At 35.4% G+C, this 124143-nt stretch overlaps 3 protein-coding genes across 6 annotated transcripts in view; 2 read left to right on the top strand and 1 right to left on the bottom strand.

Moving 5' to 3' along the window:
- The first annotated feature begins 13031 nt into the window (after positions 1-13031).
- Positions 13032-100740, top strand: LOC127845263 (uncharacterized). 3 transcript variants are annotated; one of them, XM_052376087.1, is made up of 5 exons: positions 13033-13119; positions 93790-94439; positions 94704-94862; positions 99792-100080; positions 100392-100740. In XM_052376087.1, exons 2-5 carry the CDS (start codon positions 93864-93866, stop codon positions 100397-100399), a joined length of 1032 nt encoding a protein of 343 aa, XP_052232047.1. In that variant the 5' UTR covers positions 13033-13119; positions 93790-93863; the 3' UTR covers positions 100400-100740. The 3 variants fall into 3 exon arrangements, with proteins under 3 accessions (XP_052232045.1, XP_052232047.1, XP_052232046.1); XM_052376086.1 differs by having other exon boundaries at positions 100387-100740; XM_052376085.1 differs by having other exon boundaries at positions 13032-13119; positions 99792-100740.
- Positions 100741-103555: 2815 nt separating this feature from the next.
- Positions 103556-106027, top strand: LOC127843609 (uncharacterized). Of its 2 annotated transcripts, XM_052373294.1 has the most exons (3): positions 103556-103786; positions 104039-104668; positions 105227-106027. In XM_052373294.1, exons 1-3 carry the CDS (start codon positions 103661-103663, stop codon positions 106010-106012), a joined length of 1542 nt encoding a protein of 513 aa, XP_052229254.1. In that variant the 5' UTR covers positions 103556-103660; the 3' UTR covers positions 106013-106027. The 2 variants fall into 2 exon arrangements, with proteins under 2 accessions (XP_052229254.1, XP_052229256.1); XM_052373296.1 differs by lacking the exon at positions 104039-104668 and having other exon boundaries at positions 103556-103752; positions 105193-106027.
- A 4711-nt stretch (positions 106028-110738) lies between these two features.
- Positions 110739-124143, bottom strand: part of LOC127846177 (zinc finger protein 521-like) — an 18831-nt gene continuing 5426 nt past the window's right edge. The window contains 10 exon segments of the mRNA XM_052377354.1: positions 110739-111109; positions 111745-111869; positions 112685-112810; positions 114147-114263; positions 118111-119683; positions 121272-121601; positions 121729-121948; positions 122354-122487; positions 123840-123956; positions 123958-124041. Coding sequence (XP_052233314.1) covers positions 110909-111109; positions 111745-111869; positions 112685-112810; positions 114147-114263; positions 118111-119683; positions 121272-121601; positions 121729-121948; positions 122354-122487; positions 123840-123956; positions 123958-124041 — 3027 coding nt within the window. The 3' untranslated portion in view covers positions 110739-110908.

The raw sequence follows: 124143 nt of genomic DNA, 5'->3' as shown, positions 1-124143 counted from the left end.
TTATATGGAGCATAAGTCATCCTATTGTGACAGCTCTTGTTTCACTAATTTTGAAAAAGTTCAGGACTTATTTTTTTACAAATTTTTATAAGTTCATGTCTCTTTTTTCTTAATTTTTTAAAAGTTTGTGACTCATTTTTTCACAATGTTGGGTCAAAACGTCCACGTCCAAAGCAATTTAAAAGCCCCTGACATAAAACCTACCCCAAACCAGAGAAATGTTGAAAGAAACTTGAAGGCATTTTTATCAGTTTCATTTCTACGTACAATTAGCCTACACAGAATTTATGCATGACACTTTCATTTTTCATTAAAATTCATCTGACACAGAAGCTTTAGTTTTCTAATTGTATACGTTTGTTTATGATTTCAGGCCAAAAAGTGAATTTTCAGAGCTGGAGGAAGATGAACGTATGTATTTATATTTGTTACCACACACATTTTGGAAGCGGTATATTCACTATATTGGATTCACTCTGTCCATTTGTCGTCATTTTTTCCACATAATTTTATTAGTAAAACATGTTTATTTTGAAGACACAGTTTGTATGCGTGTTGTTCCATTAATTTCTGAGTTATTTGCTCTAGAACTTTGCCCAGGAAATGATTGCTATGAGTTATTTGCTCTAGAACTTTTCCCATGACATGATTGCTATGAGTTATTTGCTCTAGAACTTTGCCCAGACATGATTGCTATGAGTTATTTGCTCTAGAACTTTTCCCAGGACATGATTGCTATGAGTTATTTGCTCTAGAACTTTTCCCATGACATGATTGCTATGAGTTATTTGCTCTAGAACTTTGCCCAAGTCATGATTGCTATGAGTTATTTGCTCTAGAACTTTGCCCATGACATGATTGCTATGAGTTATTTGCTCTAGAACTTTGCCCAAGACATGATTGCTATGAGTTATTTGCTCTAGAACTTTGCCCATGACATGATTGCTATGAGTTATTTGCTCTAGAACTTTTCCCAAGACATGATTGCTATGAGTTATTTGCTCTAGAACTTTGCCCAAGACATGATTGCTATGAGTTATTTGCTCTAGAACTTTTCCCAAGACATGATTGCTATGAGTTATTTGCTCTAGAACTTTGCCCAAGACATGATTGCTATGAGTTATTTGCTCTAGAACTTTTCCCAAGACATGATTGCTATGAGTTATTTGCTGTAGAACTTTGCCCATGACATGATTGCTATGAGTTATTTGCTCTAGAACTTTGCCCAGGACATGATTCCTATGAGTTATTTGCTCTAGAACTTTGCCCAAGACATGATTGCTATGAGTTATTTGCTCTAGAACTTTGCCCAAGACATGATTGCTATGAGTTATTTGCTCTAGAACATTGCCCAAGACATGATTGCTATGAGTTATTTGCTCTAGAACTTTGCCCATGACATGATTGCTATGAGTTATTTGCTCTAGAACTTTTCCCTTGACATGATTGCTATGAGTTATTTGCTCTAGAACTTTTCCCATGACATGATTGCTATGCCTGTGACAAAGCTGTGCTGTGGTATTTAAAACACATATTTAAATTATATATATAAAGCATGTATTTTTGTGACAAATGTTTAGTTTAGTTTATTGTTTGAAAAATACTTTATAGCCTTTTTAATTACAACAAAGTACTGTACTTATGTGCTATTTTAAATGTATAAGATTGATATTTTTGGTGTTTTTAATGTTGTGTTTTCATCAGTCTGCACAGGCTAATCTGGGACCACGTCAGTACTTTGATTAATGTTGTGTTTTCATCAGTCTGCACAGGCTCATCTGGGACCACACTACTCACATGCATTAAGCCCAGTTTTTCCAGAGCTAGTCTTAATTGAGATTGTTGTGATTGGTTGATGACATGATGTTTGAGATTGTTGTGATTGGTTGATGACATGATGTTTGAGATTGTTGTGATTGGTTGATGACATGATGTTTGAGATTGTTGTGATTGGTTGATTACATGATGTTTTGAGATTGTTGTGATTGGTTGATGACATGATGTTTGAGATTGTTGTGATTGGTTGATGACATGATGTTTGAGATTGTTGTGATTGGTTGGTGACATGATGTTTGAGATTGTTGTGATTGTTGATGACATCCCAGAGCTAGTCTCAATTAAGATTGTTGTGATTAGTTGATGCCATGATCTTACCTGAAATATTGACACAGAGATGAAAATCATCAAGCTGTGAATGGCCCCTAAAGTGTTTCGAAGGAAACTTTAATTGTACTGGCTATTGAAAGTGTGAAGAGCGAGGTTCAATTTATCTTTCTGTGAATCCATTTCAGACCAAGCGCCGTTCGATCCTAACGGGTTTCCAACAAGTACTACTACAATGTGGAGTCGTGTGGCTCCCTGAAGCCTGAGAACATCGTGTTCTCTGCACTCGCAAACTCAAAGAAAAACTGAGCAATCTGCAGACACAGTTGAGCCATGAAATACAGTCAGACGTGTTGGCGGTGTGATGGCTAATCTTGTTGTCTCAATTTATCATTCATATTTCAATCATTTGCTTGCATACATGGAATAATGGTCAAAATCATCTCATTTACATTTTTTTTTGCTCAGTTGAATATCCGAAGGGATATTAAATAATTATAAATCACTGATTTCTACTCCTTTAATTTGACGGTTCGGCATTATGCCTTTATCAAAACAATGGAAAATATCCGTAAACTACATTTTTACGTCTTTTGACAACACAATTTAAATAACAGAGTAAATATTTTTAAACGTCAAATGACGTTGTACATGATAAAATACGTTATATAAAATGGCGTCATCATGTACAACGGCATTTGACGTTTAAAACATTTACTCTGTTATTTAAATTGTCAAAAGACGTAAAAATGTAGTTTCGGATATTTCCATTGTTTGATAAGGCATAATGCCGAAACGTCAAATTAAAAGCAGTTAATTTTTTATAATCATTAAGACATACATTTGTTTTCATATTTGTTTGACATTATGTGAAAATCATTACATTTATAAACAATCTGGTAACAAACGTTTTCTTTTATTTGTCTAGTTCAGTTGACGCTTTATTGCAATCAGAAATGACATTATTCAAAATTTGCAAACGGCAATAGAATTGTGTTAAGCCTAAGCTTGGTTAGCATATGCTGTCATTGAATTGTAGTGTGTTCACACTGTTCTAATAATTATACAACAGGCTTCATCAGCAATGGGCAATAACAAACAAGTTTAAACTCTTTTCAGTGCTGGAACCGAACTTTGAAGGCCTTTGCAAACAGTTTGTATCCAGATGAACGCCACAGAACGTTGGCGTCTCATCAGGATCCAAACTGTTTGCTATTCTGAATTATTTTTGAAAAAAAACGAAGAAAATGCTAATTTAGAAATTCAGCAAACGACATTTTAGCAGACGACAAATTACCCAGCATGCAAAAGTTCAACATTCCAGAGGCTAACCAGGGCCACACTTTCCATCTTAACTGGGGCTAATCAGGGCCAACACTTTCCATATTAACTGGATTTTCGAATAGAAAGAGACATTCTTTAAACAAAAAAATATTTAAAAAGGGGAAAGTGTTGTCCCCTGATAAGCTGTATATTAAGGCTTATTGGAGGAAACTTAAACTTAACCCTTTCAGTGCGGGAACCTGAATTTTAAAGACATTTGCAAACAGTTTGGATCCAGATGAGATGCCACAGAAAGTGGCGTCTCATCAGGATCCAAACTGTTTGCTATTTTGATAGTATTCTTTACAAAAATAAAAATGAAGAATATGCTAATTTTAGAAATTCAAGCAGACGAACTTTTTTAGCAGACGACAAATGTTTCCAGCATGCAAATGGTTTAAATACATCACATGGTTTTCTCAGAGCGCGACTCATATACGTGTATTTATCACTGTGTCAATTCATGTGTCGTGTTACTGGAGCTCGATTGGTCATTGTCGGCTCTGGTACTACTTACATGTACCCCGGGTACACCTGTCATTCAAGTGGGGTAAACCTGTCAATTCAAGTGTCATGTTATGGAGTCGATTGGTCATTGTCGTACCTCGGGTACTACTTACATGTACCCGGGTACTTTTAAAGTCTACTTACATGTCCTGCAAATATACTAAACGATACCCGGGAATTTAAAGCTTAATCGGTCGTTGTCGGCTTTGTTTTGTAAATTAAATTATTCATATTTAATGTCAATTTTCTGGTAAAATGTCTCTATATTATCGAAACTCATACTCACAAAGCAATGTGACACAGTTTTTTAAAAAGATAAGTTTATTTAAGATAAGCGGTAAAGCGGCGTTTTTACGACATAGGAGTTTTAAGGCGGGAATACAACTTCGGGTACAGGTCTAATACGAACCGGGGTACGAGTTAAGTATATTTACCAATACCCTGGGGTACATGTAAAGGTAATACTTAAAGAAGTACCGGGGATTACACGGTAAGTAGTACCCGAGCCAATAATGACCAATGAGGCGTTACTGTATGGCTGAGAACAGATGTGAAAGTCTTTGTTATGTTTAGATAATACAGGTCTGAATGCCTGACTCTATAATATATACATCTTGATGAGAAAGTTGAAGTGGCTGAATGTAAAATAATTATGGGGACTGAACAAGTGAATAATAAAATGCAATTATTCTGACAGGATTGTTAGGATACAAGCAAAGCCCCTCAAATATCTGATAAAGATGACTGTCTAGTATGAATCAACAATAAAAATTAAAAGACATAGGGATACACTGAGTTTGTTATTTTGTTCTTTAAGTACACAATTAAATACCCTCTCATGTAATTAAAAGTTTTGTGTCAAGGACTGAAATTTGTCAACACGAAGAATCTTCCTATACAACAATTAAAAGTTTTATTTTCAAAACAATGCATGACAAGAGTGTGTGATCCAATGATAAGAAATTAAACATTTCATTTACACATTGTAATTGAAGCTTACATGCAAGACATAACTAGATAACTCATTAATATATAATAAATAAATACAATTAATTATACATTATATAGGGATTTCTTGTGTGGATATTTGGGTCAACGGCTCTTGTACAAAAAACAAAAACAATTGGTTTCAGCTCAATAACATTAGTCAACACGGAGGAAGTGAGCTGTACATTTTCTGTTTAAGACTTTGTTCGCAAGGTTCATCCCCGGCTAAACAATTAAAAATCTGATTTAATGTCGTGGTCGAGTTTCTTGATTTGATCATAACTGTTCATCTTTTAGTTTACACATATTGTTAAACTACTACAGATATTTAAGTTCAAAGTTGTCTTTGTTTTCATGATAGTTTGTGACGGACTGACAACATGAATTATATGAACAATTAACATGTCGATCGTTAAGCAAATATCTTACGAATATAGTGTTCTCTTCGGAAGAACTCAACACTTGCACAGTTGTATTATGTTATTTCACATATGAAACTATTTATAAACATACATTACCTAATGTAATACAGGAAGCGGCGCTAAACGGATAACTATCGGAACGAATTGGTTGTGAGATGACGTCACAGATGGTTGACGTCATAATGTATAATATTTCATGACGTTACGTTTTAATTCTTTTGACGTCAGTAAAATGGTATTTCATGGTTGCTTTTTAATATAAATACTGATGTTTCTATATTATCCTACATTAATTATAGTAAAAATTACGTCACGCTCCCATAAAGGTTGTAAGTTGGGGTAGTTGAGTTTCTGAAATACAAAAGATTCGAAATACAAAAGATCTGTTTCAGGGACGACCCTGGGTCTGTTAATGCCCGCGTTGAAACACAAAGTAAACTGCGGTTTACTGTCTCATTCCAAAGGCAAGTAGGTTGAGCCACCGACTGTTCCAGGGACGACCCTGGGTCTTTTAATGCCCGCGTTGAAACACAGTGGAAACTGCGGTTTACCGTCTCATTCCAAAGGCTAGTAGGTTGAGCCACCGAACCTGCGATTCCTAAGTTCAGGCACCAGTGTTGTTATATTTCAAAGTTTTAAGTTAGTTTTTCTGCGTTCAGGCGGCACTTTGTTTGAACCGGGAGTGTGTCCAAGCACGTGTCTCGTACAGAATTCACTTACTAACTCACGAAATATTGTGGACGAATTTTGAGTAATAGCTGAAATTTCCAGCTATTTATTTTGAATAAATATTTTTAATATTGGGTGCCGGAGAAAGGCGGAATTCTCTATAAAATAATTAAAGCACAATGTGTCCGGTATGGTGACTATCAACCAACCAAATACATCTCCACCTTTAAAGCTTTAATTATACGTAGAAAAGACCTTTACAAAATGCGTTTGCCTGTATCAAAACAAAACCAACAACATTATAACGACTTTTCCAACATGTGAACTTTCTCAAGACACTGATAATGCGCAGTTAACCAGCACACACACACTCATGAAAACTTTCATGAATTACATATGCTGCGCATGTAGAATACATAGATTATTTGAAATGCTTGTTATTTATTTTTTAATCAGATCAATGTTTGGCCATCTGCCAACAGACAGCGGCATTAAACGAACGCATCACTGCTTCGTGAGCATTGTATAGAAATAAGCCTCGGTCTGGGAAAACGGGGCACGTGCACAGTGTCGTCCAATATAAGCCTCTGCAGTCCGTCCAGGCTAATCAGGGACGACACTTTCCGTCTAGAATGGATTTTCGCTCAGAAGAGACTTCATATCAACGAAAAATTCCATAAAAGCGGAAAGCGTAGTCCATGATCTGTCGCGACACTTTACGCACATGCATTAAGCCCTAATTTCTCAGAGCGACGCTCAAATAGTCACCACTACTAAAACCTGTTTGCTTGCGCAATTATTCTTATGTTTCATTCGCAATTAGCTATTCGAAACACAAACAAAATTGAATACAATTCTTGCAAACGATTTTTTCCATGAAATGAGCGGCATTTCCTTTCATTTGCACTGATGCCGGTGGCCTTGGGCTTTAACATATTTCCGTGAAATTGTTCTACAATTAATACTTATTTTCCGACTTTTCACTGTGTGTATGAGGGTCTTTTCAGCCCTCAAAACTACACACCACAAAATATATGGCAGGCCTATCCTTTAACTTATTAAAATATTTTTTTACATTAAAATTACACATTTATTTGGTTGTCCAATATTTATTTTCTGCTTTAACTTTGTATTTAGTGTATAGTGTAAATACACGTACTTGCTATTGTAAGAAACAATTTAATTGCGCGTCCTGCAAGTTAAACTTTTAATAATTTTAATTTATTAAATCATTTTTTATTGTAAGACAAAATAGTCAATAAATTAAGAAATACGTATCTGCGTTTTCATCATTTGGCGTAATCATTAAACAAAACTAAGTGTTATTTTACGTTTATAAAATAAAATATGAAATTCTGAAGTGCAAAATTTTGATTGATTAGTAATTATGTGTATACGGTATATACAAATCGGTTAAGCATTCAATTGGACATTTAACATCTAAAAGCACAACTTAACCAAAAAATTGAAACTTAAGGCCAGTACTGTGATAAACCGTTTTAATACGATAAGTCTATTGATCTCCTTTGAATTGCATCTCTTGTGTGCAGATATTAGACGCACTAATTTTCATCTCCCAAAACATGGTAAGATCCCGTGCGGAAATCACGATTGATTTTCCTAATCACTTCCGGTGACATGTATTGATTGTTAGACGTTTTTATACTTTCATATAAAATATCTACACATAAATATATAAGAGCAATAACAAAATACAATTATCTAAAATATTTGTGAGCGTTGAATACATTGTATAGGAGTTGCTTTAACTGAATGTAATGACATATTGCTGGCACAATACAATGTTTCCCTTTAAATTGACTTGCTCACAGTTTGGGTCCATTTTCAAAACAATTGAAGTAGATTAAACAGGAATGTATCAATAGCGTTTGAACACGCGAAATAACACTCGTGATTAATGGAAGAATTATAATTGCTTAGGATCAGCGTTATTGTTTATTTTGCATTTTGTAATTCGCAAGATATCGAGTATGAATAGCATTTAATGCGTATAAATCCATTTTTAGAGGAGTTGCGCAAAACTATGTGCAAAGTATTATTACCAACGCCCATCTATGTTTACATATTTGGAAATTTAGGCTTTTATAACAAAACCAAATTAATTAATTGAATGTTATATTTTTATTAAATAAAATTTATCCTCGTAAAACAAAGACACGTACATGAAAATTAATCAACTCACTGTACATGAAAGTATTAACAATCAAATGTAAAATGTTGTGTAATGAAGACAAGGTATACCATAGGTATTGAAATGTATGCCGTTGGTTCTTATATGATTAACTTGACATGAATCTTTTTAATCGTGCTTTGTTTGTTTTGTTATACTTACGATGTACATTGTGCAAGTCATAATAAAACACATGTTCTGTTCTTATAAAACAGTTTCACCTATTGGGTCATTGATTGATAATCATCCTTCAAAATCGGTATTGGACAAAACGTGCAGTTGAAACATAGCGTTTATAATGCGCTAAACAAATATAACGCCTGCGTGATGCAGTGGCAGCGCATTATATTGATTTTGAATCTATAAATTAAGTAAATGTTATGTAGGGGTTAGTGTGAAAACGCGTGTCGTATATCGATTCAGCAACGATACAAGACTTGCAAGTTAGTTGCCTTTTTATTGTTAAATTGCCTTGTTATCAATCAAACGGTCGACTTCATACGCTTGAACTTTAATAGTTAATAGTTAATAGCATTTTTAAGCATTAGTCAAATAATATTCATTATTGAATTAGAGGTTATCATATTAACATTTGTATTATACGTGATTTACGCGATTGATTGCAACGTACTGGAAATGAATGGCTGAGACAGAATATATTGTTCTAAATAGTGCGTGTACATTTGAAAACCAGGTACAACTACAACTGCACTTTGCAGCTACATGATACAAACCTTGAAAAGCATAAAGGCTAATACATTACGTTCTATTCAAACTTGTTTGTTTAAGCTCAAATGTCTCGCGAGCCACTGCTTGGCTTATAGCGAGGAATTCACAAGTGTATGGTATTCAAATGTGTTTGAACATTTAATTACACCTGGCTGATTTTGTATACAAATAGTTATTAAAAATATGTTAAACTAATAAGTAATGTTCAACTATACTTTGTTAATGTTTTTTTTTAAAACCGAATTGTGCTTTCTGTATAAGCTATAAGATTCTTATTTGAATGATACATACTCGACACTTGAAATATATTTTTTTACGATGTTTATTAGCGTTGTGTCTTAAGAGTGAAATCTTTATAACCCAATAATCATTCAACGATTCGAACCAACATTTAATCGACAATAATGACTGTAAATAACTTGACATTATGTTACTCGTACTAAATAACAGGGGCGGATGAAGACGACACAGCTCTGTCATATGTTATCGTTTATATGAGACTTCTTATTTGATTATTTATAGTACCAATATATTTATAAGTTTTTAATCACCCCATTCGATGCTAAGTGCGCATGTATAAGGCTGCATTAGTTTAAATAAAACTGCTCCATATATAATGATTTATGACGCGGTAGATTTTCGATATATACCAATGGTTTGTGATTACAACCAAAGGAACATAAATGACGCCTCGGGTCGATTACTTACAGCAAGTCATTGTAAGATACTTTGATGTAAACATCTAGGTTACTCCTACTAAAAGCATTCGATAGTACTCCGAAGGATCGTCTGCATTCGTCATGGTTGCAGGATATCGCTGTAAGAATGCAAATAATGCCGGATGGACGCTGGTTCGCTTACTAAGATGTACCGGTATTCGCAACCTCTCGGAAATGGTCCATGAAGCGCGTACACTTTACTGCAAACTTAACACATTTTTGGCGTGTACTGGGTGCTTGCAATGCACTTAAAGGTCGTTATTATAGCGTACCATTTGGGTCGAAAGTCAACAAGACCTACTAGGTAAAAAGAGATATGTACGTCGACGTACACTCTGTACGTCGACGTACAAAAATTGTACGTCGACGTACAATTATGAAATACACTTCGACGTATATATTTGTACGTTGACGTACAATTTGTACGTCGACATACTTTTTGTACGTCGACGTACACATTTTCTGAACAGCCAATCAAAACACTCGTCTCTTGATCCGCTTTTCCTTCAGATATATTCATAATAAATGCTTTAAATCTCTTTTTTTATTTGAGGACAAAATGGATAATAATATCAAAATTGAAATAAAAACAACAAAAACACAAAGAATAAAAATAAGTATCTACCTGACGGTATTTATTCTAAAATCGATTTAAGTAATAGATATTATACACTTTATTAGACAGCCGGCTGAGGTCTGATCTATATGTCATAACGTGACGTTCAAATGGATAGGGATCACCACAGCAGGTTGCTAATACACAGTGTAGATTTCCGCTGTTTTATGGTGGTAACACGATTGTTTAGAAAGCATAGGCCAAATAATATGAAATCAAATCTTGAAATAAAAATCGTATAGAGTCTGAAAATAGCGCAGTGGATGTTTTATTTGCGGATCAAAGCAACATATGTAAGGGGTCTTCTGATTGGCTAACACTCAAGGGTCGGTAAAAATTGTACGTCGACGTACAATTTTGTACGTCGAAGTACAAAAACATGTACGTCGACGTACATATTGTACGTCGACGTACTTTTCTCTTATTACCTAGTAGGTCTTGTTGACTTTTGACCCACGTGGTACGTCATACGTTATTGTCAAGAATGCAGTGCTGGGTAGCATGTTGTTAACCGTACGGTGGTCACCAGGCTTGACTTAGCAACATTCTTTTTGTGGGTTAGATGTCTTAGATTTTTAGTCCTTGATATGCGTGATATGATTTTGACTCGTTAGCAATCTGGGTCTTTACGCGGAGGATGATGTAAAATATTAGAAGGGACGTCGTGAACAATCGCAGAATTCAGTCATTACCAGTTTGTGACATATAACAATAATGTAGCTTGAAAGGAAAACAAACAATGATGCCGTTCTTATTTACGTTTTCCTATAAAAGATTGGCTTGCATTAAAATAGAGACTGTGTTGTGCGATGAGGTATTTCGAAATTGCATAATTGAAGCATTAATCTGGCCAATTTAAACGTTTTACTAAATTATCTCAAAGCATAACCTTAAAGGCGTATGTCTTCCGTGATCGGACGAGTCTGCGTTGCAATATGCCCACGTTTTTTCGGAAATTTTAAAATAAATTCAGATTGGAGGAAACGTGTATAACTATAATCGAGTATTATTAAAATTCTTTGATAATATTTGTGTATTTAGTTTGATTATGTTTGTAATGCATATGATAGCTTTTAGTATTCCTTTTATTTTCACCCAACGTTTTAGTAGTTGACGAGGTGATGCACCTTGAAACGAAACGATAACGCTTGGTTATTACAATACACCTAATACGTAAATAATTAAATTTGGAATTTATTTATTAGAATATCAAAAGCAAATGTTGTCGCCTTGACATCTTGACAACTAACAGCAAACAAAACATACAACGTAATATTTTTTTTACAGAAACGACGAAATGATGAAGTATACATATAAAACCATACCGTTGGAAAAATGTTTTTTCTCAAGACTGAAATGCATCTCTAATATGCCCATCTCAGAAAGTGGAGATGTGGATATGATGAAAGACATAAACAGTGATAATTACCTGGTTTATTTTACAGACATCGTCGCAAGTGCACACCGCGTGCTGATCAGTCGTCAGAAAGTGAATGTTTATGTCTTCAACTTTTTTATGGAAAAGTCACTCGGAGATCATCTTGTGTTAATATGTTCTGTAGACGGTCATTTAATGTACATGAATCACCATTATGATAATAATTATTAATTATATAATTGCAAACACTGAATAAATATATGCAGATAATGAATCTTGACGTGCGAGGCAAGCATTAAAGATTTGACGATGATAAACATCTAAGTCTGATAAGGTTTAATAAAACTGAGTCAAACACTTGAACACCATTTCTATCTGCCTGGTTTACATCGTCGTTGATTTATTAGCATTGATCGTCCGAGGATGTATTAAAATTTTGTGCAAACACCTGAAATGGTCTTATGACAATGATATATAAGAATCCGTATCGTGGTTCTAAACTGAAGTAGTCCAAATGTAAACAACTTTATATCATTCCCGTTTTTACATCTTGCTCAGTAAGGATGACAACTGCAAAAAGCACATTTTTTGTGTGTATGTTTGTTTGTAAATAATAACAATTAAATATTGATTTTTTTCATAATATTTACAAACTGTATCATAATTTACTTTTATTTAAACAAACTATTAAACTATTTATCTGATGGTCAAACCTCTCTCTCTCCCTGTCTCTCTCTGTCTCTGTCTGTCTGTCTGTCTGTCTGTCTGTCCTGTCTGTCTGTCTGTCTGTCTGTCTGTCTGTCTGTCTGTCTGTCTGTCTGTCTGTCTGTCTGTCTGTCTGTCTGTCTGTCTGTCTGTCTGTCTGTCTGTCTGTCTGTCTGTCTGTCTGTCTGTCTGTCTGTCTGTCTGTCTGTCTGTCTGTCTGTCTGTCTGTCTGTCTGTCTGTCTCTCTCTCTCCCTCCCTCCCTCCCTCCCTCCCTCCCTCCCTCCCTCTCTCTCTTTCTCTCTCTAAATAACGGTGGGATTTATCAGCGCATAAAACAAAGCTGGCTTCTATACTACGTTAGGGAAAAAACTTCACTTTGGTTAAAATTAAAGTTCAGTTACAAATTACGTTTGAGATGAATCCGTGTAATACTTTCCACCAATTGCAAGTTGAAATTTAAATTTGTGTCGTATCATGGCATCATGGTATAAACCACAGTATCGTTTTTAAAAAACATGGATACATTTCAATCGATCAACGCGATATTTACATTAACCGCAACTCAGTAAATATTCAATTGGTGATATCTTTTATACGGAGAACTCCGGACATCGCAGACGTGCAATGATTGGATAAAAACATATTCATTTCAGAATCGCGAGATCGACGCGCGCATGTTGCGCACGGCCACTGATGTTTCAGGCAGACTAAAGATTGTGCACTTCAAGGATAATTGTTAGTCTAGACGACGATGTATTTCCATTTTTGAGTAAGTAGTTATTTAAATAAATGTGAATAACGTTCTAAAAACATTCCGCATATTAATGACATAATTATCGTTTATTATTATTCTATACATAAGATATAATATCAGCGCAGTAGCCACGCTGAGGCACACAGAGACAGTTGCCTCGGCTAAAATGTGCAGAGCAATGTTGAGATTACAAGGAAAAAAAATGAAAATTTATGTCAAAGAATAAAATCTATATAAGAAATTTAGGCAATTTAATGAATTTCAGTCACTATGATATTCACAAACAAATATTATCATTGAGTACCATTGGTTCATGTTGAGGCAGATAATTATGGTGGACGAACCAGTTGGAAAATGAAAAAAAAAATCGTCCATGACGTGAACTTGTCTGAACTACAACAGGAAGTTTGCGGCAGCTGATTAGATGTAAACTCAAAAATAAAATTTATAAAAAGAACTCATATTAAAACGAATAATATCTAAAGTAAATATAATGTTATTATATAGTAGCATGTCAATGGCATCGCTTTAATGTTTGTGCATAAACACATTCCAGTTGATCGAAAACAAATTCTTCACATGTGTGAATCGACTGGAGACAGGAGAGTTGAATTAGCGCTCAATAAGATTGATATTAAAAATATGAAGAATAATAAAACAGGTTAAGACAGTTAAAAGATTTTTAATAATATATGCAACATTATTCGCTCAAATATTTGATAGATCCGTTTTTCTTCATATTATAAGGTAGATCTATATTATTTTAGTATTTCAAAATAAATATATAAAGCACATTATATTATCCATATACAAATTATGGCTTGACGAAGTTGTATGAGACAGCTGCGTCTCTTTTTTTCTATCTGACTTCAAATGAATTATATGACTTTTTTCTGTAGAAAAGGTTGTTACATCATTGTCACTTCAAACACCGTTTATGGTAACAGAAACTAAATTAAAAATAAACTTGTAGCAGATTTTTGTGTAAAACTTTATTGACACTAAACGGTCATCTATAGCGTCCACGATTCCGATAATTTAGGTATAAAATGTGGTTTAAATGGCCTTTAAAATGCACCAGAGACAGTCTAGGTATAAAAAAATTCCGGGGGGTTTGCCTCCGGACCGTCCTAGAATGACCTTAGATACTGCCTTTTCTAAAATTTGGGGCTGGCTACGCCAATGATATTATACTTATTTTACGATAAGCTTCTGTTGTTATACAATAGAGTTTATTTAGTAACATGAACAATCGTGTTTAACATAAACTATTTTTGGTATTATTATATAAAACATCAATGTCCTGCTTAAAATGATGTCTTTAGCAGTCTTAAACTGATTCACTGAATAAAGATTGTTATGACGGCTCATATTTCAATCTATATAGCTGATGGTTTAAAAAGTAAGGTTGTGCATTTTTAAGTGTGCGATTTGCGTTGGTTCATCAATCCGGACGTTTTATAGAACATCCTTCTACATTTAACAAATTTTCTTAAGGCGGTTGTTTTGTTTGCGTAGTTCATTGGCGTATCTCTGAAGTGCAGCGACTAGTATGTAATACGTTTTTTTCGCTTATGGGAGGAGAAGTTATTTAACGGATCAATGTATATATTTTTGTTGTCAGAATTTCTTTCATAGTGGTGATTTTTTTTGTGTAAATTAGTGTAAATAAGTATTGCATTCATGCCTATTACATTTACTACAACATTTATTGCCAATAATGCAAAGCTAATTCTTTTAATTAATAACTGATCACAGGGACTGGGCAATAATAAAAGATCACAGGGACTGGGCAAATACGCGAACCGGTGAAACTTTCTGGTTTTGTATAAATACAAAAAATAATAAAAATATATTTATTTTGTGGTTTTTCTAACAATAGCGCAGTCTTTTGCTGTTCGAGTTTTGGTTAACGCGTATTACCTTCAATTTTACAAGACGACAGCGATTACACGGTTTATTGCTTTATTGATAACCGTTACACTACAGTCACTTATTAATATCTTAGTTAGAAGGTGATTTTCAAGCGGTTCCGTAGTGCAGTGGTTACACGCTTTCCTCACATGTGGGAAGTCCAAGGTTCGAGCCCCAGTAGAATCAAATTATTTTATTTGTGTTCTATGTTAACTTTTTGTTTTGATGTAGACATTTTAGTTTAAATAAATATGCTGTTTTATTGTAACCATTTATTGTTTTTATTATGCCCATGAAATATATGTGTGAGAGGGTGGGGGGGGGGGGGGGGGTTCGTAAACACATTTAAACTTTTACAGTACATTTCCTTAAAATTAATGGATGCCGCGTGGTGACATCATTAATTAAAATTTCTTACACCACTTAAATCACTTAAATATCTTATACAAAACACACGTGTTTTTATATTAACAAATAAATGCAAACAACACAGCTATTATCCATGTATTTTGTTGTTGTTTATGGTTGTCTATCATAGGCCCTAAGTACTATCCCTTCCTAATATAGAGCGTGAAGCGCGACACGTATTATTGATTGTAACAATGAGTTTATATAAAGAAAGCAGCCGCTTATCATGGAGGAGCTGTGTCCCAGCAACCCGTTTCCCTAGAGTCAAGCACTCCTCGAAGTATTTTTAAGAACCACATAAAGAGCGCGAAGCGCGACACGTTTTACTATACTGGTGGTATGGACCCGTTGGTATGGACTTTTTTAGGTGACACTATCCATGCGCACTTTGTGAGATGAAGCAGATTTTTTAAAACCTGCACAATTCTGTTCCATTAATGAAAACTGAACACGGATGCCAGTAAAAAAAGGAAACCAATGTAAATAAAATGAACTATGAAATATTTTGGGGTTACAACACACAATCATTGATAATGGTTATTTGGGGGTTATAACACAACATCATAGATAATGGTTATTTGGTGGTTATAACACCAAATCATAGATAATGGTTATACCAGTATCTTTTTCTATTTTGTTTAAAATGATCGGCCAATATATTAATATTTACCGTAGAAAAAAATCGTTCCATGTAACTTCATTGAGTTCCTTTTACACTGAAATTCCCGACGCCCTTTGATGCTTTGCATCAATGCTTACCTTGTATTTTTATTTTAAATAAGCGCGAAGCGAAATGCTCTCGCCACCGGTAAAACCTATTTTAAGGCATTTTCTTGAACGTTGAAGTATGCCAACAATTATCCTTACTTGACAGAGTAATATATCATTTATGAAGTATAAAAAAAATAAGTTTATCGTCTTCATGTATCAGTTTTCGATACGAAGTTCACATATTGTGCACGCATATCTAACTTTATAAATAAATGTAAATATAGCTTTACATTTTCCAGCAGACGCATTTGAAGTTCGTTATTGTTATAATTATTTTTATAGTTACATGTACTATATTTATTATAAGAAGTATAAGGAGAAGTAGTAGTAGTAGAAGTAGTAGCACTAGTAGTAGAAGTAGTAGTATTAGAAGTAGTAGTAGAAGTAGTAGTAGTAGAAGTAGTAGAAGTAGTAGTAGCAGTAGTAGTTGAAGTAGTAGTAGTAGTAGTAGTAGTAGTAGTAGTAGTAGTAGTAGTAGTAGTAGTAGTAGTAGTAGTAGTAGTAGTAGTAGTAGAAGTAGTAGTAAGTAGTAGTAGTAGTAGTAGTAGTAGTAGTAGTAGTAGTAGTAGTAGTAGTAGTAGTAGTAGTAGTAGTAGTAGTAGTAGAAGTAGTAGTAGTAGTAGTAGTAGTAGCAGTAGTAGTAGTAGTAGTAGTAGTAGTAGTAGTAGTAGTAGTAGTAGTAGTAGTAGTAGTAGTAGTAGTAGTAGTAGTAGTAGTAGTAGTAGTAGTAGTACTTAACATGTAAATATTTGTTTCTATACTCTACACACTCCCACATGTCTTGTCTTGGTATTATTACAAAATTATGTTGGTTATGCCTGATCTAAAAGGTATCATGGATTATTTTTATTAGGAGTCTGACCAAATTGGGAATTTTTTATCGACAAAATTGGCCACTTTGGGAATTTTTGCTTCGATGAAACGGCTCATTCGGGAAAAATGTGAATTTATCATGCTTAAATAGTTCAGTGGTTTAATAAATAAATTAGTTTTTATTTGTTATTTTGTCTTCTTTATATAAACAGATGCAATATTGGGCATGTTCAACGTTTATTCAAGTACTGCAGTTTTGTTTTTCAGTTACAGTAACTCTCTGAGATAAGAACTGTACAGTCAAAGCCTTATAGCAGATAGTTTTGACCAAAACAAACACTGGTTAGTCACACATGTTATAAGACACTTCATTCTTAAAATAACATAAAATAATAATGTATTTTTCTTTTTATTTTTTTGGAAATTGGGTTTGGGATCGGGTCCGTTTGCTTTGGGAGTGCCTCCGTTTTCCGGAGGCGCAGACAGTGCTGAAAAACCCCTGAACATAGATGAGAGATGCTTTAAGAAAATGATCAAATGGGCTTAAATGACAATTTCGTTACAGAATGTTAAAAAAAATCACTTTCACTTATGGGCGTGGATGAATTCATTGTAATAGTTTGTCTACGAGTTTTTGCATAAAGTGGCGGTATTCGTCCACATCTACTTGTAAGTTTGCAAATTGGCGTCAATTTTTACTAGCTTTCAGAACCAGAGGGCACTGATTATTAATATAACGTTAATTTTCCTTCAAAAGATAATGCGTGCAAAACATACATGGTTTAATGTTTAGTGCCTGTTTCTTGAGCCTGCTTTCTCAAAAGATACATTTATGTTTACAGTCCATAATATATGTGTGCTATACACATAAAGTGCTTTGATATGAAAGCAAGTGGAGGAGCCTATTTTTATGGTAGCTTGTTTTCGGAAACATTTAACTGAAATTAATCAAATTCATAACACCATTAAACATTGCATCAGTGTTTGGTAATTGCATGCACTATCATATGGCGATATTATGTCACACTTTCAAACCATATTTAAATCACTAGATTTATATTAAGTAAAGTTTGCAATACCAAACAATACCAGGGGTTTCACTGGCCCTAAATAAGTTGTCGCCACTTTTTCGCGACGTGAAAACTGTCGGTTATTCCAACCTTATTAATAAAAACAATCATTTAAAGAAACCTTACTCCATTTATGTCATTGACTATATTATCACTTTAAAAAGTATGTTATTACATAAAAAACAATAAGTACCTTCATAAGTCATACCTTCATAAGTCATAATAAGCTTTATTTGTACATAAATAACTGTTTTTTCAACTTGATAAACAACACAGATAACCAAAATAATATAATAATGTTAACATCAATGCATTAAACATTATGCTGCATAAATGTTTGAAAATTAATTATTTAAACATATAATCACACCAATGAACATATTTTGAAAGGGAAAAAGAAATATTAAACATAAGAAAGTAAAGTTTCTCACTTAAAATTGTTAAACTGTTATATATGGTCATTATACATCAGCTTCTGTTGTTAAAACGTTTTATGTTAGTGGTGGATGATTTCCAGGTTCAATTAAATGAATGTTTTAACGCCTTTTTGCTGACAGAAAGGCCCAGATAATTGCCACCATCCATTCTAGTTGCCTGAAATAACATAAAACATATTTTTTTGCAAACTATAAACAACACACCAACACATAAATTTCCCTATCTTTAAATGTCCGAATTATAACATATCCGAAATAAAGTACACCGAGTTAATGATATACTTTTTATTAGCTCATCTGATTGCTCAGGTGAGCTTTTGTGACCGGTCTTTGTCCGTCATATGTCCGTCAGTCCGTCTGTTAACCTTTGCTCGTAAACACTGTAGAGGCCACATTTCTTGTCCGATCTTCATGAAACTTTGTCAGAAGCTTTGTCTCAATGAAATCTCGGTCGAGTTCGAGACTGGGTCGTGCCGGGTCAAAAAGTAGGTCACTAGGTCAAAACAAAAAAAAATATTGTAAACACTGTAGAAGTCATATTTTATGGCCAATCTTTATGTTAATTTGTCAAAATGTTTGTCTTGATGATATCTTGGTTGAGTTCAAAAGTGGTTCTGGTCTGTTGAAATACATGGCCGCCAGTGGCGGGCAGTTTTCCTTATTTGGCTATAGAGAAACATTGTAAAAACACTCTAGAAGTCACAATTTTCGCTCAATCATCATAAAAGTTAGTTAAATAATTGGTTTTATTAATATCTTGGACGAGTTCGAAAATGATCGGTGAAAAAACATGGGGCATTTTCTCTATATGTTTATAGTGAAAACATGTGAACACTCTAGAAGTCACATTTTTGGCCAAATTTTCAAGAAATTTGGTCTAAATGTTTGCCTTAATGATATGTTGTTTGAGTTCAAAAGAGGTTTCGGTCTGTTGAAAAACGGGGGCAGTTTTCCTTATTTGGCTATAGAGAAATCTTGTAAACACACTAGAAGTCTCAATTTGTGTACAATCATTATGAAAGTTGGTCAATATCTCGGAGGAGTTCGAAAATGGTCCAGATCAGTGAAAAAAATGGCAGCCAGTGGGCGGAGCATTTTTCTCTATATGTACCGGTATATAGTGGCAGTTTTCCCTATTTGGCTATATAGAACACTTGTAAACACTCAAGAAGTCACAATTTTGGCCCAATCATCATGAACATTGGTCAAAACATTTGTTTTATTGATATCTCGAACGAGTTCGAAATTGGTTCAGATCGGTGAAAAAACATGGCCGCCAGTGGGCGGGGCATTTTTCTCTATATGTATATAGTGAAAACATGTAAACACTCTAGAAGTCACATTTTTGGTCCAATGTTCATGATTTGTCAAAACTTTTGTTTCCTAGATACGTGTGTTAAGTTCGAAAATGGTTCCGGTCCGTTAAAAAACATAGTTGCCAGTGGGACTGGGCAGTTTTCCTTATATTTATATAATAAGAAGGCTTGTTAAGAATCATAAATTGAGGTCATGGAACATGGGGGACAACTTCTAAATATTGCATTTACGTTTAACAGTAGTTACTCCCCTTTGACTATTTATAGTCAATAGTCATACATTGTAGTTGTGTGTATCCTTGTAAACACTCTAGAGGTCAACCTTTTGTTTCAGATTTTATGAATCTTGGTCATAATAAATATTTGTATGCCCCCCTTCGAAGAAGAGGGAGTATATTGTTTTGCACATGTCGGTCGGTCCGTCTGTCAGTCCTCCACCAGATGGTTTCCGGATGATAACTCAAGAACGCTTAGGCATATGATCATGAAACTTCATATGTATATTGATCATGACTGGCAGATGACCCCTATTAATTTAGGTCACTAGGTCAAAGGTCAAGGTCACTGTGGCTCTAAATAGTAAAATGGTTTCCGGATGATGACTTAAGAATGCTTACGCCTAGGATCATGAAACTTCATAGGTACATTGATCATGACTGGCAGATGTCCCCAATTGATTTTCAGGTCACTATGTCAAAGGTCAAGGTCACAGTGACTCGAAACAGTAAAATGGTTGCCTGACGATAACTTAAGAATAATTAGGCCTGGAATCATGAAACTTCATAGGTACATTGATCATGACTTGCAGATGACCCCTATTGATTTTCAATTCACTGGTTCAAAGGTAAAGGTCACAGTGACAAAAAACGTATTCACACAATGGCTGTCATAACAACTGACAGCCCATATGGGGGGCATGCATGTTTTACAAACAGCCCTTGTTATAAGCAAAGTTTGATGTTTGATTAGGGGGGTCAACTCAAAATATATGTAACCAGGTCAAATCTTACAAAAACAAAAACACTCCATACGCCAGCGTTTTGGTTCAATAATGATGAAACTTGACCAGGATGCTTGTCTGGACAAGATATAGGTCATGTCTGACGTTTGGTAAAGATTGAATAAACCGACTTTTCTCAGGTGAGCGAACTAGGGCCATCTTGTTTCAGAAATTGTTGGTATCTTAATCAAATTATATCCTTCCCAGAACATTATGATAATGAAACTATTAAACAGAAAAGCTCACAATTACCTGTTGAAACAAGTTTTTATTTGTTTTTGTGGAGAAATTAAATGCTTTTGCCAGCCCCATGGTTTTGATTAAAGAAATAGCGGCCGTAATGATCATTATGATTATTGATCGTCGTGACAGTTTGTCCCCGTGTTACTTAATTTATTGCTCAATATCATAAAGGAGCCGTTAATCCGATAATAACCCTCATAAAACTTGACAATAGCAGTAAAATCACCGTTTGTAACACTTACACGCTCAAGTGATTTCACCGCACTGTAGGTCGCTTACATCGCCGTTACCGATTTTTTTTAATTCGCCACCTAAACAAATTGGAGCCACTTTAAAAAATTTAGCGCCAAATGGCGCTAAATTTTTAAAAGTGGCTCCATTTGGCGCCAATGGCGATCGACAGTGAAACCCCTGTTAACGAAGATAAAATTAAACGGTTAAGGTACCGTTCAGCCTATAGTCATGTGATATAAACAAAGATGCAAGATGAGATGTTGATATCATTCGGAAAGTGTTTAAGTTTTATAAGACTGGTGAATTACTTATCCTAACTGGTGATATATCTTTACCACTAAAATTTCCTGCTACTCTGATTAAATCAATTGTGCTAAATCTCTGCTGCCTGCTGGTAGTAGTATTTACATATCAATTTCATCATGTAAGCAAGAGGCTGACACCCCCGTTAGGCTACTGTGTGTATAGATCATAGTTTAACATGGATTAGTCAATGTTTTTGTAGGGTCACGTGACTTTCTAGCGTGTATAAACGGTGTTTTGAGGTATCGAGTTCCTGTCACCGTAAGAAGCGTGTCGAGAGAAAAAGGGCAACTGACTGTTAATACACAATAGAATATATTAGGTAGTTTTGGCTTCACAGTAGTCTCCTAGCAGTGTTAGGGATGAACTGAGTCAAACCATTCCATATATCTAAACCCTGTTAGAAGAACGGTGCGTTAGCAGACCAGTTTATCTATGTAAGATCTACTAGCTCCTGTGTGACGGTGCTAAAGCAGGAATAGGTTCCATGCTCAAGGTTTGGAGTGCATGGCGGGTTTTCCTGGTATAGATCTGGTAGCTTCTGCGTGACGGTTCCGTAGTAGGAATAGGTTCCATACTCGCGGTTTGGAGTGTATGGTGACTTCAGTATTGAAACGCCCAGCTAGTATTGTATCGTCCACTGTGTGCATGATATATGTGTGGACTGTTTTAGGGCATAGGGTATTCTAGCCGGCGAAGTGAAAGCACGGTGACTGTATTTAATAATCGCACAGGAAGGCGTTTTTAGGTGTCTCAGTTTTTGTTGTTAGTTTTGATTGAAGTTAATTAATTCATGTTTATATGCCCCAATCATTTGTTAAGAATATCTAATAAAAAGCCAGGTAGGCTAAAGGAAAATTATTCGTATATCCAATCAGCATGATCACACCCCTGTATACATTACACTGTTTAGTCATAAGGCGACGTATGCCCATAGTACACGTTGCATACGGTAAGTGACCGTTTACGTATTCGGTTATATTTTTACTGAATAAAGTCAATCTTATAATTTAATATTTTTAGTTTTTAAGCTAAATTATGAAATGCTCTCCCTTATTAATCTCAAGAAATAAATAACTTAACAGTGAGAAACGAAACACAACAAATGCACTGGGCAACACAAAAATGCACTGGAAAAACTCACAAACATGAACAAAACTGAGTCAAAGCATTGGAATGGTAGATACCTCAATACCTCAGATATGGTCCATAATTATTCATTTAATAGTGACGAGTGCATGAGACTCATCATTATTGCATCATTTTTTAATTAAATAAATACATTAAAATACATTTCAGTTGACCAAATCAAACAAAGTGGAAAACTATGCGAGCGTACTTTCATTTTTAGCTCACCTGAGCACAACATGCTCATGGTGAGCTTTTGTGATCGCCTTTTGTCCGTGGTCCGTTGTCCGTCGTACGTTGTCCGTTGTGCGACGTCAACATTTGCCTTGTTCACTCTCTAGAGGCCACATTTATTGTCCAATCTTCATGAAAGTTGGTCAGAAGATTGGTTTCAATGATATCTTGGATGAATTCGAAAATGGTTACGTTTGCTTGAAAAACATGGCTGCCAAGGGAAGGGGCATTTTTCTTTATATGGCTATATATGGCTATAGTAAAATCTTTTTAACACTCTAGAGGCCACATGTATTGTCTGATCTTCATGAAACTTGGTCAGACGATTCATCCTAATAATATCTTGGACAAGTTCGAAAATGAAGCCGGTTGGTTAAAAAACATGGCCGCCAGGGGGCGGGGCATTTTTCCTTTTATGGTTAAAGTAAAACCTTGTTAACACTCTAGAGGCCACATTTATCGCCCAATCTTGATTAAATATGGTCAGAAGATTTGTCTTAATAATATCTTGGATGAGTTCGAAAATGGTTACGTTTGCTTGAATAACATGGCTGCCAAGGGGCGGGGCATTTTTTCTTATATGGCTTTATAAGGCTATGGTATAATCTTGTTAACACTCTAGAGGCCACATTTATAGTCCGATCTCCATGAAACTCGGTCAGAAGATTCATCCCAATAATTTCTTAGACGAGTTAAAAAATGATGCCGGTTGGTGGAAAAACATGGACACCACAGGGGCGGGGCTATTTTCCTGATATGGCTTTAGTAAAACTTTGTTAACACTCTAGAGGTCACATTTATTTTCCGATCATCATGGAACTTGGTCAGAAGATGTGTCCCAATGATGTCTTGGATGAGTTCGAAAATGATTTTGGTTGCTTTAAAAACATGGCCACCAGGGACGGGGCCTTTTTCCTTATATGCCTATATATGGCTATAGTAAAACCTTGTTTACACTCTAGAGGCCACATTTATTGTCCAATCTTCATGAAATTTGGTCAGACGATTGGTCTCAATGATATCTTGGATAAGTTCGAAAATAATTATGTTTGCTTGAAAAAAATGGCTTCCAAGGGGCGGGGCATTTTTCCTTATATGGCTATAGTAAAATCTTGTTATTACTCTAGAGGCCACACTTACTGTCCGATCTTCATGAAACTTGGTCAGACGATTCATCCCTATAATATCTTGGATGAGTTAAAAAAATGATGCCGTTTGGTTGAAAAACATGGCTGCCAGGGGGCGGGGCATTTTTCCTTATATGGCTTTAGTAAAACCTTGTTAACACTCTAGAGGCCACATTTATTTTCCGATTTTTGTGAAACTTGGTTAGAAGATTCTTCCCAATAATATCTTGTTATCTCAGGTTAGCGACATTGTGCCTTTCAGGCCCTCTTGTTTAACTTGCGGTGTACTTTGACACATTTTAAAACATTTCTTGCGATTTAAATTCGTGCAATGACTAATGCATTCAGTTCTACTCCTTTCTTGTTCTGTTTAGAACTGGATATAACCATCAAAATGAGTATAAACAAAGATCTGTTTATAGATCTTTGGTATAAATAACACTTAATGTAATTCAGACATATTGAACATTGATGCCTTGTTACTTAAATTTAATGTTTAGCAAGCATTCCAAAGATATGATTTCATAAGCTGTAAATAACTACAAGTCATTGAAATATGTTCCCAATTTATCTATATCTAAAGTTGTCGTCTTTCTATGGTTTTCGCAACTCCATTCTTGCACAGTTGAGTGAAGCCTATACTGCGTTCTTGCGATGTAGAAAGTTGGCCGGGACTGTTAACATATCAAAATGGCGGACAATATATTTTGTTGTAAGGATATTGACCTTATCTCAACAGTTCTTTATATTACTTAATTATATGCCTTAACGACTGCAATAACCAAGTAAGTGTAACGTCTCTTTTACACATTTTAGTAGTTTTATCAATTTAATGAACAATTATTTTTAAACAAGACCCTGATGGCTCATCATCAACCTAAAAACCAACTTAAAAAAGTACTTGCCCTGATGGTAATGAAATATTACATTAACTGTAAACCTCATATTTTTTAATAAAGATCAAAATAATACACCACAAAACCTTTTTAGCTCACCTGTCACGAAGTGACATGGTGAGCTTATGTGACCGTGTGATGTCCGGCGTCCGTATATGCGTGCGTCCGTCCGTCAACAATTTGTTTGTGTAGACAGTAGAGGTCACAGTTTTCATCCAATCTTTATGAAATTAGGTCAGAATGTTTATCTTGATATAATCTGGGTTGGGATTGTATTTGGGTCATCTGGGATCAAAAACTAGGTCACTAGGTCAAAAACTAGGTCACATAATAGGTCAAATAATAGAAAAATCTTGTGTAGACCATAGAGGTCGCAATTTTCATTCAATCTTTATGAAATTTGGTCAGAATGTTTATCTTGATAAAAATCTGGGTTGGGATTGTATTTGGGTCATCTGGAATAAAAAACTAGGCCACTAGGTCAAAAACTAGGTCAAATAATAGAAAAACCTTGTGTAGACAAAAGAGGTCACAGTTTTCATCCAATCTTTATGAAATTTGGTCAGAATATTTATCTTGATGAAATCTGGGTGTGGATTGTATTTGGTTAGTCAGGTGAGCGATTTAGGGCCATGATGGCCCTCTTGTTAATTTTTTCACTTTTAACAAAATGATAACTGTGCAGCAATTAAAGTCTAATTAAAGTCTAAATTTAATGCTCTTTGTTCTTTTTTGCATTCGCCTGGGCGGACAACTAGATTATAAAATATCTTGCCCGGACCCAACTTCTACTTGCCAGGGGAAATAGGACAACTGCAAAATGTATCTATATTGTATATCATAATTTGCCATTCACCACTCTGCTAAATAATGTTAACACAAGGTATTATTATTTTGATGGATTTAGAAATGTTAAATAATTGATCCACTATAATAACCGTACAGGGATTTCAATAGACGCAGAATCCGGCGTTTGACGCGAGCAATTCAAAATGACTCGATTGTGACCCGATCATTTTTTCTTCCATGCATCAATTGAATGATGCATCGAAAAGTTGACCCGCGCGTCAGTCAGTTGACATCTCGAGTTCAATGGTAATAAATCCCATTATACTCCTAAGTGAGATTCATGTCCAAGTATTATAAATAGAATTAGAACACAGTCAATACGTCGAGGGGCTCCCCCCATGCGTCGTTTATCTTTTCATCATTATCTCTTTCGATTAACATGTCACCGTCTACAGAGTGTGTGCGCACTAACTGGACACATGCATATGTGGTGAGAACAGTACCTTAGAATAATGGTTCTTAATGAAAAATAAAATCAAACCTGCGAAAACAAATGATTAATTGCTTTGTAAACACAACTATCCCCTATTTATTTACATCAAACACGACAGTTCCTTTTCGACCGTATTATCAATTGTCAACAATTTAATCCAAACTGCGAGAACACCAATTGTTTACCTGTATTTTGGACAAACAATTAAATTGACAAAGTACACAAGATGGCTTTTCCGTAATTAAGTTTCAATACAACACATGGTCATGAAAGTTCAAAGCATCCCTTTGAAGTGGAGCCGATTAGCATCTATCGAGTAATTGTTGAGGACTGTAAATTTATCTCGTGTGATGTCATTGGCTTGAAAAGTTCATTGCCTTAATGTACACAATCAGTAACGTTTGTGAACGGTATTAAATCGGATCGGATTTATTAATTGTTAAAGGTGTTATCCGGTTATTTAAAAGTTCTTTAAAGACGGTGCCGATAATCATTATCACACCCTTTTACTGCAAACAATTATTACAAACAAAAACGTTAAATGCAAATGGTGAGCGATAAATAACATATGGGCGAATAAGTTGTGAAAATAACACCCGTTAACAATTTTATGCGCCAATACTTTAATTTCAGTACATGTCCGTTTATAGAACTGAAGTACAGAGTTTTTCTACCGGGAACACCAATCACATGTTGCCTTGTAAAACCCGTGTTTTTTGTAAGACCGCGAAATTGATGCTGTCAAGTTCAACGAATGGGAAGCCTGCGTGTTCCAAAAGATTTTGTGTTGTAACTAAATACAGACTTGAAACTCAGTGCATATATTATTTGAATGAAAATTTTGCACCAGAAATAATGCACACATTGAGAAATTTTTGACCCATCGGAACTTCAGAAACAAGTCGTTAATTTATGACTAATATATTGCAAAACTTGTATTTTTAAAGAGTCAAAATGCATCTAGTGATGATTTTTTATGAATCATTTTGTATGTAAATTATGACATGTGGACTTCTTAATGAGATCTAGGCCTTTTTTTACAAGTTGTTGGTCTGCCACTAAGATAGCTGTTCGTAAGATAAACGTCTTTTTCTTTTACATTTATGTAGATATTTGTAACATATTATATAAAAAATTGCCACAATAAAGTTGACAGATTTAAACACATTCGAAAACTTAACTCGTAAGTAAATGAATACAATCACCGACCTTAGTTGTGTTACAATTTAAATGTATGAATGTCTTTTTAAATGCTTAATCATGAATAAAAATAATTCAACAAGACGACATTAGCGTTGTAGCCATAATATTAAAGTACATGATGTTTTTTTAAGAGCCTCGTTATACGAACATTGGTCTATGCCTTTCTTGTTAAGGTAGACAATTTTAAGTTTATCTTGTAAAGGGAAGAAGTATCAAGTTAATCTTGTTACAGGAGACAATCTCAAGTTTATCTTGTTAAGAAGTCGCATTTGTTGTCCAATTGTTCTCAAACTTGGTCACATTATTATTTCTAATGAATAACCAGTCGAGTTCCGAAAAAAAAATTCCCTATAAATTCTTAAGTATTAATCTTCCATAAAAAAGTATTATTCTCTACACTACCTTCTCATTAAAGTGCATTTCCTTCTGGTCTGAGGAGATTGCCTTAGGCTCACGATCCTCTTGTTATATATATAAATGTATTCTTAAGGTCTCCAGATAGTAGTTTACTCAATCAATCAAATCAACATTTAGACAATAGCTTTGGAAACTACACACCTCAGTCGATAATTACACATGAGGTTACCAAATAAAGGCACGTCAGAATGATTATGCGATATTGTTTGTTAAATACATTGTTTTTCAGAAACATTGGAAATAGTTGTATAACTAGATACTTAGATTCAGACAATGTTATACATATACCGATATGATACATATTTATTGTTTTGTTTTTAGCTCACCTGTTGTACTCATGGTGAGCTTTTGTGATAGCTTTTTATCCGTCGTGCATCGTGCGTCGTCAACATTTTGTCTTGTGAACACTCTTAGAGGCCACATTTATTGTCTGATCTTCATGAAATTTGGTCAGAACATTTGTCCCATTGATACCTTGACTGAGTTCGAAACTGGGTCATGCTGTGTCAAAAACTAGGTCACTAGTTCAACAAAAAAAGAAAAACTTTGTGAATACTGTAGAAGTAATATTTGATGCCCAATCTTCATGTAACTTTGTCAAAATGTTTGTTTAAATAATATGTTGGTTGAGTTCAAAAATGGTTCCATTCCGTTGAAAAACATGGCCAGGTGGTGGGGCAGTATTCCTTATATGGCTATTGAGAAACCTTGTGAACACTCTAGAAGTCACAATTTTTGCCCAATCTTCATGAAACTTGATCAAAATATTGGTTTTATTGATATCTCGGAAGAATTCGAAAATGGTCCAGATTGGTGAAAAAACATGGCCGCCAGGCAGGGCCCTCAATCTGTCAAATTCACGGCCGAAATTCGGTCGCATTCCCCCACCTGAAAAGTATACTTTTCTCCCCTTTTGGGGGGAAAATTCCCCCTAAAAAAATAAAATAAATAAATAATAGATAGATAGATGTGTCTCATGATTATTATATCTCAATTCTATTTTAATTTAATCTTGTCAAACATACTTAATTATGAAAATAGCAATGAATATAGTATAAACATTTACACATGTTATAATTAGAGAGTAAGTAAAAAAGTCCCCCAAAAGGAAAACGCCGCGAAAATTCCCCCTGCTATGGGTAGTAACCAGCTTCCGCTAAAATGGATTGAGGGCCCTGCCAGGGGGCGGGGCATTTTTCCTTAGATGGCTATATTAAAACCTTGTTAACATTCTAGAGGCCACATTTATTGTCCAATCATCACGAAATTTTATCAGAAGATTGGACTCAATGATATCTTGAATGAGTTCAAAAATGGTTACGTTTGCTTGAAAAACATGTCTGCCAAGGGGCGGGGCATTTTTCCTTATATGGCTATATATATATATATATATATATATATATATATATATATATATATATATATATATATATATATATATATATATATATATATATGGCTATAGTAAAACCTTGTGAACACTCTAGAGGCCACATTCAATGTCCAATCTTCATGAAATTTTATCAAAAGATTGGTCTTAATAATATCTTGGATGAGTTTGAAAATGATTACGTTTGCTTGAAAAACATGGCTGCCAAGGGGCGGGGAATTTTTCCTTGTATGGCTATTTATGGCTAAAGTAAAATCTTGTTAACACTCTAGAGGCCACATTTATTGTCCGATCTTCATGAAACTCGGTCAGAAGATTCATCCCAATAATATTGTGGACGAGTTTAAAAATGATGCTGCTTGGTTAAAAAACATGGCCGCCAGGGGGCGGGGCATTTTTCCTAATATGGCTATAGTAAAACCTTGTTAACACTCTAGAGGCCACATTTATTTTCCTATCTTCATGAAACTTGGTCAGACGATTTGTCCTAATGATATATTGGATGAGTTCGAAAATGGTTTTGGTTGCTTAAAAATATGGCCACCAGGGGGCGGGGCATTTTTCCTAATATGGGTATATATCATGCTTTAGTAAAACCTTGTTAACACTCTAGAGGCCACATTTATTGTCCCATCATCACTTGGTCAGATTATTTGTCCCAATAATATCTTGGATGAGTTCGAAAATGGTTCCGGTTGGTGGAAATACATGGCCACCAAGGGGTCATGGTATTTGTCCTTATATGGCTATGGTAAAACCCTGTTAACACTCTAGAAGCCATATTTATTGTATGATATCATAAAACTTTGTCAGATTTGTCCCAATGATATTTCGGACAAGTTCGAAATTGGTTACGGTTGTTTGAAAAACATGGCCACCAGTGGGCGCGGCATTTTTCCTTATATGGACTTATGAATCTTCATGAAACTTTGTCAGTATATTTGTTTAAATGATATCTTGGATGTGTATGAAAATCTGTCTGGTCTGTTGAAAAACGTGGCTTGCAGTGTGTTCACTTGTCATGAAAGTTGTTATTTAAAGAACATTTTGTTCTAATGACATCTTGGGCTGCATAAACCTAGTCAGTTCCTTTGAATCTCAGATGAGTAACTTTGGGCCTTTCAGGCCTTCTTGTTAAATAATAATAATAATCAAAGTCAACAGTATTTCTATAAATTCTATTAATAACAAATAAAATCGGGATGACAAAATCTAGTAAAATAAATAGTTTACTTCAGGTGTAAACCCGGATCTAACGATTAAACAAAACAGGTACTAATTTAACTTTTACCAATAGCTTACAATGTATTTATACGAACACATTATATGTTTGTGTAATTATATAGGCAATTGTAAATAACACTTGACAAATACTATCTCTGACGGACATAACGGCAATTTCATAACAATATGAAAACAAAACAACGTTTAATTTCGTCCCCGTGTTTATAAAATATTTTTTTCCATTAAATACAATCTCTGACATGTGATTTTTCAAACCACTAAAGCAATCTTAGTATGGAACAGCTTCATGTTTGTGAACAAATATTAAATGAAAGAGTTCATGTAAACATTTCCAAAATAATATCACTAATTTTGTCTAAAGTTGTTTAAACCGCAGAATATTTATGTCTATTTTGTAAAACGATAGATCATATTTCGCAGCATTGTGTTTGTTCAAAGGAATCAACATGACCAAAACGGCTCTACGGGTGTGAATAAGCTAGGAGAATACACACATGCCTATTATTTGTACTGGTATAAGATTGTTTTTGCTAGAGCTCAATTGGAAGTGTGTCACGGGTAATTTGCAAGAAAGTTTACATTTTAAATATTCATCTTAATTTGATACTATTAAATTACCATACATATCATGGGAATGAAACTGTTGTATTACTGAAAACATGAATGTAAGTGTATGTGTAATTAGCTATATGTTTCAGCAAGTATAAACTAAACGGTAAACTCAGCACCGGTATTGGTACAACCCGCTGAACTTTAGCTGTATTTTTTCATGAATGTTCACGGTCCATTTTCTTATCTACCTGAAATCATACCCGGGAACTTCCGATCACTCTCTGATTGATATATAACACAATTGCAACCAATATCTGAGTTCGGGTTCTTCGATCATAGAACACTTTTCATAAAAGAACTCGGTCCATGTAATTATCATACTTTTTTATGAATAGTGAAAAAAAATGTTTCATTATATTGACATTTTCCTTTTAATTGTTTTTTGTCGTTTCTGTTAATTGCCTTAAATTGGTCCTTTTGCGAAAACAGCTGACCGATGAGCCAAATGACAACTGATAAAAAAACGTTGTAAAACGTAATTTACATGTATTTGTCTATTGTTTTTATGAGCGTACACGTAGTATATATTCTGTCCCTGTAACGTGTGTACTTATATTATGGCGAATACACGTTTGGAAATGATCCTTAATGTTGTTACACATATGTGTTGATTGTTATCAGCTGCTTTCTCACTCGATTTGTTTACGTAGTTTACATTCGGCCTAAATAAGTTTACTTAAGAATAGAACCATATCTTTACTACCATCATAGAATGTCATATTTTGAATGAAACTGACACCGATTAGTCTGCCAAGTAAGCTTAAATTTACTGAAAATTAACAATGTGGTAGACGGGGATGCTCTAAAGAGGGCGCTAATGAGACTTTCATTATACTGGCGTTAATAAGCGATTATATCATTATGCCCCCCTTCGAAGAAGAGGGGGTATATTGTTTTGCACATGTCGGTAGGTCGGTCGGTCGGCCCGGACGTCCACCAGATGGTTTCCTGATGATAACTTAAGAACGCTTACGCCTAGGATCATAAAACTTCAAAGGTACATTGATCATGACTCTCAGATGACCACTTTTGATTTTGAGGTCACTAGGTCAAAGGTCAAGGTCACGGTGACCCGAAATAGTAAAACGGTTTCCGGATGATAACTCAAGAACGCTTATGCCTAGGTTCATGAAACTTCATAGGTACATTGATCATAACTCGCAGATGACCCCTATTGATTTTCAGATCACTACGTCAAAGTTCAAGGACACGGTGACCCGAAATAAGAAAATGGTTTTCGGATGATAACTCAAGAACGCATATGCCTAGGATCATGAAACTTCATAGGTAGATTTATCATAACTCGCAGATGACCCCTATTGATTTTCAGGTCACTAGGTCAAAGGTCAAGGTCATTTGAAAAAAACGTTATGAGCTATTGTCATCACCTTGGCGTCGGCGTCTGGTTAAGTTTTGTGTTTAGGTCCACTTTTCTCATAAAGTATCAAAGCTATTGCATTCAAACTAGGTACACTTACTTACTATCATAAAGGGACTGGGCAGGCAAAGTAAGATAACTCTGGCGTGCATTTTGACAGAATTATTTGCCCTTTTTATACTTAGAAAATTGAAAATTTGGTTAAAAAAAGTATACTTTTTGCAATTGGGAATATAGCCGAATTTCGGCCATAAAATCGGGCCAAAAAACCCTGCCTAGCATCATGAAACTTCATAGGTATATTGATAATGACTGGTAGATGACCCCTATTGATTTTCAGGTTACTAGGTCAAAGGTCAAGGTCACAGTGACTCGAAACTGTAAAATGGTTTCCGGGTGATAACTCAAAAATACTTAGGCCTAGGATCATGAAACTTCATAGGTACATTTATTATGACTTGCAGATGACCCCTATTGATTTTTTACTATATAGCCTTGCGTCATGCATAGATTAGTGTACAAGTAGTGCTGCTTTGTAAGTTGTTAAATATTATATGTTAAAGAATAAAGGAAACATTAAATGGGTGGATTTAGTCAGCTGTAACGGGAGGAGGAGGCTGAATATGTCCCGCAATTAGTCAGTGAAAAGTCAAAGAATTTTTTTTCATCAGGTTGGTGGCAACCCTGATAAACTACATAGCAACTTCATTTTTGGCTTACTGGGGGGGGGGGGCATTGTGTTTCTCAAAGAAATCTTGTATAATAATAGCATAAGTTTTTAGGGGTAAGTGGTTGCATATGCACGCATTACTGGGTATGTGACATGCCTCGTTGTTTTAAAGGAATAGGACGCCAGCTATCGATTAAGGGGAGAAAATTCAAATATATTGTTGAAAGTCTGTCGAAGATTTATTCGGGTGGACAAACTGGCTCGAACTATTGCTTGATAATCGGCCGCACCCCAGGAAACCCGATACCTTGTGAGTTGTGTAACACCATAGGGGACAGTGCTGTGTATTTTGAAAAGAACTTACATAGGGTGAGTAAATTAGAAAACTTAAAATGTTCAAAGTCCAATTTAAAACAACTGTGTATTAACATTGATAACAAAGGTATTGGCCTACATGTAGAAAAAATCCTAACAAATTTTCTTAAAAAATGAGCGAAATGTGGCTCCCTGAAGTAGAAAATCGGGCAAAACGGGCCATGTTCAGGTATTTAGGGGAGAAAAACTGCTTACATTTGAAAGTCACTACAATAATTTAAGGATCTATACAAACTTTCACATGTCTGTCATAACCTCTCAGCAGGGTTTTCCAGAAAACTATTAGTTGTGGAGAAATTTGCGTTTTTTAATGACTATGATTGGAAAACATGGATACCATCTGGGGAAGACCAGGAAACCTTATGCAGGCAGTGACTTTATAATTCTTTTTTGTGACAAAAAACCTAATTTTCAGCCATTTTGTTGCAATTCCTTTGCTTTGTAGGGGCCTATAGTGTATGTGGGCACATATGCATACAAATGTACTTTTAATGTTTTTTAATACATTATATGATATTCTTTGCCTTTAATCCAACATCATTTTAGAAATTTTAATCCTTTGTCTGATATATAATGCGGTTATTCAATGTCCACTTTTGATATGTAAAGCTGATAGTCATATCTTAATAACTAACTCGTTTGCCAGTTTGTGCTAAAATTACATTGTATCACAATAATTAAAAGAGCAAAATAAAGTGAGTATAGGTAAATTGTCTTCAACATTCAAACATATCATATCAACGTGAGAGCTATTGTTACCGGTACTCTAAATTCTATCATTGTAATTGCACAATATCAAAGACTGTTCGTGATTGTAAATTTGTTACAGCAACTAGCTGTAATATGCGCTTTTATTAGTTCCATATTTGTTGGCAACTTGCATTATTACATCTGCATGTGGGATAGTCAGGAATAGTTGCTTTTGCACAGTGTTCCATTTCATCCTCTTAAAATATCCTATCTATATATCTGTCTGTATGTCTGTCTGTCTGTCTGTCTGTCTGTCTGTCTGTCCGTCCGTCCGTCCGTCCGTCCGTCCGTCCGTCCGTCCGTCTGTCTGTCTGTCTGTCTGTCTGTCTGTCTGTCTGTCTGTCTGTCTGTCTGTCTGTCTGTCTGTCTTTCTGTCTGTCTGTCTGTCTGTCTGTTTGTCTGTCTGTCTGTCTGTCTGTCTGTCTGTCTGTCTGGTGTGGTCTGGTCTGGTCTGGCCCCGTGTTCACAAAACAGTTTTTGCAATCGAAAATCGATTTTGCTTGTCATTGAACATGGATTTCCATTGTAGTTGATAGGCAAAAATGAAAATCAATGTCAGTTAAAATCGATTTTTGATTGCAAAAATGTTTTGTGAACACGGGGCCAGTGTGGTCTGGTCTGGTGTGGTCTGGTCTGGTGTGGTCTGGTCTGGTGTGGTCTGATCTGGTGTGGTCTGGTCTGGTGTGGTCTGGTCTGGTTTGGTGTGGTTTGGTCTGGTGTGGTCTGGTCTGGTGTGGTCTGGTGTGGTCTGGTCTGGTCTGGTCTGGTCTGGTCTAACTCTCCTTGCGGGTATTATTGACAGGTTAAATTTCTTGACATCTTCTGCACAGAGACCCAATCTGGCTTTTAATCTTCCAGCTGGTTTGTCTGATGTTATTTTGTGCTTAAACAAAGTAAGATGTAATCAGTAGTCATGAAGTTAAGCAAATTAAATTTCTTATGCTTTATATATTGGCAACATAGACATAACATTTCACTATTACAGCGACAGACAATGACGGTAGGAGAATTTCCAAATAGGTAATTTCTCCAAAACAAAATGTAATTTTATTTTAGACAAATTTAAGAATGAAATATCTACCAAAATAGGCATTATTACCAAAATTAATTTCTCATTCAACATTAAGAAAACATTGACGACCTTCATTTATTAAATTAAACTGTAACAAAATATCACAGGAACTTCGAAAGGTCATGGTAGCCAGTTTTACTTTAGTTTTCGTTTCAAAATATGTTGTTGATTATTGTAATTATTTTGTACATTTAACCATACAAAGTACAGTTGATTAAAAGAATAACAATTACCTAGCAAACAGACAAGTTTAATCCAAAAAATATTAATAGCAACAAGCTCAAATCGGTATCAACGTCATGTGTTGAAGTATTGTTTGTGGCTATAAACTAGCAATGGCCAAATTCGTAAAAAGGGGAGTAACAAGTCAGCTCATTGAAATTAAAAGGTCAAAATCAACAACTGGTATTTGTTTGATAGACAATTCTTTCCATGGCCAGTCTGTACCGATTTTTATGTTACTCAAGTAAGCTTAACAGTAAAATCACAGAAAACATTAGGCAATCTAAACAAAATTAAGCGCAAGTTTAGCGACGTCATTTCAAATGAGTTTTTCTCATTATGACGCTTGCCGAATAGCACCAAAAGTCTCAGAACACGCCACATAAATATTATACATACAACCCACATATACATTTTTAAGACATCTATTTTATGTACTTAACAAATTAATTTATAGGACAAAGCAGTCAAGTCTTTCTTTATATTTTCCAAAATAGTGTTGGTAAAAAGAAATAAAACTCGAGAATGTTGAAAAGGCATTATTGATAATATATAAGGCATTATAAGTACTTTTGTATGCATTTGTGCCCACATACACTTAATATAGGCCTCTACAAAGCAAAGAAATTGCAACAAAATGGCTGAAAATTAGGTTTTTTGTCACAATTTTTTTTATTTAAGTCACTACCCACATAAGGTTTCCTTGTCTTCCCCAGATGGTATCCATGTTTTCACAACAAGGTCATTAGACACGCAAATTTCTCCACAATAAATATTTTTCTGGAGAAACCCTTCTGAGAGGTTATGGCAGACATGTGAAAGTCTTTATAAATCCTTTAAATACTGTTGTGGCTTGCATGTTAAATCAGGTTTTCTCCCCTAAATGCCTGAACATGGTCCTTTTTGCCCGATCTTCTACTTCCGGGAGCCACATTTCGCTCATTTTAGCTCAACTGAGCACAACGTGCTCATGGTGAGCTTTTGTGATCGCCTTTGTCCGTCGTCCGTTATCCGTCGTGCGACGTCAACATTTACCTTGTTCACTCTCTAGAGACCACATTTATTGTCCAATCTTCATGAAATTTGGTCAGAAGATTGGTTTCAATGATATCTTGGAAGAGTTCGAAAATGGTTACGTTTGCTAGAAAAACATTGCTGCCAAGGGGCGGGGCATTTTTCCTTATATGGCTTTATATGGCAATGATAAAATCTTGTTAACACTCTAGAGGCTACATTTATTGTCCAATCTTAATGAAACTTGGTCAGAAGATTTATCTCAATAATATCTTGGACGAGTTCGAAAATGATGCTGGTTGGTTGAAAAACATGGCCGCCAGGGGGCGGGGCATTTTTCCTTATATGGCCATAGTAAAACATTGTTAACACTCTAGAGGCTACATTTATTTTCAGATTATCATGAAACTGGCTCAGAAGATTTGTCCCACTGATATCTTTGCTGAGTTCAAAAATGGTAACTTTTGCTCGAAAAACATGGCTGACAAGGGGCGGGGCATTTTTCCTTATATGGCTTTATATGGCTATGATAAAATCTTGTTAACACTCTAGAGGCCACATTTATTGTCCAATCGTAATGAAATTTGGTCAGAAGATTTATCCCAATTATATCTTGGAAGAGTTCGAAAATGATGCCGGTTGGTTGAAAAACATGGACACTACAGGGGCGGATCTATTTTCCTTATATGGCTATAGTAAAACCTTGTTTACACTCTAGATTTTTCCTTATATAACTTTAGTAAAACCTTGTTAACACTCTAAAGGCCACATTTATAGTCCAATCTTGATGAAATATTGTCAGAAGATTTGTCTTAATGATATCTTTGGTTGAGTTCGAAAATGGTTACGTTTGCTTGAATAACATGGTCACCAAGGGGCGGGGCATTTTTCCTTATATGGCTATATAAGGCTATAGTAAAATCTTGTTAACACTCTAGATGCCACATTTATAGTCCGATCTTCATGAAACTCGGTCAGAAGATTAATCCCAATAATATCTTGGACGAGTTCAAAAATGATGCCGGTTGGTTGAAAAACATGGACACCACAGGGGCGGATCTATTTTCCTTATATGGCTATAGTAAAACCTTGTTTACACTCTAGAGGTAACATTTATTTTCCGATCATCATGAAACTTGGTCAGAAGATTTGTCCAAATGATATCTTGGATGAGTTCCAAAAAATGGTTTTGGTTGCTTTAAAAACATGGCCACTAGGGGGCGGGGCATTTTTTGCTCACCTGAGCACAACGTGCTCATGGTGAGCTTTTGTGATCGCCTTTTGTCCGTCGTGCGTCGTCCGTCGTCCGTCGTGCGTTGTCCGTCGTCAACATTTTGCCTTGTGAACACTCTAGAGGCCACATTTATTGTTTGATCTTAATGAAATTTGGTCAGAACATTTGTCCCATTGATACCTCGACTGAGTTCGAAACTGGTTTATTCTGGGTCAAAAACTAGGTCACTAGGTCAAAAAAAAAATAAAAACATTGTTAACACTGTGGATGTCACATTTGATGCCCAATCTTCATGTAATTTTGTCAAAATGATTGTTTAAATGATATATTGGTTGAGTTCAAAAATGGTTCCGGTCCGTTGAAAAACATGGCCGCCAGGGGGCGGGACAGTATTCCTTATATGGCTGTAGAGAAACCTCGTGAACTCTCTAGAATTCACAATTTTGCCCAATCATCATGAATATTGGTTAAAACATTAATTTCATTGATATCTCAGACGAGTTCGAAAATGGTTCGGATCGGTGAAAAAACATGGCCGCCATGGGGCGGGGCAATTTTTCTTTTGTGGCTATAGTAAAACCTTGTTTACACTCTATATAGCTTGGGGATTTAGGTTCTTTTATCAGCAAAATCTTGCAAACGTGTAAGCAAGCACCAAATTTTCCGTGAATGTACTTTAATATGTGCTCTTTCCAAAAAAAAATTAGCCACCAAAAATAATAACATGGCGGCCATTTTGTTCCAAAATGGCGGCTGCATAATGGTATATACAATTTTCATTGAAAGTCAAGGTATTTGCAAACGGAGACTAATGAAAACAAATATTATTCAGGTTGCTTTGTTGTTTAGAATGTTTAAAAGATACAATGTATTCTTCTTTGACATTTAGATGTGAAATATTGTACATTTGTATCAAAATTGTCGCAATTTGCACAATAATTGTGAACCACATATGTACGTATATATCACAATAAAGTTATAATATAAAGACAATACACACACATGAATGGTACACATAAACAGCTATGTTAAAACATGTTGAATAAATAAGTATACATGTATATATCATTTAAAAAGAAAACTATTTTACACCTAGGGTTGCGCTAATTATGGATTTATTGGTATCAATTGTTGGACAGTACCTTCCAAAAAATAAAATAACACAATATAAACCACAATCATCACCTTTGTCATAAAGACTAGTTTGAACTACAAGATTATTAATAATAGTTTATTGTGAATCTATAGGTGCAACATCATTACTTGAAGACTTATATGTATTGACTCTAAGTTATGTGTGATCAATCTTGTTTACTGACCTTTAATTGAGTTTGAAATACTAGCAGTGTTATTCAGAACTTCTCTCCTTGTAATGTATATGATCTTTCTTTATTCACATATATTGTTTAAAGATCGTTGGGTGTTTTACTATGGTATGATTAAACGTATGATCTTATTAAGACATTTAGTGGCACTTTATTGTAATTGGTACTGTTTACATACGCCATACAGTCAATGCAGAGTATGAAAAAGATTACTTTATATTGAATATCTAACTTGGCTGATACAATGGCAATCTATATTGCAACTATCTTAGTTTGAGATAAATAAATGATGTAAACACTGGTCTATAGACTTTATCAAGATAAATACGGATACAACCCCAAACACGTGTTGTTGACGTCCTAGCATTTTACCTGTATAGGCATATCAGGTGATTTTACAACATGCGATCATTCATGTGACGAGGTGACCTAAACATTAGATAATTCAAATAGTATCTGTGTGTTAGATATTTAATTTATAGAACGCGGGATGATAAAATCAAGGTGTCCTTTTCTATAACATGTGATATTCAGATAAAGGTTGCAAGCTATTAGCCAAGTTAGCATTTAATGTTGTGCATAAATATGCAATCATTTCATTGATTTGCAGTATACAAATGACACGCTGAACCCAAAATATAAAACCTAGTAAAAAACTTAATTATAACGTTACGACTCAATTTTCATGAACTCGCAGTAAGGATTGTTACGTTACTTTTCAGACTAGGTCTAGTATCGTGCTATTTGCGAAAACAAAACCATATTTTTCAAAACTAAACATATTTTAATCAAAAGATGTAAACAAGATTTTATTTAAATTTATTGACCTTGGATGAAGTGTCCTCAAATGTGTCAATCGCATCTTGTGAGTGATAGGTGACACGCGTGATAAAATCATCACTGGATAATTCTAGGTAGCAATTAGCTTCTGATAATATCAGCTTGATATACAGAAAACATACCTATGATAGTAGATTCGTGTATTTCAATACATTTAAATAAACATGTGTTGTAACGTTTAGTTGTGTGTTAAAAGACTGAAAGGAGGTATGATTCTTGAACTTCCGTAAAAATACTCTGCATCAATATAATATGTTTGTGATTGTGTTATATCGTCAATACCGTTTACGTAGTTGTTCACAAACAAATGGAAATAATAACTACAAATGAACAAGTATACGTACTGAGGTACCAGTAAACCTATTGTAAATACTTGTAATTTAAAGAAATAAAAGAGGTGTGGTCACAAAGAAGTCACAGGGGGCCAAAGCACGTTGACTCTGGAAAATTTACATGCATAACTTAGTTACAAATCTTTAACAAGAGGGCCATGATGGCCCTGTATCGCTCCACTGTATTTTCTTTGCGAAAAAAACGCGCAATGCGCATGGGTTGAAATGTACTCAAGCATGTGACTCTCTTTCTATCCCTCGTCCCACTGGGGGTTAAAAGTTGGAAGGGTGAGCATTTTTATATATGGAAAAAGTTACTACCGTGTTAACTAAACAGACTTAAAGGGCCGGGAATTGTTGCACAGGTCCTTTGCTTATAACGTAGGTACATTTATCTCTCCAAAAGATATTCTCGTTCTTTCTATTTCACATATATTTAGATGCTGAAGATCAAATCTACGCATTTGATTTGAAACAGATTCACAAGACCCATAGGAATCAAAATGCCTTAACCCTTTACCAAGCGACACATTTTGGACTTTCCCTATTTGAATGAGGTTGCAGACGTCAATTAAATTAAAATGGAATATGAAGGAAATGATCAGGTAGGGTAGAAATAATTGTGATAAAAGGAGAAATTACTCACCAACCCACACATCCATAAGACCAACAGGCCTGAGAATATTATGATAATCAAAAGATTATTTCTTTATATTTATACATGTATTTAATCAAGTAATACATTTGACTTCTTAGATCAATTCATAACTTATATTAAGAAAATTATAAAATGGTCAGAAATATATATGGATTGTTAAGCAATTGACAGTCATATCCACAATTCATGATTCACGTTTCACAAATGGAACAATGAATCATAAGTTATTAAAAAGCAGCATATACGATAGTTAAGAACATTGCACTTCATTAATTTCAACACCTTCTCTTGGATACAAAGTTTGAGTTTACCGTGCAGTATCATATATTGACTTTCTTGAAATAATTATGTTCATGGAAGTTGTGTTTTTAAAATCAATAATATATTATTAAACTGGTTTAAACTCTACAAAAAAGACATGAAATTAACATGTCATCCAAAATATTTTCATCCGGATATATGGTCACTTTCGACATATCTAAATAAAACCCGACTTTTTTCAGTTTGTAAGAAAAACATTAATAACACATGTTTTACTTCAATGCCTTTGTAAGCAGTCACCATCTGACCTACAATGGCACTAAATGACAGGGTTTTATCTCATGTTTACAAGATGTTGATGTTGTTGTTGGTCACAGCCAAACGGCCGCAGTAATCTCCACTGGTAAACGTCATATGTTCAGTAGTGTGACCCCCGGGAATAATTTGAACAAATTTGGAAGAGGACTATTAGATATCACTACATACTAAATTTAGTAGCCTAGGCTCTATAATTAAGAACAAGAAGATTTTAAAAGTTTGCACACAATATTATTAAACATTATTTAAGCATATGTTCATTTTTGTTACCTCTGGGGCAAGGTCAAATTTGTTCCCAGGGGCATAATTTGAAAAAACTAAGTAGAGAACTATTATATGTCACTACCTATCGAATTTGGTAGAAATAGGCCCAATGGTTATGGACAAGAAGATTTTTATTGTTTGCACAAAAAAGGCCTTATATAAGGATTTGTTCAAAAGTGTGAGTCCTGGGAACGGTCAAATTCGATCCCAGGGGCTTAATTTGAACAAACTTGGTACAGGACTATAAGATGTCATTACATACCAAATTTTATAGCCCTATGCCATACGGTTATGGACAAGAAGATTTTAAAAATGTTACACAAAATAGGCCTTTTATAAGCAAATTTTCGATTTTTCACCCCCAGGGCAGGGTCAAATTTGATCCCAGGGGCATAATTTGAACAAACTTGGTAGAGGACTATTAGATATCACTACATACCAAATTTGGTAGCCCTAGGCCCAATGGTTATAGACGTAAATATTTTTAAACTTTTCACAAAATAGGCCTAATATAAGCAAATTTTCAATTTTTTGATCCCCGAGCCAGGGTCAAATTTGACCCCAGGGGCATAATTTGAACAAACTTGGTAGAGGACCATAAGATGTCACTACATACCAAATTTGGTAGCCCTTGGCCCAATGGTTATGGACAGTTAGATTTTTAAAGTTTTCGCAAAATAGGCCTTATATAAGCAAATGTTCAATTTTGTGACCCCAGGAGCAGGGTCAAGTTTGACCCCAGGGACATAATTTGAACAAACTTGGTAGAAGACTATACGATGACACTACATAGCAAATTTGGTAGCCCTATGCCCAATGGTTATGGACAAGAAGATTTTTAAAGTTTGCACAAAATAGGCCTTATATACGCAAATTTTCAATTTTTAACCCACAGGGCAGGGTCAAATAGACCCCAGGGGCATAATTTGAACAAACTTGGTAGAGGACTATAAGATGTCACTACATACCAAATTTGGTAGCCATAGGCCCAATGGTTATGGACAAGAAGATTTTTAAAGTTTGCACAAAATGGGCCTTATATAAGCACATTTTCAATTTTTAAACCCCCGGGGCAGGGTCAAATTTGACCCCAGGGGCATAATTTGAACTCACTTGGTAGAGGACTATAAGATGTCACTACATAGCAAATTTGGTAGCCCTAGGCCCAATGGTTATGCAAAAGAAGATTTTTAAAGTTTGCACAAATAGGCCTTATATAAGCAAATTTTTGATTTTTTTAACCTTCCGGGGCAGGGTCAAATTTGACCCCAGGGGCATAATTTGCACAAACCTGTTAGAGGACAATAAGATGTCACTACATACTAAATTTAGTAGCCGTACGCCCAATGGTTATGGACAAGAAGATTTTTAAAGTTTGCACAAATAGGCCTTATATAAGCAAATTTTCAATATTTTGACCCCCGGGGCAGGGTCCATTTAACCCCAGGGGCATAATTTGAACAAAAATGGTAGAGGACTATAAGATGTCACTACGTAGCAAATTCGGTAGTCCTATGCCCAATGGTTATGGACAAGAAGATTTTTAAAGTTTGCACAAAATGGGCCTTATATAAGCACATTTTCAATTTTTAACCCCCCGGGGCAGGGTCAAATTTGACCCCAGGGGCATAATTTGAACAAACTAGGTAGAGGACTATAAGATGTCACTACATACTAAATTTGGTAGCCCTAGGCCTAATGGTTGTGGACAAGAAGATTTATAAAGTTTGCACAAAATAGGCCTCATATAATCAAATTTTCCTTTTTTCGACCCCCGGGGCAGGGTCAAATTTGACCCCAGGGGCATAATTTGAACAAACTTGAAAGAGGTTTACCACATGAACATTCTTGAGAAATTTCATCAGAATTGGACCAGTAGTTTAGGAGAAGAAGATGTTTAAAGAAAAATTTAACGCACGGACGCACTGACGCACACACGACGGACACAGGACCATGACATAAGCCCCGCTGGCCTTTGACCAGTGGAGCTAAAAATGAATGTGGTTTAATACTCTGAAGTAGAGCATACGTTGATAAAGAACATGCTGACGGTTGTTTTGTTTAACTCACAAAAGAGTTATCACCTTTAGCATGAACCCCCTTTCGCGGTGTTGTGAAGCTGTGCCTGGAAACAGTTCCTTTGGTGAAGTCTGACATATATTATACATTTGAATGCTATGCCACATTTGAAAACATAGATTGGGAACGTCCGACGTATTGCTGTAGGACTTGATTAGGCACGTCAGACTTAAACTTTATATAGGACTTTGTTCTTCAATCTTGGGAGGTATATACTTGTTTAATACATTTTAAGTTAAAAGTAACAAATATTTACTTGCCTAAAAATTGCTTTTACAACAATTCTTCATCAACTTTAAACTTTAATGTTTTCCTATTTCTGAAAAAAGCAATCTTCCAACAGAAATCATGCACTATAGGGATTTACTGTGAATCGTTGGTTTGCTTAATTGTGTATTTTCACACAATATAATCAAGAACATGTAACACTATAAGTTACGTTTAATGAAGAGTCATGCAGGATATTGTTTCGTTAAATTACTACATCTGTTTATCGTTGGGCACATTTAAATTATCTAGCCGAGAGAATTATATTGGCATTCGAGACATCAGTTTATCAAACACGAATATTATAACCTTGAACATTTGAATTTAATAATATATTGCAAGCACTTGATGTGACTTAAATAAAACTTTTTTACAACCTGCCACATGTCTGATAAAAGGGAGTTTTACATTACATCACACAAACGCAATAAATCAATGCTATAAGTGAACACATTAATGTCTTTGAGGCATTCTGTAAACACTCAAAAAATCTCCAAAATGTTTGCCTTAGACACTTGAAACATCAATAAACTGGCCTCCAGAGCCCAAACAAACGTACACGAGCATATAAATCTCGGCACAAATAAACAAAATATACTTGGCAATATGTACATAAACTTCTTTTAAGACGATGATTATAAATGTTGATCTGTTTTGCTGTTTTCATAGTCATCATCAATGTAAACTCGTGTTTCCTCACGTAAAAAGATCATAAATATGAAATCATTCAGTACTTAACAGCTGATTTGGAGAATGAGTGCTGATTTAAGAGTTTTAAGTTTTTAGAACAGGCTGTCGCATGGATCTGATCCAAACGAAAATGGTTTCAAACCTGTAATTGACTTGTATATATAAACATTGTGTGTACCATATTACAATTCATATTGAAAGTTACAAACTCATCTATACAATTGATTTCTAAAGTAGCACATTAAATAACCAAACAAATTGTAATAAAACTCATAACTGTGTATTGCCGTACGCTTTAAACAATAATTTTTAGATAGATTGTTAATTTAATTCTCTCAAACATGCATCTACTACGTTCCAATTAAACATGTTTTATTCGCATGTTTTCAAAACTGTGCCCTTCGCTCCAATGGTGTGTACAGTCAATTCAAATGTAGGCATGCTCCTGGATCCTCCATGCTCCAATCACATTAATCAGTGGACATTTCTGTTGGAAAATGATCGTTGTTAAAAAAATTGTTTAGTATTTATGTCGTTGTTAATGCATAAAATGGTCTTTTGGCAAAAGACATACTTCATACTGCCTGAGGGATACATTGTTAAATGAATAATAAAACAATTGCTTAAAGGATGCAAACACAAAATTAAATTAAATGTGTCAATAATTGTTGATATACATTTTCAATTTAGGCAATTAAAATATCTCCAAATGGCCAGACAAAATACATCTTATATCATGTGATTGTTCTAGTTCAAAATATAATTCTAGTCGAGTTGGTCATGTTATTACTGGGGATCTTAATGTTGTTGAAATGCAAAACCAAAAAATTTACTGCGACGAGGCCCTAAGTATAGACTTGCTATTCCAATCGATGTTCAAAGTAAGATAACAATGAAAAATAAAACAAAAATTGCTAGGAGGGGATTATGAGGTGGGGCGTGGGGGATTGTTTGGGTAGAGTCCGTTGTGGTATATCAGGTAAATGCTGGTTTGTCATAGTATCAATCAAATCGGATAATAAATAAACAAGTAATGGCAATTTTAGCAATATTTAATATTTTGATCTTACGAGTCAATGCCGTTCAAAGGTGAAGGTCAAATTTAACTTGCCAGGTACAATATCCTATGATATTAAAAAAGTATTTAAAGTTTAAAGCAATAGCCATGATACTTCAGAAATACAGTGTATCTAGACAAAACAAGAAGACCATGATTTCCCTGTATCGCTCCACTGCTGTAAAAAGGCTGAAACAAATATTATCTGCATGTGCAAATACTTAAATATACGCCCTATTTAAGCACATGTACACTTTTGTGACCCCCTGGGCTTGGTCAAATTTAACCCCAGGGGCATAATTTGAGCAAACTTTGTAGAGGACTACTATATCTCACTACATGTACATACAAAATATGGTAGCCCTAGGTCCTAAAGTTAAGGACAATAATATTTTTAAAGTTTTTACAAGATAAGCAAGATATAAAGGTATATAATGTTCAATTGTGTGACCCGCGGGTCAGGGTCAAATTTGACCCAAAGGGCATAATTTGAACAAACTTGGTCGAAGACTGTAAGATGTTACTGCATACCAAATTTGGTAGCCATAGTCTGAATGGTTTTCAACAAGAAGATATTTTTAAGATTTCACAAAATAGGCGCTTTATAAGCGTTTATTCAATTTTGTGACCCCCGAGGGCAGGGTCAAAGTTGACCCCAGGGGCATTATTTGAACAAATTTGGTAGAGATTTATTAGATGTCACTACATACCAAATTTGGTATCCCTAGGCCCAGTGGTTATGGACAAGAAGAATTTTAAAGATTTCACAAAATAGGCCCCATATAAGCGTATGCCTTATGGTTAAGGACAAGAAATTTTTTCCAGTTTTCACAAAATAGGCACTATATAAGCATATAATCGATTTTGTGGACCCCAGGGCAGGGTCAAATTTGACTCCTGGGGCATAATTTGAACAAATTAAAAGGAGGACTATACAATGTCACTATATACCAAATTGTGTAGCCCTAGGCCTAACGGTTATGGACAAGATTTTTTTTTAAGTTTTCACAAAATAGGCAATATATAAGCATATGTTCAATTTGTGATCACCGGGGCAGATTCAAATTTTACCCCAGGGATAAAATTTAATAAAAAATTGGTAGAAGACTATAAGATGTCACTACATACCAAATTTGATAGCCCTAGGCTGGATGGTTATGGACAGAAAGATTGTTAAAGTTTTCACAAAATAGGTCTTATATAAGCATATGTTCCATTTTTGATCCCCTGGGGCAGGGTCAAATTTGACCCCAGGGGCATAATTTGAACAAACTTGGTAGAGAACTATAAGATTTCACTACATACCAATTTTGGTAGCCCTAGGCCCAATAACTATGGACAAGAAGATTTTGAAATTTTTCACAGAATAGGCATTATATAAGCATATGTTCAATTTTGTGACCCCCGGGGCAGGGTCAAGTTTGACCCCAGGGGCATAATTTGAACAAACTTGGTAGAGAACTATAAGATGTCACTACATACCAAATTTGGTAGCCCTAGACACAATGGTTATGGAAAAGAAGTGTTTAAAGATTTCACAAAATAAACCCTTTACAACATATATTCAATTGTATAACCCCTGGGGCAGTTTCAAATTTGACCCCAGGGGCATAATTTACACAAACTAAGAAGAGAACTAATACATGTCACTACATACCAAATTTGGTAGCCCTATGGCATACAGTTATGGACAAGAATATTTTAAAACTTTTCCCAAAATAGGCCTTATTTAAGCATATGTTCAATTTTGAGACCCTCGGGGCAGGATCAAACTTGACCCCAGGGTCATAATTTGAAAAAACTTGGTAGAGGACTATAAGACGTCACTACATACCAAATTTGGTAGCCTTATGCCCAATGGTTATGGACAGAAAGTTTTCACAAAATAGACCCTATATAAGCATATGATCAATTTTGTGACCCCGGGGCAGGGTCAAATTGACCCCTGAGGCATAATTTGAAGAAATTTTGAAGAAAACTATAAGATGTCTCTACATTCTTAATTTATTAGCCCTAGGCCCAATGGTTATGGACGAGAAGATTTTGAAAGTTTTCACAAAATAGGCCTTATAAAAGCATATGTTCAATTTTGTGAACCCCGGGGCAGGGTCGACTTTGACCCCAGGGGCATATTTTGAAGAAATTTGGTAGAGGACTATGAGAGGTCTTTACATACCAAATTTGATAGCCCTAGGCCTAATGGTTATGGACGAGAGATTTTGAAAGTTTTTACAAAATAGGCCTTATATAAGCATATGATCAATTTAGTGACCCCCGGGGCATGGTCAAATTTGACCCAAAGGGCATAATTTGAACAAACTTGGTAGAGGACTTTTAGATGTTACTACATACCAAATTTGGTAGCCATAGTCTGAATGGTTTTCAACAAAAATATTTTTTAAAGATTTCACAAAATAGGCGCTTTATAAGCGTTTATTCAATTTTGTGACCCCCGAGGGCAGGGTCAAAGTTGACCCCAGGGGAATTATTTGAACAAATTTGGTAGAGATTTATTAGATGTCACTACATACCAAATTTGGTATCCCTAGGCTCAATGGTTATGGACAAGAAGATTTTAAAAAAGTTTTCACAAAATAGGCCCCATATAAGCGTATGCTTTATGGTTAAGGACAAGAGAATTTTTCCAGTTTTTACAAATTAGGCACTATATAAGCATATAATCGATTTTGTGGCCCCCAGGGCAGGGTCAAATTTGACTCCTGGGGCATAATTTGAACAAACTAAAAGGAGGACTATGCAATGTCACTACATACCAAATTGTGTAGCCCTAGGCTTAATGGTTATGGACAAGATTTTTTAAAAAAGTTTTCACAAAATAGGCAATATATAAGCATATGTTCAATTTTGTGATCACCGGAGCAGGTTCAAATTTGACCCTAGAGATAAAATTTGAACAAATTCGGTAGAGGACTATAAGATGTCACTATATACCGAATTTGATAGCCCTAGGCTGGATGGTTATAGACAGAAAGATTTTTGAAGTTTTCACAAAATAGGCCTTATATAAGCATATGTTCCATTTTTCATCCCCTGGGGCAGCGTCAAATTTTACCCCAGGTGCATAATTTGAACAAACTTGGTAGAGAACTATAATATTTCACTACATACCAAATTTGGTAGCCCTATGCCCAATGTCTATGGACAAGGAGATTTTGAAATTTTTCACAGATAGGCCTTATATAAGCATATGTTCAATTGTGTGACCCCCGGGGCAGGGTCAAGTTTGACCCCAGGGGCATAATTTGGAACAAACTTGGTAGAGAACTATAAGATGTCACTACATACCAAATTGGTAGCCCTAGACCCAATGGTTATGGAAAAGAAGTTTTTAAAGCTTTCACAAAATAAGCCCTTTATAAGCATATATTCAATTTTGTAACCACTGGGGCAGTTTCAAATTTGACCCCAGGGGCATAATTTGAACAAACTAAGAAGAGAACTATTTCATGTAACTACATACCAAATTTGATAGCCCTTTACCATATGGTTATGGACAAGAATATTTTTGAAAGTTTTCCCATATTAGGCCTTATATAAGCATATGTTCAATTTTGTGACCCTCGGGGCAGGGTGAAACTTGACCACAGGGGCATAATTTGAAAAAACTTGGTAGAGGAATATAATATGTCACTACATACCAAATTTGGTAGCCCTAGGCCCAATGGATATGGACAGAAAGTTTTCACAAAAAAGACCCTATATAAACATATGATCAATTTTGTGACCTCGGGGCAGGGTCAAATTTGACCCCAGGGGCATAAGTTGAAGAAATTTGGAAGAGGACTATAAGATGTCTCTACATACAAAATTTATTAGCCCTAGGCCCAATGGTTATGGACGAGAAGATTTTGAAAGTTTTCACAAAATCGGCCTTATAAAAGCATATGTTCAATTTTGTGACCCCGGAGGCAGGGTCGAATTTGACCCCAGGGACATAATTTGAAGAAATTTGGTAGAGGACTATTAGATGTCTCTACATACCAAATTTGATAGCCCTAGGCCCAATAGTTATGAACGAGAAATTTTGAAAGTTTGTACAAAATAGGCCTTATATAAGCATATGTTCAATTTTGTGACCCCCGGGGCAGGATCAAGTTTGACCCCAGAGGCATAATTTGAAGATATTTGGTAGAGGATTATAAGTTGTCTCTACATACCAAATTTGATAGCCCTAGGCCCAATGATTATGGACGAGAAGATTTTGAAAGTTTTCACAAAATAGGCCTTATAAAAGCAAATTTCCATTTTTGTGACCCCCAGGGCAGGGTCAAATTTGACCCCAGGGGCATAATTTGAACAAATTCGAAACAAGTTTACCCCGGGAACATTCCTGTGAAATTTCATCAGAATTGGATCAGTAGTTTAGGAGAAGAAGATGTTTTAAGGAAAAGTGAACGCACGCACGAACGGACGCACGCACGACGGACACAGGACCATGACATAAGCCCCGATGGCCTCTGGCCAGTGGAGCTAAAAACAGACATAATAATACACACACTTATTATTGCGTGTGGGACTTTTCAACACAAAATATGTATAAAAACCGTTTTTTATTAGCTCCACTGGCCAGAGGCCAGCTGGGCTTATGTCATGGTCCTGTGTCCGTCGTGCGTGCGTCCGTACGTCCGTGCGTGCGTCCGTCACAAAAGTGTACATGTGCTTAAATAGTGCCTATGTTTAAGTATTTGCTCATACAGAGAATATTTGTTTAAGCCTTTTTTCAGCAGTGGAGCGATACAGGGCCATCATGGACCTCTTGTTTCTTATACGTCTCATATTAAGGATACATATGTAACAGAATTCATAGGGTGAATTCCTAGATGTCTATTATTTTGTTTTTACGATCCCTGTGAGCATTGTTATCAATCTTTTACATATTCTCAGTGACTTACTTTCACAATATTATTATACGGGACACTTGCAATAATCAAACTCTCAGCTATATGACACTCAGGGTCGGTAAACCAATGTACTCATAAAAGCTCCAATCATTCAAGAAGAACAAGGCAGAGTTAACAGGTATTTCAGAAAGAACTCCGCGGAAATCACCATACAAATCATATGCCAAAATACCGCAAGTTGTTCCACAATTAATGAAACTTAGGCAATCGAAGGCGCATAACTGCATGTAACAATATATCATATTTGTCAGTTGCAAACATGCACTCATCTTCTTCTGAATGCATATGACAGCAAAACAGGAAACCGTTTCATCTATCACAACCGCATACTTTGCAAGCTCATTGCTCATTTTGAATTCGTATCAACACCGACATTCGCAAAGTTTTATTAGAATTTCTAGACAAATGAATTCGCGTTGGATATGCTATTGCTTTTATATAACGGGTTCAGCGTTGCAAATTGCGATTCAGTACAATCTGGCATCTGCACTTTATCAATAGTGTAAAAAGCGTTACATTAAAAACTTCTTCAATCATGAATAACGTACAAAGAAATTCTCTGCATCGCCCTATGTTTTTTTGCAAACATCCATTGATTAAGAAGTTCACACATGCACGCATGCAATTAATAATGTGACCTGCACGCATGCAATTACTAATATGAACTTCATTTAACTTCACTTCAAAGACGAACGTGTCTTGAGACTGAAACAATGAGTGTGTAATGGGATGCCAATAATCATACCATCAGTGTGTTTATTTACAAGTATGACCATCCTAGATACACCTTGTCTGTGTATACATATATATACAGACAGGGATCATATTTTCCCACAACATCAATTGGTCTGGATTAAAATGGGAAAAAAGTGTCCGAATATATATATCCGAAATCATGACAAATTACGTTAAAAAATAAACCCTTGATTTTGCCATAATAAATGTACAAGTTAAAATTCCCTTCGGCATTTTTTTTTTAAACGGAACATACGAGTTTTCTCAATTAGTTTTATCATTTATTATTTCATTGCTGTTTCGAGTGCTGTTTTATCTGACTTCACGCATGACTAATACACAACCGCGCGAATCTTCGCTGCTTGAGGTCATATTCTGATACTAGTCGGCTGACTTGCAATAAACTGGTCCTGACCGGTTTAGAGACTGCAACGAATGGTTTACCACACCTAATCGAGATAAGAATGTAATTAGGATGTGTTAGCATGTGTACTGTGTAATCGATTTCATGACATGGGAATTTTAGCACACAGAATCGGACAGACTGTTTGGAATTTTCAATCGGTTTTTCATGACCCAAATCGGTCTAGGACCGCCAAAACCGAAAAAATATGATCCCTGTATATATATCTAAGCTCTACAAGCCTTAATTGTCACATATACTAATAATCATGTCAAAAATACCCAAATAATACTTGGACATCAAAACTGAGACCGGAAACGGCTGCCATCTTGAAAAAAAATCGACGCCATCTTCTATATTCGGGTGGCTAAAAGGTTTTATTAAAAACGCACATCAAACTTTTTTTTAACGTTTTTATACCAAATTGCATGTTTCCTTACTGATTTTCTAAATTATTATGCATACTTATGTAAGCTGCCCAACTTGTTCACATGAACTGAGACCAGAAATGGCGGCCATCTTGTAACTAGACGCCATCTTGAATTTTTTACTAACTATCAAAGTGTGTATCAAACTTAGTGTTTGTAACAAATGTCATGCTAAATTCAAGATTTGCACAAGTTTTACGCACAGTTGCTTAAGATATACCCAACATGGCTATATAGATTGAATCGAAAATGACGGCCATCTTGAAAATGGCTGCCATTTCGAATTTTTGTGTGGCTAACGATTTCTATCAATAGTGCATATCAAACTGATAGTTCATGCAAGATGTCATGCTTGCTTACAGATTTGCAAGATTTTTATGCTAATTCTCTTAGCTAAGATGCCACATTTATTGTCCAATCTTCATGAAATGTGGTCAGAAGATTGGTCTGTATGATATCTTGGATGAGTTCGAAAATGGTTACGTTTGCTTGAAAAACATGGCTGCCAAAGGGCGGGGCATTTTTCCTTATGAGGCTATATATGGCTAAAGTAAAACCTTGTGAACACTCTAGAGGCCACATTGATTGTCCAATCTTCATGAAATTCGGTCAGAAGATTGGTCTCAATGATACCTTGGAACAGTTCGAAAATGGTTACGTTTGCTTGAAAAAACATGGCTGCCAAGGGGCGGGGCTTTTTTCCTGATATGGCTATATATGGCTATAGTAAAATCTTGTTAACACTCTAGAGGCCACATTTATTGTCCGATCTTCATGAAACTTGGTCAGAAGATTGATCCAATAATACCTTGGACAAGTTTAAAAATGATGCTGGTTGGTTGAAAAACATGGCCGCCAGGTGGCGGGGCATTTTTCCTTATATGGCTGTAGCAAAACCTTGTTTACACTCTAGAGGCTACATTTATTTTCCGATCTTCATGAAACTTGGTCACAAGATTTGTCCAAATAGTATCTTGGATGAGTTCGAAAATGGCTTCGGTCGCTTAAAAAAACATGGCCACCAGGGGGCGGGGCATTTTTCCTAATATGGCTATGTATCATGCTGTTGTAAAACCTTGTTAACACTGTAGAGGCCACATGTATTGTCCGATCATCATGAAACTTGGTCAGATGATTTGTCCCAATGATATCTTGGATGAGTTCGAAAATGGTTCCGGTTGGGGGAAAAACATGGCCGCCAAGGGGGCGTGGCATTTTTCATTATACAGCTATAGTTAAACCATATTAACACTCTAGAAGCCGTATTTATTGTACGATCATAATGAAACTTTGTCAGAAGATTTGTCTCAATGATATTTTGGACATGTTTGAAAATGGTTCCAGTCGCTTGAAAAACATGGCCACCAGTGGGCGGGGCTTTTTTCCTTATATGGACTTATGAATCTTCATGAAACTTTGTCGGTATATTTGTTTAAATGGTATCTTGGATGTGTATGAAAATGGTTCAGGTCTGTTGAAAAACGTGGCTGCCAGGGTGTTCACTAGTCATGAAAGTTGGTAAGAACATTTTGTTCAAATGACATCTTAGGCTGCACAGAATAGGTCAGTTCCGTTGAATCTCAGGTGAGCGACTTTGGGCCCTTCAGGCCCTCTTGTTTAAGAAAAATGTTCAGGATTTTTTCTACATGTAGGCCAATACCTTTGTTATAAATGTTAATACCTAGCTGTTTTAAATTGGACTTTGAAAATTTTAATTTTTCCAATTTACTTACCCTATGTAAGTTCATGCCAAAATACACAGCACTGTCCCCTATGGTATTACACGACTCACAAAGTATCGGGTTTACTGGAGTGGGCTGACTGTGAATAAACGGCTGGACAGATTTCTTTGAAGTAATTTTGTTTCGAAAGATTATCAAATTGCCCATTAGAGGACCAAGGGATGCTTTGGATTAAAGCTATTTTTGACATTATAACTGCCCGCGAAGACAGGTCTATGATAAATTCTAGTTAATGGCCTTGTTATGATTCCAATATCAGCGGGTGAGGATTTTTTTCATGGTTCTTTGTCATTTTTTTCTCATTTAACATGATTTTATATATTTATTTGAATATATTGGGCTCCTGGTCCCATATACTATCAAGGGTAGTACGTTTCTTCCACCTGAGTCTTAAAGTCGAATTTTTTCCCATTCAATATGGAAGTTTATTATTACACTTGTTCAATAACATTGTAATTACGGATTTTAGTATTTTTCCGTTCCGCCGATAAAAGGGAAATTGGCGAGAGGCATATACTGTTATTCTCATAATGTATTTAACTGAAACAAATGTACAGGTCCTTAAGTACAAACTGAATATGCGCCATACTGTATTTTTAGTTTAAAAAATCGTGCCTCAGATACATGCAATGTGTTGCTCTGGTAAACGTGAACTCATCATGTAATTACATCATATTTCCAAGAAATTACAATAATGTTTATCTACAATGGGGGAATTGTAATTATTTATTTATGAAACACGGGGTTCGAAACGATTTGAAAAACCTCTTCAATCTCTAACTCAGCCATGCTCCTGTTACATGATTACCCTGAAATGTAGTTTACGGATATTTTCCATTGTTTTGATAAAGGCATAATGCCGAAACGTCAAATTAAAGCAGTAATTTTTTTTAATCATTAAGACATACATTTGTTTTCATATTTGTTTGGCATTATGTGTAAATCATAACATTTTATAAACATTGGTAACAAACTTTTTATTTTATTTTGTCGAGTTCAGTTGACAGCTTTATTGCAATCAGAAATGACATTCATTCAAAATTTGCAAATGAACAATAGAATTCGTGTTAAGCCTAAGTGGGTGAGCATATGCTGTCATTGAATTGATAGTGTTTCACACTGTTCTAACAATTATACAACAGGCTTCATCAGCAATGGGCAATAACAAAAAAGTTTAACCCTTTCAGTGCTGGAACCGAATTTTGAAGGCCTTTTCAAACAGTTTGGATCGAGATGAGACGCCACAGAACGTGGCGTCTCATCAGGATCCAAACTGTTTGCTATTCTGATAGTATTATTGGAAAAAAATCGAAGAAAATGCAAATTTTACAAATTCAGCAGACGACATTTTAGCAGACGACAAATTTCCCAGCATGCAAAGGGTTAAAATTGTTATCTCAGAGAGCGAATCATATACGTGTATTTGTCACCTGTCAATGCATGTGTCATGTTACTGGAGCTCGAATGGTCATTGTCGGCTCGGGTACTACTTACATGTACCCCGGGTACACCTGGTACCCGGGTACACCTGTCAATTCATATGTCATGTTACTGGAGCTCGATTGGTCATTGTCGGCTCGGGTACTACTTACATGTACCCCGGGTACTCTTAAGTATACTAACATGTACCCCGGGTACTGTAAATATACTAAAACGTTGGGAAATTTAAAGCTTAATCGGTCGTTGTCGGCTATTCTTTTAATTAAATGTATTCACATTTATGTCAATTTTCTGTAAAATGGCCTCTATATTATCGAAACTCATACTCACAAAGCATGTTGACGCAGTTTTTTTAAAACAGAGAAGTTTGTTTAAGATAATCGGTAGCGCGTTTTACGACATAGGATTTAAGGCGGGAATACAACTCGGGTGAAGTCTAATATCCACCGGGTACGATTAAGTATATTTACCGTACCCGGGGCACATATAAGTATACTTAAGAGTACCCGGGGTACACGTAAGTAGTACCCGAGCCGACAATGACCAATGGAGCGTTACTGGATGGCTGAGAACAGATGTGAAGTCTTTGTTATGTCTAGATAATACATGTCTGAATGCCTGACTCTATAATATATACATCTTGATGAGAAAGTTTGAAGTGCTGAATGTAAAATAATTTATGGGGACTGAACAAGTGAATAATAAAATGCAATTATTCTGACAGGATTGTTACAATAATTATAAACTAAACGCGCACAAACAAGAATACTTAGCATTTTACTAGGACATGAATCATTCTTATTAATATATATATATATATATATATATATATATATATATATATATATATATATATATATATATATATATATATATATATATATATATATATATATATATATATATATATATAGTTTCCTTAAAAAATACGTGTAAAGTTATTAGATTATGTACGTGAATTGGGACAACGGGTTAAAAATAAGATAAATCTGATTGTTAGTAATTCATGCATTTGATTGCTATGTAAGAGTAGTACTCTTTTATTGTGAAACTTAAATTGTGTTGCATTGTGATATATCACACCGCAAATAAAATTAATTAAACAAATAAGATAATAGTTTGTTTAGATTAGAATAAACATCTTGTCACCGTACGACAGGAAGAGAAATATGAAATTGACAACGACAGAAAAGAGAAATATGAAATTGACACGAACAGCAGCCGTTAAGATTAGTGTTTTGCATTCATACGTCTTATTTGTATCTGATTTTTTATGACGAAAACAAGCAACATTTTATCACATACATGTACATCACGTGGCGCAATATAAAAACCTGTTTCACTAATATTTAAGCCGATTGCAATACCTTCCGCGCTTTGATTATAAATGACGAAATGTGTGCCGTATGTCGAACACGTGACGTTATTTCTCTGACGAAACACAATATTTTACGGATTATTCATTGCATGTATTCTACGGAGTGTTCACACTTTTCTGCATGTCGATTTGATGCAAAAATAAAATGGTCAAACGGACAACAACACCAGACTTAACTGTGAAATGTGTTTATTATGTTGATATCATGATCTTTTAATTCCAATAAGATTCTTAATAAAAAAGAATGACACTTGATTTTCCATTTTGATCACCATTTATATTATCACTGGAAAGGTACATAATTTTAACACGGCACGTAACTTGTTTTCTATAGACAAAGCATTGTGTACACACCGGTCTTACTATGTATAAAATGGACAAAGAAGGAAATCAAGTGTGGGTTTAATATTCTGCAATAAATTATGGGCGGAGCTTAATGTTTCGAAAATAGTTCCTAATAAATAAAGAAAATATTGCAGTAAAATGCACTTGCTAAAACCCGCTCTAAAAGAAATGTAATAAATGTAGCATGTATATAAATGTAATGAAACAACAAATTGTATATTTGGTGATAAGTGGCATAACCACGCCTCCAAAGAATTTTATTTGTTAAGAAATGTAATTAAGAAAACATTTATAGCATGTCAGCTTTGCAGTAGCTTCAATAAACGTGACGTCATTTAGTTTCTACGATTTTTGTTCTCAATAAAGTGACGGCATTTGCAAAAATTTATGAATGAAAACGACGTCATATGTTTGTAGAATTCAATGACGTCACTAAATAGTGAACTTTGTACTAAGAAGGGCGGAGTATTGAAACGTTCAAAAGCTTGAACGAAATCAATCAGAATCGTGTTAGAATCGACAAAATATTTTTCTATAACGGTTTGTTGTCGAATTCGCTTCGCACACGTGATTTAATTCCTACGCATCTAGGCTCCTTACTGTGGGTTATTCGACAACAAACAATGATAGAAAAATATTATTTCTTAATTAATGCATATTTTGATACGAAATATATCGGTATACCCGTCACTCAACTGTATGCATGTATTTAGCACAGTAACTTTATAACGAATGCAACAGTTTTGTACTGTAAGCTTATTAAATTGTAAAATTAAAATAACATAGACCAACTGTTATGCTGTCGCTTATCTCGTAGTGCACAAACACGAACTTAATCTAGTATAAATATGAAGGACGTATTTCTAGCGCATAATGGATGCACATTGTGACATATGTGGGTATTGTTGTTTTAATACTACATCGTTAAATTGATTAATTCGCAATGATTATCAATAAACGATTTTCGTACAAACGGTGTTCATTTTATGGATGGTTGTTTATCTTACGTCGGGCATGATACTAGTTTTTGATAGGCCTAGACAGATCACATGCTAACCGTATACCCAACAATATTAGCCTTGTTACATGTTCGATTTTTAATTTGAATATCAACAGAGAAAGCACTAAATAACATAGTGACGTTAAGACAAATAGTAATATAACGTTAAGTAAGTGCAGCCTTTATAATTGGACATTACTCGGCCAATTTAGCTTTACTGACCCTTTAACAGAACGTCCGGAGTCAGTATGATGGCATGCTGATGAAGGTGGTATTCATACGTTTATCTCTTTCAAGATGTTAACTTTGAATATGAACAAGATAAAACACTAAATAACATAGTGACGTTAAGACAAATAGTAATTCTACGTTAAGAAAGTGCTGCCTTTATAATGGGAGGTTTTTCGGTCAATTTAATTGTACTGACCCTTTAACAGAACGTTCAGAGTCATTATGATATCATGCTACGAAACGTAGTATTCATACGTGTATCACTCCCCAGATATTAACTTTGAAAAGAAGCGCACAATTTCAATGGTATAATTTTTCTTCTCAATATATTTGTGTACAGTATTATGAGTTTTATTATCTTTATTTTTTTATCGACTACTTAAATGAATATAAATAAAATATAAAATGTCGCAACTCAATTATATACAAAGTGGAACTCCAGTTGCAGAACACGGAAATTAAGTTCGTCACAACACGGAACTTAAATGATGGCAAGTAACTTACTGCCCAATAATTATACACAGGACAATGCACACGGCAATCACAAACACAAATCAATGAAAGATATATAGGGCGCAAATACCTCAAACTCACAAATACACGCGAGGAAACGCGATAATTCGGTGCGTGAAAAAGACACACTTTCTTAATATTTGGCGTAAACGTAATTAATCTTACCGAATACCATGCATTAACGAAATGACACGAATATACTTAGCAATAATGTATTAATTGATGCCATCTTGTTGATTATCTAGACGTTATTGAAATTTTAGCAAACACAAACTACTGATAAAGGCCATGTCCCAATCGGGCTCTCCATGCACCTCCCGTGGGATTAATTTTCACCTATACCAAGTTGTTCAGTAACTCAAGTAAGTGAATTTGTTCACTTGTCCTCAAAGATAAACTCAAGTGAAAGTGTCCATAACAACTAGTTTCCATGGCAACCGCCACTCAAAATTGGAAAACGGACCAGGGCGACTATATCACATCATTATTATATTATATCTTATCGTAATACAAACAAATTAGTGTTTAAACAATGGCTACACATTGTGCTTTATTTTTAAGACCAAATTATATCTTTATCTCAATATTTATGAATATTAATGAGAAACTAACAAAATCGGTGAAAAATAATATTTATGATCATAACTATGTAACTTTACAATCAAATTTGATGAATTTGGTGTCTATACCTAGGTTTCAAGGAGCAAAGAACACATAATGATCATCAGACATTGTCTAAGTTTAATATAGTACACAAAAATCCAACATGGCGTCCAAAATGGCCGCCAAGTTGGCAGCCAAAACCTATGTATGATCATAACTATGTAACTTTCCACTCAAATTTGATGAATTTTATGTCTATACCCAGATTTCAGGGGGCAAAGAACACATTTATATCTTCAGACATTGGTGTAGTTTAATAAAGTACACACAAACGCAACATTGCGTCAAAAATGGCCACCAAGATGGCCGCCAAAACCTATTTATGATAAGAAATATGCAACTTTCAACTCAAATTTGATGAATTTTGTGTCTATATCCAGGCTTCATGGAGCAAAGAACACATTTATATCATCAGTCAAAGTGTAAGTTAATTATGTTACACAGAAATCCAACATTGTGTCAAAAATGGCCGCTAAGGTGGCCGCATAAACCTATAAATGATTATAAATATGTTACAATCCACTCAAATTTGACGAGTTTGGTGTCTATACATAGGTTTCAGGTGGCAAAGAACACATTAAGATCATCAGGCATTGTTTAAGTTTATTTCATTACACGCAAATGCAAGACAGCATCAAAAATGGCCGCCAAGATGGCCGCCAAAACATATTTATGATCATAAAATATAACTATGTATCTATCCACTCAAATTTGATAAATTTGATGTCTATACCCAGGGAGCAAAAAAACATTAATATCACATTTATATCATCAGACAAAATGTAAGCTAATTATGTTTCACAGAAATCCAACACGGCGTCCAAAATGGCCTCCAACACATTACGATGGACCACAAGTCCGTCCGTAACTTGTTACTCAAACGTTATGTTTGTTATGTAAAACGCCATAGTTTAGGAGACAATGAACACTTAAATCAAATTGAGGTTATCACTAAGCAGTTGAATTATCATAAAATTCAATTTACGACATTTGAAGGAGAGAATGAACTAGCACATGACTTCATGATAGGATCAGGTTTTACCAATTCTGTAGACTTCATTTCTTACCGTTGCTGCAAATCATTGAAGATTAATAACAGCCTGAATAAGCATGAGTTCTTTCAAAAGGTTAATATTAAACACTTTGTGTTCATTTGACCATTAATTTACATCAGAGCGGATGTAGATGGTCTTATTGTCCCTTTCGAAGTACCGCAGGATCAAGATGTGCAAATCTGTATCCACGTCCACCAATGTTTTGGTGCTACGACGGGATAGATATACTGTTGATTTAACAATTTCAACGTCTGCATCCCCTGAAGACAGAACAACATAGCATCCCACTTTAGTCAGAGTTGTGCGGATCAGAGCAATCATGCTGGCCTTGTTTCTGTCACGAGTCAAAAAGTCTTCCTTTTTAACATGAGCATTCTGTTTCTTTGCTGAAAATCACAATACGTTTGTTTCATCGTCTCCGGTGCGTGGTGTCTTTTGTTATAATGACCGTCTTCGTAGCCATCGAACCCCACTGCCACTTGTCCGTAATGCCTTTTTCTGAATCTACATAAGACTCGACTAGAGCGTTATATGAGTCGCCCTTCTCCATGGTTTACAATGCAGCAAACTGCCACCATCATGTATCTGTTTCATGAATACAGTTTACCACAGCCTCACATGATGTGTCGCGATCTGAGGCTTATCTGCTGTACTAAGTATGTTCTTAGCTTCAAAGAAGACAGCAGGATGGAAGCTCAGTTTATAAGACAATACGACTGAAAGGGAAGCATCTCCAGATTTTGATCACCAGGAAACGCTGGAACAGAAGAGCATGATGAAAAGCACGGTCAGAAGCGATCTTAACAGCAAAGCTATTCCCATTAGCTTTGGCTCTGTATTTTCTCGTAAATTTATAAGCAAAGACGGACTTTCCTATGATATCTCGTATGATCGTTTTCCCAACCGCCTCAATTGCACGAACATTCATATCTGACCCAGCCACTATCCCATTGACTATGTTTCTCAGAGTAAGGTCAGCTGTGTATGGTGAGCAGGTTGTAATCTGTGTCTGCATTTTCTTTAGACCAGAAGAATTTGATGCACGCCTCAGTTGAGTCTTTGTGTTGTCGACTTGTAGTAAAGGTCGGTTCTGTGAAATCCTGCATCGCACTGTTGTGCTCGAATATTGCAGATAGGGTCCAAGGGGTTTGCATTTCCTCGGTCATTGCATTGCCGCGGGTTAGACCACATGTGCTCTATAAAAACATCATTAATGTTTGCTCAATGACAAGATCACATCCTAGCCCAGCCTAGCACAGATTTTTCATACGAACAATGTGAAAACCAATACCAAACTTTCGATAAACATTCGGGTGCGTTTCCTCTAGGTTGCTTATTTGCTGCAGATACATGTAGTAATACGCAGATTGCAGGTAATGTACCCAGCAAAGATGGATAGCATATCGGACACCGCCTGCTAATGTATAAGCCAACACACAGTACAACATGCTTAAATTTGTAATCATTAGCTGATAATTCAGCCATACTATGCGTGTCTTTGAGGTCATGGCAAGTTCATGTTTCTTCTTCTCTGTAGCCCTCTCGAGTTTGATCAAAACCGCATAACATGTATCATCTGCTAGCGTTGTTGGAGTACAAATCCTTGGCATTATCCAGAAGTATCTGAATGTCTGGATCTACCTGGGTCCTGGTTGTGTATGCACTTTTCAACAAGAACATGGTCCCGTGAAGCCCTGGACAGCTTTTCGTGTCAAAATATGCAAAATTGCATGTTCTCCATGACAACCTCAAGTATGTTTTGAGAGCAGTTTCTTCCAAAAGGGATCCTTGCTCTCCCCCCCCCCACAAGTTCACACGTTTATGAAACATCCCAAATTCTGAACAACATTTTCAACTACTTTGTGGCGCATCAATGATAATTGCGGCAACCTTCCAATACAGGGGTTGGTCAAACGTTTCAATGGTGTGAAGGTTGTGGCAAGGTTGCAAACTAAGGCTTATGTTGACAGAATGCACGCTTTGTCCCCATTGTTCATAATTATTAATCATAGGCAAGACCTTTGTTCTGATGCAAGATAGGCATTATTCCCTGCCAACTCAGTATTGCCTGAAGCTGAAAAATATAAATCCTCTTGTCAAAATCCAGGCAGGTCCAAACGATGGCATTTCACATAACACGAATCACGTCAAAAGTAATGGACTTGTGGTTCTTCGTATTGTGTCGTTGGACGCCATGTGAGATTTCTGTCTAACATAATACACTAAAACTATGTCTGACAATCTTAATGTGTTCTTTGCCCCTCGAAACCTCGGTAAAGACAGCAAAATCATCAAATATGAGTGGATAGTTTTATAGTTATGATCATAAATAAGTTTTGATGGCCATCTTAATGGCTATTTTGGACGCCATGTTGGATTTGTGTGTACTTTTGTAAACTTAAACAATGTATGATGATCTTTATGTGTTATTGCCACTTGAAACCCAGGTTTAGACACCAAATCCATCAAATTTGAGTCGATAGTTACATAGTTATGATAATTTACTGGTTTTGGTGGCCATCTTGGCGGCAATTTTGGACGCCATGTTGGATTTGTGTGTAATATAATAAACTTAAACAATGTATGATGATCTTTATGTGTTATTGCCACTTAAAACCCAGGTATAGACACCAAATCCATCAAATTTGAGTAGATAGTTACATAGTTATGATCATTTATAGGATTTGGCGGCCATCTTGGCGGCCATTTTGGACGCCATGTTGGATTTGTGTATCCTATTGTAAACTTCAACAAGCTCCGATGATCTTTATGTGTTCTTTGCCTCTTAAAACCTAGGTATAGACACCAAATTCATCAAATTTGATTGTATAGTAACATAGTTATGACATAAATAGTAATTTTTCGCGATTTTGTTAGTTTCTCATTAATATTCATGAATATGCAAATGAGATAAATATATAATTTGGTCTTTAAAAGAAAACACAATGTGTAGCCATTGTTTAAACACTAATTCGTTTGTATTACGATAAGATATAATATAATAATGATGTGATATAGTCGCCCTGGTCCGTTTTCCAATTTTGCGTGGCGGTTGCCATGGAAACTGGTTGATATGCACACTTTCACTTGAGTTTATCTTTGAGGACAAGTAAAAAAATATACTTACTTGAGTTACTGAACAACTTGTTATAGGTGAAAATTAATCGCAGGGGTGGGGGGGGTGCATGGAGACCCCTATTAGGACATGGCCTATAAGGATAGTTGCTAATCTTAATCTGTTGATAAATATGCGTGTTTAGTTCCAGCGTTGTAACAGCAGTACTTTTTAATATACAGGCGAGCGAGTGGTCATAACTCATGTTAATTCCAAAATACTTGGAACACAATTATAGAGGTTCCCAAGTTCACATGTTGGTTGATATGTTTGTAAAGTTTTATCCCACTAGCGGCAATACCTTCTGAGTTACGCGCGACTAAAATAATCCGACGGAATGAAGAACGTATAGAAAAAAGTAAGAACACATGGACGGAGAAGGGAAACTCAATATGCCACACACCCTCTTTTTAAGTTAGAGTTTAAACGAATATCAGTAATAAATATGTGTATGGATGAACCACAAGGTATACAAAGTTCACAAAATTCTATATACTGTGTGTACTCTGGACACATAATATAGGAAATGTTTGACTCGTACCAGTACTTCATAGTCCAAGCCATCTTGTCATACGCCAACAGCTTTTTCTTCAAATCTTGTATATATGGAGAAAGGGGTTCCCCCTTTAATCTGCGATTTCAATCGCTTAATGTTACCGGAAAGACTTGCGTCTTAAAATTGGTACAACGAGTGACCGTTGCTCAATTCCTAAATAATCTTTTCATATATGTTTCTTTTTAATACGTCGTCCTTATAATGACTAGCCATAAACAGTTACACGTGTTGCGTTAACTATAACAATAAAGTATCGGCTGTTATAAGTATATATTAAAATTAATATCGCCGGTTGATGAAAAGTGTCAGGCCAGTTCTGGACTCGAACTTTTCCTAGATTTGAAGGGTCAATAGTATTAATTGCTCATTCTTATCATAATAATCGACAACTGCCCTTTTTGAATCAAAGGTAAGAGCGATGAAGGCGTTCATGAATCTAACCACTCGGTCATCGGACTTGTAGTCCAGCGATCTGCCAAATGAGTTCGCCGATCCGTATCATGTAGTCCAGCGATCTTCCAAATGAGTTAGCCGACCCGTAACATGTAGTCCAGCGATCTTCCAAATGAGTTCACCGACCCGTATCATGTAGTTCAGCGATCTTCCAAATAAGTTAGCCGATCCGTATCATGTAGTCCAGCGATCTTCCAAATGAGTTAGCCGATCCGTATCATGAAGTCCAGCGATCTTCCAAATGCGTTAGCCGACCCGTATCATGTAGTCCAGCGATCTTCCAAATGAGTTCGCCGACCCGTATCATGTAGTCCAGTGATTTTCCAAATGAGTTCGGCGACCCGTATCATGTAGTCCAGTGATCTTCCAAATGTGTTCGCCGACCCGTATCATGTAGTCCAGCGATCTTCCAAATGAGTTCGCCGACCCGTATCATGTAGTCCAGCGATCTGCAAAATGAGTTCGCCGACCCGTATCATGTAGTCCAGCGATGTTCCAAATGAGTTCGCCGACCCGTATCATGTAGTCCAGCGATCTTCCAAATGAGTTCGCCGACCCGTATCATGTAGTCCAGCGATCTTCCAAATGAGTTCACCTAGCCGGCCGTATCATGTAGTCCAGCGATCTTCCAAATGAGTTCGCCGACCCGTATCATGATAGCGTCCACAATGCTTTCCTGTGTAAGGAATATCTGCTACACGAAACACTAGACTGAAAGTACCCACCTAACACAAAAGTTTTTATTTTCATCGCAAACATACGGAGTTTTGACGGATGTAAACTCGTTATATTTTGGATTGTAATTTGATAATCGAGAAAAAGTGAAATATCGGAAGACCCGACGCAAAGTGAAGTTAACAGGTGTCATAATATTAACTTATTTCAGCAACGCGCTATTCTATTAGAGCACCACACAGAAAGAAAAAAACAACAACGCGGATTTCATTTATTACGGTAGATTAAGGGTACAACATATAATTAAGATAATATGTGATACCATAGAAAACCCATTGATCGTAGCGTATCTCACTAGTTGGAACGTTTACTTATTAGATTATGTAAACAGTGATAATTATAAATAACATGAACAATATCATATACCGATATTCGTAAGAAATCAGTTTGTTATGTTAGTGCTTTTTACGCCACCATACACGTGATATTTATTTGTGTTTAAGTTCAGGAATTAGTACACATTATAAACTTTATCGTTTTTTTTTAAATAAATGTATATTTTAAACAATTTTCGAAATGCACTACTAAGAATGGCGTGATAATTTAAAAGTATTGGTGAATATGTAATTAATTATTGTGTGGCTTATAAACATCGCGTAATTGAATTCTGATGTCTCACGGAGGATTCCGGAGATAGTCGATGTATCACGATTGTGACCGCGCATGTTGCGGAAAGACTGACAAGATTGCTCACTTCGTAAAATGCATGGTCGTGTCAGTTTTGGAAGGAAAACTATTTGGCAAAAAATATGGAAATACAACGCCTTTGCAGCAAAATTTACGACAATGATTTTTTTTCTTCTATTTTCATTGGATTTTAAAAGTATTAAATAAATGTTGTTACTTTGATAATGATAAGTAGTTATATCTCTATTTATAGTGAAAATATTGTGAATAAACATATTAAATTTGGAATACAGATTTATAGTGCACTCTGGATCAGCAGACGATTTATTTGATAAATCAATCTCTGGGTTAATGGTCGCCATCTTTCGAACTACTTTCAAAAGTACAACAACAACAATAACAGTAGAAGACAAGTTTAATTGCGAAAAGTTGAAAAATTGAGTACATGTGTCACGGTTGTTGAGTGAAAAAGTGTTATTTTCAACTGTGTATGAAGCATGTGAACTGGTAGTTGAATAACCGAATTGTTGGTGGAAATGGAATTTAGAAATACATCTAATAATTCATCATCGTGTAGAATTATCATCAGCATCATTTCTGTGGAACATTGCACTATTCAAAATAAAAGTGTTTCATAGATATGGTGCTTTTGGCATAGTTCACTAACCATCAAGACTGAAATGATTCATGCACACAGGTAAAGTAAATAATTGAATTTGTGCAGAATGTTTATTTTTTACAAATTATTCTTTAATTTGACCAATTTATTTTAGATTGATTGCACTGAAACTCAAAGTCTAAAACTTAGTAACTAAGTAAGACACTTAAGCCACTTTTCTGAGAAGAAACAATACTTGTTCAGAGTATAGCAGGCTCATGCAGCCTCTGGTTTATTTATTTGGCCTCGGCCTTTAACCTGGGTCGCTTTGATTTCAGGTGTTTAGCCCCCATATCAACAAGGCTCTCGACCCTATATGTAGTTATTCATATTGTTTAAAGATTTTGAGAACCCTCACTCGGTGCCAGTGGGGATAAAACAGGGACCTTCGTATAGCTAGATGAATGCATCAAATATGCCAGCAACACTTTATAATCAATAACTTTATAATTGATGATTCTGTTCTTTTAACTACATTACTAATTTACCAAAACAATGTGAAACACATTTTTATGCCCCCAAAGGAGGGCATATAGTGATCGCACTGTCCGTCTGTCTATCCGTCACACTTTGCATTTAGGTTTCGAAAAAATGCTCATAACTTCTATGTCGCTTCAGATGTAACATTCATATTTGGTAGGCATGTGTATATGGACAAGGCCTTCCCATACACACACAAATTTTGACCCCTTGGACCTTGAACTTAGGGTCGGCGTTTAGGTTTTGAAAAATGCTCATTACTTCTATTAAAGCGTTTATCAGGGGCGTATGTCATCCTACAGAGACAGCTCTTGTTTTTGCTACTGTCCTCTGCACAAACCATGATATATTTGCATATATGCATGCAACCAAATCAGTAAAACTATTTGTCACTTAATTACAGTAATCTTATTGCATGTTAACTTTTCAACAATATATATATATACATGTATATATAATTATATATATCAGATCTTGAAAAAAACACACATCAAACTTCAAATTGTTTTAGTAAATTATAGGCTTTAATTGGTATTGTGACATTGACACCACTCATGCATGCGACTATACAATTATACAACTATGGAACACATTATTTATGAGAAATTCCAATACATCAACATATCGTCTCAGATTTAAGGCAGATAATCTAGTGCTTTTTGGCTGCCATTTTTACTATTACACATTTTTTCATTTTATGTTATGATGCATTGATCTAGTTTCTAAATTAACCAAGCAATCATGTTAAACTTTTGAAGAAAGATGTTGTCTGATAAATATAGAAAATATAATCACTGCAAAGTGAACAAAATTCAGTTGAATACTGTGACCAACAAAGATTTGCCAAAGAGCAATTCAGATCATGATTTAAATTAAATACAAGTAATATGAAAGTCTGCCTATTGGATCCCAGTTAAGACTTATTTGTCAAATCTGCACATTAATATTCCCTTAGCCACGTAGAATTGGGGACTAAATACCATCAAGTCATGTAAAAAGGAGCAGGGTATAGCACGCTGCTATTGATCTCTTGAGCTTTCACATGAATTTTACGGGTAATTTTTCATACAACAAATGATATTATATAGTGTAATGATAAAGCATTATGAGCACAAATTATATCTCTTACTAGTGGTGCAAAAATCATTTAAGTGTCACATTTCAAAAGAAAATTTATATAAAAAGGTATTATTAATTGTTAAAACGTTATAAAAGGTTATTTCAATTCACTAAAGCATTTAATTACAAGAACAAGTGCATTTTATGTCCATTACAATACATGTAACAGTATTGGCATTGTATTTATCTGCATTTGATGTGCATTAATACACTTAAAAATGCAGACAAGACACACTTCTAACAGAAACAAATGTATTTTTTCTGCATTTTCCAGCATTAATACTTTTCAAGTGTATTTTTTATCATCCCAAATACACTTTACCAGGAAAAAGGTATGTTAAAATGCATTTTTAGTTTGTTTTAAGTATATTTTCAAATGCATTAAGACACTCTTTTCTTTTGCAAAAAATGTTGAACAAAAAACTTGAAAATATTTAATATACTAAAGTGTAGTAATAATTAAAATTTTGTATGAGCATCAAAAATAGTGTCAAATTCATACCAGTGCCTATTTAGTAGCAGTAGGTCTTATATGGTCTACTTGTGGTAGAAATAATGCATTTTGTATAATGCAACATACATAAATTAAAAAATATAGCTGCCCATACAGTTCAATACAATGTTCAATTAACTACACTATGCAAAGTTGAAATATGACATCAAGCTTGGAATAATCTTTTCAATAATGAATTATATACTGTTTTAATTTATAAGTGAAATAGACACTTGCATATAAAAACTGATTTTACATCAAAACTAAATGTTTAATTTGATTTTTAGCTCCACTGGCCATAGGTCCTGTGTCCATCGTGCATCCATGCATAAACTTTTCCTTTAAACATCTTCTCCTAAACTACTGGTCCAATTCTGATGAAATTTCTTAGGAATTTTCCTGGGGTGAACCTCTTTCAAATTTGTTCAAATTATACCCCTGTGGTCAAATTTGACTCTGCCCTGGGGGTCACAAAATTGAAAATTTGCTTAAATAAGGCCTATTTTGTGAAAACTTTCAAAATCTCCCGTCCATAACCATTGGGCCTAGGGCTATCAAATTTGGTATGTAGAGACATCTAATAGTCCTCTACCAAATTTGTTCAAATTATACCCCTGGGGTCAAATTTGACCTTGCCCCGGGGGTCACAAAATTGAACATATGCTTATATAAGGTATATTTTGTGAAAACTTTACAAATCTTCTCGTCCATAACCATTGGGTCCTAGGGCTACCAAATTTGGTATGTAGTGGCATCTTATAGTCCTCTACCAAGTTTGTTCAAATTATGCCCCTGAGGTCAAGTTTGAACCTGCCCCGAGGGTCACAACATATGCTTATTTAAGGCCTTTTTTGTGAAAACTTCAAAAAAATTCTTGTCCATAACAATCCGGCCTAGGGCTATCAAATTTGGTATATAGTGACATCTAATAGTCCTCTACCAAATTTGTTCAAAATTAATCCCTAGGGTCAAATTTGACCCTGCCCCTGGGGTCACAAAATTGAACATATGCTTATATAATTCCTATTTTGTGATAACTTAAAAAAAATCTTGTCCATAACCATTAGGCCTAGGGCTACACAATGTGGTATGTAGTGACATTGTATAGTCCTCTACTTAGTTTGTTCAAATTATGCCCCAGGAGTCAAATTTGACCCTGCTCCGGGGGCCACAAAATCAATTATATGCTTATATAGTGCCTATTTTGTGAAAATTTTAAAACTCTTCTTGTCCTTAACCATGGCAAAGGGCTACCAAATTTAGTATGTAGTGACATGTTATAGTTCTCTGCCAAGTTTGTTCAAATTATGCCCCTTGGGTCAAATTTGACTCTGCCCGGGGTCACAAAACTGAACACTTATATGGGGCCTATTTTGTGAAAACTTCAAAAATCTTGTTGTCCATAACCATTGGGCCTAGGGCTACCAAATTTGGTATGTAGTGACATCTAATAAACCTCTACCAAATTTGTTCAAATAATGCCTCTGGGGTCAACTTTGACCCTGCCCCGGGGGGTCACATAATTGAATAAACGCTTTTAAAGCGCCTATTTTGTGAAATCTTTAAAAATCTTCTTGTCGAAAACCATTTGGACTATGGCTACCAAATTTGGTATGCAGTAACATCTTATAGTCCTCTACCAAGTTTGTTCAAATTATGCCCTTTGGGTCAAATTTGATCCTGACCCGCATGTCACAAAATTGAACATAATATACGCTTATATCTTGCTTATTTTGTGAAAACTTTTAAAATATTCTTGTCCTTAACTCTAGGACCTAGGGCTACCACATTTTGTATGTAGTGAGATATAGTAGTCCTCTACAAAGTTTGCTCAAATTATGCCCCTGGGGTTAAATTTGACCCAGCCCAGAAGGTCACAAAAGTGTACATGTTCTTAAATAGGGCCTATATTTAAGTATTTGCACATGCAGAGAAATTTGTTTCAGCCTTTTTTCAGCAGTGGAGCGATACAGGGCCATCATGGCCCTCTTGTTTAAATTCTCAAAAAATGAAACCGTGTTCATGCTTGCATGAACACAGTTTATAAATGCTGTCAGAATTATAAAATATGCAATTACTATAAATACAAATGCCAGGGAAAAGTGCTTTTTATATTAAAAAATTCGAATGAATATTACAATAATACATTCTGAATACTTTAGTATGTAATTAACAGTTTTGTCTGAGAAAATCACTAAATTTTATATATTTATTCAAATTCACATAAATCATATTTCAAAAACACATAATTACTTAAAATCCTTTCACACAATACTGAAAAAATGCACAGTTTCTGATTGTTATTGATTCTTTATTAATTTATACATGTACCATTTTTTAATATTGATGCATCCTCAATTGTATAATGCACATCTTAATCTGTTTTAACAATTATAATATAAAGATTAAGGCTGACTCAGTAAAATAATAATCCATGATTTCTGCAGTACTTGCAGACAAACTAGGAATACTGCTGTGATATTATCTATCTATCTAATGGGATATTAATTTGGCTTCAATAGAAAAAAATCAAAGCATACACATGTATAAAATGTGTATGTATATATTAATTAAACTTAAATTGATTGACCATCGATAAAAAGATATTATAATATATGTATGTATATATATATATATCCTTGTAAAACTAAAAATTAAATATGTATGTTTCTATTACATCATTTAGGACTTTTATTTTCAGACAAAGTAGAGTGAAGCTTAAAACAGTATCCAATTGTAACAGTCAATTTTGGGAAAAGCAACCTTATAATTATTTACTGTTTTGGCCAATGTCATAATTGGTATAAAATGTATATTGAACTGGAAGTTTTCTTTATTTTAAATGATAACATTTGCTTGGTCAGCCATAATTGTCACAATCAAGTGGTCTTTTTACACTGTAGTTTTCTCACTGACTATGGGTTTGTTCTGAGAATGAGCCACACAAAGTATCGTTGGGGAGATGAGTTGTCAATTTTATGTTTATCAGTCTTTCATAATCCAGTATACCTGTAAAAAGGGAATTTGTAACTAATAATCACACAATATACACAATTAAAATTGTATGCATTTAGATTTATTTAGTACTGCACATTAATCATTTTCCAAAAATATGTAGCAACATTACATTAAATAATGCTGCAATACTAAAGTAATTTACTAATTAAAGGTCGCTGATGTGTAATGGATGTGGTGTCCACCTAATGATCTGGAGGTCACTGGTTTATCCCCAGTGTGGCAGCATTCTTAAGAAATCTCCAAGAGACACCCAAGTACTGGTTCTAGGCCCTGGAAAAGAACTCAAGAGCATTCCACATACATGTACGTAGTTAGTACTTTAAATTTAATCGAACTAAAAATGGGTTAAAACTAACAACTGAAACCCTTCTTAATACATTTTATTTTGAATCAAGCAAATGTGCAAATTCATAAAAAATAATGAGTAAAATTTAGAAATTCTACTTTAAAGTAATCATGATAATTTAGATCATTTTCAGAATATTTAATGATGATAATGATACAATTATATATTCCCTAAATGATAAAAATAAAACATGTAATGTTAATTTATGAAAAAAACGTTTTAATTTTATCAATATCATGGTAATTACAACTAGATACAGGCAATTAGATCAGAAACGTGCATTATTTATTATATTAATGAACAACCCAGACATTTGTAGTGATTTATGGTCACTCTTTGATTAACATTCTATACATGACCAGACATAAAAGGTATTTTTTTAGCCAGTACTACAATCGGCAATGATAGTCTGTATTGCATACATATTCCAACGTCTATTATCGATTCGCTTCCTCAAACTGAACAAATATTTAATGTTAACATCGCGAAACGTAATGCATCCAGTTTCACTTTCGGTTTGGTTGGTTTTGTAAACACCGTAATTTCATCTTAAAAATTGGATGATAGGGTGATTAAATAATAATGGAAAAGTAAATCACTTGGATAATAGGTCAAAATGCAACACAAATGAACGTTAATAGTGCTATTAATATCAAAGTTTCGGTAAAAAGTTTGGCGCTTGTTCAACGCGCATCGTATACAGCCTCATAACAATAGACTGACAACCTTTTGGGTAGTAAAGTAGTAATACAAGGCAATATGGCGACCGTTAGCCACGAGGCCTATCTTACGGAGGAATCCGAGATAGCCGATGTATCACGATTGATTTATAGTGCTGATTGTGCACTACGTGAGCGAGGTGTTTATTTTGCGGATCGGCTAGTATGAATTACGAGTGTCATAAAGCCCTATTTGTCTGCGCGAACAAATTTGATGCTTTAGATGCACACTTGCACACCATGTGGAGTTCTGCAAACATCATTAGATACAGACAGGCACACTATTAGGAGTTCAGAATACAGATTTATAGTGAAGATCCTGTATCTTCTATTTACCCGCGTCTCTGCGTCTCTTCGCAAGTTTTTATACGGGTGTAATAGCGTTGGTGAAGTAATGGGCGCCTATAAATCTTTATCCAGATAACGTTCCCGTCGTGCTTATAATGTACGTTAAAATCGGGTTTATAAATTATTGGTCCCTAATGATCTGTGCTCAGTTTACATGACATGCGCTTATATACGTCCATTATCCCATAGTTGAACCCTATAAATATATGCGTCCAAAAATTGAGTGAGATTGGGATATGCATGGGATAACTCATTGACTTCTATCTATGGACTATCTGCTCGAATACGAGTGTAATAGCGTTTGGGAACTAATGAGCGCCGATTATTCTGCGTCCAGACAACGTTTTTTTTATATCCCGCGTAAACGGTTATATTCGTGTTAAAAAATGATGGTTTAACGGTAATCTGGGCCCAGTAACATTTACATACGGTCGTACGTGCATTATAGAGCATTTAGAGCCCTATCAACCTGAGTCGAGAGTCAACACATTAAGCATAGGCGGCTCCAATGGAGGGGAGCGGACGCGGCGTACGCCCCCCCCCCCCCTAAAATCTTCAAAGTAAAGTCAAATCATTTGATGTTTCACACTTAGCTAGATCTAAATCACCTATGTAAACTCATTTTTATCTTCTTCTTCGTACTCAAAATTGCCCACTTATCACAGACAATCGCTAAAATGTTTTAACTTTATACTCTGTGTCGTCCGGCGTATAAACTATGCATATTTTTGGCATTATAAGAAGGTACTTTGATGAAAGTAAATAAGGCGTGACATGTCCGAAAAGTGGTTGACAAAGCCTTCAAAATCACTTTAATCGTGGGGCTTCCGGGAGCGGGGGGCTTCTGTTGAGTGTGCTTTAATGCTATTAATTGCATCAAATAACTAAGTTAATTAGATTGATGTACGTGCATGAAATCTCCGCGTGTTTTATTTTATATTTTTTTTTTTACCATTGTATAATTAATACCCCCACCCCCTCCAAAAAAGCATGCAGACAACGTCCACTTCGTGCTTATACGGTACAACTCGGGTGAAACCAGGGTAGGATTCCTATTTATCTGCGCCCAGTTAACGTTCACATGCGAATATATGGTCTTAATTGCATTATAGTGTAATAAAACCCAATAAATCTGCATCGTATGGCCTAATAAAACCCAATCAATCAGCATCGAGTGAATAAATTGAGTTTCTTTATACGGTATCAATTGCATGAAGAAACTGATCCACTTCTGTTTATCTGTGTCCATAGAATATGCACATGTTATTTTACGGATTTAATAGCGTTGAGGAACACATGAACCCATATTGGTATGCGTCTAGACAACGATCACATCGTGCTTATACATCGGGTTTTATAAATGAAGGACAAACAAACAATCTCATGTGCTTATCCCTTTACCTCTCACAAATGCACTTTGATTTATTTAAAGTCCTTTAGAAAATTAAATTAAATAAGTCCTTTCTTAACATATTCAAGTTTTAAATGCTTCATTTCCAATCCTTATGTACTGATGAGTAACAAACAGCATAAAACCTTAACAGACTGCGAGTTGCTGTTCTGGGTTTATGCTGGTTGCAAAATCAATTTTCACTTTGCTTCTTATGGGAGAAAGGGTTATACGGTCTATATTACATTTTAGAAGTTATACATTGTAATTACCTTATAATTGATGGATTGTTATTGTCAATGACTTTATGTTCTCTGATAATGTCATATCTTTCGTTTAAAGACAACAATTGTTACAAACAAAAATGCTTAGAACAAGAACAACATTTATTCAGCAACAAAGCTTATACAAGCTCATAGCTTACATTATATATGGATTATACAATTTATTTACAAGTGATGGTAGAAAATAAAGAATGGACGATATTGTTATAAACTGGTTAACATGGTATGTTTATGAAGGGAATACATGATTTCATATAATATTGCAACTTGTTTAATTAATGACATTAACATGATAAAAAGGAGTACACCTTATTGGTAAATGTGCGTGATGCATATGGATCAATTGTTAGGCTATAAGACTAAATATATCTTATATGTATATCATTACATACATACATACATACATGCATGCATACATAAATATATACAACTTTATATGGTATTTCAATATGAACACACATCTATGAGATTTAACCATCCTTGGCCACATAAGTGCTGTTGAGTGCAGTCCTATGTTTGGTTAAATTTATTTATTGCGAAAACCCGGACTAGACTTAAAAGGTTACAAATAAACAATAATTACAACTTTAAGTATTTTAAGATCATCTTTGAAGAGTGTCGCCATAACTAATGCGATAACGACGAATATGGTTAATTTCACAACTATACACAGTTAACATCATACGTCTCCTAAAATGCAGATAAAATTGACGTTTTAACAACGCATTATTTACACGAACTTCATCTTTAATATTTACCGATTCAAGGTGAAATGGGAGAAATGGTGAAATGGTTTACACACAATCTATACATTGCTGCCATTCACGTCTGTGGCAAACCATCTCGTTTCAAGAAAATCATACCATAACATCGAATAAACTATGGTTATAGGCAAATGCTAAAAAATGCATTGATTTTTAATCAAGAAAAAATATAAACTAGCAATAAAAGAGCGCAAATATGAAGGCTTTTGTTTTGCAGACGAATTACAAAATATAGAAAAGGAGAGCGTATTAATAAAAGAAAGGCACAACATTAAATATATAAGGTTCATCAAACCCGATATTTTTGGTGTATTCTGCAGAATGCGTCTTAAATTAAAGAAGTTAAATCGAACCACTCAACCGTGGATGATATTTATAAAAAAAAATAAACACTCGTTTGATGTGAAAGAAAGCCAAACATGAAAGTACTACGATCAAAGTGCGAATAAAAGTATAAATACATTTATAAATGTAAGCAAAACATGACATTTCTAAACGTTGGAAAATTAATAAATTAACAAAACAATAATAAAATCCCGGGAAAGCAACAACCTCCGGATGAGATTATCAAATGTTCAATAGTAAGACATTCAAAAGCAAACAATAACCATTGGTTCAATCAATTAATATTCTTGTCTTGGTGCGAATGGAACAAGTCATAGTTTAAAGAAATTGACGTAAATGATGCCAACAATTATAAACGCATACCTGTATATGGATATTTTCACGGATTTTGGCATGTGTTGAAGTTTTAAAAATAAAAATGATGAAATAAATAAAATAATGTAAAAAGATAAATGTTTACATCGAAATTAAATAGCTCAATAATTAAACAAGAATAAAATCAAAGATAAAAAAGTTATCCTTAACTAGTCTTAAACAACTGACCATTTGAGTAAAAGACTAGAACTTAAACAACTCGCCCATCTGTGATCGTATAGTAAGTAATATGTTTATGTTATAATTTATATCAGCAATCATCGTACTGTCACAAAATATAATGATAACAACAGAACTCGCCAAATTATTCCTTCGTAATGCTTTAAATTTTTAATGTGTTTAAATCATCAAAATATGCAAATACTGTAATATTGTAGAGCTTAGTAAATGTTCAGTATTACCGATTCCTCGCAAAAATAAAACTACAACGAAAATTTTGAAATCTGAAAAAAAAATCAATTTCGTCAATTAACCAAAACGTGAAAAGGTCCACTTAACAAAACAATGGTACAAATCTATTCACAGGAGGCAAATTAATATCAGACATCAGAATTTTAATATGCTCACTATTTACAACAAATGTAAATGATAAAGGAAAATTATGTCGCATGTTTCGTTTACAAAACAATGTATGACCTTAGCATCTTAGGCCGAAAAGTAATATATAAAAATATAATAACACAATTTCTTAAATTTCGCTTAATAAGATGTATAACTCTGTCAAATGTTAAGTATCATCCTCTTATCCATATTTATACTCATACCAAGTTTCAATGAAATCCGCCAAAGCACTTCCAAGATATGGCTCCGGACACAACAAATTATTAAAATATTTTCGCAAACTTAATGATAAATCCAAAATGGTGTTTACATTTCGTGACATCATTTGACGTTGCAATGTTATTTCAGCAACATAACAAAATGCGATTGGTCAATCAAACGAAAATAAGCCAATGAAAATCCTTAAAAAGTATATTACACATGTGTAAGATAAAAATATTTGTAATGGTTATATTACAAGGGGAAGCAGGGTATGGCATGTGATAAATATATATCTGTATTGAAGTAACTGTTAATTACACACTAAGCACACTCACAAGCTGAACTAAGTTGTGTTGGTCATCATTGCTATCACAACCCTTCTTTGCTGCCTTATTCATGTGATATCTGATCACTTTTTTGTAGGGGCAAATCTCCTTTTAGTTCTTGATGGAGCAGGTGTTACATTCTTCATAACAAATGAGGTCAGATGGCGTTGCATTTCTTCAACATTTGCAACGCCCTCTTCCACCACAAGTTCTTTAATTTTTGAGGCAACATCACTGTCGATACGTTGCAACAGCCCAGCGTTCTGTTGAAGATTCAATAAGAAATTTAAATAGCAGCAATTAATATAAACATGCACTTTGCAAACATTATCACCCCAATGTACGATCATCTGCATTTTAATACAGATCTTCAAGCTAATATAAATATATTATTATAAAGTGTCAAATGAAAAGATGTAGATGTCTCAGTGTCTGACAGACAGTGTGACCCCAGAGTGCGTTGTTGTTGATTAGTTAAGATTATCCGTAAAATTTGAATCTTACATTAACAAGAGCTTGTTAACAGACAAAACAGCAGCCCCCTAGTGGATATTTGCTGCATTGTATTTATATAACCATAGCAATCAGCAATTTGAACCATATTAAAGAAACTGACATGAAGTGCATATTCCCAATACGGCCATTTATGCCCTCCAAACTTTATCAACTCTGCTTACGTACTTTTTGAGTCAGCACGCTTTAAGTTTCCAATCATTTCTTTAAACTCAGCAACAATAATTTGCGCAGGAGGCAAAAAAAAATGAAGGAAATTGTACACTTTTGTCCCTCTTTCAACATACCAAATTTCATCAACCTAGGTAATTTACTAGTTGACATATTGCAATATGCTGATTGCGAAGATGGACATACACACACACAAACGGAATGACCACTGCAAGTTCAATATACCTATGCCTTTCGGCAGGGAATAATAAGGAAATTATAATGGAAACCAGGGCATAATCTTTATGTCCTTCTCCTCCTCATTATTTCGTTATTATTATCTTAATTATTGCAAAACTTTGACTTATTAAGAAAGTCTTTAAACAGTCATTTTTAATAAAAGTCCATATAAATCATTCGACCACTGGCGTGTGGCTACCTTCGATTCCAGGAGCATGCTTTTAACAATCTTTAGTTTTATTATTTGATGTCAAATAACAACTATCAAAACTCAAGCATTTAGAGAAAATTAATTGTAAGTTATTTTATTATACACATCATCTTTTAAGGAAAGATCTAGGATAATGTAAAGGTACAGAGTGCTGCCAAAAAAATCAGGTTTAAAGCTGGAGCAGTCTGATGACATTTTTAAATATTCTGCGTAATCCTATTCATCTTTTAGTTAACACTGGTAAAAATAGCTATTAAGCAAAGTCTTTAGATTTGGTTTTAAACATTTGCAAAAAATCAAATTCAAAAGATTTTTTCCTTTTTTTTAATTATTACGTGCCAGGTAAACAAGAAATCCCCATGATGGGGCAACTGTTGACAATTTTGATCACATGTTACAGCAAATGAATCAACAGAAATTTAACTTTACAGAGTGTTACTTTACATATCAGTACCTCTCCACTTGTATGGTACTTGTGTTCGATGTTAGGAAACACCACCATTATCTTCTTGATGCCTTTACTCAGATCACTCCTCACATTAGAAGCAGCCATTTTTATGTCCAGCTCGCTTGATGAACCCTTGTATTAAATGACATAATGTTGACAACCTAAACAGTGCTTAAAACCAACAATAGCAAAAAATGATTGGATGAAGATGTTTAATTTAATTGTCATCATATTTTGCTTATCACACTTTTACAGAGGTAAAAACAATAAAAATGAGGCAAACACAATACAAATGTACATTTTGTACGAATCAGAAGAAATTGATGATATAACCAGTGGATTTTGAGCATTGGTGCAATAGTAAGGTTTCTTAAGTGTTTAACTTTATGTACATGAAAATGCATATTTTATCTGATATCACACAGTGTTGAGTTTTGACAACTATTTGGACCAAATTTGTTAAAGAACAGATACTGTAAGTCTAATTTCATCATAATATTAGTCAGTATAAAACAAAAGGGTAAACATTTTACTCTTCATGGAATGATCTGATCAATGTTGGCATTTTACCAAGTCCAAAGAAATAAATCTTATATTTTTATCTGAGCATTTATCCAGTCAATAAGAACACATTTTTTTGTTTTGCACTAAAATCAACACCATTTTAAGAACATTTTTAAAATCCTGTGTCCATCATTACATGTACATTGTTTATTTTTGCATTAAATGGCTTACAGGATGCGCTACATTGATGTTTCAAAGTTTATATATAAAAGATTCTTGTACATTTAGCTGATTCATCTGGATCCTATTTTTTTAACAAAATTGTTATTAAATACAATGCTTTCCAATTCAGTAAAGACTGATTTATATGAGACATTGCTATTGTATTGTTTATGAAAATAAAGATTCTGCATACTAACAAGGTGCTCAGGTAAGCTAACAAGAGCACCGCATAAAAGGTGCCACGCTCGGCTGCGGGTGCAGTTTTGAATACATGAAAGCTTGTCAGATTTTTTTTTTTAAAAGGTCACAGTGACCTTGACCTTTGACCTAGTAACCCAAAAATGCGTGACATGTAGAACTCATCAAGGTGCAGCTACATATGAAGTTTCAAAGTTGTAGGTTGAAGCACTTTGATTTTAGAGCCAATGACAAAATGTTAAGGTTTTAGCATGACGCTGACGGCCAATGACACGACGACGGACACGACACGACAAGCTGGCTATGACAATACCTCGGGTTTTCTTCGAAAACAGCCGAGCTAAAAATCAATGACAAGCATGGAGGGGAAGGTTACCATTTTTCTGTCCAATACCTTCTCCTTTTCCAGTTTTCTCTTCTTATTCTTGTCTGTACCATGGTGGCATTTCAGAACCTGATGTCCAAGGCTCACATACATATATGGGTTCACCCCATCGACCCAAGAAACCTTATGGGAGGATGAAGTAAAAACTGAAATTATTCATCAAAACAGATTTTTTTTCTGCTTATGTATACACTTTATTTCAAAAACACAAAAAATTGAAATTAAACAAAAAAATCCATATCATGAATTCATTCATTTAATAGGAACAAAAGATGTGTTTGTCAGAAACACAATGCCCCCTATTGCACCGCTTTGATTTTTGTTTTACCTTAGACCTTGAAGGATGTCCTTGACCTTTCACCACTCAAAATGTGCAGCTCCACGAGATACACGTGCATGCCAAATATCAAGTTGCTATGTTCAATATTTCAAAAGTTAATATTTCAAAAGTTATCGCAAGGTTACCAAGGTTAAAGTTTTGGGACAGAATGACAGACAGACAGGCCAAAAACAATATACCCCCGATCATACAAACTGGGGGCATTAAAATAGTTGATAAAGGTACATAGAATCACATTGTTCTTAAAAAAAGAGAAAGTACAAATGTTTTCACCTTCATAAGTCTTCATTTTAAAACTTTTTTGATTTTTGAAAGACAATTAATAAGGAATTTTGTGACAGGATATGGGAATGAACAATACTTTATCAATTGGGGAAAAACTATTTCATTTTTTAAGTCAAAATATTAATGCAAGTAAAAAGCTATCTGTGAGGCATGCTTTTTTCTACTTACCCGTTGTGATAAATATTCAGGCCACATAAAAGCTAAATAGATTTGATAACGTCTTCACAAACTCATTGCATAAAAATAATTAATACCATAGTGTATTGCAAACATTTCATCATTTAAGAAATATATGAGTGTGGCAGAATTTATAGGTGCCAGTGTAAATTTAGTATTAATTTAGTAAATGGTGAATAAAAAATAATAACATAAAAAATAAACTTAAACAAAATAAACAATTTTTTTAATATTTTGCTCTAACATGGCTCATCTTGAAGGACATACGCTTTTTAGTACAAATTCAAGTGATTAACATAGTAATCAAATACTGAGAAAACACTGCTTAATGCCCCTGTGTTGCCATGGCTGTGAATACCGTAATTACTCTATGTTTTCGGACACTTAAAAGTAATTAATTTTGTTCGTGTCCGAAAACTTAGATACGAAAAATATTAACAAAATACAGGTGTCCGAAAACTTAAGAGTCGAAAATGGAAGTGTCCGAAAATAGCGTCAATTGTATCAACGACTACCGGTAATAGCACACGCTTGTAAAATACCATGCCGTATAGTATTAATTACAGTTATACATGTCTGCGCTGCATTTTAAATAATTGTAAATGCTTAATTTATTTGACAGAAAGTTACTTTAATGTTGCACTTTGACCAACGAGTTCAAAAATGAGCATGTGATGTACCGATACACGCTTATATGAACCTGTAATTAACGCAATAAAATATGCAAACTATGAATTCTTTGTTTGTTCATTTCCGATAGTTGTTGTGTAACACCTGCCATTGATGTAAAACTTGTAATAGGGTGCATCACAATTTGAAACATTTTGTATTTGTCACAGTTATTTTACTGAGAAGGAGTAGTACCATTGGGATAGATAATTGAACTGTTAATTGGCACTACCCCTGGTAATTGTCATAACGCTTATGCTATCGGGCGAAACCATTGGTTTATACCGGTTTACAAGGTTATTTACCCAATAACGCAAATGTAATGGTCCATTGCCCTCAGGCATGCACCCGCAATGATATATGATGTTAATCTGGTTGTAAAACCCCATGATCAAAGTGTCATTAGATATCGAAAAAGGCTAGAAATTTGGTAAAATAGCGCTGTAAAATATACTGTCTGAAAACTTAGAGACATAAATAACGGACGAAAACTCGTGTGTCCGAAAATAAAGAGTCACGAAAAATAATTATTTTTGCCAAAAAAGGGGGTGTCCGAAAACTTAGAGTGTCCGAAAACATAGAGTAATTACGGTACATGGCTATCATCACCTGGGTATACATATCCATGCATCCAGAACAGTATTTACAGATTGCACTGCTGTTACTTAATAATAAATAAATGAAAATAAGTGCATGCAGAACAATGTACGCTGAATTGCTAACAGTTGATACCGTTATTTTCCATTAGAAGTTTACTGTGTTTATTTAAAAAGCACTGGAATGATCATTTGTTAAATAATCAGAGCTCGATTCAATGTATTCAAAATGACAATAATGGAAGGTAATTGTATTTCTCTTCAACTTATAATTGATAATATTTGACAACAATTTCATTAATAATATTCACTCTAGTCAAGGTCTACAAAACGGTAGTGTCAATATTGTAAGGAAAACAAAAATGGAAATGCCGATTTTTTTGGTTCTATAACCGATTATTTAACAATTATACTATCAATTTCATGTTTTTAAATTTGTGCTTTTGCATTGTTAAAACATTTAAATAAAAGTATCTTGTCTTCATTGCGCTTTCTCGTGTGAAGATTGGCAGACGACATCATGAAAACTTTGACAAACATGCGGTAGCAGTTTCTTTACAGCAAAATTTTTGTTTCCTAACCATGTTGCCAAATTGTCCTTACAATACTGACTCGACGAAGGTCTACAAAACGGTCGTGTCAATAGTCCCAGTGTCAATATTGTAAGGAAAACAAAAAAGAAAGCTAAATGTGTTTCTTTCAAACCAAAGATTAAGTTCCAGTGTTCTCCGGCAGCACCAGCAGCCGGCGATTTCACCGGTTACATTCAAGCTAGATGTCGGCTACTTTTCTCCAAGTTATCAATTGAAATTTGCAGTTTCATTGCTTAGTTGCTGGCTACTTTGAAAATGTAACTGGCTTCTCAAATTTTTTTCTGGAGAACACTGGATTAACATGTCTCTCTTTTCTCTTTTCATTAAAATATGTATGAGTTTCTTTCAAACGCCAGCTGGTTACAACCACAACAATCAATTAAACTTTGAAGAATAATTAATTTATGCTTATTTCAACAGAAATCATTACGTTTAGATATATGAACAAAAAAATAAAATGAATTTACCTGAATTACCAAAGTTTTTTGTGCTGAAACCAATTATGTAGGTTATTCGTATCAATTTCATTTCTTTTTATGTAAGCTTTTGCATCGTCAAAACAATAACATAACATTATTTTGTCTTCGTTGCGATTTCTCGCGTGGAGATTTACAGACGCCATCTTGAAAACTACGACCAACTTTCGGTATCAGTCTCTTTACGGCAATTTTTTTGTTTCCTTACATCGTTGCCAAATTGCCCATACGACACCCATACGATACTGACTCGACGAAAATGCATAGGACGATACGATTCCAGCGAAAAAGTAAGTACTTTACATTCAAAATGAAGTTTACGACTTGCATTTTTATGTGGTATTTTACTCAAATTAATACCTATCATACTTTATATACAAGCTTTTTCAAGATTGTCACACAGACTTCCTCATTGACAATATTTGAAATCGAAAGTGTAAGATGTAATTACGAAAAAAAAACTAAAAATGCATAGGACATATTATTCCAGCAATAAAGTAAGTTCATTAAATTAACAATGGTATTATCGACTTCCACTATCACGTCGCGTTTAACTCTAAAGTGATCGTATACTTTATAGAAAAGGTATATACATAAATGTAACTCATACTTCATCATAGAATTTTTTTTTTTGAAATCGAAAGTGCATGAGGAAATTAACAAAAAAAAAACAACTCAAAAATAATTATAATATCTTTAATATACTGAAAATAGTGTGCACTTTATATAAACTCATTGAAGACATCTCAACTGATGTGATCGAAATGTGTAACAAGAGCTTAAAACATCAATAATGCACTTGGTTTGAAACAGTCACGTGACGTAAATGACATTGATATGCCGGTTTTAAATGTCGGTCTCCACTAAATTATCGTGGTAAAGAATAGATAGTACACTTATAAAAATATGAAATATACCATTGCCCATCATCATCATTCATGATCATCATTATCATCAGCATCATCATCGTCATCATTATCATCATCAGCATCATCATCATCATCATAAACAACAACAGCAACTGCATTTGCAGCAAAAATAATAATATTAAAATGCCCATTGTTTTCTGTATACATTCCGAATTCGCCATAACATGTATTGCTTATATGTCCAGATACGTGGGAAATTGTAGGGTTGGTCTATATTCGCCTGGGAGCCGTTTCATCAACGATTTACAACTATTGATGAAACGGCCCCCAGAAGTTTACTAAAGCGGATGCTCGATTGCCTATGCCGTTCAAACGTCAATTTTGCGAGACTCGTAAAATTCGCAAGTGCGCATGTCATGAGCAATATGATTACAACCTCCTAAAAAGTCCAAGTTGCCGATGTAAATATATCAATAGATGAGTAATAATACTGAATATTTGTATTAATATATAATGTCTGTCTCTAACGCTATTCTATTAATGATAATGGTGTAGATGAAAAAAAAAAAAACGTTTGATGGACGTTCTTACGATGATCTTAAGTGACATCTGAACACTCAGTCTCTAAGACTGGGAATATATAGAGAGGCCTTTGCAATATGTGCAGACTGAGGAAAAATTATGAAATTATTGTCGTTAATAATATCGTTAAAACAAATACACATTAACCCCTTAATCATATGAACATAGTTATTTCGTACTCAATAAAACTTTTTTTGTTTACCCGTAATTTAGTGTAAATGTAGTTTAAATTGAGTATTGATTAATGTACTTTTCATATACTAGTATATCTCAATGTTTATATATCAACAATTATCATACAATATTTGTATAACGACCTTGTCGAAAAACTATTAAACATGTACGCATACATTCTTTGGATAAAAGGGCTTTCGCCTTACTGTTACATTTCACAAATACTTTTTAATATGTCCCAAAGCCATTATCATAGCTCTGTTAAGGGACAGTTTTTACATCTTTCTTTTTCAGTGTTTAAGCTTAACAAAAAAACTTATAATAAGAATGCATAATTTTCCTACAGAGCATGTTTGTTTGCAATGAATGTATTGACGTTTATTGTTGTAAACTCGGTTCAAAACGGAACGCTTAATATTGTGGATATTGTATTAGGAATGTTCTTTCTTGTAATATATTGGTATGATTTGAATGTTTCATATATGTTAATAGCATAATTGAAAACCGGTGTTTTGTCAAACAAAGAAGCATGATGTTCCCATAGTAAATTGATGTACATTTATCACGATGATTAAAACATTATCTCGCACTCGATCTTTAAAAAAATTGCAATTGTTTTGTGTACCAATGATACGATCAGGAGTGGTTGTCAAGATCAGAGTGCACAAACAATTTGAAATATGGAGGTGTAACAACCATATATGATGACATTTCATGGAGCTCAGGTGTTCAATTTTACAGAAGACGCATGCTTTAAACTCTCTTTGAATATAAAATGAAATGCAGCACATATTTTTATAAGTCTATAACTCACGGTTTCTTAAATAAAATATTCACATTTTATGTACTAGAACTTTCACTACACAAAGTTTGGATCAAGATCAATTCAAGCGCAGTCTGATCAGGATCCAAAGTGTTCGCTTAACATCTTTAGAAGTACTGACTGAATGACAATTATATTGAACAGTTTGGATCCTGATCAGACTGCTCTTTTAGAGTCAAAATGGTCGCAAACACCCTTAGGTCCAATTTCTTGTTATGTGGCTCATTTTTTCTCAAGATTGATACAAATTATCATGATAAAAAGCAAGTCTGTTGTATATTAAATAGTATTTTTTAGTGTTCATATTCCTTCCATGGATGAAAGTTACAAAGTTGGTTGTTATTTAAAGCTATTAAACAATTTGAATTTTTTTTTTATTTAAGTCAACTGCATGCTATATTTGTTATAAACATAAATATGATTAACACTCAACAAAAGTTTAACGATCACTATAATACACTACACACCTGGCGTGGTTAATGGTCTCTATTGAAGCAATATAGTATAATACATGCGAAAGGTGCTTTTACATATAAATATATATAAAAATATGTTTACCATTATTATAAAAAGCTTCTACAACAGTGTAATAAGATATATAAAACACTTAAAGGTTAATGCAAGTATACAAACGGATAAATTCAATTAATTTTAAATTTAAAAAATAAAATAAATAATCAGTTAAGACAGTTTTATTTTTTTATTTTTTTGGTAGACTGCTTACTTTTCATGATTTTATTTTTATTTTAATTTATCCCACCCAACTCAATTTTTTTGAAAATTTTCCCGTAAAACAAATAAAATAAAAATTCTGGCCTTAGCTAGTTTCTTTGGGTCTCAGGTGAGCGCCTTAGGTCCCATTGCCCTCTTGTTTTATAATCCACTGTTTTTGTTCACGACTTTCTTGCTCCGCAATACGAAGTACTATACCATTAATCGACCAAACAATGTTACGTGTCTGAAAACTAAATGAACAGAACATAAATGCAAAAAATCTGAAGAACTGAACTCTCGCGCGTGGCTTTTGTTGTCTGGTATCGAAGTGCCATCTGTTATCAAAGTATCCGCCTACCCGGCGTGTGTATTTGAATAATTATTTCTATAGTTCTAACACATTGCAAAGTTTTTATTCACGTGTCCCTTTTAAATTTTTTTTTGATAATGCGTATAATTGACAGATCTAGTTCAGAGATTGACTCTGATGCCAGGTCGGCCAGTAGGCTAATATACACTTCAATAAGACTGTAACATAATGTGTTATCGTTTACTTAAAAAAATAACATTACGATTTATATCAGAACAGATGTAGAGTGTTGTAAAGATTCAGCATGAGTACGTTAAATAAGATTTATTTTATGCTCCCCGAAACATTTCATGGAGCATATAGTTGCCAGTTTAAAGTTCCTTACTTCCTTACATCCTTACTTTCTTACTTCCTTACTTCATTCCTTTCTTCCATCACATTTTTTGTTACAGTTTCTCATAGAGCCTTCACTATTTTACCGATCTGTTACATATTTGGAATGTAGGTACCTTGCATAGACCTCTACCTTTTGATGAGGTTTGAGGTCACTGGAGTCAAGGTCAAGGTCACAGAGGCTAATTATAGATTTTTCCGTCACAATTTTGTAACAGTTTCTCATAGCGCCTTCAATATTTATGCCTTCCTTCGAAGAAGAGGGAGTATATTGTTTTGCACATGTCGGTTGGTCCGTCGGTCGGTCCGTCCACCAGATGGTTTCCGGATGATAACTCAAGAACGCTTACGCCTAGGATCATGAAACTTCATAGGTACATTGATCATGACTGGCAGATGACCCCTATTGATTTTGTGGTCACTAGATCAAAGGTGAAGGTCACAGTGCCTCGTTCTTGGATGCAGTTTAGGACCACGTTTGCAGATTATATTATGTACTGTTGTGGTGGGGTCTCCGTCCCCATCAGATGGTTTCCGAATGATAACTCAAGAACGCTTACGCCTAGGATCATGAAACTTCAAAGGTTCATTGATCATGACTGTCAGATGACCCCTATTGATTTTGAGGTCACTAGATCAAAGGTCAAGGTCAAAGTCGTTCTTGGATGCAGTTGAGGACCACATTTGCAGATTATATTATGTACTGGTGTGGTGGGGTCTCCGTCCCCACCAGATGGTTTCCGGATGATAACTCAAGAACGCTTACGCCTCGGTTCATAAAACTTCATAGGTACATTGATCATGACTTGCAGATGACCCTATTGATTTTCAGGTCACTATGTCAAAGGTCAAGGTCACAGTGACCCGAACTAGGAAAATGGTTTTCGGATGATAACTCAAAAATACTTAAGCCTAGGATCATGAAACTTCATAGGTACATTGATCATGACTGGCAGATGACCCCTATTGATTTTCAGGTCACTAGGTCAAAGGTCACGGTCACCGTGACTTGAAACAGTAAAATGGTTTCCGGATGATAACTCAAGAATGCTTACGCCTAGGATCATGAAACTTCATTTACCGTTCTCTTACATATTTGGCATGTAGGTACTGTGCATGAGGTTTGAGGTCACTGTGGTCAAGGTCAATGTCACAGAGGCTAACAATAGATTTTTCCGTCACAATTTTGTTACAGTTTCTCATAGCGCCTTCAATATTTTACCGATCTCTTACATATTTGGTATGTAGATACATGTACCTTGCATGGACCTCTACATTTTGATGAGGTTTGAGGTCACTGGGTTGAAGGTTGCTGAGGCTTATACTAGATTTTTAGGTGGTTATTAACATATAGATTAAAGCGCATCATCAGGGAGCATCAATCAGTTTCACTGATATTCTTGTTTATAGAATATATTGTCATCTTGTTTTTGAAATAACACATTGTGTATTAAACACTGAACACGTCATTTTAATACCTTTCTTTAACTGTCTTTAAACTAAAATACTAGTAATAATATTTCATGCAAACTGTATATTAACTTTGTTTAACTGCAGTTTTTATGTCCCCCACCACTATAGTGGGGGACATATTGTGTTTGCCCTGTCTGTCTGTCAGTTGGTCTGTCTGTTTGTTTGCTCCAATTTTAACATTTTGCCATAACTTTTGCAATATTGAAGATAGCAATTTGATATTTGGCATGCAGGTGTATCTCATGGCGTTGCACATTTTGAGTGGTAAAAGGTCAAGGTCATCCTTTAAGGTCAAAGGTCAAATATATAGCTTCAAGGCGGCGCAGAAGGGGACAAAGTTAAATGTTCGTTATAGGTCTTTTTTATAATGTTGTAGATAAACATCTGCACTACCATTTACTATTACATATCTCCACTCAGCCGGTTCGGACATTGCTTTCTCCTACGGAGCTATCATAAATGACACCACGGTTATACTAGTAATATTTCGTTCCCACATGTGGAATAAATATACAATCTTCGTATTAAAAAATGTATGAACAGACTTTACCATTGTCATGAACTATACAAAAAGTAAAAGGTACTTTCAGCCTTACCAAATTGTACATGTAAAATAATGCAGCGTTTTTCCTCTATATAAAGTTGGTACCGTAAAACGGCACCATTCCCAATGAGACCATTTTTCCCAATTTCAAAAAAAAATTCCCAATTTCAAAAATAAAAATTCCCAATTCCCCCCAAAAAATCAATTTGATAGAAAAGAAAAATTGCCGAAGATTTGCATACGCACATTTTAATCCCTTTTTCAAAATATTGGAGTCTACACAATGAGGTCAGTATAACGGCTAACGTGTTTTCACAACACCCAACACTTAATCCAGTTTTGTCCGGATTTTTTTGTTTACTCAGTACTGCATGCAGCGTACAATATATGCTTCAATAATGAACCATCAAAAAGACCGTTACGATAGAGATACAGCATGTTTTATGGAAATTAATTTTTTAATTAAGTTTAAATGAATAACAAAATTGTAAACCGAAATTAAAAGATTTCAGTTGTCTCTACGCTACATAGTTTTTACACAAAAATCAATACACCTATGCTTTCCACGCGGTAACGTGACGTTTTACATGAGCGGCTTAATTTTCGGGCGCTTTTGTCGAGACAAAGTAAATATGCATGTACAATGTTTATGTGAAAGTAGATTTTGATAACGTCGCATTAACATGATGATTGAAAAGTGTGATTTGGATTAAAAATTTAAAAACGGTCATTTGAGAATGCAACCAAACATTTCCAGTTTTAGTTAATTAATTAAATAATTATTTGTAAAAACGTTTACGTGTCGAAATACGAAATAAATGTTTTGAAAATATTAACCAATTGTTACCAAATTTGGGGTAATACGAAAACAGCCAAACAAATTACCGGTGCTGATTATCACTTGCGCATTTGTAAAATTGGGACTTTAAAAATTGGGCAATATGTATTAGTATTGAGTCCAGTACTTACCGGTAGTTGTCAGATGTAGATAATAGCAGCGTTTCATCGATGGTCAAGTCTACTGACAAAAACCTGGTTCAATCAGAGGCAGGTTATCTTACGGAACCTGAGCCTAAGAGTCCCGATTTAGACAGATCATACTCTCAAGAACGGTTTCAGTTAGAGTGTTAAGTTTAATAAACTCATTGTTTAGTGTCAAAAGAAACATGATTTCGTAGGAAATCACTCACCACTTTGATGTCAATATGAAACTTATTATTTGTACATGTTTTTAAAACGTCTAAAGCATAATTAATAAATTTTCCAATTTGGATCAAAATGACGCTAATTTTCCCAATTTGACCGGTACCATTCCCAAAGTGGTGAGGAAAAACGCTGTAATGTTATAGTTTTTAGACAGTTTCATTCGATTTACAGTTTAATCATTATGTTATGTACATATAGTCTTTGATTTTTTAGAAAAATAAATATCCTTATAAGCTTGAGCATTTTTTGCAAAATATTTTCTATTATTGGTGATAACATTGGTATTAACGATCATAAACGGTGAGTTTTTATGCAAGTAAAGCAATGTGTGTCCCTCCGTGACCTGTTCAGAATAATAAACCACTTTTAAAATTTGCAGAAATGCATTTTGTTCTACTTTCCCATATCGTGTATGTAAAGTAGCATTTGGATATACATGTATTTGATTCGAGATGTAAATAAAATAATATAGTATTGTTAATGCTTTTTCTCTGCCGAAACCGAGTTTATTATTGTTGTCTGTATTCAGACACGACTAATTTAAATATCGTTTTTATTTCTATTGCTGGTATACTATATAGAGAATAACAGGGTACTGCCTGATCTTTTTGTAATATATCAGGCAAGGCTTAGAAAAAAATACATGTCATATAATTAAAAGATCTCTTAAAAGCTGCAGTTTTAGAGGGAAAGAATATGACTTTTGTCGTTTGACGCGTTAATAGTGACGTCATCAGCACGCGCGCTTAATATTTGTAAAAATGTATTTTTTTGCTGTTTGTGTTTCATTTTGTGTTCAAATATTACATTTTGGTATCAAATATTTTGTTTTGTTGAATCTTATTTGATTTAACTAAAAATGCTTACTTTATAGTTGATTCTGAGTAATATAGCCATCCTCCACACAGGACTAACTGATATAAGAACTTCCTGTTGACCCTGATATAAAAATATATTAAGCAACATTATATGAGGCAGATATCAATGCGGTGGTATGATAATCGCTGCACAATTGATAAAGATATGGCTGTTCAAAGCGATGCAACACGCTAACCACCTGTGTTCCCGCCATCTGTCAAAGTCTTATGTAGTCTCCAATCTTCAGATAAAAGAGTGAATTTCTAGTAAACAACAATGTTTTCCCTGTCACATGCTCACAAAAATATTATAAAATTAAGTCATGGCAAGTGACCGTACAGAGAACCGTGTCTTCAAATAAATGATGTTCATGTTTTTAGAGAGTAAAGCATTGCACTTTAAAAAGATTTAGTATATTGTAACCATAAGCGTCTGTGTGAAGCTATTTCGGACTCGTTACTAAGTTCGGACACGAAAAAAGCACTCGACCCATCGGGCTACCGGCTTAGAATTTTCACTCGACCGACGCAAAAATCACTCGACCCGGTCGACGATCGAGCGGGTTACGGCCAAGACTGAAAGTTGCAAGAGGATAGAACCAATCAGGATAAGGATGAACATGATAATAGTATTGGAACTGACAATTTGCTTGATGAAGTGTTAGATGATCAGTGATATAACTCCTGTGTCCTAACTATGACAATGAAAAAAATGATAAATTGTTAGTTACACTTTGATTTGAAAGTATAAAATAATAATAATAATGATTATTATTATTATTATTATTATGGTTATTTTTATTATAATAATAATCATCATAATAATAATAGTAACTTTATTTAAGATGATAAATTATCAGGTTAAAAACATTTTCTAAGTTGAGTTTTTATCGGTCTATAATTTGCCTGAGAGATGAAATGCTATGTATGTTTTTATCATCATTATTATTAGCACTATTATTGTAATTATAATAATCATGATTAATAATTGTTACATTGATTATTGTCATTATTTTACCTAGCTTGTTGGCATATTGTTTGATGGAATAATGTGATTATGATCTGAAATAAAATGTTTGACACACAATTAGTATTTTAAAGGAATATGTGTATGAATCATATACAAATATGTGTAAAATATATATGTGTTACATATATTTTAATAAAAAATATCATTATATAAACAGAAGAAGTATGCTTTGAATGATTACAATCTTTTATTATCAAAGAATGTTAAGAAAAGTTTTTGTTCTTAAAAAGTTTGCATTTTGTTCGAAACAATTACTAAACAAGAAATGTGTTTGTCAGAAACACTATGTCCCCTTCTGCAACACTTTGACCTTTTTTTGACCTTTGACCTTGAAGGATGACCTTGACCTTCCACCACTCAAAAATGCAGCTCCATGAAATACACATGCATGCCAAATATGAAGTTGCTATCTTCAATATTGCAAAAGTTATGGCAAATGTTAAAGTTTTACCAAACAGACCAACATACCAACAGACAGGGCAAAAACAATATGTCCCCCACTATAGTGGTGGGGGACATAAACAAGTTTTTTACTCATATATTCTAAAGTTAAATTTCTCCGTAACGCCCCGCTTGCTAATTTCAAACGATGTGTCATGAGACTCAGGGGATATAGAGGATTAAAAAATAAGGTCTACAAAATTCCCCCAGGGGAGGGGAGCAAAAGCGTTCTTGGCTCACGGCCTATTAATAACATAAACGCATGCTAAATAAGTTTGTATTTCATATAACGATAGAAAAAAACTTTCAAAATCGTAGTTCAAGAAATAGCACTATAGATGTATATAATAGTTTTTCTTTAGAATTTCGTGTTTGTGCTATTTCTGTTTCTTAACAAGTTTGTTAAATGTCCCTTGTTTTGATGACCGTGTCACAATTAGCTCTAGATTAGACGAGATTATATTGCTGGACCGATTGTTAAACATGGTCACGTGAAGTTAAACAAGAGATTTCTAACGTCATTTTATTGGAAAACTTATGAACACCTCAACGCTCGCTTGCTATTTTAAATGAAGGTCTTTGTTCAATCATAGTTTTTGCTACCGAATAGTTCCGAATATTTTATTTCTTGCATATCTGTTTCAGCCATGGAGCCGGAGCTCAAGCATTCACTGGACTTCTATTTGTTTTGGAAAGGTAGTGTTCTCTAAATAAGAACAATGGCGAGCCTAGAAGATGTTTTCTTGGAGCAGGAAATGACAAACTGGTTGAAAGCATGGCTGGCATTAAATATAACAAAGACCGGCCTACACGATTTTGTTGACACGGAAGTACAACACCTTCAGTCGAGTATTTTACAATCCGTTACATCGACTTTAGGACTTTCACCAAACACAACATGCACAATATGCTGTACAGCGAACCTTCTAAAATGCCCCACACACAAATTGTGTAACAAGGGAAAAATCAGTCGAGTTTGCAAGTTTCATGACACGGCTATCAAACAACCACGACAATGTCCAGTCCATATATGCGATGCAGTTCGTGATGGAATTGTAAATTCACATAGATATAAAGGTCCTTCTTGGAATAACACCTTAGCGGAACAATGGGCGAGTAATCATTGGGAAGTAGGGAAATGTTATATGCCTCCAGATGGGTATATTTCAGTGCGTTCTTTTGAACAAACAGATTTCAACGGCGTCATCAGTATCATGTTGAATTGTACACTCTTCGATAGCAAGTTATCGTTCAGCATAGCACCTCAGCTCAGTCCTCCTTGTCCGTTGACAAAGGTAAATGAGCATCGTGTACTTAAATCTGATGTGTTTATTGTGCTTTGATTGTCACTATTCATGATCAGTGGCGCAATTAGTGTACGTTAAATGTATAAGCGATTAATTTTGAAATCTGAATTAATATATGTGTTGTGTGGAAAATTTATTATTTACAAACGTAAAATACGTATTGTGAACAGTTCACACAGTTCACACAGTATTTCTAGTTTACAATGTGCACACATTGTTAATATAACAGTACAGTTAATATTCTTTTGACAGGCTCGTGAAGTAGGTAAAGCTGTCCGCCATTCTTCTGATTGTAAAGTAACAAGCGCCGATCTCCAGGAGTATGTTTTAACATTGGTCACCTTACTCGGTGATTCGAAGGTCCTGATACATGACGTTCGTGCCCATGATGCTGTCAGAAAATTAAACCAGGTACCGCAATATTTTCTTGTAAAGAAGTAAAACATTAACTTAATATTAACTGCGTTGATCAAATTAACTTGATCGATGATGTCAAACCCTGTATAAGTTGTAATATGCTACAAAACCCATGTATATATCAAACAGTTAAATCTGCATGCAATGTTCAGATAAATTTTCATATATCATTTATACAATAATCGCATCAACACGTATAATTAAAAAAACACACACCTGATCGATTCTCTCATGGCAATGTTGCCACCTACCGCTATGTCACCATCGCATGGAGCTCAAAATAGAACTCTGGAAAACCAGTATTTATCGCAATGTGGAAACGCACATTTGTCCGTAAGAGTCCGATGAAGGAAATGTAGATCAAATGGTTTAAAAATACCTTTTAGCAAGAAGTATTTGCATTTTTTAGCTCACCTGATTGCTCGGGTGAGCTTTTGTGACCGGTCTTTGTCCGTCGTATGTCCGTCCGTCCGTCTGTCCGTCCGTTAACAGAGTCCAGAGACCACATTTCTTGTCTGATCTTCATTAAAATTTTTCAGAAGCTTTGTCCTGATAAAATCTCGGTCGAGTTCAAAACTGGGTCGTTCCGGGTTAAAAACTAGGTCACTAGGTCAAAAAAAGAAAAAACTTGTAAACACTGTAGAAGTCACATTTCATGCCCATTCTTCATGTAACTTTGTCAAAATGTTTGTCTTGATGATATCTTGGTTGAGTTCAAAAGTGGTTCCGGTCAATGAAAAACATGGCCGCCAGTGGGCGGGGCAGTTTTCCTTATATTGCTATAGAGAAACCTTGTAAACACTCCAGAGGTCACAATTTTTGCCCAATCGTCATGAAAGTTGGTAAAATAATTGGTTTATTAATATCTCGGATGAGTTCGAAAATGGTCCAGATCGTTGAAAAAACATGGCCGCCAGTGAGCGGGGCATTTTTCTCTATATGTATATAGTGGCAGTTTTCCTTATTTGGCTATAGAGAAACCTTGTGACACTTTAGATGTCACAATTTTTGCTCAATCATCATGAAAGTTGGTCAAAACATTCGTTTTATTGATATCTCGGATAAGTTCGAAAATGGTCCAGATCGGTGAAAAAACATTGCCGCCAGTGGGCGGGGCATTTTTGTCTATATGTATATAGTGAAAACTTGTGAACACTCTAGAAGTCACATTTTTGGCCCCATTTTCATGAAATTTGGTCAAAATGTTTGCCTTTATGATATGTTGGTTGAGTTCAAAAGTGGTTCCGGTCCGTTAAAAAAACATGGCCGCCAGTAGGGGGGGGGGCAGTTTTCCTTATTTGGCTATAGAGAAACCTTAATGTAAACACTCTAGAAGTCACAATTTTTGCCCAATCATCATGAAAGTAAGTCAGAACATTGGTTGTATTGAGATCTCGGACGAGTTCGAAAATGGTCCAGATCGGTAAAAAAACATGGCTGCCAGTGGGCGGGGTATTTTTCTCTATTATGTATATAGTGAAAACATGTGAACACTATAGAAGTCACATTTTTGGCCCAATTTTCCTGAAATTTGGTCAGAACATGTGTTTCCTTGATACGAGAGTTGAGATCAAAAATGGTTCCGGGGTGGGGGGGCAGTTTTCTTATATTTATATTGTAAAAAAAGCTTGTGAACACTCTAGAAGTCACATTCTTTGCCCAATCATCATGCAACTTGGTGAAAAGATTGGTTTTATATATATCCCAGATGAGTTTGCAAGTGGTCCTGATTGGTGAAAAAACATGGCCGCAAGGGGGTGGGGCAGTTTTTATTATGTGACTTAAGAGAAACCTTGTGATCGAACACTGTAGTAGTCACATTTTTCGCCTAATCATTGTGACACTTAGTCAAAACATTGGTTTTATTGATTTCTCTGACAAGTTGGAAAATTGCTCAGATCGGTGAAACACACTTTTGCGCTCACCTGATTGCTCAGGTGAGGTTCTAGGATTGGTCTTTATCCGCCGTCCGTCCGTCCACATTTGGTTTGTTAACACTGTAGCATTCACATTTCTTAAGCATTCTTTATCAAAGTTGCTGAAAGATCTCGGTCTAGTTTGATTATGAGCAAAATCACATAATTAATTCCATAATTATTGCCCTTAGATTTTCCAATTTTTATGCCCCGGGTAGGGTGGCATATAGCAGTTGAACTGTCCGTCAGTCAGTCAGTGTGTCAGTATGTGTGTATGTGAGTATGTCAGTCTGTCCGTCCGTCTGAAAAAAAACTTTAACGTTGGCCATAACTTTTGCATTATTGAATATAGAAACTTGATATTTGGCATGCATATGCATCTCACAGAGCTGCACATTTTGAGTGGTGAAAGGTGAAGCTCAAGGTCATCCTTCAAGGTCAAATGTCAAATATATGGCGTCTGTCCGTCCGAAAACTTTAACATTGGCCACAACTTTTTAAATATTGAAGATAGCAGTTTGATATTTTGCATACATGTGCATCTCACGGAGCTAGACATTTTGAGTGGTGAAAGGTGAAGGTCAAGGTCATCCTTCAAGGACAAATGTCAAATATTTGGCGTCTGTCCTTCCGAAAACTTTAACATTGGTCATAACTTTATCAATATTGAAGATAGCAACTTGATATTTGGCATGCATGTGCATCTCACGGAGCTGCACATTTTGAGTGGTGAAAGATGAAGGTCAAGGTCATCCTTCAAGGTCAAAGGTATAAAAAAACTTCTTTTTTTTCAAAGCGGCGTTATCATGAAGCTGCACATTGTGAGTGGTGGAAGTTCAAGGTTAAGGTCATACTTTAAGGTCAAGATCATCCTTCAAGGTCAAAGGTCAAAAACAAAACTTTTTTTTTTCAAAGCGGCGTTCTCATGAAGCAGCACATTGTGAGTGGTGGAAGTTCAATGTCAAGGTCATCTGTCAAGGTCATCCTTCAAGGTAAAAAAAATAATAAAAAATTCAAAGCGGCGTTCTAATGAAGCTACACATTTTGAGTGGTGGAAGTTCAAGGTCATTCTTCAAGGTCAAAGGTCAAACAAAATATTTCAAAGCGGCGTTCTCATGAAGCTGCACATTTTGAGTGGTGGAAGTTCAAGGTCAAGGTCATCCTTCACGGTCAAAGGTCAATTTATTTTTTATTTTTTTCTTTCAAAGCGGCGCAAAAGGGGACATTGTGTTTCTGACGAACACATCTTTTGTTCATTATATTATGCAAAATCCTTGTAAACACTCTACAGGTCACAATTTTGTTTAAGATTTTATGAATCTTGGTCATAATATTTATTTTTGTTAGCAATTAAGTTTGATGTTTGGTAAGGGGGGGTCAACTCCAAATATAGGTAACCAGGTCAAATCTTACAAAAACAATAACACTCCATACGCCAGAGTTTTAGTTCAATAATGATGAAACTTGACCAGGATGTTTGGCTGGACAATATCTAGGTCAAGTTTGACATTTGGTAAAGATTGAATAAACCGACTCCTTAGGTGAGCGAATTAGGGCCATCTTGGCCCTCTTTTTGCAAAATGAACTGTACGATTAAAAATAGCAATGACTTGTAAGAACGTTATTTGTATTCGTATTTGTTTTTGAAACCTGCATACGGTCATTAATATTGGTTTTAAAAATAATTTTAGACACCGCTAGTTAAAATAGTTTTAAAAGTAATCAACAAATGTCTTTCGCAGCTGGTTCCCCGTTTCACAATATATTATCAATCAAAACATGCTATTAACACCGTAACATAACTTCATAACAATGAGCTTGTGAAATGGCATTTGAACAGAGACTTCCCCTAACCCCCGATATGGCAGACACGTGTTAAAAACACATCAGCGGCTGACCGATGCAACATCCAAATATCGATGCATTCCCAAGATAAAAACTCGATGAATTCACGTTGCAATGAAAGTGTCTTTTTCCAAACACGACAGTTTATGCTCATACATTGAAGAGATCTTGCAGTATATTAATTCATTATGTGTCACATGATACGTTTGGAGTTGATTAATGCTTTAAACAAACGCGCAGTAGAAAAATTCCCATTGCAAGTATATCTTGTAAACATGACACGTTTAAATTGAGCTCACGCTCACTAGTCACACCGGTATTGAAAAGTGTGTAGGTCTCTTTCGCCGTTGTGTAACTAGATTGATTATTTATCGGATCTGGTACTTATATATTGGTATGGGCCCAGAACGGTTTTTATCGCACATAATCACAATCTGTCTGAGCTGCTGATTGAAATATGATTGTACGTGTTATTAACCAGCGTTGATACACGGCGGATTTGGATAGATAAATAAGTTACAGATTATGTATTAGATATAATAAAACACATATTTACATCCAACAAACTATCGACATCGGCTGTTTCCTTGACCTGGATCACATAACGCACTGTCCTTGTTGTCTCTGGATCACATAACGCACTGTCCTTGTTGTTTCTAGATCACATAACGCACTGTCCTTGTTGTCTCTGGATCACATATCTCACTGTCCTTGTTGTCTCTGGATCACATAACGCACTGTCCTTGTTGTCTCTGGATCACATAACGCACTGTCCTTGTTGTCTCTGGATCACATAACGCACTGTCATTGTTGTCTCTGGATCACATAACGCACTGTCCTTGTTGTCTCTGGATCACATAACGCACTGTCCTTGTTGTCTTTGGATCACATAACGCACTGTCCTTGTTGTCTCTGGATCACATAACGCACTGTCCTTGTTGTCCCTGGATCACATAACGCACTGTCCTTGTTGTCTCTGGATCACAAAATAATGAACTGTCCTTGTTTTCGCTGGATCACAAAATGTACTTTCAACTTCAAGGTAGTTAAAATATCGTTGCGATATTCAGAAAAATACATTATCAAAACAACACGAAATCCTAAACAAACCCTATGTTACAAGTGCAATATCGTATTCATTTTCCATTTGTTATTTTAACAGTTACAAACTAACAGTTTGAAGCTATCTGTGACGGAGGTGAGTCAGTTGCTGAAAGACGCACATCAAACTTTAACACAGGCCAAACAAGTGTCGGAGGAGTCAAAGACCAAAATGGAAGCCTACATAGATAAACTAAATGTACACGTTCAAAATCTGCTAGACAAATGCACAGAGGACATTACGGAACATACAAACACATGCACTGAAAGATCTAAACGCGAATTGGATATACATGTGCAAAAAGTTCATTCAAGAAAGGAGGAGCTGGACTACGAAAAGGCTATTGACGGTTTGTATGTTTCTCACATTAACTTACTCTTATGAGTGAAACCATCACATTTCCATTTGTAAACGCTCTTTTCAGCTGTTTTATAAACGTAATGAATGTATACACTTCGGACAAAATCCCGGTTCATGTGTCTTAAATGTATTTACTCTAAACGATTCATAATTATGTGTCAATGTAAAGTAAACATGGACGCGTACATTTGATAAATATCTTTGTTTCAAATGTATAACATACTTAGGCGACAGTATCAAATACGATATCTTAACCAACATCAAATGATGTGTCCGCTATAACGTTCCAACGCAGTGCAGGATGTTGAAGAAACGTAACTAGAGTATGGACTTTTGGTGAATGAAGGCATCAGATGAACATTTTATAATCAAAATCACTCGCTTTGATAAACGCTAAAAACCTAATGTTTATGTTCGGTGCAAAATAACGCATATTCGCAAACAGATATGAATTGCATTACATGAAAACAATTTGAAAAAAGTGTTGCTGCTGCTGGGGACACAATGTTCTATGCAACTCATTTAATGGTTAAATGACAAATAAATAATTGTAAATAATATGTGATTAATAATTTCAAGTACATAATTTTGCTTTTCAATCATGGTTTTGTATGAAGTTATTTTGCAAATAAATATATTATATTTGTTATATGTTTGCTAACCAAGTTCTTCGAATACTTGTTTTGGGATTGTAAATACAGTCCAATCTGTGTACAGCGGCCATAAAAGGGAAACATATTATGATGGTCGGACCATATTACAGTGGAAATACGCTCTCATGCTCACAAATTAAATAATGTCTAAATGAAAATTCAGAAAATTTGACGTATTGGCGTCTCTATGCTACCCACTTTTGGTGACTATATTAAGATATAGCAGATACTGTATTTTAATATCGCGTTGTCATATATGTATAGCTGCTCGTACGGGAGGATTTATACCTGTCAGAAAGAATTATAATCCCAGCCTGATACCAGTACAAACCTCTTCGTTAAATAAATCATTTAGGATAGTGTAGTATTTCATTTAAACAGGAAATCTGAAACTTGACGCACTTGAATGTCTGTACAAAATTAAATAGATTGCGACAACACTTTCATAAAATCGTACCGATATAAGCACTACCTACATGACCTACAGATGAAATGTAAACTTCGTTTCGGTCTATTGATTTTTGGCGAAGTTATGGCCTTATATACCATAAATATCTTTTCATTTGGGATATAGCTACTGTGTGGTTCATAAGTGCAGTATGGGGCATTGTCTTTCACAAACGCAGCTATTGTTAAGATTTATTATATTTTTAACACTTTCATTGCAATTATTGCTCAAATGTTCATCATGGATACTCGGGACAATACTAAACAAAGAGAAATGCAAACTTATCTGAAGGTTTATTGCATTTATATATCTATAAGACATATAAGGCTTACATATGGCAAATCATCATAAGAAGGATGCTTCTCTATGACAGTGCTGTAATTACAGAATTTAATCTCATCGGTTTTATTGAAACTCCATCTTTAAAACAGCTTAGAAAAATGTTCACTCTGTCCCAAGCTCTAAGGGGAAGGCCACAGGTTGAGGTCAAATGGCTAATTTGGGCATGTCAAGACTGCGAAGGGAATCATTATTTAGATGTGAATAGTTAAAGTTTATCGTAGTAACACATTTAATAAACAACAATCAATGAGTGCATCTTTTTATTATACATTTCACTTTCAGAATTTCAAAGACGTTTGAAGAAGTATTACCTAGACAACCTACGGCACGTACCTGTGTCCCCATTGGTTCCAAACCATGATATCTCTTTAATGGAAATATATGTTACACCAAAAATACATCGAATCGTTACGGGAAAGGACGGCGTGAAACGGCAAGCTGACCAAATTTTCAAATACAAGGACATTTTCCAGAAAGATCCCAAAACTAAGAAGCACGTATTTTTGCACGGAGAACCAGGCAAGGGGAAAACCACATTTTCAGCTAAATTAGTTTCAGACTGGTGCAATGACTGCGCAACCACATCGAATTCTAATGTAAAAAAACCTCACTTTGCTGATGTAGAAACGCTGCAGGCGTATACGTTTGTCTTTCACATTGCATTACGAGAGTCTAGATGTCAACGGAATTTAACAGAGATGATTAAAAAACAAATAATTGAAAAGATATATGCTGAAAAAGATGTCAATGCAGCATACATACTTCTTCAACGTATTTTTGACGAGGAAATATGTCTTGTTGTTCAAGACGGGTTGGACGAATGGTGTGATCCAGACAAGAAACTTGTCCTGCCATTTTTAGCTCCTACATTCCAGTGTATTGTGTTGATTACGACACGGCCATGGAAAATGTCTGACGAACGTTTGAAAAATTCTCAGATTGATTGCCTTTTAGAATTAGAAGGCGTGATAGATTCATCAATGCTCAGTAAAAACATTTTAGGATGCCTTCTAAGTGATGACCTGGACAGCAAGCACGAACATTTTGAGACGTATGTACGTGAAAATAGTCTTAAAGATTTGGTATTGACTCCAATGATGCTAACACATATAGTATGTTTGTGGGTGGATGGAACAATTTTAACAGGATCGACCTGTGAAATCTACAGCCTGATTCTGGATAGTTTTCTAAAAAAGAACAGCAACAAATGGAGCTATTTTCAGTGTCCGCCATTCAACTGTTTTGAAAATACAAAATATCTGCAACCAAATTATGATCATATACAATCTATTTCAAGGGCAGCATTTTATCTGCTGTTTTCTCTTGATAGAGATTGTTCGTTAGTGTTTAGCGATAAAGTATTATACCGACACCTTTCTGAGGAACAAAAAATGTTTGCACTTAATTCAGGAATCCTATCAGAGAGAAAAACATCAACTTTAAGTTCCAAACCGTCCACGATGTCCTTCATCCACAACAGTATTCAGGAATTTCTCGCTGCATTGTATATTGCGCTTAATGTGAACGTCATTGACGATGTTTTCTCAGCATATTTGAGTCAAAATCCTCATGCTTTGTTAGACATTTCTAAAGTGTTCATTTTTGTCTGCGGACTTAATATAGGTGCTGCAAATCGAATATCTTCCACGATGAACTCGCACTGTATAACATATTTGAACAAACGCTATAGTGATACGTTTTTTCAGAGCGTGTACGTAAGAAGTTTTCAGGACATTTTTATTACTGGCTTTTTAGAAGCCAAATCCAATAATTTCAAAGATCAGGAAGTACATCTGCAACTTCATCATTTTAACTTCGATATTGATGAGAATAAAAAGTGTGCTTTGAAATCCCTACTGTCAGACAATGTGTGCAATGTGCAATCACTTGTGTTCAGTGCATACAAGTATCCTGACCTCCATGGATATGACGTACTATCATCGTCGGCACATTGTTTACAATATTTGCAAATAAGCGATTTTTTTTCCTATTTATTAACAATACGAGATACATATACTAAACGAGATACATATACTAAACTGGATCTTTCTTTGTTGCAACGTTTACAGAAGCTCCATGTATACGAACGCTATGTAGAACTGCTACCTTTGTGTGGATTTTCGGACATGAAGTCACTTACATTGTACTGTAAATGTGATGGATTGGACTTGCAATCATTTAAGAATCTGCGTGGACTTGAGCTTGGTGAACATGTGACCTTGGTATCAAATGCTCTATATGAGCTCAATAACCTGGAGTCTATATCATTAGAATGTAAATGTGACGGGTTAGATTTGACGAGTTGCAAAAATCTAAAGGACATAATTCTCGGTAAACATATAACACTATTACCATTTGCTCTGCGTGCTCTTTATCAAGAGCAAAAATTAAAATTGGAGTGTAAATGTGATGGATTGGACTTGACATCATTTAAGAATCTGCGTGAACTTGAGCTTGGTGAACATGTGACCTTGGTACAAAATGCTCTATATGAGCTCAATAACCTGGAGTCTCTATCATTAAAATGTAAATATGACGGGTTAGATTTGACGAGTTGCAAAAATCTAAAGGACATAATTCTCGGTAAACATATAACACTATTACCATTTGCTCTGCGAGATCTTTATCAAGTGCAAAAAATAAAATTGGAGTGTAAATGTGATGGATTGGACTTGACATCATTTAAGAATCTGCGTGAACTTGAGCTTGGTGAACATGTGACCTTGGTACCAAATGCTCTATATGAGCTCAATAACCTGGAGTCTCTATCATTAGCATGTAAATATGACGGGTTAGATTTGACGAGTTGCAAAAAGCTAAAGCGGATTAAACTGGACAAGCATGTTAAATTATTACCGAATGCACTTCAAGAGCTTCGAAAGTTGGATCATCTCGATTTAAGATGCATGTGCGATGGGTTGGACTTATCATCTTGTACAAATCTAAAGGACATACGTCTCGGTGAACATATAACACTATTACCATTTGCTCTGCGTGATCTTCATCAAGTGCAAACATTAAATTTGAAGTGTAAATGTGATGGATTGGACTTGCAATCATTTAAGAATCTGCTTGAACTTGAGCTTGGTGAACATGTGACCTTGGTACCAAATGCTCTATATGAGCTCAATAACCTGGAGTCTCTATCATTAGAATGTAAATATGACGGGTTAGATTTGACGAGTTGCAAAAAGCTAAAGCGGATTGAACTGGACAAGCATGTTAAATTATTACCGAATGCACTTCAAGAGCTTCGAAATTTGGATCATCTCGATTTAAGATGCATGTGCGATGGGTTGGACTTATCATCTTGTACAAATCTAAAGTACATCAGCCTCGGTGAACATATAACACTATTACCACATATAACACTATTACCACATATAACACTATTACCACATATAACACTATTACCATTTGCTTTGCGTGATCTTCATCAAGTGCAAAAATTAAATTTGAAGTGTAAATGTGATGGATTGGACTTATCATCTTGTACAAATCTAAAGGACATACGACTCGGTGAACATATAACACTATTACCATTAGCTCTGCGTGATCTTCATCAAGTGCAAAAATTAAATTTGGAGTGTAAATGTGATGGATTGGACTTGCCATCATTTAAGAATCTGCGTGAACTTGAGCTTGGTGAACATGTGACCTTGGTACCAAATGCTCTATATGAGCTCAATAACCTGGAGTCTCTATCATTAGCATGTAAATATGACGGATTAGATTTGACGAGTTGCAAAAAGCTAAAGCGGATTGGACTGGACGAGCATGTTAAATTATTACCGAATGCACTTCAAGAGCTTCGAAATTTGGATTATCTCGATTTAAGATGCATGTGCGATGGGTTGGACTTATCATCTTGTACAAATCTAAAGCACATCAGTCTCGGTGAACATATAACATTGTTACCGAATACGCTGCGTGAACTACACAACATGAGACATTTACAATTATGCTGTCAATATGATGGGCTTGAATTGTCAATGTATCGCAAGCTTGTGCATCTTATGCTCGGTAAAAAAGTTACTTTGTTACCGTGTGTATTACGTGATCTTCCGAAGCTGAAATGTCTTACACTATATTGCAAATATGAGGGGCTGGATTTGTCATCTTGTCACAGTTTAAAAGAAATTAAGCTCGGTAAATTAGTTACATTGTTGCCTAATTCTCTACGTGATCTTTCAAACCTGGAATATCTGACACTAAGATGCAAATGTGAAGGGCTTGACTTGTCTTCGTGGCAGAATCTTCTGACTCTTAAGATCGGTAAACAAGTAACTTTGCTGCCGAATAGACCGGAGAATATTCGTGAACAAGTGTCGTTCGAAGATGACATAGATAGCGACACCGACGATGAATTCTCGTCCGAGGATAGCGACACCGACGATGAATTAGAATATTTCCATCGGCGGAGGGTTCGGCGGAGGGTTTTGGCTTTGACGTTAAGCAAACTGTATGTAATGCTGTAGTGTATGGCGAGTTAGGAAGATACCCACTATTTATCCATAGATATGTTAAAATGGTTAAATATTGGTTTAAACTTATTGAAACTGATAACATAATTTTAAAATCGATTTATATACAAGCATTAAATGATTGTCAAAATGGTCGTTCTAATTGGGTATCTAATGTTAAACTATTGTTAAACACTTACGGTTTTTCATACGTGTTTAATAATCCAAGCTCCGTCGGTGTTAAAATAGTTATACCACAGTTTAAAACTGTTGTCATTGATACTTATTAACAAGAGTGGTTTCGATCCATTGAAAATAGCTCTGTTTTAGATATGTACCGTGTGTTTAAGTCAACATTTGTATACGAAAATTATTTAGATTGATTACCTAAATCACTAAGACACTATGTCGCAAAGCTTCGATCTTCCAGCCTACCACTGAGAATTCAAACTGGAAGATATGCTGGTGAAAAAATACCACGAAATGAACGTTTTTGCCTTTGTTGTAACGAATTAGATATTGAAGATGAGTACCATTTTGTCTGTAAATGTCCATTATACGTTGATATTAGAAAAAACTATTTAAAGAAATGTTATTAAAATAGGCCTTCTGTTTACAAATTCCACCAGTTGCTGAATGCAACGAATAAATTTGAACTTATTAAGTTAGCCAAATTTGTAAAAGAAGCTCTGATTTTAAGAAATAATATTACTAATGCTGTTAATTAATTTATATAGCAATCCTCCATATATTACCTTGCCTTTTCGTAACCGTATACGATGCTGATTATGTTATTGTTACTACTATGTTTATCTCTGTAACTTATCCTAAACGTATACGATGCTCCTTATGTTCATATTATTACTATGTTTATCTCTGTGACATAATTGTATGTGAAATATCTAGTGTTTAGACGATGTACACTGTGCAAGTCTGAATAAATATTTGTCTTGTCTTGTCTTGATGAAAATGAAAAGAAAAAAAAATTTGGAGTTAAGGCCCTTTGTATCTTGAAAAATGCTTTTTTGAGTGTCAAATATAACACTTTTGTGTCCAGAAGCATATTGGCGGGAGGTATCAATTCAACGAATTTGCTTGTTTTAGCTCAACTTGATATGCACATGCTTCATGATTAACAAATGTTGTTGGGTATAATAGCCATCGACGAATACAGAATTTAACATTGACGAAGACAACCACGAAAACAATGATTTTGAAGAAGATGACGTTCGCATTTGATATGTTCATTTTGTATTTTTGATAAGTTTGAAAATATTCTTGATAAATCAGATTTAGCACTTACGTGGTTTATGTCGGATTGTAGTTGCAAGTTGCTAATTTTAAGGGTGTAAATCGTCCAGGTATTTCTTCTCTTTATATGTATTGTTGATTATATCGCAAAAATCAGTTATTGTATAATATGTATTGGCCCCGCTCTGTGCAAAAACTGGCTTAATCTATGTGCGAAAAGTATAGTCCCTTATGAGCATGTGCAGTCCTTCCTGGCTAATCAGGGACGACACTTTCCGCCTGTAAAGGAAATTATCTTACCCACATGCTTATCTGGGACGACACTTTACGCACATACATAAACGGGACCAATTAACAATTTGGTAAAATGACAATATTCAAAATATTTGTGATAATTATATTAAAAAATATTGGATGCATTATGTTTCAACAAGCGAAATAACGCTCTTGACTCAAAAGAATGTATAAAATATTGGTTCATTAACAGATAATCGTCTTTCGATATTGGTAACAATAATGCGTGTGTAACGTGTTTACCCGATAATTTGGTTACAAACGTCGACTTCAGTATTAATTTACCGGTAATGTTTCTCTTCACAACAAGAGAGGCTTCGTGATGCAGTGGTAGCGCTTTGGCTTGTGCTTTCTGAGGACCTGCGTACGAAATATAGTTTTTGTTAAATCAGTTGCAACAAATAAAAATTATATATTTTTTAGTAAACATATGAAATCACATTTGTTTATATTTTGAACATCTGTGAATAAGTTCCTTTAATTTAGGTTTCCATATGCTTTGTGTGTGTGTTTTACTATTACATTTTGTGTTTTTAGTTCTATGTAAATGCGAATCAAAACAAATATACATTTACAACCCCTTTCAAGTATGTATACAAATGGCTGCATGCTATAACTTTGAATGTTTCTTGTCGAAATGTTGTGGTTGTGTGTAGATGAGACTTAATGAAATAATATATATGTGAAAGTTCAAACAAAAGCGTCTTGTATTGCTTGTTGTATTGCTTGTCCTTTGTAGTATATACTTCACTGACCAATACATACAATTGTAACGATTCATCTAGCCTTTAAGCAGAATTATTCCCCTTTTAGTCCGTATAATTAAGGTTAGTACCACAAATCTTTAAAACACGCGTTATATAGGCACATGTGTAGTATTGTGTTACAGTAGTAATGAACATGTGTAGTATTGTATTACAGTAGTAATGGACAATACAGTAAATGACTTAACATATTAAGCTATAAAAGTATGCAGATGTCCTAACATGGATGCCCGTACACTTAAACAGTATCGCCATGGATGCCCGTACACGTAAACTGTATCGCCACTGATGCCGGTACACTAAAACTTTATCACCATGGGTGCCCGTACACTTAAACTGTATCGCCATGGAGGCCCGTACACTTAAACTGTATCGCCACTGATGCCCGTACACTTAAACTATCGCCATGGATGCCCGCACACTTAAACTGTATCGCCACTGATGCCCATACACTTTAACTGTATCGCGACTGATGCCTGTACACTTAAACTGTATCGCCATTGATGCCCGTACACTTAAACTGTATCGCCACTGATGCCCGTACACTTTGACTGTATCGCCACTGATGCCTGTACACTTAAACTGTATCGTCATTGATGTCCGTACACTTAAACTGTATCGCCACTGATGCCCGTACACTTAAACTGTATCGTCATAGACGCCCGTGCACTTAAACTGTATTGCCACTTATGCCGTACGCTTCAACTGTATCGCCACTGATGCCCGTACACTTAAACTGTATCTTCATAGACGCCCGTGCACATAAACTGTATCGCCACTTATGCCCGTACGCTTCAACTGTATCGCCACTGATGCCCGTACACTTAAACTGTATCGCCACTGATGCCTGTACACTTAAACTGTACCACCATTGATGCCCGTACACTAAAACTGTATCGCCACTGATGCCCGTACACTTAAACTGTATCGCCATTGATGCCCGTACACTTAAACTGTATCGCCACTGATGCCCGTACACTTAAACTGTATCGCCATTGATGCCCGTACACTAAAACTGTATCGCCACTGATGCCCGTACACTTAAACTTTATCACCACTGATACCCGTACACTTAAACTGTATCGTCACTGATGCCCGTACACTTAAACTGTATCGCTATTGATGCCCGTACACTAAAACTGTATCGCCACTGATGCCCGTACACTTAAACTGTATCGCTATGGATGCCCGTACACTTACACTGCATCGCCACTGATGCACGTACACTTAAACTGTATCGCCATCGATGCCCGTACACTTGAACTGTATCGTCACTGATGCCGGTACACTTAAACTGTATCGCCACTGATGCCCGTACACTTAAACTGTATCGCCACTGATGCTTGTACACTTAAACTGTATCGCCACTGATGCCCGTACACTTAAACTGTATCGCCACTCATGCCCGTCCACTTAAACTGTATCGCCATTGATGCCCGTACACTTAAACTGTATCGCCACTGATGCCCGTACACTTAAATTGTATCGCCACCGATGCCCGTACACTTAAACTGTATCGCCACTGATGCCCGTACACTTAAACTGTATCGCCATTGATGCCCGTACATTTAAACTGTATCGCCACTGATGCCCGTACACTTAAAGTGTATCGCCACTGATGCCCGTACACTTAAACTGAATCGCCTTGGATGCCCGTACACTTAAACTTGATACAAAAATAAACAATCAAGGTTGTTCATACTTCAGCGCGTGATCTTTAGTAGTTGCTACGGAGAACTATTTTTCGGACTTGCATTATTGACACCATAAGACCGAGACGTTGATAAATTAGTCGGGGTTAGAATTGAGTATATACATATCTTAAACGTTTATACAGATATTTAAAGACAGGAACGTACGTTATGGACGTTGATTCTAATTAATAATGTGTACGCTGATATTAATAAATTAAGACATGTACTAAGCTATTTGTGCAAATATGTAAAAAAAAAATATGTAAGTTTGTTGTTATTAGGTAGTACGATGGTGATGATTAAATAAGAAAATGCTTTGTTTTTCTCTATTTTAATGAAATAATAACGACTGTGTTAACTGTTATCATATCAAACAACACGGAAACAATGTTTTAAAGCAACATCAGACACATCTTAGTATACACACATGTGAACACATTTTACACAATCATAAATAACGACAGTTTAGTGATGTTTTGCTTAACGTGTGCATCAATTCATCATATCAAACATATATCATTTCTGAAAACATTATTATACTTTTTTTTTAAATCTATCAAACTGATAATGGAATGTTCATACGCGATAATAGCATGGAATCAAATGGAACAGAGGTTAAGTTTTGTGTAAGTGTTTTTTGTGTGTATTCACAAACATACAGTTTTCTAAGTTATTCAACAGATCATATGAACATGCGAACATTTTTATAACGTGTTTGGTGAACCTTTTATACACAGAATGAAGGAAAATCCAGGTAACAGTGCTTTATAGGACACGAATATATAGTGATCATTGTAAAATAGAAGCATTTTCTATTTAAATAAAAATACAGATCTCATTGAACAACGATTAAAGCGTTCACTTATTATCAACACCCACACATGGAATTTCTTAACAGCTCATCAACATTAATCCATCGAGCCTTCGTCTGACAGAGAACACGTGCTCGTAACTTCCGGTTTCATGCCATCCTTCTCACTGTCTGATTTATCTCTAGCGTCTTTTTGCTCAACACTTGTGACATCACCGTTGGCAACGACGTCTTCACTAGAAGCGATTATTTCATCCATGACGTTTGCTTCATCGGGAACCTGACTCGAATCCGTCTCCTTTAAGTTCGACAAAAAAAGAAAAAATAAACATAAATTTACCGCTTGCAAAATGATTTTTGAAAACCGCCCTTGGGCATATATATAAGCGGTGTGTCATCTAGGTCTAGTAAGGTGTTTTTATGGATGAGAATGTGAGTTTTGTTGATGTTGACGTTGATGTAACAATTGTAACAATTCATAAAAAATAAACATGTTTATTTTTGTTTAAAGTAGTTTTTTATAGCTTGTATATTTACAATTTACTACTTTATAATTTACCTAACTTTTCAACTAACATATTGACGATTTTTTATTAAATATTATATAATTGCAGAAATGTTGTAATTGAAATACAAGTATGCACATGAGCAGACAAAATAGGACATACAAAGGACACGTTAATTATTTTCAGGGAAATTACAAAAAATACGGACATACGTACTGAAAGTCGCCCACAATGTGGGGAGCAGACACATCGTTTAACGTATAAAGCTGATCCCGACACTAATAAATCCAACTAATGAATGTTGGTCGGTTGAACCTTAAGTTTATAATTGCACGTACAATGTAGTCAGCAAAACCTACCAATCAATATAGGTCTGAGTGAACCATCAGTTTATATTTTCACGTAAAAGATAGTCCGCAAAACCTACCAATGAATGTTGGTCCGAGTGCACCTTCAGTTTATCTTTGCACGTAAAAAGTAGTCCGCACTGTAGGCAAGGATACACTTTGTCACCACTGTGCGACTTCATGTGATCCATCTTTTGGGTTTTCTCTGTAAATATAAGCAACGCGTGTCATGAGTAGATGTTTAACATATTTATTGTATCTCGATGACGTGAACGAATTTCGGCTTACTAACACAATATTGATCATTTTTCCTTGGTAGAATCAGTAAAGATTGGCTTTAGAATACTCAACCATGGTGAAGATCGACCCCTGGACCTCCCAATTACTTTTCAGTTTACACATTCGCTGCACCGACGAAAACAAAATACTGAAATTCTAGTTTAAGACACAGAGATACGACGTTGTTTTCAAATGATCGAAAATAGTAGAAACTGTGTGATCAGTGACAATAAAGTACAGACGCATTAAACTGTTCAACTTATTGAACCGTCTGTAAAGGATAATTAAATGGAAGGTGTATATTATTGTATTAATTGAATATTATTTATTAAAATCATACTACAACAAGAAATGTGTTTGTCAGAAACACTATGTCCCCTTCTGCGCCGTTTTGACTTTTTTTTACCGTTGACCTTGAAGGATGACCCTCACCTTCCACCACTCATAATTTGCAGCTCTATGTGATACACATGCATGCCAAATATGAAGTTGCTACCTTCAATATTGCAAAAGTTATGGCAAATGTTAAAATTTGACCAAACCAGCAGACCAACGTACAGACCAACAGACAGGGCAAAAACAATATGTACCCCACTATAGTGGTTGGGGACATACACAGCTTATCACCAATCGAGTTTATCCTTTCAGTGTACCCAATTCAAATACTTCAAAACTAGAACAGTCGTAAAGAATATATTGTTAACGTCAATTTAGTACGAAGGAGTCGACACCACTACTCACTTGCAAATCGTACTTGACACACAGGACATTCGTACTGGTAACCATGGCATTTCGCCGCCATGTGAACAGACAAGCCGACAGCTGTTGAAAACACACGATTGCATTTGGAACATACGTGCTTCTCTCCTGAAACGTATATGCAATTTATTGGATTTTATCAACACGTTGGTGTGATATTCGTAAAACTTGAGGGTGCAGGAAGGGGGGTCTTACACCCAACACCTAACTGGGTACATCAAAACTTATCCACGTTGAAATAGATCGTTTAACGCCAATAATTATTGGTAAAGCTGTCTTGACATTTTACAGAAAGAACTCATCACATCTGGGACACAGGATGTGACGTCACATCATACACATGACACACAGGATGTGACGTCACATCATGCCCATGACACACAGGATGTGACGACACATCATACCCGTGACACACCCGTTACACAGGATGTGACGTCACATAATACCCCGTTATATAGGATGTTATTTCAGGCCATTACTTTCTCTTAGTTTCAGATGATTATCTTCTATAAAAACAGCGTTAATGAACATTTTAAATAATGAAGACTTTTGGTGAATGAGTTCAGGGGTGTATGGTCTGTTGGTCCCCTAAGTTGTTTTTTTAAAGTTCAAACATTTTTCACAACTAAAGTCAATTTAAGAACTATTAACTTTGCTATGTTGACATTGAAAAGGTTGTAATAAGATGAAATTAGGAAAAATACACCCATGTAGTAAACATAAGCCGTTTAATGGAATTCGTTAACGCCAACAATAAAAGTGCGTATGGCCTATTGCATTATAAATATAACAAACAACACAGAGAGGTTTTTTAATTATGATCGGACTTTTCAGTTTTTACAAAATTCCCGTATTGCTGTTAATGAAAAAATGCATTGTAATATACAGTTCCCCTTCACACATATTTTAATGTACAACGTGTCCTTGAATACCGGTAATCACTAATTGACATCACGATAACGATATTGTTTCTGCATGTGTAGCCGTGAAACTGGTTTAATTTAAACCGCAATTATTTGCATTGCCCGCTCAAAGGCGGTGACCACAAATTTTAACATGTGCTTGTTCTTGTGCTGTAAGTATTTTCCTGTCGTGTATATGCATTGTGTCTATTGCCTTTAATAAAAGACTTCCTGATGGTAACAAGAATGCCCCTCCTGATATTGCTCACCAAATTTAATTATGTATTCGGTGGCAAAGCTTGTCTGTTGTTTGTTTAAAAACAATAACAAATATTTGTCGTTTGTAAGATCTCGCACAAAGATTATACGATTTCTAACAAATGCGCATCAAACCAGATAAATAATATGATAATACTAGTTATTCATTAAAGACAAGCATATTTGCTCGTCATGAAAATGCTCTTGGCCTGTCCGCTTTCAAAGCTTGCTACGCTGATAATAATTCATTACTTGTTAAATATAATGTTCATGTCTGAAAGTACCTTTTCTATGCGTGCTCATGTGTGTCAGAAGATTATGCTCCGAGGAACATTCCTTGCCACACTCGCTGCACGCGTGCCTCAACTTCATGGGGTCCATGGACTCGGCCTTGGAATGTTCTGGATTGAAAATAAAGTTAATAAATACTTCTTATTTGCATATGTGGAACCTGTCAGACACTCAGACAAATCTGACAAGAAATTTAAACTTCTGACAAATAGGATGGACCTTTCGCACATACATGTCTGATTAAAGTGCAAACAAGAGGGCATGAAAGGCCCAAAGTCGCTCGCCTGAGATTCAAAGGAACTGACCTGTTCCGTGCAGCCCAAGATGTCATTAGAACAAATGTTCTAACCAAATTTCATGAATAGTAAACACCCTGGCGGCCACGTTTTGCAACAGACCGGGACCATTTTCGTATATTTCCAAGGTAATATTCTGCCCAAGTTTCATAAAGATTGGACAATAAGTGTGACTTTTAAGAGTGTTAACAGGTTCTTACAATAGCCAAATGAAAAAATTGTACCGCCCCTGGTGGCCATGTTTTTAAACAAACTGGACCAATTTTTAAGCTCGTCCAAGATATCATTGGGACAAATCTTCTGACCAAGTTTCATAAAGATCGGACAATAAATGTGGCCTCTAGAGTGTTAACAAGGTTTTATTATAGCCATATAAGGAAAACTGCCCCGCCCCCTGGTACCCACGTTTTTCAATTAACCGAAACTATTTTTCATCTCATCAACGATTTTATTGGGACAAAGGTACTGACCAAGTTTTATGATGATCAGACAATAAATAAGGCCCGAAGAGTTTTTACAAGGTTTTACTAAAGCCATATAGCCATATTAGGAACAAGAGGGCCTGAAAGGCCCAAAGTCGCTCACCTGAGATTCAAATGAACTGACCTGTTCTGTGCAGCCCAAGATGTCATAAGAACAAAATGTTCTTACCAACTGTCATGACTAGTGAACACCCTGGCAGCCATGTTTTTCAACCAACCGGCATCATTTTCGAACTCGTCCAAGATATTATAAGGATGAATCTTCTGACCAAGTTTCATGAAGATCGGACAATAAATGTGGCCTCTAGAATGTTAACAAGATTTTGCTATAGCCATATAAAGCCATATAAGGAAACATGCCCCGCCCCTTTACAGCCATGTTTTTCAAGCAAACGTAACCATTTTCGAACTCATCCAAGATATCATTGAGACCAATCTCAATAGCCATATAAGGAAAAATGCCCCGTTCCCTGGTGGCCATGATTTTAAAGCAACCAAAACTATTTTGGAACACACCCAAGATATCATTGGGACAAATCTTCTGACCTAGTTTTATGAAGATCGGAAAATAAATGTGGTCTCTAGAGTGATAACAAGGTTTAACTATAGCCATATAAGGAAAAATGCCCCGCCGCCTGGCGGCCATGTTTTTCAACAAACCAGCATCATTTTTGAACCCTTCCAAGATATTATTTGGATGAATCGTCTGACCAAGTTTCATGAAGATCGGACAATAAATGTGGCCTCTAGAGAGTTAACAAGATTTTACTATAGCCATATAAAGCCATATAAGGAAATGTCCCGCCCCTTGACAGCCATGTTTTTCAAGCAAACGTGACCATTTTCGAACTCATCCAAGATATCATTGAGACCAATCTTCTGACCAAATTTCATGAAGATTGGACAATAAATGTGGCCTCTAGAGTGTTAACAAGGGAGTTAACTACTGGTTTAGAAAGTATGTACATGTTATCTTTCTTTAACAGACTGTTCACATGTTTTCACAATATATATAGAGAGAAAACTGCCCCATCCCCTGGCGGCCATGTTTTTCCACCCATCATGACCATTTTTGAACTCGTCCGAGATATCTATAAAATCGATCTTTAGACAAAATTTCATGATGATTTGGCCAATGTGACTTCTAGAGTGTTCATAGGCTTTTTTACTCTATTAATATAAGGAAATTGACCCCCCCCCATTGCGGCCATGTTTTTTTACCGATCCGAACCATTTTTGAATTCAACCGTCGTATCCAGAAAACAAATGTTCTGACCAAATTTCATGAAGATAAGACCAAAAATGTGTCACATGTTTTCACTATATACATATAGATTTATGTATAGATTTGAACCATTTTCAAATCAACCAACATATCATTAAGACAAACATTTTGACACAATTACATGAAGATTGGGCATCAAATGTGACTTCTACAGTGTTCACAAAGTTTTTCTCTTTTTTTTTACCTAGTGACCTAGTTTTTGACCCAGCATGACCCAGTTTCGAAATCATACGAGGTATCAATGGGACAAATGTTCTGACCAAGATTCATGAAGATCGGACAATAAATGTGGCCTCTCGAGTGTTCACAAGGCAAATGTTGACGCCGCACGACGCACGTCGGACGACGGACAAAAGGCGATCACAAAAGCTCACCATGAGCACAGCTCAGGTGAGCTAAAAATGCCCCGCCCTCTGGTGGCCATGTTTTTCAAGCAACCGAAACAATTTTCGATGTTGTCAAAGATATCATTAGAACAAATCTTCTGACCAAGTTTCATGATGATCGGACAATAAATGTGGCCTCTAGAGTATTAACAAGGTTTTACTATAGCTATATAAGGAAAAATGCCACGCCCCCTTTGGGGACATGTTTTTCAACCAACAGAAACCATTTTCGAACTCATACAAGAAATAATTGGGACAAATCTTCTGACCAAGTTTCATGAAGATCGGACAATGAATGTGACCTCTAGAGTGTTAACAAGGATTTACTAAAGCCATATATAGTCATATCAGGAAAAATGCCCCGCCCCCTAGTGGCCATGTTTTTTAATCAACCAGCATCATTTTCGAACTCTTCCAAGATATTATTGGGATAAATCTTTTGACCAAGTTTCATAAAAATCGGAAAATAAATGTGGCCTCTAGAGTGTTAACAACGTTTTACTATAGCTATATATAGCCATATAAGAAAAAATGCCCCGCGCCTTGGCAGCCATGTTTTTCAAGCAAACGTTACCATTATCAAACTTATCCAAGATATAATTAAGACCATTCTTCTGGCCAAATTTCATGAAGATTGGAAATAAATGTGGCCTCTAGTGTTTACAAGGCAAATGTTGACGCCGCACGACGCACGACGGACAAAAGGCGATCACAAAAGCTCACCATGAGCACATTGTGCTCAGGTGAGCTTAAAATCACATGTCGCATCCATCCAATCATTTTACGGAGTCTTATTTGCATCAAAGTTCAGTTTGACAGCGTTGTAGTTTGGCATATTGGCCAGAAAAAAAACGTGATTGTAAACTCCAACTAAGCTTTTTATATATTCCCAAGATAAACCGGATCGGGTCAAATAACGCAATAACGCAAATTATCTTAATATGATACGAGCATACTTGTAGATCTATCTATTTACTAGGTAATGTGGTGTCTCACCCAGATACATTCACTTGGAAACATCATGTTATATCCGTTTGTACTGTGTAAACGCATTTTGATATGTAAAATAACCACTTATTCATTACTTACATATATTATTTACAACATACTGATATAAATGCAATTTAAACGTCAATTCTAATCATCTGTTTACATAAATTAATGTCAATCATAATTTCCTGTATACATATGACGTCAAGCGTAATAACATTTATATAAATGACATAAATAGTAATTACCTTTATAAATATGACGTCAATCGTAATGACCTTTATACATATGACGTCAATCTCAATTACTTTTATAAATATAACGTTAATCGTAATAACCTCCATACACATGACATCAATCTTAATAACCTTTATAAATATGACGTCAATCGTAATTACCTATATAAATATGACGTCAATCCTAATTACCTTTATAAATATGACGTCAATCGTAATTACCTATATAAATATGACGTCAATCTTAATTACCTTTATAAATATGACGTCAATCCTAATTACCTTTATACATATGATTTTGAAGTTCACTCAAAGTCTGGAAATTCTCTGAGCAACAAGGGCATCCATGTGTCCATGACACTACAGCCGACGCCAATGATGCCACATTGCACATTTTGTAATGCTCCGACAGAAGAATGACCGATCTGAAACTCTTGTCACATTTTGTGCATGACAAGTCTGAATCTTCAACATGCTTTTTGACGTTTTGTGCTGGGCTTTGAAATTTGACTGTGCTTTGACCTTTCACCGGGCTGTGACCTCTGAGAGACGAGACTGGCTTTTCCTCAAAGACTGGGTGTGCAAGTGGATATATTGTCAGATGCTGACTTAAAAACCCTTTATCGCTGTCAGATAAACTTGTTTCACGCGACTTTTGATGAACGTAATTGTGATTTTCCAATTCTGCACTGAAGAAAAATCGTTGACTGCATAAGGAACAGTTGTACTTTCGCGCCAAGACGCCATGATCAAGTGCGTGAGTTTGGATCTCGGCCGCGCTTTTGAATTTCCTCCCGCATGCGTGGCATTTGAATTCAGAATTCACAAAAGTGTGTTCTATTAAATGGCACTGAAGTTTTGCTGGCGAATCTAAGATTGTGAAACATATGCAACATTCGTGGATATTGCCTTCCGTCATCATATGTGTCGCCACGTGCAGTTGTATTTCCTGCTCAGAACTGAACGATTCCTGGCATTTGATGCACTGGTAGGACTTTTTGTGCGAGTGCACATGTTCTTCGAGACCGCTTGAAGTCGTGTATCGAGCGCCGCACTGTGGGCACGGGAATTCCGCCTTTCCAAGGTAGCACGGTTTGCAGATGTAATAGGTCCGACCGGAGCCATTTATTTTCGACACGAGATTTTCATCTGAATCAAAACTTTTAAGACAAACACAACAAGTGTAACTACAGAATGACCTACTTTGGAAGTGATGCTTTCCGTGCATTTGTAGTTCTAGCAGCGACGAAAGAGTTTGTCTGCACACGATGCAATGCATTACTGCCCCTTGGAAACCATGTTCCTGCGAATGGAGATAGAATTGTTCTTCAACGTTCAGCGGCATTTTGCAAGCAACACAAACATTGCCCTGCTGTATCTTGCAATGTGTAAGTTTATGTTCCGCCAAAATACCAGAGGATTCGAACACCTCGTCGCAAATGTTACACTTCTGTGACCCGGTGTTTACGTGGATCTTACTGTGCTTTTCTAATTCAGATTTGCTTTTAAAAGTCTGGCTACAAAACGGGCACGCCAAGCAAACTTTGTCACCGTAAGTAGAGATTAATTTCTCTGAATATGTAGCTTCCGATGTTGGCGATTCTGGTAAATTAACTCCAGTCAAAGACATCGATGACGTCAGCGATGAGATAAGCGCCGTGTGTAATAACGAGGCGGGTTTGTCCGAAACAGACGATATTTCCGGTTCTGTCCCATTTCTGCTCACTGTGTCTATGTAAATAACGGGGTTACTTTCAAAACTACCGGAAGTTGAGGTCACGTGCTTTGGACTGCTCTCCGGACTGTATTTGTTGCCAATTACGAGCTTCAGACCATGGTCCTGCATTTTGTGGCTCTGAAGTGAAAGTTCATCTAGAGAATGTGCATGTAAACCGATACCATATGGTGGGGAAAATGTTGCTAAAATTGCCAATGAATTTCTTTTCGCCATCTTAGTATTTCACTGGGTTATAGACAACGTACACACATTCTAAAATAGATCTACAGCGATGACATAATGTAATCCTATCAGATCGATCACAAGAAATATATATAGATAGATATACTATAAAATAATTATTATCCGTTTACATGTATGTGTGCTGATTTCGTTGGTGACACAAATAAAACAAGAGGGTAAGAAAGGCCCAAAGTCGCTCACCTGAGATTCAAATGAACTGGCCTGTTCTGTGAAGCCAAAATGTCATAAGAACAAATGTTCTAAGTTTCTAACCAACTTTCATGAATAGTGAACACCCTGGCGGCCACGTTTTACAACAGACGAATACATTTTCGTACACATCCAAAATATCATTAAAACAAATATTCTGACCAAGTTTCATGAAGATTGGACAATAAATGTGACATAAAGAGTGTAAACATGTTTTTACGATAGCCTTATAACAAAAATGCCCCGCCCCCTGGTGGCCATGTTTTTCAACCAACTGGAACAATTTTTGAACTCGTCTAAGATATCATTGAGGATATTTTGTGACCAATTTTCATGAAGATCAGACAATAAATGCCTCTAGAGTGTTAACAAGGTTTAACTATAGTCATATAGCGATATAAGGAAAAATGTACCGCCCCCTGGTGCCCATGTTTTTCAACTTTCTGGAACTATTTGTCAAGTGTCTAAGATATCATTGGGATAAATCTTCTGACAATGTGTCATAATAACCGGAACCATGTTCGAACTTGTCCAATATATCATTAGGAAAAATCTTCAGACCAAGTTTCATGATGATTGGACAATGTGGCCTCTAGAGTGTTAACAATGTTTTACTATAGCCATATAATAAAAATGCCCCGCCACCTGGCGGCCATGTTTTTCATCCAACTGGTATCATTTTCAAACTCGTCTAAGATATTATTGGGATGAATATTCTGACCAAGTTTCATGAAGATCGGACAATAAATGTGGCCTCTAGAGTGTTAACAAGGTTTTACTATAGCCATATAAGGAATAATGCCCCCGCCCCTTGTCAGCCACGTTTTTCAAGCCAACGGAACCATTTTCGAACTCATCCAAGATATCATTCAGACCAATCTTTAGACCAAATTTCATGTATTGGACAATTAATGTGGCCTCTAGAGTTTTAACAAGGCAGATGTTGACGGCGCACAACGGGCGACGGACGACGGCCAGAAGGCGATCACAAAAGCTCACCATAACACATTATGCTCAGGTGAGCTTAAAAGTGTATGATACTATAAATGTTGCACCTGACGTTTCTATTTATGTATTTGATGATGATGATGATGATGATGATGATGATGATGATGATGATGATGATGATGATGATGATGATGATGATGATGATGATGATGATGATGATGATGATGATGATGATGATGATGATAATGATGATGACAATTTGTAAACAATCAGCATATAAAGACAGTTTATTATTTCTTTATTTCTCCAGTTTACATATATTTACCTGCAGAGCCGAAAGTTTACCATACTTTACGTCACAAATATTGCATCTGTATAGATCTTCTGGACTTTTCCACACCAACGATCCACTGCTTATAACGTTTGGGAGTCCGGACGGAAACAACGGACCACTTCCGTCGCTCAGTAAAATACCGCCGCCATTCGCCGAACTAGTCAGCTTGTGAAATAACTGGTGATTGTTTCCCAGGAGGGTGGCGCTTCCGGCGACAAGAGTTCCGCTTGGCTGGCTCCACGCTTTGGTTGTAACATTTTTATTGAACAGCATTGAACTGGTTCCCGACTCCTGCTTGATGACAACATCGCTTTTATCCGTCTTAAATTGAAAAATATATGTATACGACAATATTAACACATGACATTTTTTTTTTAATGTAATACTTCTACATTCTATGGTAGTTAACCCTTAATTCGTTGCAAGGTCTCAACTTCAGCGCACTTACTTTTGCATGCGTTCCGTTAGAACTGGTGACGTCATAATGGATGTTTCCGGTTTCCGAACTGCTTCCCGCCTCGGAATGCACGAGCTGTAGGTGTTTATCGAGCAGGTATTCCACGAGAAACGATTCCTCGCACATGGAGCATTTGAATAGTTTGTTGTGCGTCGCTAGGTGGCACTGCAGATCCATTTCCACGCTGAATGACTCCTTGCAGAACAGACATCTAAAATGGTGATGAAAAACGATTTAATACAATAGAGTGAAGGATAATAAGCTGGTTGTGATTTCTAATTGATTGCGAGTATCACGAACCAATTATTTTTCAGTGATTCTAAAATTGATAGTGGTTAATAATGACTTCATATCGGACGTTTAACCTTTCTTGTCTATCGCATCGCATTAGATTGCAGCTTCAGCTTAGTAAAAAAAATACATGTAAATTCATTATAAAATGCGTTCCTACAAGTCTTTACAGTGTCTTTCAAGTTGATATTTTACGCTTGACAGTAAATTAGTGGAGTTAAATGCATAACATACATGTTAATAGTTTAATTTTATTGGCAGAACAGAAAAATAAGAATGACAACATTAACAACGTTAAAAAGAAAATAAATGAACATGTTCTCACCTGTAAGGTTTTGAGAGTTGCAGGTGTTTCACGCGCAGGTGCAGTAGCCACTCGCTTTCCCGCCGGTACACGACATCGCACGTAGAGCACCTGTACAGCTTGCTCTCGTTACTGTGCTTGATAGCAAAATGGACCTGAAGTAACGTAACACAAATGTAATAGTATGTACAGCTTGCTCTCGTTACTGTGCTTGATAGCAAAATGGACCTGAAGTAACGTAACACAAATGTAATGGTATGTACCGCTTGCACTCATTACTGTGCTTGATTGCAAAATGGACCTAAAGTAACATAACACAAATGTACAGCTTGCACTCGTTACTGTGCTTGATAGCAAAATGGACCTGAAGTAACATAACACAAATGTAATAGTATGTACCGCTTGCACTCATTACTGTGTCTGATTGCAGAATGCACCTGAAGTAACGTCCGTCAACTCACACTTGAAGGATCCTGTCTGACCTGGTGAGCTTTGTGCTGTTTTCGGAACCAGTGTAATGTTAGATATTCCAACGTATTTTATTAGCATGTTCCAGTAACATAAGGCAAACAATGACATTAACATGGTTTCAATACAAGGAAAATTGCCTCGCCCTTCTCTCCCGCTGCCATTTTTACATTTTACATAAACTCGGTCGAGATGTCATTTCAACAAATGATCTGACATAGGCTTAGCTTAAGGAAGAAAAAATGTTTCACTATAGATTTATAATAAAAATGCCCCCGCCTAATGGAGGCTTAATGTTTTGAAGGAAACGGTTTTTATTTTTTAAACTCGGCCAAAATATTATTGGAATCACTGTTCTGATTATGTATCAATGTTCTGATCATGTTTCAATGTTCTGATAATGTTTCAATATTCTGATCATGTTTCAATGTTCTAATCATGTTCAATGTTCTGATCATGTTTCAATGTTCTGATCATGTTTCAATGGTCTAATCATGTTTCAATGTTCTGATCATGTTTTAATGTTCTAATCATGTTTCAATGTTCTGATCATGTTTCAATGTTCTGAACATGTTTCAATGTTCTGATCATGTTTCAATGTTCTGAACATGTTTCATGGCGATTTGGCCAAAGTGTAAGTCTAACAGTAATAACACAACATTCTTTAACCCTTTGCATGCTGGGAAATGTGTCGTCTGCTAAAATGTCGTCTGCTGAATTTCTAAAATTAGCATTTTCTTAGGGGGGTTTCCAAAAAATACTATCGGAATAGCAAACAGTTTGGATCCTGATGAGACGCCACATTCTGTGGCGTCTCATCTGGATCCAAACTGTTTGCAAAGGCCTTCAAAATTCGGTTCCAGCACTGGAAGGGTTTTATTGACAGTTTTGGGAGAAATGTTCTGAAAAAAACATGTAGATTGGGCAATAAATGTGGCCTATAGATTGTTCAGAAGATAAACGTTGACGACTCACAACGTACGACGAAAGACGACAGACATACGAATCAATTGAAATTGATGACATGAATGTTGCTCACCTGTATATTGACTGTGGAATCGTAGACGTCCTTACAGAGAGAACACTGGTACAGATTGATGGCATGGATGTCTATCAGGTGTTTCTGAAGCTCGTCGGGCTTATCGTAAGTCTTGTTTGCAGCTCTTACAGCCGTACTCGCTCACAGGCGACAGGAAGTGGAGAGACAGGTGCGCCTCCAGCTGCTCTTCTGTCAGGAACAGCTGAATGAAAACGATGGACATGTGTAAAATATATACGAACCCAAGGCTGTTTCTTCTTTATTTGTATTGTTAAAATTTCCCAATATTGGTTGTTAACATGTT

Source organism: Dreissena polymorpha, chromosome 9 (genome assembly GCF_020536995.1).
Source record: "Dreissena polymorpha isolate Duluth1 chromosome 9, UMN_Dpol_1.0, whole genome shotgun sequence".
Lineage (NCBI taxonomy): Eukaryota > Metazoa > Mollusca > Bivalvia > Myida > Dreissenidae > Dreissena > Dreissena polymorpha.
The sequence above is the reverse complement of the archived record's forward strand: the minus strand, read 5'-3'. Positions and strand labels throughout refer to the sequence as shown.

What these genes read in the sequence shown, in the direction of transcription:
- LOC127843609 (XM_052373294.1), top strand. Translation starts at nt 103,661, where the DNA reads ATGAAGTCACTTACATTGTACTGTAAATGTGATGGATTGGACTTGCAA. An exon ending in CTCTATATGAGCTCAATAAC is followed by an intron (nt 103,787 to 104,038) that starts CTGGAGTCTATA and finishes GAGCTCAATAAC; the next exon opens with CTGGAGTCTCTATCATTAAA. An exon ending in CTCTATATGAGCTCAATAAC is followed by an intron (nt 104,669 to 105,226) that starts CTGGAGTCTCTA and finishes GAGCTCAATAAC; the next exon opens with CTGGAGTCTCTATCATTAGC.
- LOC127845263 (XM_052376085.1), top strand. Translation starts at nt 93,864, where the DNA reads ATGGCGAGCCTAGAAGATGTTTTCTTGGAGCAGGAAATGACAAACTGG. An exon ending in CTCCTTGTCCGTTGACAAAG is followed by an intron (nt 94,440 to 94,703) that starts GTAAATGAGCAT and finishes TTCTTTTGACAG; the next exon opens with GCTCGTGAAGTAGGTAAAGC. An exon ending in CTGTCAGAAAATTAAACCAG is followed by an intron (nt 94,863 to 99,791) that starts GTACCGCAATAT and finishes TTATTTTAACAG; the next exon opens with TTACAAACTAACAGTTTGAA.